Below are 144,179 nucleotides of genomic sequence, written 5' to 3'. Positions count from 1 at the left end.
GTAGGTGGAGATTGACAGATAATAAACAAAGGAATAAATGAGATAATTTCAGGTAGTGATAAGTACCATGAAAAATAAAACAGTATATTAAGGGGTTTCCATAGTTACTATTGCAGGCATGGAATGCTCTAGGGAAAGAGCATTTCAGGCAGAGGGAACAGCAGATGTTTAAGGTCCCAAGCCTCCTGTTTTTGGTTAGAGTATGGGGTCTTACTACTAAAGGGTTTATAAAAAAAACACATAAAGTAGGCCACCAAGGCATCTAGCTATTGGAATAGCTGAACCTTACAGTGATTGCTGCATACATTCCTTCTTTTGTTTGCTTTATAGATTGCAAAATGTTGTACAAACAGGTTTCCAAAACGTTTCACTTGATTATCACAATCACCCTTCAAGTTTGGTAAGTTGGGTATTATTACCCCCATTTTTTATGAGGAAACAGTGGTCAGATGACTTGACCACAATCTTACATCTAACTGTTTATTGGGTGTGTCTCATTTTCCCCCACACAATGGAAACAAGTCAGGGACCTTGAAGTGAGGATAATGGAAAGAACTCTGGGTACAGCCAGATGAGAGTTCCAATCTGACTCTACCTCTTACTTAGAGTCTTGGGCAAGTTTTTTTACCCCTTGTGCCTCAGTTTCCTTCTTTGTAAAATAGGGATAATAATACCTCATGAGTTGGTTGTGCAGAATGAAAAAGATAATGCATGGAAAGTCACTGGTAGAGCATTTGGCACATTAATAAATGGTCCCACATGTTGTTATCATTACAATGACTATAACAACACAATTATAATAAACATTGGTAAAATAATTATTTTTCCTAAGATCATACTTCTCAGGGAGCTATTTATCCACTTATGCTACAGATATGGCACTATTAGCTATTGGATGGTATTCTTCCTTGTACCTAAAACCACCTCCATACATTATTACACACCAGATCACTTGAGTTGCAGTGATTTTGTGAGAGTGATGCAAAAGAACCTGGAAATTTATCACAGGGCCTGGTATATAGTAGCCCTTTAATTAGTGGTTGCTGTTATTTATAAGCCATTATTTCTATATTCCTTGGTTGCCTAGCATTGTGCTGAGTACACAGGCGTTCAAATAATGTCGAGTGAGTGAATGAATAAATGAATTTAAAACACAAAGTGGTCTTGTTCAGTTACAGCTAAAACAGAGCCAAATGAGTTAATACTGGACTTTGTCTCTGACTATATCCCCCTGTCATTTGAACCAACCTGAGAGGAGAAACCATGCCTTCCCTTTCCTTTGTGTCCTACCCCCACCCCATTCCCATTGGTCACTGTGCTTAGTTCAATTCTTTGTACAACATGAGCAATCAATAAATATATGTTGAATAAATTACCAGTTCACATTGTCTAGAGGCTCATTTCTAATAGATCAAATTCCATGATACCTCAATGACTCACAGCTGCATTACTGTCATTGTTCGAAGGGGAAACTGAGTCTGAGGGCTCTGGAAATTTAATGATGGAACTTCATGATGCTGGTTTAAATTTGATACCGGGCATATAGCAGGAACTCAATACAGAGTTGTTGAAAAAAATGAATGAATATTGAATTAATGCATCATTCACTCTTGCCACTAGATGCTTCTCTTTGTTACCATATGTCTTAGCAGGGAAGTCCACAATATTCATTTCTTTGTTTTTCAAGTGCTTAGAGCCAAAGGCATTGCTTAGAGGCTCCCTTGGGCAATGGCATCCTAGTTGAATGCCATTAAGCAAGTCCCTCAACAAAAGCTATTTGGCCTGTGGGTCATCTGATGTTTCATTTTCCCACTACTGTTCTGCCCAAGGCAGCAAGAAAGAATCTGCTCAGCCTTGGCTGAGTGGGCTTTTGTGCCTGTGGGTGCAGCCTCCTAGAGATCCAGCAGGGTAGGGCTCCACTTCTACCTCCAGAGACAGTAGGCCCTGAAAGTGTGCTGTGATTGAAATTGAGATCTTCCTTGAACTAACAGTGGAACCTGGTTAACCCCTTTAGGTCTGTGGCTTGAAAACTATAAATAGAATTTGGGTCCCTCCATCTAAAAAAAAAAAAGCCTTTTGTTTTCAGGATAACTATGTGTTAGTGGCCTGGGTGAGGAGGAGGCAATTCTGTTTAAGGATGTTAGGCATGATTTAAAGGGTTTTCTATTGCTTATAATAGGTTTTCATTTTTTGCTGATTGAATTTATTTACATCTGTGGCTGGTGTGCAAGCTCCCGGTTGGGAGGGGGTATGTGTGTATGACCTTTTTAACTTTGTAGCACTTTAATGCAAATGAAATTTAAGGGGTGGAGGAGCAAGCAAAACCAACTTAACAACAATGAAATCATTTTCTAAATATGTTTACAATCAAATATCTCTCTCAATAATTTGATTTGTAGGAAATGGCAGAGGGCAGCGTTTTATACAGAAGCTTTTCAATAATTCATCCTCATCTCACTGATGTGCAAGCCTTTGGCTAGGTTGGTGAGTACAATAGGTGCTCTGGCATGAGGGAGAAATTCATTTGAGCCCTGAAATCTCTGTATCCCCTGTCTGACCCACCCATCTAATGCTGCTTGTCCCGGTGACTAGAGCCTTTCAACCTTACTAGGCTCCTAGTAAGTTTCCCTCTTACTGGGAGCATTTGGAGATTTTGCTCCCTCCTCATTTAATTTTTTTGGGGATTTATATTTGTACAGTCCCTATTAAGCTACTCAAATGATTATACTCCTCTGTAGAAACTTCTGGAAAATTGACACTCCCCAAAGTTAGCTTTCAGGGTCATGGAGAAGTGGAAAAGAGCGGGAAGTGGCAATTCGGGGAGAGTCTTCTGTTAGTTGAAAAGATAAGCCTCTCACAGTTATTCAAGGTCAAGTCAACTTGAATACACAGAGAGTAAGTTGACCAGGAGGCATTTTAAATCCTCCAAGCTAGAGCTAGAGGTAGCTTCAAAAGTAGTCTTTTTCCTGGGAACTTACACTCTTGTGGTGGCTCCTCACAGAGAGTCTGTTAAGATGGACTCTCTCTGGTTCTTGTGTGGGGATGGGGGAATCCTTTTCAAGCTAGTTCCTGTTTTTTTTTCATGGACAATGGAGCAAGAGGAGGCAAGATAGCTGGAGGAAGTGGGTAAGAAGAAAATGGCATGGTGTGCCCAGTCATCTCTATTAGAGTCCCAGAGTCTTCAGGCAGCAGTGCGCTGAGGCTTTGGCACTGAGAGAAGACAGTGATTACCTCCTCCGTAATAAGAGACAGGAGACATGAAGTTTGCTATTGTGCTGCTGCTGCTTGAAACTTTGTGAAGCCATTGATCTGACTTCAATGAACCATAATACTATTGATTTGGTGTCAGATCACTGGTAGGCACGTGAGTGACAGCCTGAGTGGATGTGATGTTACATTTAAAGTGTCCTTTTGTTTGCTTTCTAGTTGTCAAAACCTTTTGATAGAACGTGTGCTGCCAAGTGCCTGTACTGTCCTTATTAGAGATCAAGTGTCAAGAGATGTGCTGCGTCATTAAACAAAATGGGCGGCTCTTGGCCAAATTCTATGGGTCAAAAATGTATATTTGGTTAGCCTGATTTTCTCTGCCTAGCTCTGAGGGGCACAGTGTTGTGCCTTCTTAAGCTGGAGAGGGTAGAAGCAAATCAGCCTTCACACAGCCTCACCCCAATCTTATTGGTGGCTGGGATTCCTGCGATCTCAGCTGCATTTCTGGCTATGCCGGGACTGAGAAAAGGTTTTACTAGGCATGAAAACCCAGCAGGTTGAAAATTATCTTGGGCCATAATAAGGGAAGTGGGGAAAGAATCAGTGGAATTAATCTGACACATTCTCCCAAGTTATAGCTCCAAACCAAGCTTCATATGGGCACAATATGTGAAGTAGTGCCCCAGTGAGGATGTGAAGTGAGAAAAATTGAGATGTGTGAACTGGTGGAGAACATTCCTTAGCGGATTTCAATCAGTCATTACTTGTTATTCAGTAGTTATATATTGAATACCTGCTAGATGCCAGGCATGGTGCTTAGTACTAGAGATATATTAGTGAACCAGAATGACATGGTGCTAAAACACAGTTTGGTAGGGAGAGAAGGACCAAATGAGTTTAATGAAAAAACCTAGATGTAATGATAGAAAAATGGACACAGTGCAGTGCAGTGGGAAAGACATGGACTTTGGAGTCTGGTAGATCTGCAATTGACTTTAAATGAGCTGTTGTTTGTTCTTGAACAAATTATTGATGCTTTTCTTTGAGCCTTAGTTTTCTCCTCTGTAAAATGGTGACAATGATAATATATACCTAAAAGGCTTGTTGCCAGAATGAAATGGGAATATGCATATAGAGGTCTCACTCAGTTCCTGACACTGGTAGGTACTTGATGGCAGTGGGAAAGAGGAGTGGAATAGAGGTGGAGGAAAGCACAGTGACAAGTACATGGAAGATCGTGAACAAAGGTGAGCATTCATGGCCAGTTAGGAGACTGTTGCAGTAATACAAGTGAGAAATAATGAGGTCCAAGACTACAGTGGTGGCAATGGGGATGGAGAGGAAGGGACATGTGCTTACATTACAGAGGTAGAACAGATGGATGTGGGAGTGAGGGAGATGCTAACCTTCATGTTTCTGACTATGATAATTGGATGGATAATGGCTCTCTTTATGAATTAGGGAATAAGAGAAGGGGGGATTTAGAATAAATTAAATATGAAATGTCTGTGAGACACCCAAGTGTCTATGAGATGTCCAGTAAGTATGTGATTGGATACATAAGTGCAGAGCTCAGTGGAGAGGTCAGGCCCAGAGATCCAGATTTGGAAATTATCAGCACGTAGATTGAAATTTTAGCTATGACATATCTCATGAAGAGAGAATAGAGTGAGAAAGGAAGAGAGTCAAAGACAGATTCATGGGGCACAATTTGGCAGCCTCATCCTCCAATGTTCAATACTCTTTCTACTTTTCCAGAGAGGGATTTATGGGGTTCTTTATGCCTTTTGCAAAATTTTTCTTTTGTGTAACTGATTTGTGAGTTTTCCATGAAATGCACAGGTAGCTGGCATTTCTATTATGTCTGTTTTTTTTTTTAGCAGATGGAACACAAAAGTGTAGGGACCTATCATGAAATTGTCAACGTCACCCAGCCAGCACCAAACTCAGGGCTCCTTCTAGCCCACCTGCCCATGTCTATTCCTTCTTTATGGTCCTTTTTGAGATGGATCTGTCTAGTCCTTTGAGTCTGGGTATGGCATTGTGAATCACTCATACCTTGATCTCTTCATCTATGATGACATAGGTTGTTATTTAGGGTTGTTCATGTTGGGAGGGGAATGCAAAAGTAGGGAATAGGAGACCTCTATTTTTGAGCATGAATTGTCACTGTAGACAGAGGAAACAAAAAGAAATCTGTGGGAGTTGACGACACCATACAGTTAGGAAGAAAAGAAAGAGGAGTTGAAGAGAGTAAAGCTGAAATAAGTGAACATGTTGTTGGAATAAAAAGACACTAAAGAAAAAACTGTTCAAAGAACCCAGGGTGAAGTGAGAATCCCAGGAGCCAAAAGACGAAAGTGGAGGAGGCTGTGAGTACATGTGTGCATGGCAATAGGCTTGCTTATTTCCCCTTCAGTTTATTCAGTTTGTTAATGAAGGCCTAGCAGCAGGAGATGTGCAGTCCATTTACGAATGACAAGGACCGCTAATCTAGGGTTTACCTATGCTTGCTGGAGGTGAAAGCCCCTGCTACTAAATTATTTCAAGTGAATACAGAGCTCAAGCAGAGATCTAGTTGTCTGTCTGGGCCAAGTGTTTGAGTTAATGCTTCAGCCCATGACAGTGGAAGTAAAATCCTGAACTGGATTTCCATACTTGTCTAATATAGACTCAGGCAAGAGCTCAGGATGAAGACTGAAGCCTCTGTTTGTTTAAGGAGGCATGCAGAATTTCAAGGAGCTTCATTTCCATGACTGAGCAGCTGAAATGTGACCCCTAATCACACTGTGAGGCTGAGTGAGTTTTGTACTGGCTAGTTTCAGAGGGGAAACTTTAACCTTTTTGGCACTAACATACATAGAACTCATGCCTTACTGCTCCAGTACTTTTTTCCATCATTCCCAGTGAATCAAGAAATCTCAGCTCCCAGCAACAAGAGGTTAAATACTGGTTGATGCGACTGTTTGCTTGCTTGGTTTCTCTCCTAATCTCAATGCTGGGAGCGGTGCCTGCTTGGCAGCTCTGGATCCCTGGACCATCTCAGAACAACTACAGCCGTGAGTCTCCAACCCACAGCCTCTCCACAGGGTCTTTCTGCTTGGCAGACCTGCTATGGCCTGGTAAACAGGGCTTACCAGCTAGCATCTGCTCTCTGGAAACTGGTCATAAAGTCTCCCCTCAGGACCCCAACTAACCTGATGTAGACAGACAGGAGGCTTCTGGTAGGACCAATGGGTAAAGGCCTTTGTAGAAAGAATCATTCAACTCCAGACACCCAAATTTTGGAGGTCATATCCTCTTCCTCAAATATCTTTTAAAAATGTTCCCATTGTCAACATGGTAAACAATTTCTTACCTATGTGCTTCAGTCCTGGCCAGATTAACGCTTAGTGGCTCCAAGTGCTAAAAAGCTTATGATTCTCCCCATATGTAATTCAAAAGTGAAAATATGCTAAACTGTAAAATAAATGTAAAAAGTCCAAAATTCTTTTGATTTTGACATAATGATCATCCTGCTTTCTAAATAGCAAATATAATATTACTTAAAATTTTTGTGGTAAATTTAGATAATCTGCCGTTGGCCCCAGGCTGACCCTAACAGACTTAGGGGAGACAGGCTACTTCTGCAGAGACTACTTGAACTCTATATGCAGAGATTCCATTTTTCAAAGCTCACAACCTCCTTTTCCATCTCATTTTAGAGACTGTTCCAAACAAATATCTCCTTGCAAGGTGCTCCAGACTGATCCTAGTGAGCCTACATCCTTACTCAAATTGGCCGTGTTTCTCTTCTGAAAAGTACCAAAGAAATTCCAACTGCACAGACTGGTTTGAGTCATCTGAGCTAACTGGTTCTCTCTTAATGCTTGATTAGAAAAATCAATCTGGTTAATCAAAGAAGAGGATCATTCTGGCACCCTTAAATCTTCAAATTCACATCTTTCCTTGAAGGTGTGGCTTGGCACCCAGCTGTTGTTTGGGAGAACTTCTACCAGAATTTTTACTTGGGTGCCTAATTTTCATATAAAACAATTCTCTCTTTCCTTTGAGTAAAACTATTACTGAAGTGTAAGTGGTTTGGGCTGAAAGAAAGGATGGATTTTCTCAGTCTTGTAGTGTGGCAGAACAATCCATCATTAAGTACAAAGATGGCCCAAAGGAAACTACTAAAGGATTAGCCCAAAAGAGTATTCCTTGATTTGTTCTCTGTGTTGCTTTTTTTTTTTCATTTTAGTGGAGGTAAAAGTATTGCTAATGGGAGGTACACCTTTTCCCACAGGAGCACATGGAACACCAACAACCAACTTCACTGAACCACGTAGAGAGATAAAAAAGCCTCCAGCAGAAGGAAGCTATAACCAAGAACACTCTGTTTATTTAACTTAACCTTAAAGCTTATTGCTGATTAGCTGTAAATAATGATAAACTTATTGGTATACTTCCATATATGTAGGGTTCAGAGAAATTGAGCAGGGCTCACTGTACCATGTATTCACTTGCTAAATGGTTTTGAATACACAGGGAGCTACTTGAAGTAGCCAGAGACTGATCTCATTACCCTGGCCTTGGGTTTATGTTTACTCAGTGGGGACCTAGGGGGAGTGTTTGGATGAATTCTTATTCTGGAAAAACACTACAAACTCTCTGTTTCACTGATTATGGCTCAGTAGGGTTATTTCTATTTAAAGGACAGAACATTTTATTTTTCAAAAGTGATTACCTCTGAAACATCTATTATTTATATTAAATAATGTAATGTATATGTTGGAATGGTTTATAGAAACCCAGACTGTAGTTTTGTAGCATGCAATCTTTTGCTTTCTTATAACTATCCCTCCTACAGCAAGCAGCCAACAATAAATATTAGTGAGTTTGACTCGTATTTTGGAAAGGGCAACAAACTACCTTGCCATCTTCCAAACTGGTTCTGGAATCACAAATGTGGATGCATACTTCCACAAGTACACACTGTTTCCCTAAAAGGAATATCTTATAACTGTGTGATAGACATGGTGGGAAAAATGATCACTAATTTACTGATAAGGAAACTGAGGCATGGGAATATTAAGTGACATTCCCAGGGTAGTGCCCCCCTCTCCAATTAATTTTCACCTGGAACTTGTGACTGTGACCTTATTTGGAAATAGGGTCTTTTCAGACATAATCAAGTTAAGATGAAGTCATACTGGATTAAGATGGTCCCTAAATCCAATAGCTGATGTCCTTATAAGGAGAGGGCCGTTTGGAGACACAGAGACATAGAGGCTAAAGGGAAGAAGAACAAGTGATGGCAGAGGCAGAGATTGGAGTGATACAGCTACAAGACAAAGAACTCAAAGGATTGCCAACAACCACCAGAAGGTAGAAGAGAAGCGTTAGGTAGATTCTTCTCTAGAGCCTTCAGAGAGAGCATGGCTCTGCCGACACCTTGATTTCAGACTTCTAGCTTCCTGAACTGTGAGAGAATAAATTTCTGTTGTTTTAAGCCCCAGCCAGTGGTAATTTGTTACAACATCCCTACGAAACTTAATAAGCCAGGGTTGCATAGGTAGTGAATAGTAGGTCCATGGATGTGGTTAGGCTTTTCTGAACTCTAGTGCAGTTTTTCCAAGACGCCTCAATGCCTCCCTGTGAGTGCCTCTTCTCCATCCACTCTCAATATCCTCAGTAAAAATAAGTTAGGGAAACCATTATCTTTGTGATTTACGGCATTTTGTGTTTCAGGGTGTTGTAATTATGGGGAGGTAGGTAACAGATTTGAATTTTAAGAGGACTGCAGTATAAAAATCCCATAGATGCTGCCCAGAGGCAAAACTTGCTATATTGGGCAATCCACGTCGTGTAGAGAACGTGTTCCTCCTTTCTGGTTTTCCCCACTGAGACTATCTCAAAACAGAGCTGTAATGAGCACTGTCTATCTCTGCTGGTAACCTATGATACAACTATGATAATGATAATGATAAACACTTATTAAGCGCCCACAGTACAAGGTGTTACTTGCTCAAAACTCACAAAGGCCCTGGTCCCCACTGTCATAGTGTTTATCATAGTATTGGCACAGTGTGGGAGTTGGCATTTTGTGGTCAGTTAATGCTTTATGCTGATCTGCTTGGACAACAGATCACAATCCTTCACACTTCCAAGTTTTTGTTGTGAGTTCTTCTGCTGTCTCAGGCCCTCATAAGCCAACTGTGCTTGGAGACCATAAAAATTATAGATTCTGGAAAATTTGGCCTTGCCGTAATCATCAAATTATTTGAGCCCACTTTTCTCACCAATTTACTGACCACCAATTTACTGATGAGGAAACTGAGGACTGGGCAGATTAAGTGACATTCCCAGGAGTAGTGGGCTGAATGGTGCTCCTTCCCTCAAATTCACGTCTACCTGGAACATGTGAATGTCATCTTATTTGGAAATAGGGTGTTTACAGATGTAATCAAGTTAAGATGAGGTCATACCAGATTAGGTATGTTGCTTTGGTTGTTCTGAATTATTAGAGTTTTATAGGTTTCATTGATTCTAGATTTCCTTGTTATGGCTCATTTAAGCTAGCAGCAGTCCTGTTATGAGGAGCAGCTGGTGATGGTCTCAGAACCACATATCTTAGCGTTGGAAGGGACCTCAAGATACCACCGTGAACCACCTGCTTTAGGGTGACTAATCTATCATTGTTTTCATTTTACAGAAGAAATAATTGAAGAGAATTTCAGTGACCTGATAAAGATAACACATTTGGTTAGTAGCAGATAATATCCAACATTTTTGAGTACTTTATATGTGTCAGGCATTGTGCTAAGGATTTTATGTGCACAATCTCGTTTAATTTCCACAATAATCTTATGAGGTATCTCATTTTAAAGAAGAGAAAACCGAGACACAGAAAGATTAAGTAACTTGACCAGGGCAGTACTGCTAATAAGTATCAGAATCAGGTATCTGAATATACATGGTGTGGGTACCACTGTGACCCCAGAAAGTCTGATTCCAGAGCCTATGCATTTAATCACCATGTTATATTGTTTAATGATCAGAGAGAACCAGGTCCTCTTGCCTTGGTGGTTTAGTGAAGTGGTTCCCAACCATTGTGCAGGGTCTATGAATCTGTATATACTTCAAACATTATCTGTAGACTAAAAAAATGTGACCATTGAATGTTTTAAAATTAATATTGATCTTGTTTGGATATACTGTACATTCATTTAAAAGCATTATTGAATTAAGAATGGCTTTGGCAGCTGCCAGGTGTCTGCTCCTCTGGTGAGACAGGGCAAGGAGACACTCTTCTCAGCTCCTTGCCTGGGTGGGCAAGTCAGGCTCTAGGGCCGGCAAAAATCCTCGTTTGAGGGTCCCACCGAGTTCCCCGGTCAGAGTGCTGCAGCTGAGTGGAATGGCTGCTTGGGACTAGTGCTCAGGTGCTGCAGAAATACTTCTTGGAATCTGACATGTTATCACTTTGGGACCTTTGGCCAGCTGCTCCTGACTTGGCCAAATGAAGGCTCAGACTGTCCCAGTCTCTGAACTGAAGAGAACCAACACTATTAGCATATTTCTCACCACCATGAACGCAAGGTATTTCAATGAAGAGTATCAGAAGGACATCTACAAATCCGAGACCGGCATGTGCAAGTTCTGAGGAATGGTGGAATAACCCAATGTACCTGGGTGACCTTTGGAGACAGCTGAGACAGAGCTACAACAGGGCAGTGGCTGACATCTAACTCATAGCCCATCTTCTCCAGCCGTGTGGCTGACAGGATCTTGGTGCTCCAGCTAGTTGTCAGACCTGAACCTCTGAGGTGGGAGAGCTGAATTTAGGACATTGGTCCATGAGAGACCTCCCGGCCACATGTACTATCAATCGGTGAGAACTCTTCCAGAGATCTCCGCCTCAATGCTAAGACCCAGCTCCACTCATCGACCACCAAGCTCCAGTGATGGACACCCCATACCAAACAACTAGCAAGACAGGAACACAACCCCACCCATTAGCAGAGAGGCTGCCTAAAATCATAATAAGTTCACAGACACCCCAAAACACACCACTGGAGCGGTCCTGCCCACCAATAAGACAAGATCCAATCTCATCCACCAGGACACAGGCACCAGTCCCCTCCACCAGGAAGCCTACACAACCCACTGAACCAACATTACCACTGGGGACAGACACCAAAAACAACGGGAACTACAAACCTGCAGCCTGGGAAAAGGAGATGCCAAACACAGTAAGTTAAGCAAAATGGGAAGACAGAGAAATACACAGCAGATGAAGGAGCAAGGTAAAAACTCACCAGACCAAACAAATGAAGAGGAAATAGGTAGTCTACTTGAAAAAGAATTCAGAGTAATGATAGTAAAGATGATCCAAAATCTTGGAAATAGAATGGAGAAAATACAAGAAAGATTTAACAAGGACCTAGAAGAACTAAAGAGCAAACAAAAAATGATGAAATTAAACACTAAATAAACAAGCAATAAATGAAATTAAAAATTCTCTAGAAGGAATCAATAGCAGAATAACTGAGGCAGAAGAACAGATACGTGACCTGGAAGATAAAATAGTGGAAATAACTACCACAGAGCAGGATAAAGAAAAAAGAATGAAAAGAATTGAGGACAGCCTCAGAGACCTCTGGGACAACATTAAATGCACCAACATTTGAATTATAGGGGTCTCAGAAGAAGAAGAGAAAAAGAAAGGGACTGAGAAAATATTTGAAGAGATTCTAGTTGAAAACTTCCCTAATATGGGAAAGGAAATAGTCAATCAAGTCCAGGAAGCACAGAGAGTCCCATACAGGATAAATCCAAGGAGAAACACACCAAGACACATATTAATCAAACTATCAAAAATTAAATACAAAGAAAATATATTAAAAGCAGCAAGGGAAAAACAACAAATAATATACAAGGGAATCCCCATAAGGTTAACAGCTGATCTTTCAGCAGAAACTCTGCAAGCCAGAAGGGAGTGGCAGGACATATTTAAAGTGATGAAAGGGAAAAACCTACAACCAACATTACTCTATCCAGCAAGGATCTCATTCAGATTCAATGGAGAAATTAAAAACTTGACAGACAAGCAAAAGCTAAGAGAATTCAGTACGACCAAACCAGCTTTACAACAAATGCTAAAGGAACTTCTCTAGGCAGGAAACACAAGAGGAGGAAAAGACCTACAAAAACAAACCCCAAACAATTAAGAAAATGGTAATAGGAATGTACATATCGATAACTACCTTAAATGTAAATGGATTAAATGCTCCAACCAAAAGACACAGATTGGCTGAATGGATACAAAAACAAGACCCGTATGTATGCTGTCTACAAGAGACCCACTTCAGACCTAGGGACACATACAGACTGAAAGTGTGGGGATGCAAAAAGATATTCCATGCAAATGGAAATCAACAGAAAGCTGGAGTAGCAATTCTCATATCAGACAAAATAGACTTTAACATAAAGATTATTACAAGAGACAAAGAAGGACACTACATAATGATCAAGGGATCAATCCAAGAAGAAGATATAACAATTGTAAATATTTATGCACCCAACAGAGGAGCACCTCATACATAAGGCAGATGCTAACAGCCATAAAAGGGGAAATCGACAGTAACACAATCATAGTAGGGGACTTTAACACCCCACTTTCACCAACGGACAGATCATCCAAAATGAAAATAAATAAGGAAACACAAGCTTTAAATGATACATTAAACAAGATGGACTTACTTGATATTTATAGGCCATTCCATCCAAAGACAACAGAATACACTTTCTTCTCAAGTGCTCATGGAACATTCTCCAGGAGAGATCATATCTTGGGTCACAAATCAAGCCTTGGTAAATTTAAGAAAACTGAAATCATATCAAGTATCTTTTCCGACCACAATGCTATAAGACTAGATATCAATTACAGGAAAAAAACTGTAAAAAATATAAACACAGGGAGGCTAAACAATACACTACCAAATAACCAAGAGATCACTGAAGAAATCAAAGAGGAAGTCAAAAAATACCTAGAAACAAATGACAAAGAAAACACAATGACACAAAACCTATGGGATGCAGCAAAAGCAGTTCTAAGAGGGAAGCTTATAGCAATAAGATCCTACCTCAAGAAACAAGAAACATCTCAAATAAACAACCTAACCTTACACCTAAAGCAATTAGAGAAAGAAGAACAAAAAACCCCCAAAGTTAGCAGAAGGAAAGAAATCATAAAGATCAGGTCAGAAATAAATGAAAAAGAGATGAAGGAAACAATAGCAAAGATCAATAAAGCTAAAAGCTGGTTCTTTGAGAAGATAAACAAAATTGATAAGCCATTAGCCAGACTTATCAAGAAAAAAATGGAGAAGACTCAAATCAATAGAATTGAAATGAAAAAGGAGAAGTAACAATTGACACTGCAGAAATACAAAGGATCATGAGAGATTACTACAAGCCAATAAAATGGACAAGCTGGAAGAAATGGACAAATTCTTAGAAAAGCACAGCCTTCCGAGACTGAACCAGGAAGAAATAGAAAATATAAACAGGCCAATCACAAGCACTGAAATTGCAACTGTAATTTAAAATTTTCCAAAAAACAAAAGCCCAGGACCAGATGGCTTCACAAGCAAATTCTATCAAACATTTAGAGAAGACCTAACACCTATACTTCTCAAACTCTTCCAAAATACAGCAGAAGGAGGAACACTGCCAAGCTCATTCTATGAGGCCACCATCACCCTGATACCAAAACCAGACAAAGATGTCACAAAAAAAGAAAACTACAGGCCAATATCACTGATGAACATAGATGCAAAAATCCTCAACAAAATACTAGCAAACAGAATCCAACAGCACATTAAAAGAATCATGCAGCATGATCAAGTGGGGTTTATCCCAGAATGCAAGGATTCTTCAATATACGCAAATCAATCAATGTGATAAACCATATTAACAAATTGAAGGAGAAAAACCATATGATCATCTCAATAGATGCAGAGAAAGCTTTCGACAAAATTCAACACCCATTTATGATAAAAACCTTCCAGAAAGTAGGCATAGAGGGAACTTACGTCAGCATAATAAAGGCCATATATGACAAACCCACAGCCAACATTGTTCTCAATGGTGAAAAACTGAAACCACTTCCACTAAGATTAGGAAGAAGGCAAGGTTGCCCACTCTCACCACTATTATTCAACATAGTTTTGGAAGTTTTAGCCACAGCAATCAGAGAAAAAAAAGAAAGAAATGGAATCCAAATTGGAAAAGAAGAAGTAAAACTGTCACTGTTTGCAGATGACAAAATACTATACATAGAGAATCCTAAAGAGGCTTCCAGAAAACTACTAGAACTAATCAATGAATTTGGTAAAGTAGCAGGATACAAAATTCATGCACAGAAATCTCTTGCATTCTTATACACTAACGATGAAAAATCTGAAAGAGAAATTAAGGAAACACACCCATTTACCACTGCACCACCAACAACAAAATAGCTGGGAATAAACCTACCTAAGGAGACAAAAGACCTGTATGCAGAAAGCTATAAGACACTGATGAAAGAAATTAAAGATGATACAAACAGATGGAGAGATATACATGTTCTTGGATTGGAAGAATCAACATTGAGAAAATGACTATACTACCCAAAGCAATTTACAGATTCAATGCAATCCCTATCAAACTACCAATGTCATTTTTCACAGAATTAGAACAAAAAATTTCACAATTTGTATGGAAACACAAAAGACCCCGAATAGCCAAAGCAATCTTGAGAATAAAAAACAGAGCTGGAAGAATCAGACTCCCTGAGTTCAGACTATACTACAAAGTTACAGTAATCAAGACAGTATGGTACTGGCACAAAAACAGAAATATAGATCAATGGAACAGGATAGAAAGCTCAGAGACAAACCCACGCACATATGGTCACCTTATCTTTGACAAAGGAGGCAAGAATATACAATGGAGGAAAGACAGCCTCTTCAATAAGTGGTGCTGGGAAAACTGGACAGGTACATGTAAAAGAATGAAATTAGAACACTCCCTAACACCATACACAAAAATAAACTCAAAATGGATTAAAGACCTAACTAAATGTAATGCTAGACACTATAAAACTCTTAGAGGAAAGCATAGGCAGAACACTCTTTGACATAAATCACAGCAAGATCCTTTTTGACCCACCTCCTAGAGAAAGGGAAATGAAAACAAAAATAAACAAATGGGACCTAATGAAACTTAAAAGCTTTTGCACAGCAAAGGAAACCATGAACAAGACGAAAAGGCAACCCTCAGAATGGGAGAAAATACTTGCAAACAAAGCAACTGACAAAGGATTAATCTCCAAAATATATAAGCAGCTCATGCAGCTCAATATCAAAAAAACAAACAACCCAATCCAAAAATGGGCAGAAGACCTAAATAGACATTTCTCCAAAGAAGATATACAGATTGCCAACAAACACATGAAAGAATGCTCAACATCATTAATCATTAGAGAAATGCAAATCAAAACTACAATGAGGTATCACCTCACACAAGTCAGAATGGCCATCATCAAAAAATCTACAAACAATAAATGCTGGAGAGGGTGTGGAGAAAAGGGAACCCTCTTGCACTGTTGGTGGGAATGTAAATTGATACAGCCACTATGGAGAGCACTATGGTGGTTCCTTAAAAAACTAAAAATAGAACTACCATACGACCCAGCAATCCCACTACTGGGCATATACCCTGAGAAAACCATAATTCAAAAAGAGTCATGTACCACAATGTTCATTGCAGCACTGCTTACAATAGCCAGGACATGGAAGCAATCTAAGTGTCGATCGGGAGATGAATGGATAAAGAAGATGTGGCACATATATACAATGGAATATTACTCAGCCATGTAAAGAAATGAAGTTGAGTTATTTGTAGTGAGGTGGATGGACCTAGAGTTTGTCATACAGAGTGAAGTAAGTCACAAAGAGAAAAACAAATACCATATGCTAACACATATACATGGAATCTAAAAAAAAAGGTCATGAAGAACATAGGGGCAAGACGGGAATAAAGATGAAGACCTACTAAAGAATGGACTTGAGGACACGGGGAGGGGGAAGGGTAAGCTGGGACAAAGTGAGAGAGTGGCATGGACATATATACACTACCAAATGTAGAATGGATGGCTGGTGGGAAGCAGCTGCATAGCACAGGGAGATCAGCTCGGTGCTTTGTGACCACCTAGAGGGGTGGAATAGTGAGGGTGGGAGGGAGACACAAGAGGGAGGGGATAGGGGGATAGGTGTATAAGTATGGCTGATTTACTTTATTATACAGCAGAAGCTAACACACCATTGTAGAGCAATTATACTCCAATAAAGATGTTGAAAAAAAAAAAGCATGGCTTCTTGTCATGATTCATTTTATTAAATCAGTGACTACTAAAAGAACAATGCTCTTTTGGCGGAGTCTGAAATATTTTGATCTGGGAAGGAGTCCTTATATTCATGAAGAAGATTATGAACCATGGTTTAGTAGAAAGAGAGCTCAACTTCGAGTCAGGTGGACCTAGGTGTGAGTCTTGCTTCTGTTTTCTTCCTGGCTGAGTGACCTTGGGCAAGTCCCTTAACTATCTTAGCTTCATTTTCCTCACCTGTACAGTGGTATTCTATAAGTTATCTCACAATATTTTTGGGATCTCAGCTTTAATAGTGTACGTGCAAGTCTTTTATAAAAAATAGAGTTCTCTAGGTATATAATGAGATCATTATTATTCCTCTGTTATACTCAAGGGATCAAGTTTGGCCCTGGACACTTCCTTATGTTCACTTTTCCTGTGGTCTTTCTGTATACCTTTTATCACTATTGTAATGCTAAGCTGGGGAACAGGTCAAATTCCAAGAAAATAATATCCATCCCTGGCATGAGCTAACTCCACTTTCTAGTCATGCCTGAAATAGCAACTTTTGTGAGATGAAAATTTTATGTGGCAGAGAGGAAAAGAAGATGGCATTCCAGCTCTTCTATGGGTTTGACTTCACCCTTCTTCTTTGAGTAGGTCAAAGTTATTCTGGGATACCCTACATCATTTTTTCTAGGCTGAGAACTAGGGTTGGAAGAGTGGAGCCCAGCCAAAGAGAGGAGGAACGACTCTGTCTCTTTCTCCTATGTCTCTCCTTTCCTAGCTTTCTAATCTCTTTTGGGTGCACTATTTATTGAAGCATAATTCCAAAAGAACAGGCTAGATCCATATCTGGCCTTTGTGAGTGACATGAAAATATTTTCAGGTCTACTGAGTACACATACCACTGTGAAGTGGCCAGCCAAGGGCCACTGGTGAATCCAAGGGCCCTGGTGAAGTTGTGTCTAGATGAGAGCAGGGACAAGCTTGAAGGAACCTCAGTTACAGCCATGAATCTATTTTAGTATGACTTGGTCACTGCTGTGACTTTCCATTTCCCCTTTGAGCCTAGTCATTTGTAACTGCTGAGATGCTCTGAGACTTAGCATGAAAAGGTTTGCTTCAGTTTCTGGAGCTAGAGCTGTGCTGCCACCACCTGGAGTTGGGGGGGATTTCAACAGCAGCTCTTACCTCACTCCCAGCAGCCAGTCATCTACAGGCAGAATGTTCAATCTTCTCTCTTGTCTAAGAAAAAATTCTTTTCCCTGGAAGCTTCTTGATTCTTTAGGAGGTGCTCGATTATGGAATGTGGTTTGGTTTCTAAACTATTGAATGAAATTTACAAGTTTGGAAGTAATGAATCTTTAAACAGGCTTCTTATACTCTTCACCAGCCACAGCTATCCATTATGATTAATGAAACAGTGCATTAGTAACCTAGGTCTGACCAGTGCTAAGGCATGACTAATCTTGTGGTCCAACTGCTCTTCAACTCTTTTTGTTAACCTCTTGCCTGAGGACGTATAGGTATCAAGAGAGACTGAGTGTCTCCTTGTCAATTACACTAGGAGCCCACAGTCAGTGCTTTATAAGCCCTGGGAAGTATGGAAAAGCTGGTTGGCTGCTCTATCTTCTTATCATCAACCTATACTGAGAGCCTTGCCACTTATCTCCTTGGTTCCATCTACACTGCTATTTGGGTGTCACCATAGTCCATCCTCATGTGAGCCTTGGCAGAAAATAAAGATGAACTTAAGTGCTTGATCTGCTATGTTCTTTGTTGTCAAGGAGAGAAGAGGGGTTACCTTTTTATTGATAAGTGAAACCTAGTGCAAAATGGGGACGTCTTATAGAAAGGAGTTGTCTTCTGAACTTTGGAGTTGGTCCACACGTCAGGCCTAAAGCAATTGCGTGGGTAGCACCAAGAGAGCTATCATTTGCTGGATCCACTCTCAAAGTCAGACTTGCTTTATGTTCCCATGGAAGAGGTTGGTTCTTAGTATTGGTCATCTGGGTGCTCTTAGACACATTTAATTTTCATTATGCCAAGGCAAGGCTTAAAGAAAGATGTCATAGGCTTGGAACACACCATACTTCTGGTGTACTCATGAGCTCTGACAGAGGTCGAAATTGTGGGAGTACACAGGAGAGTTCCAGGACCTTCTGTCCCCAAGAGTATGCAAAACATAGCAATACATGGTTTTACAGATATACTGTCAGGGTTCCCAGAATTAATAATTTTCACTTCTACCACTAGGTCTTATACTAACCTCTGCCTCCTGGTCTTTTCCTTATACTGTGTGATCTTTTGACAAAGTTCTTACTGCTTTTACTGAAACTTTCCTGGTCTAATCGCTAACAAACATCTTGAAGAAAATCAGGTTTGCTCAACAGGCCATCTCTTGGCATTTTGTGAATTCTTATCAATGTAGACTGCCTTAGTTGGTTTTTAGGTCTCATATTAAATGTTACTTTTGCAGAGAGGCCTTTCCTGACCCTCTGTTTTAAAGTTAGTTTCTCCAACCTCTTCTTTGGTATAGTAAGAAAACATGCTCTAGAGCCAGATAGATCCATTCCTTGGCTCTGCCCACCACTAACCGTGTTACCCAAGGCAAGTTACTTGGCCTCTCTGCGTCCCAGTTTCCTAGTAAAATAGGCATAATAATAGTACATACTTCATAGGGTTGTTGTGAGGATTAGTTATGGTACATAAAGCATTTAGAACAGTGCCTGGCTGTCATCATCATCATTCTCATTATCATTTCAGTCCATGTTTGTATCTTTCATATCACTTATTATAACTTTAAATTGTTGTAGGTGTCAGTTTGTCTTTTTTATTTTTCAGTCTCTCTCTCCCACTATTCTGAAAGTTGTATGAGGGTAGAAACCATGTTTGTGTTTGCTTGTTCATTCTCCTTTCCTCAGTGCCCAGCACATAGTAGGAGCTCAATAAATATTTGCCAAGTAAATTAATGATAATTTAAGGAGTATTTTTAAACTGCTCAAATATCTCTTTCCTCCAAGCTCTTATTATCATAAAATCTCTTTATAACAAGAAGACTCCCAGATCTCAATCAATAGAACATTTTATTTCAAGGAACATTTGCTACAAACAAAATGCCAGGGCAACATGTTCCAGTCTTCTATGTCAGCCTCTTCCTTTTTATTATTGCCTTTGCCTTCTCCACTTATTTACAACTAGATCTACTAATGAGACCCACCTCTAGGTCCAGACCCAGAGCCCACTTAAATCGTTCGAACCATAACTAAGGCAAAGTGATTGAGGATTTAGTCTAGGGTATGGAAATTTTGAAGGTACACACAATTAAATAATTTAAATGTGCCGTGCAAACTGTAAAGACACCTTTACCCTAACATGAAGTGTATTAGAGATGTACTCTAGATGTCTGTGTAGCCTCCAAGTCATAGATCCTACTCACTGTACCCTCTGTCACAGCCAGATCTCCTGGAACCAACTAAAGACTCTACCTGTGCATTTTACCTGGAATCATCTGCTGATGGATGGATGTATCCTGTCCTCTTCTTCCCTGAAATATTTTGGGACTTCATGAATTCCTTGGACACAATGCCTTAGACATCCATCTGCCATTGCTGGTACCAGCCTCCTCTGAATTGCAATACCTCTGGTCTCAGTGTTGCCACCCATTCTCAGCCTGGATCCTGAGCTCGCTCTAGTTATACTGCCTTGGTATATGTTGTACTGGAATTTGACTTGTGTAAGAATTAGTGAGTTAACCTAAAATGCGGGTAAACTAGAGGAAGGAAGAGGAAGCCAACCTGATTTATTTCCAAGTGAACCACATATCATATAAATGATATTTAGTTACTACCTCATTCAAAACCTTTGATGACTCCACTGGCCTCTAGTATAAGGTTCTAATTCTTCATTCTAGCAATCAAGGTCTTGCACAATAGCCTCTACTTACTTTTCTAACCTCAACTCCCATTACTCTTACAAAGCTTCTGTGAGATCCTAGAGGGCAGAAGCTTTCTCTTTTTTACTAGTAGCCTGGCACTTTAAATTGTATCTGTTAGTACATATAACAGCTAAAAATTACTGAGTTCTTTACTCTGTGCTAGGCATGTAAAACATGAAGTACTTTACAGATATCACCTCACTTTACAGGCATCATCTCATGTAATCCCCCCAACTTTATGAAATAGGTACTACACTAATTTGCCCAAGGTCACCCAGCTAGGGAAATGTTAGAACCAAGAGTTGAACCCAGATCTGTTTAGCCCCAGAGCTTGTGCCATTAATAACTACATCATATTACTTCGATGGTGTCTGTAGAAAAAATACTTGAGCCAAACTATACTCTTAATTGTTTGCCTAACACAGTGAACTTACTGCAGCTTATGTGCCTCTACAAACACCCTTTCCCTCGCCTGAAAGACTTTCCCACAGCTTCTAGGTCTTTAGCCACTCCTTTGGACTTAAGTTATTTCAATGCTGAGTACTGCTGTTTGGATACATGATAAATACTTCCTTGTATCTGTAGTTCTACTTTTATGATATCCATAGCTAGACCCTAAGCCCTTGGAGGGGAGGATTCACGTCTTACACTGTTACGTATTGTCAGTCTTAAGCATTAAGTATAGGAACTTAGATCAATTAAGTAATATTTTCTGTTGGTGATGGCTTAAATGGGGATGAAAAAAATAAATTGAAGTAAGGCTCATGATTAATTACAGTTGGCAAGAGACCTACATTACATAAGAATGTATCAAAACATGAAAGTCCTTTCATGTGCAAATATTAGTTACTAGGATGAGAAAGTGAAGAAACAGGGAAGAAATAGTTAAATAGTCATCATCATAACCATCATCCTTACAAGTAAATCTGCTTCGGAGGTTGAATTATCCTACCACCTATCTTAGACCAATCTATGGGAACTTCCAGAAATCAGAAGTTAGTTGCTTAGGCTGGGCATAATTATTTTGCATTTATGGAGTAATTTACATTTATAAAACTGCTTTATAATAATTACAGTGTTCACAGGAGATCAAACAAGACTGAACAGGAAACCTGGGAGGAACTTCAAAGGCTTCCTGATGACCAGGGACTGCCTATGGTAGGAAATCTTTGGTTAAACTCTATGTAGATCTCTTTTTCTCAAGAGAGGATCAGATTTCATTGATCTCCATGTTCCAAAGCTGTTCATGAACCCTGCTGTTCTGGATGTGTGACAGCTATTTATTTCTCAGGGAAAAGGGAACTAAATTAAGCATCTTTATTTTACTCTCCTTGGCTAGAAAAATGTAATGCTATATTGGAACAGGTTAATGGTCCACTAAGTAATATTCAGAGCCCTGAGTTATAAAGGAAGAGAGGCCCATGCGTGAATCTTCTCTAACGTATAAGAAAATATGTGAAATTCAGAGTTGTAAATTTTCTTCTGACTCTTGTAGGTGATTACATCTGCTGGGGTTTTAATCTGGTGATTTCACAGACTATGGGGTCAAGTATGGTACTCCATTAAAAAAATACATATATATATATGTATATAACGACATAACTTTCTATTCTCTTTACATTAGGAAGAAGAGTCTGTGGAAGACGTCTTCATATACATTGACACTGAAGAGAGAAACTCTATCTAAATTTTTTCCCCCCAGATAGCCCTGATCTCTGCTATGGAGCATGCAATTTGATTAGCTTGCTAGTGCTCACTTATATTGCATGACTAACAAAATTATTAATAGCTATAAAATTATTCAGGTCCTTAAAGATGCAGTCACTATGCTTCTCTCAGTGGTCTCTCACAGCAGCAAATTCTAAGCTGATAAGAAGTTACACACTGATTTTAATTTTAAATGCATTTTCCATTAATTTAATTGAGCCCACTCTTGCTCTTCTGCAATGGCACCAAGAATCAGAAGGGCTTTCCTGTCTCTCCCACCACACCTCCACGGATGGAAGAAATCAGACACGGATTTTCTCCCTTCTCATCTTCAGGCTGAGCCTGTCTTTTTCACTTTATGGTTTCTTTCTGAATGACCCTGTTCTTGACCCTGGGCATGCAATCTGAGAGCTGCATGGGGGTGGAGTGTGGGGAGGATGTTCTGGAGCTCAGCAGATGGATCCCAAGAGCACAATGGCTTACCAGCCCTTCCGTGATTGTTGCCAAAACGCCTTCCTGTTTTCAAAAGTGTCTTGCCCCCTGCTCCTTTGTTTTGCTCTGTTAGGAGACTGCAGTTCCGATTTTGCTAGGGACCAAAATCTGCTGTTTCGAGGAAATGCAGCTGCTTGCTTTGGTGGGTGACTTGAGAGAGGGAATTTTTCTACCCTCCCTCCCCAACCTCCTTGCTACCCCACCCCCACATGAACTCCACTGGCTGGCTCATCATTTCATAAAACATTGATTTTAGAAGCTGACTATTTGCTTTTGATTGTTTGGCTGGGGCTGCAACGAAGTCATTGATGGATCTCATTTTGAGCTATCGTCTCCTGTCCACTCTTTTCGGTCAGCCTTCCAGAACTGATTGCCTCTTCCCCCAAATGAAACTGCACAGCCAGATGGCAAGGCTTTTTCAAGTTCTACTGTTTCCCAGGGCAGAGAACACGCAGAGCTGCCTGGGCCTCAAGCTGGGCCAGCTCTCCTCTAAGACTGTTGGTTCTCTTACCAGCCTATCATTAGGCACAAGACTTAATTTGATCACTGCTGCCTAGCCTGGTATCCCTGAGTAGATATTGCCTGGTACTGATGTCATTGCATTTTGTGATCTTTGCTGAAAGGGACCAGACACGCTCAGCCCAGCTGGTTTCTCCTGTGATTCAGGACACCCTCTTTCTCTACTCCTCCCAAGTCCCAGCTTTTGGAAGAAAGGTCTTTGGTTCTCTCTGGCCATTCTGGCCTCAGCTGCAGGCAACAGACACAAATTAATATGCGTTCCCTCCCCACGTCCAGTACACCAATATGCAAACTCTTGGACCCCAAATCGGGATGTTTTCCCAGCTGGCAAGCCATTGTTTTCTTCTCATTCAAAAAAGGTGCATAATTTCTCTGCTGCTAAGGTGATTTTTCTGTCACTTCTGCTCTATCTGTCCCCTTTATGGTGCTCTCTCTGTCTACTTCTGGGATCTCCCTCTTTCAGTTTATTCTCCACTGCCCCAGGCCTTGTCAACCTGAACAGATATGGTGCATTGTGCTGTTAGTGGCATACGTGACATGCCTTTGGTACTTACATTGCTAGCCCAGGTACTGTAACTGTAGCTGTCAAACTGGTAGTTCTTCATGTTTATTAGTTTTCTTTCTTTCCTTCTTAAGTTGACATTAAACCAACTAGTAAGTTTCCTAGTTCAGTGATAAATCAGTCAGTGGAGCAGCTGGAACTCCCAGGGAGCTACACAAGGCCTCTCCTGAGTTTTGGGAGAAGCTTTGGAGTAACCAAGAGCAAACCTAGGCCCAGCCTGGTCACCTAGGACGAAAGAGTATACAACAGGTCAGGGGTCCTCACTGAAATCATCTTTTGCCCAAGATATCTAGAGAAGCCCAGGAAGCTGGCTCATCAGATTGACTTTTGTGTTCCTCTTTTCACCAGCTCTTTGGCTATTATTGTCTATTTGAACTTAAGACAAAGGGCTGCTCTAGCGTGGAGTTCACACACTTACCCCAGCTCCATCACCGTATATCTCAAAGCCTTGAAAGATCTGATTTGTTTTTTCCAGTCCTGTGGACATCTCCAAAAAGAATCCAGCCTCCTATAAAACCAGGCAACCAGATAGATATTTTTTTTAGTTTAGAAAGCTGATCTTCAAGGTCCATCCTGTAAGGCTGATATTTTGGTAAGGGGTCTTTCAGCACCATCAACCATTCCTTTCAATGATATTTCTGCGTCTTTTCCTGCTCCACTTGAACCACTCCAGAAATAGCAGAAGAGACTTTGAGAGAAGTCTAGGCTGGGAGTCAAAAGCCAATCGTGTCTGGAGCTCTAATCTAGGCAGTTACACATGGTATAGGGGTCCCTAGAATCCACTTACTAGGTTGCAGTACTAAAATGTGGGGATAGCAGTGCAAAAAAATGACTTGGCCTAAAAGAGAGCATCCCTAGTCTGTACATTTTCAATTGTCTCTTCTTTTTAGCATTCAGTTTATATTTCAGTTGGTTTTTGAGGTCTTATTTGGTGATGATTTTTTTCCAAGTTGTCAAGAAAGTATTTCTTCTGGTGGTAGTGGGGGTGTGGAATGTCACTCTTACCCTCCTCCTTGGGATGAGAGAAGCAGCGGTGGGAAGGATGGGCATGATCTGATCAGAGTGCCTTTGAAGGGAGAGCTTTCTGTTTTCAGAAGTGCTGGTGGTGGGGAACAATAACAGTTGGTATGAGTTTGCACCTAGGAAAATAGCGTTTGGGATCCACTTGGAGAGAATTCACATGAAAAGGTTCAGGCAATAATGCCGTGAGCTCAAATGGTGCTGTCAAAACATCACAGGTAGTCACTGCAGGGTAGTACAGAAGGTGTTAGAGAGCAGTGTCATTTATTGAAATGTATCTGCTGATTTAGCTTTTGCTAATTAAATAGTCCCCATGATGTGTGTTTATGTAAGGACCAGTTATGAGTTTTGTAGCAGCAGGGGTTTGGCCCTTTGGGAAGTGCCATTCCTAATGAGAGGAGTTAAGCATGGAAAGGACTTGGGCATAATCTGTTCAGGAGTGCTGGTCTCGTCAAAATGGGAAGACTTGGACTGATTAATAGCTTTCCGTCTCTTTTTCACCTCTGTTCCCTACCTCTCTGTGTTTCTTGGAAAAGGCAAGCATCAGGGTCATGATGAACAATTTTAGCATGTAAGGAACACTTTCTCTACCCTTTGTTTTTCCTGCTACAGCTCTCTGGCTGTCATTATTATCCTTTGTCACAGGGTGGGATTGGGGGTGGGGCTTGGGAGGAAGAGAGGAAAAAGTACAAGGGACTCAAAGACTTTCCTTGTCCCCCTTCCCTTGTCTTCCTGGTATTTCAAAAGTGTCATAAACAGCATCCAGGATGGTGGAAAAGCACCCCACCCCTGCCCAGCAGGCCTACATCCCTGGCTGCTTCTCTTAAGGCCTTTCCTTGTGATGCCTGGGAGTGTGTGTGTGTCTGTATATGTGTGTGTGTGTGTGTGCGCGTGTGTGTGCTGGGGGTTGTTAACTAGAAATTGGGCAATCACTTTGGGCAGAAGGGACAGAATTTCAGGAAGCTGTCAACATGATATACCTCATCCTAGTTCTTCCATTGCCATTCAGCATTATTTCAGTGGCATGGCTGAAATTTTAAAGATAAAAATATCTTACCAATTTGATTCTGGCCTCAGAACCAAGAGCTGTCTTGGTCCAGAGAGCTGGCCCGGGCTGCACAGCACTGTAGTTGATAACTAGGGGGGCCTAGTGTTTCTCAGCAAAGTTGGATCAAAAATACTGAGGATGGTCACTAGATGTCCCTCTTGTGTCTCTAAAGAGGCTGAGGAGGGGGGGCTCCCTTCAGGATTGAAGTAAAGGGAAGCTAAGACTGAGGGAACTTTCTTTTTGTTTTTATTATCTACACCCAGAACGGTTTTATTCAATTAATTAATAAATTCCTGATCATGAAAGTGTTTTCGGCTACTCACTTAGTCAATAACATTGTTGCAGTACAATGATCAAGTGCGTCTATGAGCAAACATTGGTGGAGTATAATGATAAAGTGCGTCTATTCGCAAAAAATACATTCTGAGAGCAAACGGCGGCGGCCTTAGGGTTATCTGTAGAAGCTGATTGTGGGGGATGGAAGAACTATTTTTTTGGAAGGGAGGTGTCGCTATCACTTTGAGCTTGGGGGTGATGGGAAGGTAGGGAAGCAGAGGCACCCGCCTCTGCCTCTCTCCATACCTGGCTTCCATAAAAGCGGTTTAGTATAGCTGGGAGTACTGGGGGTGCTCTACTTGGAAAGGAGGGGCGCATTGAGTGTGAACGGGGAACAGGACCCAGGGAACCACGTGTGATCTCTTTAGCTAAGAGTGCATTTGTCTTTGCAAATGCAGAACAGGTCTTTACAATGTGATTGCACTTACAAAGGTAATGACATTGTACATGAATTGAATTCTCCTATTTATCTTTAAAAGACAGCAGAATATAGACATTCTATTAGCACTCCCCAAGGTAAGAGGTCCTCAGCCCTCTTATCTTGTTGTGTGCATCTTTTCAGATGCCACGGCAATGTTAATCATTTTACCTGAGTAATTCTTCCATTTCTCGTTACCTGGGGGATTGTTAATGGCCGAGACTACTTCTCAGACTCTTTGCCCCCGCTCAATCAAGCCGTGGAGGCGCCAGTTTACTTTTATTGATCAGCGGGTTCCTGACAGCCTTTGCCACAAGGAAGCAGCATCATCCTTTTTTAACTTAAAGGGGAACAGATCGCCTTAAAGTTTACAGCTAAAAGCTTCTAAGCATAGCATGCAAACATTTTAGTATGCAGCTAATTGTTCTGTTTAAATAGTCCAAGCAATATTTTAGAAAGCTGCCAAACGCCGAACTCATATCCCGTGATCAGATAGCAAACCCATTTCAAATGCCTTTTTAGGCCTTTTTAATTAGACCAAGATGCACTTCATTCCCACTCGCTGACATCAAAGGTAAATAACTGTGATAAATCAAATGGAGCCCTTCTCTTTACGGAGCGCGTGAGGTGTGCCCGCGTTGCCTGCCATGTTGTCAGTCTCCTCCAGCAGGGTCTGCAGAAAACCGGGCGGGCCGCGGGGCTCCCTCGAGCCACAACTCTGCTGTTCACCCGCACCTCTAAACGACCAAATTAAATGATACTCATTGCAGATGCTTCGATTTTCTCCTACATTTTCTGGGCTGAATCGCATCCTAATGTGAGAGAGTGAAACGACCCCCACGCGGAAAGCGGATCAAGCTCTCCGCGCCCTCCGCTTGGTCTCAGATGCACGTTTAGGGGGTCTCAACCTCACTCCCGAAATAATTCCTTTCTGTAGGAGGAAGCTGTCTTCTTCTTCCCCTGCCAAGGTAAAGGCTGCTAAACTAGCTCCTTTTGGAAAGAGAAATATTTTTTTAAAGCAGCTGGGTTGCTCTCTGCAAGAAGATGGCAGTTTTGAGAAAACCTATTATGTGTTCAAATGCCTTTTCTTGTTTAATGTTTTTTAAAGGGCAAAAGTGAGTCTCATTTTAAGCACACAGACTCGGGCCAACGTCGCTGGGCTAATTATGACTTTGCTCACCCAAGATTCCCAAGTATCCGAGACGACTCACTCAGAAGGGAGCTTTACTCTTCCAAGAATTGTGAATTCAGAAGCCGGTCCCCTCCACCCCCAATCTGTGATGGAAAAAAACACCCCAACTTGTTCGGCGGAGTGCTTTTTATTCTTCCCGCCAGTGACCTTAATTAAGAGACTCAGAACGGGGCGGGGAGGAGTCCCCTCTGTCCCCAGGGCGCCTTCAGTCCAGAAGGCAAGCCGAGTTTGGTAGCCCCAGCCACGCTGGCCTCCCGCTTCTCAGCACTGGCACACGCCAGCCACTGTCGCCACCACCGCCCGAGCGAAGCTGGCATCCCCCTAGGACCGAGGCCCCGCAGGAAGGCTGGGGCGCCCAGCACACCGGCGCCGGCTCCAGCTGCCAGCGACCTATGTGGACTGCGCGCCAGCTCCGCAGCTCCCGCTGGACTCGGGGCTCTCCCGGCTTGGCGCGGCTTGGCGCGGCTTGGCGCGGCGGCGCGTTCCACCAGCTCTTCTCAAACGTACAGTTTATTTATAGGGAGCTAAATTCTCCAACGGGGTGGGGTGAGGGGCAACGAATTGTGTCCAGCCCTCTCGGCGGCTCACTCCCTGCGCCACAGATCTCATTTGATTAACAAGCAACAGACAAGAGCGAACCGAACCGGGTCAGGGGCCCTGCTTGGGCCGGGGATGGAGGGGGAGCGCGGTGCTGTGTCTGCCGGGGAAGGAGGGATAGGGGTGACGGTCCGGGAGGATGGCTGCCGTGGTTCTTAGCTGAAGTGAAGAGTCACCGGCCAAGAGCCGGATGAATGACCACCTCTGGGGCGCTTTCTCCTTTCCGTTCTTCCTTCCACTACCCGAGAAGGAGAAGAGAGAAAGACAGAGAAACTGACTGACAAACCCAGGGCGAAGAGACAAAGAGGGAGGGGGGAGGAGGCGAAAAAGAATATGAATATGAATATTATATTCAAGATATGAAGATATGTGAGGGAGATAAACACGCCGAGAGAATCAAATCCTGCAATCTCTACAAACACGAGAGGCGCGCAGTTCCTGGGGAGGCTCAGTTGCAGCGCCAGCACGCTCCTCTCCTTGCTCCACCCTGCCTTCTTGCCCCTGCTGGGCCTGCCCGCCTGGCCTCCCCTGACTCCTGCTGCGGCTCCGCGGGCTGGGGTACCACTTGGTCCCGCCAGTGTGTAAGTTTCCGGCTGGCCCCGCCCCGCCCCCTCCCGCGCATTGGCCCCGCCCCAAGCCCGGAGCCCGCTGGGCTGCGCGCTGATTGGCTAACGCCTGGCGTAGCCGGGCTCGGCAGCTCGGGCTTTCTCCGGCTCTCTCCAGACTCCACGGCCAGTAGTTTGCGGCATCGGCAGGAGCAGCAGCAGCAGTAGCGGCGGCGGCGGGCGCATTGGGTAGACGGACGAGCGGGCACAGACGGTAGCACGGCTCCCGCGCGCCATGCCCCGGTTGCCCGGGGGACACTGGCACCCGCGTCCCTAGCCTGGCGCGGGCCCTTGGCGCGTTACGCTCCGCGGCATTCCGGCTGAGCGGATTTATCGGCGATCCGAAACCTCCCACCCCTGCTCGCTCACACTCCCCACTCACACTCCCCACACCACACACTCACTCTTCCTTTCTCTCACACATTCACACACAGCCCGAGACAGAAAGAGACAGCGAGATAGACCTCCCGAGTGCTCGAGCGCCCGGGAGGGAGTGAGCCCAACGCAGCGCGGCCAGCGCCTCTCCAGGAGGATGGAATCAAGACGCTCCCGCAAGTAAACTTTGGCGGCGACATAACCGTCGACCGTGGCAGCTGCTGAGGCGGACCCCGGCGACATGCAACTGAGCTAGGAGGGCTTCCTACCGCGGCGGCGGCGGCGGCGGCGGCGGCGGCGGCGGCGGCCCTCGGAGCGACACCCCAGCCCAGACTGAGGGAGGAGGAGAAGCCCCTGGTACCTGCGGCGTCGGCCCCGCCTCTCCTGGCCGGTACTGTTGTCGCTTTTCCTCCCCTCCTCACCATTCCCCGCCCTCCGGGCCATTGGAAAGACCCGGACTTCTATTTTCTTGGACAAATTGCCATCGGCCTGCTTTCACAAACTTGACGTGGAGGCTCGGGCTGCGTTGGTAACTGTGATTTTCGAGACGAAAACGCCCGCAGTCCAACTGCTCTGTGGGGGTGGCTCCGTGCTCACCTCCGATCCTGGACACACGCGCCCCTCAAGCCTTCTGAAGCCAACCACAGTGCAAGGGAGTGCGCTCTCGTCTCGGCAGCCTCTCTCCCCTCCCCCTTCTTCTGCCGGCCCGGGGAGAGCCATCCCGCTCAGCCGGATACTCTGGAGGCTGCGGCGCTTGACAGCAACTCAAACTCCCTCCTGCGACCCCCCTTTCTCCCCAACAGGCCTCGAAAAGGCCAGCGTGACCCCCCCGGACCCCGGAGGGCGCGTTCCAGGCGGGTCCTGTCTCCGCAGTGATCCAGGAGCACTGGGGGGAGGTCCTTGCGCATGCCAGGTGCACAGACTACGCGATAGCCAGCCCCAGTGCAGGTGCGCCGCGGCGGGCCGGGCAGTGCCTGAGAGGCTGTACCCTCACTGCACTCCCCGCTTTCGCCTCAAGTGCGGTCAGGACTCAGCAGCGCGTCGACCCGGCCGCTCAGACGCCGTCCGACCCGCAGCCCTGCGCCGCTGCGGCCAGTCGAGCCCGGCTAACTTTGAAGGGGGAAAACTGAGTAGCCGGGCTGGAGGGAGGGGGCTCGGGGCCGCGCGGCGCTCCCTCGGCCCCCAGGAGCCCCCGGGCCCCCCGCGAGCCCTCGCCCGGTCCGCCGCAACCTCAGCATTGGAGCCGGCGCGGGTGTCCCCCCCGCGCCGCCGGACCGCCCTGGGCGGGACTCCTCCCGCGGCCTCCGGGGCCCCGGGGCGCGCGCAACAGGCGGCCCGAGTCGGCGGGAAGCTGGAGCGCCGGCGGCGTCGGCCTCGGAGGGGTGTGGAGAGGCGAGGCCAGGCAGAGCCCCGCGCAGCCATGGAGTCGCTCCTGCTGCCGGTGCTGCTGCTGTTGGCTGTACTGTGGACACAGGCGGCCGCCCTCATTAACCTCAAGTACTCGGTAGAAGAGGAGCAGCGCGCCGGGACGGTGATCGCCAACGTGGCCAAGGACGCGCGCGAGGCGGGCTTCGCACTGGACCCACGGCAGGCCTCTGCCTTTCGTGTGGTGTCCAACTCCGCTCCGCACCTGGTGGACATCAACCCCAGCTCGGGCCTGCTGGTCACCAAGCAGAAGATCGACCGTGACCTGTTGTGCCGCCAGAGCCCCAAGTGCATCATCTCGCTCGAGGTCATGTCCAGCTCAATGGAGATCTGCGTGATTAAGGTGGAGATCAAGGACCTGAATGACAACGCGCCGAGCTTCCCGGCGACACAGATTGAGCTGGAGATCTCAGAGGCGGCCAGCCCCGGGACACGCATCCCGCTGGACAGCGCCTATGACCCGGACTCGGGCAGCTTCGGCGTGCAGACGTACGAGCTCACGCCTAACGAGCTATTTGGCCTGGAGATCAAGACGCGCGGCGACGGCTCACGCTTTGCAGAACTCGTGGTGGAGAAGAGTCTGGACCGGGAGACGCAGTCGCACTACAGCTTTCGCATCACTGCGCTCGACGGCGGCGACCCGCCGCACCTGGGCACTGTTGGCCTCAGCATCAAGGTGACCGACTCCAATGACAACAACCCTGTGTTTGGCGAGTCCACCTATTCAGTGACCGTGCCAGAGAACTCACCTCCCAACACGCCTGTCATCCGTCTCAACGCCAGTGACCCAGACGAAGGCACCAATGGCCAGGTGGTCTACTCCTTCTATGGCTACGTCAACGACCGCACTCGAGAGCTCTTCCAGATCGACCCGCACAGCGGCCTGGTCACGGTCACTGGTGCCCTAGACTATGAAGAGGGCCATGTGTACGAACTGGATGTGCAGGCCAAGGACCTGGGGCCCAACTCCATCCCGGCACACTGCAAGGTCACCGTCAGCGTTCTGGACACCAATGACAACCCGCCGGTCATCAACCTGCTGTCGGTCAACAGCGAGCTGGTGGAGGTGAGCGAGAGCGCCCCCCCGGGCTACGTGATTGCACTGGTGCGGGTGTCTGATCGAGACTCCGGCCTCAATGGGCGCGTGCAGTGCCGTTTGTTGGGCAACGTGCCCTTTCGGCTGCAGGAGTACGAAAGCTTCTCCACTATCCTGGTGGACGGACGGCTGGACCGCGAGCAGCACGACCAGTACAATCTCACGATCCAGGCGCGCGACGGCGGCGTGCCCATGCTGCAGAGTTCCAAGTCCTTTACCGTGCGCATCACCGACGAGAACGACAACCACCCGCACTTCTCCAAGCCCTACTACCAGGTCATTGTGCAGGAGAACAACACTCCCGGTGCCTATCTGCTCTCTGTGTCGGCCCGAGACCCCGACCTGGGTCTCAATGGCAGTGTTTCCTACCAGATTGTGCCGTCGCAGGTGCGGGACATGCCTGTCTTCACCTATGTCTCCATCAACCCTAACTCGGGTGACATCTATGCGCTGCGATCCTTCAACCACGAGCAGACCAAGGCATTTGAATTCAAGGTGCTGGCCAAGGACGGCGGCCTGCCCTCGCTGCAGAGCAACGCCACTGTTCGGGTCATCATCCTCGACGTCAATGACAATACCCCAGTCATCACCGCCCCACCCCTGATCAATGGCACCGCTGAAGTCTACATACCCCGCAACTCGGGCATAGGCTACCTGGTGACCGTTGTCAAAGCAGACGACTACGATGAGGGCGAGAATGGCCGGGTCACCTATGACATGACAGAGGGCGACCGCGGCTTCTTTGAAATAGACCAGGTCAATGGCGAGGTCAGAACCACTCGCACCTTCAGCGAGAGCTCCAAAGCTTCCTACGAGCTTATTGTGGTGGCCCACGACCACGGCAAGACGTCTCTCTCCGCCTCTGCGCTCGTCCTAATCTACCTATCCCCTGCTCTCGACGCCCAAGAGTCGATGGGCTCGGTGAACTTGTCCTTGATTTTCATTATCGCCCTGGGCTCCATTGCTGGCATCCTCTTTGTCACTATGATCTTTGTGGCGATCAAGTGCAAGAGAGACAACAAAGAAATCCGGACCTACAACTGCAGGTAGAGCCAACTTTTCTTTCTTTCCTTCTTTGTCTTGGGTGAATAATGTGTATCTGTGTCTCTGTGTGAAAATCCCAGTGCTTTTGTTTCCTATTTAAATGCATGCACCCTACTTACAGCGCTTCTTTTTGGAGGGAGGGGGGAGTTTATGTCAGCCCAACTTGATCAATTCTTTTGAACTGACAGTTTTCTGGAAGACAATCATTTACTGTTCGAATGGATTCTGTCACATAATGATGATGAGCAGAAAAGCAATTATCATTTTAAAATTTGCACAGCTGTCTCCATGAAGTTATGGCAGAAGAAAATTAATATGAGAGAGAGAGAATGATTGATTGATTTTTAGCAGAACCTTGAAGTACCACAACTTGATTTGGGGGCTGTAGTGTTTTGGGGACAGGTACTGAAAGGAAAGGGAGTACTGGCAGCTGCCCTGTCCTGTTGTAGAGAGAAACTCTGAAGAAAGCCTGTGAGTGGGAGTCTAAGGTAGGAAACAGAGTTGGGGGAAGAGAGAACAGGAGTGTGTGGGGAAGCAGGTGATTAGAGTTTTTTAGTGTGTTCTTGGCTTATTTTGTATCCAGTCCCCAAACATCTGGCTACGTGAAGTGAAATTCTACCAGTCATCTATATGTTTTCAAATATCTGGTTATTGGGTAGAGACCAAACATCCCAATGAGGAACAGGACTTTTGCATCCAGATGTTTCACTAAAAGTAGCAATCTTCTGGAGTTGATGGTTCTTTCCTCTAATGTGGAACTTTGCTGTGGCCCTAAGAGCTGGTCCCTACCAGTGGATGTCACTATGGGCTATGGTGTTACAGTTTCCCTTGAAATGTGTGCAGGATATGTGTGTGGTATGCCTGAGAGAGAGGGAGGTGGGGGAAGGAGGGAGGGAGGGAGGGAGATAGAGAGAGAGAGAGAGAGGGAGGGAGGGGGAATAGAAATGTGGAAACTGGAATGACACATAGTAATTTTTTTTAAAAAAAGATTTCCTGATAAGCACTTTGGAGGGTCTTGCTGAAGCCCTTCCATACAATATCCAATTTAGGATAATACATGTAATTTTTTTTTCAGCAGTGTCTCATTGAAACGGTTGAAAAAAAAAGTTGTTTCTTTAGTTTGCTGAAAATGAATGATGCTGCTATTTCCAACCAAGGTGCATGTGTGCTTTCAATACACCTACACATCCAGTGTGTCTTTTGTGCCATCTGTGCTTGCATATTAATCAGTCAAAATATGTTCCTGTAGGTCCGATTTGTATTTGACATCAACAGAAATGCACACTTCTGTGAATCAGAGCCCCCTGAATATGTAACAGCCATGCAATTATTGTTTCCCTTTTACTATTCTCTGCGTTACACAAGTTAGTAGACAAATGCTAACCACACATGAATATCAATCAGGTGCCATAAAAGAGCAGCTGCAATGCCTCATAAATGCTTTAATCCTGTTGCTAGTGAAATGGCCATGACTTTTCTTTCCTTCAGCTCCGAGTCATTTCAGATGGGAGAAATGGAAATTAATATTACTCTTACCTTTGAAACCTGTGACTGCCAGTGGCAATTTTTATAAGAGGAAAATGAGGGGTCTATAAAATTTTATTTATATGGAGATAATGATAGAGGGGACTCTTTTAAGCCATTTCCTCAGCATAAAGTAAATGCATAAGACCCTTTCCTTGATGAAAAGAAATCAGGTTTAAATAGAGATATTGAAGGCTTTGCCACCTCTTGGTGATGTATGACTCAAAGTGAGAGCTCTTTCTGAGAGCTTGCCAGGGAGATCATTAAACAGGGAGGAGAGCATTTGAAATGAAAAGAAAAAAAACAAAAAAAGTGAATCTCAGTGCTCTCCAACTTCACTCATATGTGTATTTTGTAAAGAGCTCTGTTTCCTGCGCTGGTTTGGGATTAATGAAGTACAGTTTAATTAAATAATTGCTTGATACAGAAAGGGCTGTGCAATGAATGCCTCAGCTGAATAATTGGACGGGGCATTGCCAAACTTACCCATCGTGGGTAAACAAAATGATTAGAACTTCCCATTGATTCTAAACGATTAGAAAAGAAAATCAACCCCATTCCTGGGGTCTTTGGGATTTTATCTGCTCCCAAGCCCCAGTAGCATCAGCTTGGCCTCACTGCAAGTCTGCCTGAGCACAGAGCGAAAGGGTGAGGGGAACGCAACTGCCCAGCTCTAGGAAGATCCCTGGGACAGAGCAAGAATGTGCCTCTGGAGATATGCAATCTCCTGGTCTGCTCACTTTTTAGAAACCTAAAGTTTAAGAGCTTGTCTTTCCGTGTATTAAGCAGAGGTTTCTTGTTCTCAGCCTCTGCAGAGCCGCTTCCTGAAATGCATTCATTTATGATACTTGCGAGATGATCTGCACTTGCTGCTTGAATTGGGCTCCCTTTTTATATGCAGACAATTAGCTTTGTCGAGGGAGAATACAGGCACAGTCTTTCCCTTGTAAAGATCAACCTGTATTATTTATTAACCCTATTGTTTTGCTGATTATTGCTCAGAAATGGAATTTCCAGACAATAAGCTGAATCATTATGTGCAAAGTAATAAACGACTTTGAGAATCTGGCTACATTTAAATGTATTTCTTTCGACAAGTCTCTTAATGCTTGGTGTCTTCGGTGCATGTTGCTGGGTCTGTGTCAGTGTTAATTAAATTGAGCTCTTTATGTTCCAGTGGCAGCACAGCTGCTTGTAGGTACACCTGAATGGAGAAGGATGCTGAATGCACTAACCTTTAAATTCCTTTGCAGTAATTGTTTAACCATCACTTGTCTCCTCAGCTGTTTTAAAAAAGGACAAAACAGCAAGTGTCTGCATTGCATCTTGGTTTCTCCCATTAGCGAGAAGCAAGACAAAAAGGCTGAGGAGAAAGTGAGCCTGAGGGGAAAGAGGTAAAAAGTCTTTTCCCCTCGTTCAAATGGGTTTGGCTATCAGATTTCTTGAGGAGAGGTGGGGGGTGGGGTGGGGAGCAGAAGGGAGCAGGGCTAGGGCAGGGGGAAGGAGCGTGTGGAGGAGAGGAGCTGAGGATTTGTCATAGGACAGGGTATGATTTGCTCCAGTTCAAAACCGATCAGTTCAGTCATCAAGGAACCTGATTGGGGGTGATCGTCACATGGCAATTGCTTGGAGGAGCTGGAAAGGGGATTCGTTTTGATTTCTTTCTATCTCCTCTTCTGTTAAATTAGGACTAGCTTCTTATTTCACCCAGGAGTTCCTTTGGGTTCCAAAAAAGCTCCAGGTTTGAGCATTTTCATGCTTTCTCTCCCATAGGCTCGACTTTCCTCGTCCCCACACCCCTGTTAAATGGCCACTCACAATGAGAAATTCCGAATCTAAAGTATAGAAACGTTGCGGGGGGGGGTAGTGGGAGGTTACTATGTTTAATATAAAAACTTTACAGCCCTCAGCTTGTTTTCACATGTAGAAAGCACAGGGAGAAACCTGATGATGTAATGCACCAGAATAAGAAGCTGGAGCGGAGATGGGGTGCAGCCCTCTGGGGTGCTTAATGTTTATTAATCGATGCATGGTTTGGGAGGGCGTTAGCGATACATGCTGCCTTTTCTGTCACATAGAATCGCTGAGTACTCCTATGGGCATCAAAAGAAATCAAGCAAGAAGAAAAAAATCAATAAGAATGACATCCGCCTGGTACCCCGGGACGTGGAGGAGACAGACAAGATGAACGTTGTCAGTTGCTCCTCCCTGACCTCGTCCCTCAACTATTTCGACTACCACCAGCAGACCCTTCCTCTGGGCTGCCGCCGCTCTGAGAGCACTTTCTTGAATGTGGAGAACCAGAATACCCGCAATACCAGCGCCAACCACATCTACCATCACTCTTTCAACAGCCAGGGCCCCCAGCAACCAGACCTGATCATCAACGGTGTGCCTCTGCCCGAGGTGAGTGCAGCTAAGCGGCTCTGTGCGATCCTCCCAGACCTCTTTCCCATGCTGCTCGCTGGACCCCATCAGCCTCTATGGTGGCACATTCCCTGGCAGGGGTGGGAGAACTTCTCTGCCTAAGCCCATTTCCAAAGTCAGGGTTTGCTACCAGTGCTTCTTGGGGCAGAGGGTAACCCAACATATTGAGCCTTTGTAGGGGCGGATGTTGGGAGTGGGAGCTCAAGGTCTGAGCCTTTGAAATATCTGTATGGTATTTTGGCGTAATACGAATTGTACCACCTGTTGCAAATACAGTACGCTTGCCAGCCTGTTGTACCAGTACTACAGTTAAAGTGGCTAAGAATCAACCAGTAGTCTTAAAGATGGATGAGCCCTAGAATGCTCGGGGGCCAGTTTCCTAGTGTGAGAGTGATTCAGCCTCCTGAAGCCCCCTTTTGCTTTTTCTTTGGTCAAATACGTGCTTTGCTGAGAATATGGATGGGCCGGTTAAAGGGAGGCAAAAAAAAATATAAAAAAGCCACATTGCTATTTCTTAATAGTTCTTATGGTGACATTTGACAAATGAGGAGGTTGAAACTGTCACTAATAATGAAAATTTCAGGAATTAACTATGTATTTGAGTTAGCTCTGTTTCTCTTTACCAGGAATGAATGTTTTCAAATGGAAGCTTTTTTTTTTTTTTGACACTACATGGTCCGGTGTTTGCTGGCTATTGAAATATTTCAGGGTAGTAGGGTAGTAATGTGGATGATGGTAGGTTGGTGGCTGGGTGGAAGGCTATAAATAACAGCTCTTAAGTTAATTTCATTTTTCCTTGAATTGCTTAAGTCCCTCTTTGGTTGGAAATTTAATGCACTGGGAGGCATATGCCCTCTTCCAGGCCACTAATGAAAGGAATACTACATACTTGGAGACCACTTCACAACCATTGTCTTATTTGATCCTTACAGTCAGGTATCTTAATAGGTTGTCCTTCAGGAGATGATGAATGGAGGTCCAGAGATGCTAAGGGACTTGTTCAGACTCACAGGGCAGGGATATCAAGAGAGAGAGAGAGGAAGGACTAGATTGCAGGGCTCTATAACTCTGGCGAGTGCTGTTTCAGTGACACTTCCCTGCCTCAGAAATAATTCAGCCTGACATACCTGGGCTGGGATGCATATAAAATGGCCTCATAGTATTTATATCAATTTCATAGGGCAAAGGGTTTTAGGACCACTTTTATCGACTGCTCCTCTTAGTTCCTGAAAAATATTTCTCATCAGAATTAATGGGGCCAAAAAGCAGTGCTTTTCATGAGAAACTGATGATTTTCTTCTAGCAACAGAGACACCAATATTGTCCATCTATAAATCTATAAATAAGGATTTATTGAAAATCCAGTATTATGCTAGGTAGGCTCAGTTATAATTATGAATGTCAGTGGATACTACTAGGGACTAGACCATAGACTTTCTGGAGGACTACTCATGGACCACCAAGAGTTCAACAATGGAGAGGGAGAGGTAGTGCTATGTAGTGGAATCAGATACACCATGATTTTGAATCTGGGGGACATGTCTTGCTATGGTATCCCTCTTAATCTCTGTTTCCTCATCTACAAAATGGGTACATCTGTCATGTAAGGTTGGTCCAAGGAATAATATGACATTATGTAATGTAAGGGGTCTGACACATAGGTACCCCCTGAATCGTAGATCTCTTCACCAGACAGTAAATGGAGAGTGACTATTGTAATGGCCTGCATACCTGAGTGTAACTCCCCAGGCACTTATAACCAAAGAGAAATTTAGGCTGGTTCTGTATAGAGAAGATCTACAAAGTGGTGCGGTTAGAGTATTCATACTGGACTTTTAAACAATGGAGGTAAAAAATGCCAAGGTTTTGGGTTAGGTGCTGACTGCTGCTGCCTGTGGAGATGGACAAAAGAATTGAATCCTGAGGGCTTGGTGACTATGCAATCAATCAAAGTAGTAGAGAAACATAAGCCCTGGTGTCTATGGGATGTTTTGAGGGGGCAAGAGATATATGACTATGTCTGCATGGTTTACTTGAGATCTTGGTGTTCTTTCTGAGATTCTCCTGTGGACAAAATGAAACAAAGTATTGCTTCAGTTATTTAGAAAAGCCACTGAAAGTCTGAATTCTGATCCTATCTCTGGCTCACAAAGCAAGATACTGTCTTATTTAACAAAGTCATGCAGACCTAGCGTCTAGGGCTAGTCAGGGCCAAGACAGCATATATTAGGCACGGTGAGGTTGTGTATTTCTAATATGCAGTCCTGGAGAGTTCAACTGACAAACCCATTCAGAAAGGAGAGAGACCCACTCACAGCAGAGCATGAATCAGGCCATTTAAACCTGCATCTGTCACAAAGTCCTGCATGGGGAAAATGACACTTCTCCTTTTCTTCCCATACCAGAGGCCCTTGAACATGGACTAGGTACAATACTTAGGTACAGTGAAATCTGTAGAGGAGTAGGGATGATTGATTCATACATTCAACTAATATTTGTTGTGTGTCTATTCTTTGTAAGGTTCTGCTGTAGGCTCTGGTGTTAGAGAAATGAAAAAGATGTCCTCTGATCTCAAAGAATGCACATTCTAATGGGGGAGATAAGCAAATAGGTGATTTGCGGTATGGAGTGATAAATGCTACTATCAGGTACAATGGGATAGTCTCCATTACTAGGATAATAATATCAAAATGTATTTCCTACCTTTTCTTTATATTTTTCCTAATTAATTAATTAATCCATCTAAGAAACCAACAATTATTAAGCAATTATAGCACAGAGTGTTAAGTGCTACCATGTGATACATATAAGATTCTGTGGAAATTTCTGTATTAAATCTTATTATGTCACGTACATTTTTCTCTATATTATTTCATTAAACCATTTTTTTAATTTGTTCATTAACCCAACCCAGGAGCATTTATTGCACACTTAGAATATGCCAGACACTGTATAACTTGCCGAGGATACAAAAATAAAACACTTGATCCTTGACCCCAGGGAGCTTACAGGGAGACAGACAAGTAAACAGGTCATTTCAGTTCAGGAGAACATCTCTTTACTGAGCACATGTTACATTCTTACTCACCAGTCTGGGACCAAAGGTCACTACGCGTTAGGTTCCTTTGCTGGGCTACCTTGTGGACAAACTCACTCCCTTCATTAGCTGCAGCGTCGGTTACAGGGCTTACTGGCAATGGCATTACAGAGGAGTGAGAACTGCTCCCCTCACAGTGCTGCATCACACTTTGAAGTTTATCACCATGGCATTAAATCAAATCACTGAGCATTGTTTGAGTGTCCACTGTGTGCTCAGCTGTGTGGCAGGTACCATGGGGATCCCAAATAAATATAAGATGTAGCATCTGCCTTCAGAGTTCATAGTCTGGTTGGGGAGCTAAGATCACCCACGTGATTTCCCTGTAAGCAACACAAAAGGGTTTCTAACCTCGAGTCACTTTGCAGCCTGCTTAGTACTCTCCTGCTCCTCCTTCCCTGGCAGTGCAGCCATCATTTATATGTAGATTTACTGTTGAGCTCTCAAGTTTGGTGCTGACGTGAGGGTAACTTTTGCATCAGTGTGCAGACCTAGCCACATTTGAACATTGTTGGCTCTAGAAACTGAAGGGAACGTGACTTTAAAGGCAGTTAGGTAGGAAAAGGCAAAGGGAATGGAGCACCGAAACATTCAATATTAAAAAACTCAAATTAAAAAATGCCTCACCGAAGAGACTGGATGTTTGACCATTTCACCCCTCCTGAAGGCAGGAAGAGGTCCCACCCAAGTCTCTATTACCAGCAGAAGAAGTGAGTTGCATTGGAACTCAGCCTTTAGAATTATGGAGACCATCTTGCCTGGAATTCTTTATCTTCATTTACCTGTCCTCTGATGTTGGTCAGGAGATCAGCTGTGTGGATTTTGTGGTTTTGTACACAAATTTGAGGAGGGAACGTGGAGAATGCTTTTGCTGTTTACAGAAGACTTCTGTAGAATTAGTGATGTCAAGTATCTCTTAAATATTTTAAATTGAAGGTGAGATTTGCATTCTTTGGCATCCTGGTTTATTTAGCCCATAGACTTAGTGTGTATGTAAGTGAATGTGTGTGTGTGTGTGTGTGTGTGCGCGCGCACATGCATATGGGTGTATGGGGTGGGGGGAGAGTGAAGAGAGGGGAAAGGAGGTTGAAAAAATAGATAATGGAGAAGAAAGTAAGTAGTTTTGTCAGTTTGCTAAGATTTTTCTAAACTTAGTCCAGTTTTTTTAGAGACTCCTCAGTACGGCAAATAATTTTTCTTCCAATCTTATGGAATGGTGGCACGCCTCCTGGGTGTCTCTGTATGCTACAAAGTATTACTCCTTTGTACATCAGCATTCCTGCATTACCCTTTTTGTCACCCAGGCCATGGTCATTGTTGAAGGAAGAAAATGAAACTCATTTCTTCTGCTGGTAATGGAGACTTGGGTGGGACCTCTTCCTGCCTTCAGGAGGGGTGAAATGGCCAAACATCCAGTCTCTTTGGTGAGATATTTTTTAATTTGAGTTTTAAAATATTGAATGTTTCAGAGCTGACAATTCTAAGAGAGTGATAGTGGGCAAGAGCTTCCAGAATTCTAGTCATAGAGTGCATAGGGATTTAATTTTGGTTTCAAACTCCATCTTGAGCTCTCTCTTTTTATTTTTCCTTCTTTCACTAGCAAACTGTAACATCTTTGATATAAGACATCCTCAGGGTGTGTGCGTGGTCTGCTATGGTCACTCACGGAGCAGTTTCATAAGTAGCAGCGCGGTAGCAGTGGATGAGTTTGCAGGACAAGGATGTATGTGGCAGACCAAATTGAATGCTTCCAATTATCCTACCGAAAGTCTCAGTGCATGTTATCTTAGTGCAAATAATGAAACTAAAACATCAGTTAGGCTTTGAAGAAAAATAAGAAAGAAATAGCATGCTTTGGTCCCTAAAAAAAGTTTTAAAAGTTAGGGATTTGCAGTGATTTGAGTGAAACTCTGAGCTAAGGAGCTAGAAAAGCAGCCACAAACCTATCAGGTGTCAGATTCAGAAGTCACTAGAAAATTAATAGGTACAATGAGGCTGGTTAGGATAGCAAGGTAATGACACAAATCACCCCCTCCAATTAAAACAAACCAACAAACGCCTCAGCAAGCAATTTTATTATTCCTTGTTTTGACAGGGTCTTGGAACCATCTGAGTCTTATCCCTAAGGGTCAAAAGTACCCCTCAGGCTGCAGAAGGAAGCAATGGAAAACAGTGCAGCCCACATCTTTTCAAGCTCACTCCAGTTTTCTTAAAAATCAAAGGCTCCACTTTTACTGAGAGACAGTCTAGGGCCACCCATTGCCTACATTGCATCTTATTGGCCCGTTTCACATCTAGTCTAAGCAGTGTGCGTTTCCCATGGGGATCCGCTTGCAAGATGTGTTCCAGAATAAACTGTTCCTCTGTCATCTCCATGCAACTGCTGCAGAACTGAGTTAGTTTACATTAGTATTTGCTAATTTATTATTATCATTCCTTATTGGCAATTAACTGGTTACCTTAGAGATCACCTCTCTCCCCATACACCTTCACTAAAGTTGAGCTCAGCCAGAGAGCTTGCTAATGATCCTGAGATTTCTCTCGCTAGGGGACTGGAGGCAGGACATTTTCCATAGAGGGTTCTGAGGCTTTGGAATTCCTCTTATCAGAGGACCACTTGTTTTGGGTCCCAGTAACCCTACCTGGTTTTTCTCTGTCAGTCAGATTTATAAGGTGGGAGGAGCTGCAGACCTCTCCTCCCCTAACCTTGCCCTAGTCTTTGCTGTGGCTTTGGTATACCATGCCCTGTGGCTGAAGCAGTGGGGTTGGGGGATTGCTTGTTCGGAACTGGAAGACTGAAAGAGGATGAAGTCACCTCCTGGCAAAGCTGGAGTCTTTCAGTTATGGTGCTGCAGTGGATCTGAGGCGTCTGCTTGGAGTTTGAGATGTTGACCCCTCTGCATGTGTATCTCAGCTTCTAGGGCTTAGGGGAGGCCAAGCTTGGCTGGAGCAAGTGTCTCAGATGTGGGTAAATGAAGCCATTTGTACAAGAGGCCTGTGTATAAGAGGCGGGAGGCTGGCTCTGGAGCAGCCAGTTTCCCCCACTGAGAGGAGGCTTGATTTCTTGATGTGTGACTGGTTGGCCTTTAATGTGAGCCTCATTTACTTCGAACAATTGATAGGCTTGAAGTGAAAGTCCCAGAGGATCAGTTGTTTGTAGAGGGAAATGCTCTTTAGGTTACATTTCCTCTTTGGCTGTTGTGTAGTTAGGAGTGGTTTTTGTGGGGGCTGCATGGTGAGGGTCACTCTGCTTCCACTGGGTGTACCCAGGCTGCTAGTACCTTCCTATGTCCCCCCAGGGAACCAGGAGCAAAGTACTGCAGCCTGAAACTGGAGAACAGCTCTGCCAGCTCTAGGAACTTGGGCTCCCATGAGGAAATCTCATTTGCCATCATTCAGCAGCATTCAGGATTTTGCTTCAGGATACTGGTTAGGACCACACAGCGCCACAGCACTCCTGGAAGAGGTGTCAGAAGGGACCAGTATTTCTACTCTATAATCATGAAAATGGAGTTGCAGAGAAGGCAGATGAGTCGCCCAGGCACACATCATTTGGGGCCAAACTGGGTCCCTTTGGATTGATAGCAGTTCCTCTGTTGCAGTTTCCAAGTGCTTTCCGTCACGTAACAGAAAACTTGATTGGATTCCACAAGAAGACCTGTGGCTATACCTTTGGCCGGTAGTTGTGTTCCTGAAAAGTCGTGCAGCAGGAAAGTGTTTGTTTTGTAAATTAGACCCCATGTTAACCACAGTGGTGGCATTCCATATAGAAACACTGTGGTGGATTCTTTCATAAAGGAAAGAGCCCTTGTGTAATGTGAATAATCAACTCCTTACCAATTTCCTTTGTAAGTCTGGATTTTTCACATATCTTGTTTGCTTAAAGTGCAATTCCTCACATTGGCAAGATTTACAAAGCCTTTGAAAGATGGGCTAATTCATTATTCCCTTGACTTCTCACTGTTTAGCCTTCCTGGTTGAATCTCACTTAATTAAAAAATGTAATTATGTAATATCTAAAATACATGGTGTCCAGAGAAGACAGATAATATCTCCCAGATTTAACAAATGTTAACATTTCATATTTGCTCCAGATTTAAAAAAATTAAAGGTTACAGCTATCCTCTTCCCATCCTATTCCTCTCCCTCTATCCATTCTTTGTACGTCTGTAGCTGGAAGAACAGAAACCCATCAGGAATGTTTTTGGTGCATTCTGTCTTAGCCTCTTGAGCTCGCTTCTGAAAGAGATGGCTCTCATTTTGCAGCCCCAGGTCCTAAAAGCTCCCCAAGTCAATATGGGTTTCCTGGATTGAGTAGAGCCTGGGAATTACTTTGGAAAATGAGAAGGCTCTCTTAAACTTGCTTTAAATTCAGCCTTTGGTAGTATATAAAGATGTTAAAAAAAATTCAGCCTTTGGGGATGGAGAAAATTACTTTTTGGAAAGAAAATAAGTGAGAGTGAGAGTTAGACAGATTGACAGACAGACAGGTGTCAGGGGCAGCTATCTTGAGTTTTGAGCAGACCATTTGGGATTGAAGCAGGCAAGAAGCTTGGTGTGAAGCCTGCATTCTCCTTGAGCTCAGTGTTCATGGGCTAGCACTGGGGCTTCTTCATGTCAGATGCTTAAGCACCGCCTTGATGTGCATAGTCTTCGGATGCTCCATTAAGTCTCTGAATGCCAGGGTGGCCAGTTTTCAGCTTCTCCCACCGGGCCCCATCTGGCCACTGTTCTGTGGCAAGCTGCTCTCCCTCACTGCCACCAGCACTGGTCTTGGCAGTCTCTGCTTTCTGGATTATTTTTGCTCGTAAATTTGATTTCCAGAGCATGAAGGACACTTCATCTCAGATTGCGTAGTTTGCTCTTCTGAACAAAATGGATTCCCTGTGTAAGCTGGTGGGAAGATAAGTTCAATCCAAAGGCCAGACTCTCCCTTTAGGGGAATGTGTGTGTGTGTGTGCGCGCGCGCGCGCGCGTGAGAGAGAGAGAGAGAGAGAGAGAGAGGACATATCTACTTGTCTCACCCACTTATTCTGCCTCTGAGGTGATGGAGCCTTTCTGAGCTGGCCTGATTGTATACATATCTATGAGCTTAGCTTCTCAGAGACCCCCTCCCCACTGTGACACTCTGCTGGTTATCTCCCTGAGGAAATGCTTATAAGCTTCATCACAGCAGGGTGTGATCCCCCAAATGTGAGGCCAGGGCACCCCAATTTGATCTAGCCCAGGGACAGATATCCTGGGGACTATTTTTAATTGAGAGCTCTGAGTAGGAAGCAGCCAAATAAACATTGCTGTGCGTACAACCTAGCTTAAGAAAACCTTACAGGGAATCTCAGTTCCTTGGAAATGATTTTCTGAGTCTCAGTTTCTCTTTTTGTCATTTTTGGGCATAATTCTGTTTAAAGTCTTCCTCTTTAATTCACTTGGCTCAAGGAAATCTGGTTTGGGCTGCCTATGTGTACAGGTACTTTGCTATAAAACCGTATCTTTTCTGAGTGAGATGTATGAGTAGGGAGACTAGATCAGACTGCATTCATAGGGATTGACTTAACCTTTAAGCAACTTTTTTTTATAACTAAAGATGCCTGTAATCTAGCATTCATATTTGAAACTTGACATGCTTGAGGGATACAGGGCTCTGGAAATGCAGGGACAAGCAGAGGCATCTGGCTATAGGTAATGTTGAATGACTTGTTGGAAGATTGATTCCCTTCTCTGTGCTGCCAGGCACAGAGGCCACGGTGAGGACACAGGCACGCTGCCCTCAGAAGACTGTCACTGACTCTGATCTTGCCATCCTGGTCATTTCTTTATTTAGTGCATTTCCATTTTCTCAAGTATAGACTTTCGAGTGATGGAGTATGCTAATGGCAACATTTGTTCCTAAGACCTTAGGGGAGAGAACATGATGGCATTAGTATTAAATAATGTCTTTTTCATAGCGAGATTTTGCCTGATTTTTTAATTGCAAAACAATTTATGATAGTTATGGCTCTTTAGAAACAAATCTCAAATGCTATATATGAAACACCAATTTTCTGTGTGGCTTGTGAGCCTGCTAATGGGATGTGTGTCCTTACATCTCTAGGTTACTCTTTCTAATTTTGCCTCTACTGGTAATTCTTTAGAAACAGAAAAAGGTGTGTGCTTTGTTGCAGCAAGAAATACAATAAGGAAATGCCTGAAATGGAAAGAAAGTTAAACTGCTTTTGCACGAACTCTATGTAGGGGCCTGATAGAGCAAAATCTTATAAAACTGGTAAAGCTTGGTGTTTGCACATCTGATCATCTAGCGCCCTCAAGAAGTGATCATGGAAGGTGGAGAAAAACTGAACTGTAAGGGTTCATCCTGAACTGCAAAGGTTTGTGGCTGTGCATGGTGTCATATTTGGAGTCAAATATGTGTGTGACACTTGCAATACCTTGCTTTCCTCACCCTTTGAGCCTAGCAAGCTCCATTGGGACAGTTATCCCTAATGTGTGTGTCACCCCTAATCACTGTATTCCCAAAGATAATCTAGAAATCTGTAATTCTGGGATAGGGGAGGAGGGGGTCACTAGCAAAACAGGTGAAACAGAATTAAAAACCTCACAAAAGAGAAGCTTTAGTTTATTGAAATCTATTATTACTTAGGAAACCAGACTCCAAGACATTGAGAATTCTGAAAAATCCAAACAGATGCCAAACGGCACCAATCCTGGAACAAACATATAAGGAGACTGGGTCAGGGGATCTCCAAGTTCTTTTGCAGCTCTGAGTGTAATTTGAATTTTGCAGTATTGGTTTGAAGGGTTTCATATAACTGCATTAAGGTTTGAGTCTATGATGACAATGGCTGCTACAATGGCTACCACAATGGTGGTATTGAGACTAAGGGACTTAGCTATGACAGGTGACACAATAGATACGGCCCTTTAGCTTTTACATGAGGGCAAGATATTCTGTGTCTAATGTGAGTTGTATGTACAGCAAAAGTCAGTAGCCTCCCTATTCAAATGGGTCTCCTTGTCCAACGTGAGTTCTGTCATAAAGGCAGCAATGAGTACATTAACCTTGCTTCAGTTGGTCTGTACTTGTTCTAGGGGTGAGTAGGAGATACACTTCTCTTGCCTGGCCAGCTAGACCTTTCAGAAGAACACAAATTCACTTAAGTATAAATTATGTTGATTATCACGCTACCGAAAAATTCACAGAGCTGTAAGTCACCAAGACCTCCTTTTTAAGTTAGGTATTCTTGAGAACTGTTTTGTATATCATGATAAATTATCTAACCTTTCATACTTTTGAAGGCCAATATTATGGAAATAAGCAGCTTTTTATTCCATTCTAAGGTCAGTCTAACTAAATTATGCAACTTCTAATGCAATTGCTTGAAGCTTCAACTTTGAAAGTTTTCTCATTTTAATACCTTGCAACAGAGATAAATATTTTTTAGCTACTATTCATGCTTAACAATATATTTCCGTGATTGTCATTTTTTTGGTGACATTTGTTGGCATGAGAGGCAGTTCACCATGGCTTTGCTTATTTTGCTGTTTGCTATAGATAATCAGCAAAGAGCCAGAATTCAATAAAAACATGTATTTTTGTTGTTGTTGTTATTTTTAAATTTCAGGACATAGGAGGCTAACTGAGCCCTACAGAATCAATATATAGGGGGCACTTGGGGTTTTTCTTGAGAATCAAAAAAGAGGTAGATTTTCTTTTAAAGCAGATTTGATTCCAGAATTATTAAACTCAATGCATGTTGGAGGCTGGCGGATTGCATTTAGCAGGATTTGGGGCACTATCTGTAACAAAGCAATCTACTTCTTTCAGAGAGTAAACTGCTATTTCAGGGGAAGGATAGGTCACTAGGGGAGCTTTTGGGAAGCTCTGTTTTACTTTTAAGCCCCCTAAAGAATATTTTTCAGGGGCTCCTTGAAGGCAGGGCCAATTCTGTGCAATTCCTTCTGTACAGTGTCAGGTGTTATTGTGTTTTGTTACTCGTGAGTTATATAGTTTCTGTGGTGGTTATTGTGCCATGATCTTAAAGGGTATTCATTTATTCTAGGTAAAGCCTGGCCCTCTATGTGGATTACTTCCAGACTTTAGTGAATTGACTTACAGTTTAGTTAGTTAGACTTTTTTTCAAAAAGATATTTTGGCTTGAAAATATTCACCCATTCCTCCATCCACCAAATATTTGTAGATCATCCTTTATTGACCAGCCAGTACTCAGCTCTGAGGGGTATAGAGCAAGTATAAGCAGTGCCTACCCTCATAGCTTATATTGTCATTGAGGAGACAAAATGAGAAGTTAAACACATTTTAAAAAGTCAATGGGGAAACTAAGGATTATTCACGAAGTGGTGACATGTAATTGATTAACAATTAAAAAAAGTTTTAATTTCCCACTATGTGTCAGAATAAATTCCACATGGCTTAAAGAGTTAAAACTTTAAGATGAAAATTCAAATAATACAATTATTAAAAGAAAACAAATAAATATCCATCTAACCTTGAGACTGAATAGGACTTCAGAAGCGTAAAAGCAGTGTAAATGAACGCAAAGAAAAATACCAGCAGCTCTGGCTAAGTAAAATTTAGAAATGTCTACATGTCCCAAAATATCAAAAGCTAAATAAAAAAATAAACTATAAGCCAGGAAATATTTTCAATTTATATAGCAAAGAACCTATATTTATTATTTCTACAAATATTTATAGAGTGCTTACTGTGTGCTTGTCACTATTCAAAGTGCTGGGGATACAACAGTGAACAAAACAAAGTCCCTGTCCCCATTGAGTTTATATTTTTATGGGTACAAATAATAAACACATAAATATATAATATGTTAGGTAGTGATATGTAGAAAAATAAGGAATGGTAAAGGGCACATGCTCTGCTAGGAATGAAGGTTCTCTAGGGAGGTCAGGGAAGACATCTTGGATAAGGGGACATTGAGGCAATGCCCTTCAAATATAAAGAGCTCTTAGAAATCAATAAGACAAATACTACAATATAAAAATTATGGGACTTCCCTGGTGGTGCAGTGGTTAAGATTCTGCCTGCCAATGCAGGGGACATGGGTTCGAGCCCCGGTCCAGGAAGATCCCACATGCCGCGGAGCAACTAAGCCCGTGCGCCACAACTACTGAGCCTGAGCTCTAGAGCCTGCAAGCCACAGCTACTGAGCCTGCGTGCCGCAACTACTGAAGCCCGTGTGCCTAGAGCCCGTGCTCCGCAACAAGAGATGTCACCGCAATGAGAAGCCCGCGCACTGCAACGAAGAGTAGCCCCCACTTGTCGCAACTAGAGAAAGCCCATGCACAGCAACGAAGACCCAATGCAGCCAACAATAAATAAATAAATAAATTAAAAAATTATGCAAAGGACACAAATAGGTAATTCATAAAGAAGCTGTACAAATGACCAGTATATGAAAATACTTCAATCTTAATAACCAAATAATAGCAATGGAATGCCATTATTAACTTTTAATTATGGACACTATATATACTTATTAAAAAGTCAAGCAGTGCAGGAGTGTACAAAATAGAACTGAAGTCTTCACAACTCTCTTCTCACCCATCCATTACCTCAGGGGAACCACAGACAATAATTTGATGTGCAAGATGTCATTTTTTACTTATCAAATTAGGAAAGATTAAAAAAAAATTATACTGAGCATTGGCAAGAGTGTGGTTATCATACATGGAGTATAATTGATGGAATTGAAATTAATATAATCTTTCTTGGGGTGCAATTTTCGATATTTATATGTCCTTGAATATGTAGTGTTTCTTCTTCTGGAAGTTATCCTAAGGAAATAACTTTAGATTTGCTTAGAAATTTACATTCAAGGATGTCAATCTCAGCATAGTTTATAGAAATAAAATATAGGAAATATCCTAAATATCATCAATATGTGAATGACTAAATATATCATGGTACATATATTGCTAGAATACTATGAAGCCATTAAAATAATATTTTGAGGAATATTTAGTGACACAGGAAAATGCTCATGTTATACATTAATTGAAAAAAATAAGTAAACAAAACAGCATATATAGATTGATTCCAGTTGTTTAAAAATACATATGCAGAGAAAATACACTGGAAGGTAAATTACCAAAGTGTTAATAGTTATCTCAAGTTCAGGAAATCAGGTGATTTTTACTTTTTTTACTTTTTAAATATACTTTTCTAATTTCCCTATTTTTCTACATTGAACATGTATTATCTTTGACATTGGAAAGCAATTACTTAAAAAAGTTAACTACTATATTACACAGTAACTATTAAGGAACAAAGAGGTGGCATAAACAGGATTGTAAGTTATTATGAGGAGGGACAGATCAATTATGCTTTTCAATTTCATTTTTCAGTCAGATTATACCTTCTGAATTTTTCTTCTTATTTTTCCTTTTTTGGAGGTCTCTCTCAGATGATAACAGGTATGAAGGTTTATATTTAAAAATAACCGTTTTCTTTGCAGTTTACATTTTAAGTGTGAGAAATAATGTTATGAAAAATATTTTTTCCTCCTTCATTCTTCTTGCCCATATGTATACTCTTGCAAAAGTAGACTTATTTCAGCAGTGTTAGACATCTGGTTCACAAATTTTATTTTTAGAATGAGGGATTTTGAAATAGTAACATTTAACTTTAATCCGTACAGATTTTTAATACTGTAAAAATGATGTAGACTTTTTCTAAGGGCCAGTTTTCACAAAATATATTTTTCAGTGCCCTTTTCAGGAGCAAATAGCCAATTCGAAGGAGAACTTTTTTATACTCCTCAGTATTTGATTTCATGTTTGGGCTTGTTGGCTCTGAGACATAGGATAGCCCTGACAATTTGAAACAATAAAAAGGAGGGAGTTGATGAGTTGGTGGTCACTGAGATACTCAAAATTTCAAATTTCAGCCTTGACTAAATGCACTGTTTTTTTTCCCAAAAAATGGAATGAGTTCAATCCTTTTAAAAAAATGCTCATTTATTTGATTGCCTCCCCATCTAGTAGCCTAACTTTAAACAGCATAAATACTACAAAACGCAGTATCCATTGGGACACCTTTTAAATGATGGCTGTGTAAACTTCTCACATACTCAGTACTGCACTTAGTATGTAAAATGACTATTCAGTGGCCCTGTGTAGATATCAGAACTATTTAGATATTGTAAAGAAAATTCTCATTACAAACAAACAAACAAACAAACAGATGCTCCCCCCACCACCCGCCACCATAGCTAATAGATGAGAATGTCATCTGTACAATGTCACCCTGATTGTAGATGAAGTGTTTGCCAGCTACGGGAAAACATCTGTGGCCTAATTCTGTAGTCTGTCCCTTGGATGAATGGAGACTATGGACTTCAGTAGAACTGTATTTCTTATATGTGCAGTCATTTAACTAGATGAGTTTCTATTCAAATTGTGTTTTTCATGTTATAACATGGAGTATTTGATAGAAATAAATAGCTGTTTCTTTTTTGTGAGTGTGGTCACAGGAAGAAGGCACTAAAAATTAAGGGCAATTAAAGGAAACACTATTACCTTCCTCCCAGCCCTCCTCTTTTCTATCTTAGATTTTTAATGAAAAAGTCCTCATTTAAAGAAATATTGAGAATGCTTGAAACGATTATGAGGCAACTTAAAAAAGATTCACATTTTTCCTTCATATGGCTTGAAGATGGGGTTGTTTGGATTAGAAAAGAATTCCCAGGAAATTAAAATATTTAATTGATTTTAAGCCAGGATTTGAAAGAAGTTAATGTGATAAAGCAGAGTGTTCTAGCTGAAAAAATAAAATGTAATACTATGTAAATTTGTATCACCACTAAAGTGAGTATAAATCTCCAGAAGGTGATAAGAAGATTGAAAGCAAGGAATTTTGTTTACTGAATTCTGATCCTATTGACAGTTGCCTATCAGTGGAGGTTTGGTACTGGCTCTGAAGAAGGCCCTACTAAACACATGCTGCTGCCTAGTATGTGTGTGAAGTTCTGATTCTGAACTTGCCTATGGGCCGTGGATAGGTCTAAAGACCTTGAAGTTCTCCCTACCCTCCACTTTCCACGGCTGTTGTTGCCTAGGGCCCAAGAACAGAATTGATTAGACTTTGTGGCTGAGAAGTTCTTGTTTACCAGTGCCATTATGAGGGAGATTGAGCCACCTAGGGAGATATAGACACACAAAAGCCCCCGCCACAAATGGTAATCTCAAGGGTTAGTATCTTTAAAGACACACCTGTTAATGTCCTGAGTGAATGTAGTATACTAGCTGACTTTCACTTGACAATTATTAAGAAACCTGTTGCTCTCTGGGGGAAAAGTAGTCTGGGGCCACAAGGCTTGTGGGACCTTTGTTCCCCGACGAAGGATCAAACCCACACCCCCTTCAGTGGAGGCGCAGAGTCCCAACCACTGGACCGCCAGGGAATTCCCCCAGTGTCTTTTTTATTATTGTTCTTATTGGTTACTCATTACAAAATCAATTCATTTTCATTGCGAAAACAATGGAAAATAACAGAAATATTTGAGGAAGTTGGAAAATCATCCATAATTCCACCACTCAGGGGCAACCACCATTAACTTTCTGTTCAGTGCCTGACACAAAATAAATGCTCAATAAAAGTTAGTGAATTAATGAAAAAACTTCCACGGTTTTACTGTTTTAAAATTGGAATCACTTTAGTTGAGATCATTCTGTTTCTTTTCCCATCTTTACATTATATCATAAGAGTTTTTTTCTATATCAGTAGAAAATATTTATAAGCAAGATTTTTTTTAGTGGTTGAATTGTATTCTGTTCTATAGATAGGATTTATTTTACTCAAACAACTTTTAATGTGGATCTTTTAAGTTATTTAAATTTTTGTCATATTATAAATAGCACTGTAATAGATATCTTTATGTATAAATCTCATTGTTATCTCTGATTGTTTCCTTAGAATAAATTCCCTAGAGGCGAAATTGTTTTATCTGAAGGCTTATATATTTTTAAGACTTTTGATATATATATTTCTCCCAGAAAAGTACCAATGTACAGTCCCACCAACAGTGTATAAGAAAGAACCCATTTCACTGTACTCACAAAGCATTATTATAAAATATCATCACCAATCTGATGAAACCATAGGGAAACAGGCAGTCTCATACATTGTTGTTGGGTGTATAAATTGGTACCAGTCCCATGGAGGACAATTTGACAGCATTCTTCAAACTTGCAAATGATATATTTTGACCCAGCAATTATGTTTTTAGGGTATTCATCCCATAGATATGCTTGACCATGTGCAAAATTATGTAAATACAAGATTATTCGTTGATGTATTATTCGATATAGCAAAAATTAAAACAATATGTATGTCAAGCAATACAACCCTTTCAAAAATGAATGTTTTATGTATTGATAACGAAAGATCTCTAAATATATTGTTAACAAAAGGAAGATTCAGGAAAATATGTAAGCACACTATCATTTGTGTGAAAAAGGAGAGAAAAAATGTACATTTTATTGTTTTATATATGCATGAAATTGTATGAAACGATAAACAGGAAATTATTTAGAATGGATACCTGTTGGGAAAATGGCAAATGAGAGTATAGGGCACAGGAATGGGAGGGAAAATTATTAGTTCCATAGATGAAAATAGGTATCTAATTTTAGTTTAAATTTGTATTTCTTTGATTTTTCAAAAAAAAAAGCTCCCTTATATCATTTGTTGCAAAGACTTTTTTCAGTGCGTTGTATGACTTTTAATTCTGTTTATGCTTATTTTTTATTTACAGTGTTTTGGAATCATTATATAGAAAAATATATCACCCTTTTAGTCTATGATATCTTTTGTTCCTTTTAAGCTATGAAACTGTCTTCCAACCCCGAGATTATATATATACAGTCGTCCCTCAGTATCTGTGGGAGATTGTTTCCGTGGATGCTCAAGTCTCTTTATATATCATAGTATTTGCATATAACCTACACATCCTCCCGTATACTTTAAATCATCTCTAGGTTATTTATAATACCTAATACAAGTAAATGCTATGTAAATAGTTGCCAACGTGTGGCAAATTCAAGCTTTGCTTTTTGGAAATTTCTGGATTTTTTTCAAATATTTTTCATCTGTGGTTGGTCAAATCTGCATATATATATATCACATTTTCCAACATTCTTATGAATTCATTTTTTCATTACATTTTAAATTCATTAGGAATTTATTGTGGCATGTGGTTGGAGGTGACTGTAAAAAAATATTTTTCTAGATGGTTAGTTGGTTGACTTTGTATCATTTATTGTTTATTTCTCCTCCTTCCTCACTGCTTTCTGTTGCTTCTTAAAAACATCATATATTAAGTTTTTATATATACTAGGAACTTACCTGAGTTGTTCATTTTTTCCCACTGACCTGTTTTGTCTACTTTTGTACTAATACCACACTGATTTAATCACTGATACTTTATAATAGATTTTAATAAATAGTAGGATTTGTTTCTCCTTATTTATCTTTTCAAAAAAAACTTTTAGTTTTTCTGTATTTTTTCAGATAAACTTTGGAATCACGTTAAATTTAAAAATGATTATGTTGGGATTTTGATTGGAAATACATTTAGGAAGAACTGATGTACATATAATGTTTAATACCTTTTTATAGGAACATGATATCTTTTCATTTAGTCATGTTTCATTCCATTGTCATCATTAAATTTATATAGTTCTCCTTACATTTCTTGTTAACCTTATTTCCAGCTACTTTATAGTTTTGCTGTTATTTTGAGGGGGCTCTTTTCCCCATTACATTTTCTAATTGGAAAGCTGGTAGAGTATGTAGGAGAGCTCTTGACATTTGTAGCTATTTTGCAGCTATATTTTGTATCTAGCTTTTTTTTTTTAGACATGGTTTTCACTTGGGTGAAAAGTTCCTTTTGGGGAGACAAAAAGGCAGGGCTTGGACTTATACATCTAGGCACAGAATAGGCAGGATAGTGGAAAGAGCTTGGATTCTGGATGCAGACTATTAGAATTCTAACTACGCTAGTCTTTAGCCAGTGACTTTAAGGGAAGTTACTCTCTGAGCCTCAGCTTCCTCATTTGAAAATGAGAATAATACAACCTACTTCATAGATTTTTGTGAGCATTCAGTGTGAGTATTCAAGTACCTGGCACATAGTAAGCCTTTCATAAATATTAAGTAGCTATTATTATTATCATCATCTCTTTATGCCTAAGAAGGCATCTAATTTGTACCTCTCTATTTGGAAGGAAGCAATCAGATTCTCATGTCCCTAACCATGTACTGTAGAGGGCAACACAATCCAATTTTGAAATTAAGGAAAACTTCCATTTGCCTCTATTTAATTATTACAAATAAATTCCACCCCAGCATACGTTTTTTGCTATTAGTTACATGAAGTCCCTTTTGCATGACAATATTTAGTTTTTTCATTAGCGGCTCCTTCAAGGTTTCTCATTGCTCTTTACTATGATACTCATCTCTAGTTCAACTGTGAAGTTGGAGGAGGTCCTACATGTATCAGAGTTAGCTAGATGTGCTGGCAGGAGAGCAAAAAGCCCTTCTCTGATGTTATCTCCTTGTATTTTCTTTCCAGAGTCAGTGGATATCAATTTAGGCCTTAATCTGGCATTTTTCAACCTTTCTCCTGCGTGACTCTGTGCTGGGCATCTCCATTAGCTAGGAAGCTCTGGAGATGGCAATTTCATGGACCACTGGCTTGGGGTTGTGACTTGCACTTCAATAAATACTGCCCCAAGCCTTTCTTCTCCTGTGACCTGCTGCTTCCGCAGACCTGGGCTCTGTTTCAGGGCCACTGCTTTTTCTTCTCTCTGTCATGCAAGTGACTTACAAATGAATTTTAAATAGCCAGTTCATGGTGAGGAAATTTTGAGCTCACGTTCCCAGGACTGTGCTCTGTGCCAGACATGCCTTCCTTCCACCCAGGAAACCAGTTCCTGGTGTCTCTTTTTGAGGGATATTTTATACTCTTTTCTCAATTTTTGGGAAGGAAGATAAGGGCCTAGGACAGGCGCTCCAATTCCACTTTGGCCACTTGGGGACCATGTTATACTTTTGGGAGTTTCAGGGAAATGCCAGGAAGTTAGTGGGGGTGGAGGTAGGAAGGGAGAACAAAGCTTGATTCTCTATTATAATATTTAATGTGAATGAAAAGTGTGAACCTGGCAAACATGGCTTTACTCTGAGTGAATATATTTAACCTGAATGGAAAGTGTGAACCATGGCAAGCATGGTCTCACTCATTCATTGCTGCCAACAAAACAATAGGTAGCTGGGTGCCACTATTTCCTAATCAGGTTGTACGTAGCCCTGATACACTAGTTTGCTTTTTTAAATGACTAGATATTGTTCCCTATAGAGTCAGCCGTTGAGTATCAATCACTTTCTGTTTATTTAAGTACAGGCTGATCTTTTTTTCTTTTTTTTTTCCTTTCTATCTTATAGAGTTGTAATCCATGTGCGTACAATTAAAATGATATCTACATACAGCTCAGGGTTTCCTGCGAATTTGTAGTGGCTTTTGTGCCTAAGGAAGGTTGTTGCTTTGCTGTAAACCACAGACCCAGAGTAAACCTCAGCTGTGCTGTAGCTATTTTGGACGACAAGTTTCTAGTTGCTTGTGTGTAATTGCCCATATTACATCATCCTAACCATTGTGAAATGTGCAAAATACAAAGCTTATCTGATGATTCATTTCAGGTGGATAGTTCCTTTTAATGTAATTTTAGAAGTGGTTCCCTGCACAAAGCAGATTCCCCCCTTTGCTCTTGCTTTCTTGTTCAGGCACAATGTAATTTAATGATTGATAACAATGTAGCAGAGAGAAGTGTATCATATACATTGTGCTCCATAACCTTGACAGTCTACCTAAAACATTCTATGGGATGTAGTTTCTTTTGGTGCAAGAACCAAGGGGGAGAAAAATTTCCTCTACATCAAATCAAGTAAGCATTAACCCCAAATGAAATTTAATTTCCCTATGGCTGAGTGGCAGAGGAAAAAAAAAAATCTGCTTTCAATGACCAAAAGGAGCTTGGATACAAATCACTCACTGGTTTTACCCGGGTTTCAGTTTGTCAGATTATGCTGTCTTTTGTGATGGTAAATGTATGCCATACAGAAGACTTTAAAATATCTCTGTTGGTGGATTGCATTAACCCATCTTTAAGTCAGGTAGGTGAAATTCCACTATGCTAAGACCTTCTGGCATTTTCTTACCAATGTTAAACATTTGCAGACTAGGTAATAGGTCATGTTTACTCATCTATTAGTAGGAAGGGTTTTTTTAAAATAACATTTATCTTTGGCCATGGACTTTATATACTGCATACAGAATATAATTTGGTGAAAGGCCTTATAGATAATATTTCAAAGTGGAAAAAGAAGATTTCTTAGAACCTAAAAGTCAGAAATAGATCAAATGATTCTAGGCCTTTTTATTGCTGAATAATGGACTATGTAAATACCGTATGTGACTATTAGATCAAATGAGAATACACAGAGTTCAATATTAATTGGTTAAGCATCAGCTGATGGCCTGTTTGCAGGATACAATGAAATTATGTTATCAATATGTTTTATTGATTCCTTGGTTTGCAAAATTAAATAAACATAGTATAAGTACTTGGAGTGGTAAGTTGTAGCAGGGAACAGGATTTTGATTTGGAATTTGAAAACAGAATTAAAGGTAATTGAAGCAGAAAGCAGGCTGTGGCATAAGATTTCTGCCAGCATTTCTTGATGTAACTAAGTATATCTGGGTGTTTGGGAGGAATAGGAACCAAAGAACAGAGATTTTGGGGGAAGTGTTCCAAAACACTTTTTAAGGCTTATGTCAATATTAGAAAATCCTTTTCTTGAATAGTTTAGCTTGCTTTGCTATGGATATATTCATTTATTTTATTCTATACTTTTTTCCCAGTGTTTTCTTAGTGTTCTAGATACTGGTTAAAGAGCGGTGACCAAAACTGACATAATCCCTGCCTTTGTGGAGTTGGGAGACAAAAACCCCACTATAAAATCATAGTGCTATGAAAGAAGGATCATGTTATTATGAAAGAAAATGGGAGAACCTGACCCAGTCTGGGGGATTAGGGAAGTCATATTTGAGTTGACACTTGAAAGATGAACAAGAGTTGGTGATGCAAAAAGGTGTGGAGATGGGGTGATGGTTGAAAGCTGAGAAAAGGAGTAGCTTGTATGAAGACCCTTAGGTGGGAAAGAGCTTGGTGGAGCTGGAGTGAGAGGGCCAGGGGAATCAGAGCAGGTGGGTGAGTGGGAAAACATCACATGCTGTGGCTGGTGAGGTGTGGATCTGGAATGAAACCCTCGGCTGAATTTCAGGGAGTTGTTCTTTCCCCCCCAGGTGGTTTGAATCTGACTGCTGACGTCTGGAATCCCACACATAGCCGTTGGTTGAAAAAGTGAAAAGGGGTTGAGGCAGGAGGGTGGTGCACAGAGTCTACTGTGAATTCTGCAGAAAACAAATTCATTTCTGAAAAGTAGCCATGGAAAGGATCGATTTTAAAGTAAAGAAAGAAGCAGCCTGCAGCCAGAATCAGATGGACGGTTTGTAGTTCAAGCCCATTCTGCTCGATGGCCTTTTGTGTTCATGCTGCATCCACACACATTAGTGAGTGGTGTACTGATGAGCTCTGTGACATAGTGTTTGTGGCACACTCCAGGCTTATCAAGTTACATTTACGACATGAATCAGTAGTGTCGAGGCATTATTTATGATTTTATCTTCTTTCTCGGCTGCTCTTGATAGAGAAGAAGGCAAGGAATTCCTCCTTTTCATCTTCCCTCTGGATAAATAGACAGCAGGTCCCAGAGAAGAAAGAACTCTTTCTTTCCCTATGTCTCGGCTTCTTTTTCTCTCTGCCCTTTCTGTTCCTTCTTTTTTTTCTGTGAAGTTCTGCCCAATAGCCAGTAGAGGGCGCACAAATGCACTAAAATGCAGCCTTTATTCCTCTGGCCACAGTAATTTCATTGTCTTTTATCTCTTCATCTTTACATTCCTCAGAGATAGGGATGCATCTTGGCCTTTTCTCTTTTAATATTTTCATCAAGGGTAACCATTTCCCCACCTATTTTGTAAAGGTGGGAAAAAGCTACTGTTTAGATTTTTTTAAAAAAAGAGAGAACTGGACTGTATTCCTGAGATCTGGGAGCAAATTGTGTGTGTGTGTGTGTGTGTGTGTGTGTGTGTGTGTGTGTGACTGTGACAGATCTCAGAGTTGCTGGTACCCTCTGTGACTCATTTGGGAAGGACTCATTTTGCCAATAACAAGGCAGAAAGTCTGGGCTCCTCTTCTTTGCTTTCCCTGGGTTGTTGTCCTCATAGCAGCTGCCCTGCTTCCTGACATGTCTTAATAATGAGGATGATGTGGCCAGGGGGAGATTCACCTTCTTCCCCAAATATGACCTCTTCGTTGAATTTGCTCCTTGCTGAAGTCCAAAGAGGATTGTCTCCTTTTAACCGTGTGCTCTGTTCACTCTGCCCAAGGTCAGAGAATCCAGCTGGAGCCTGTCTGCCTCCAACATCACTGGCCGTAGAAAGCAAACCACATATGCCTGTGACAGTTCTGTGCGTGATGTGTGAGAGGCAGAGGAGAGCTAGTTTAAGCTCCTCTGAAGATGTCTTAGCATGGCAGTGCTGACGAAGGTGGAGACTTGTTTGTGTCAATGACTTAATCGGAGAAGACATCCAGAGCCCAGCTGCAGGGAGTGAGGAGGTGTGCAGCTTAGTACTGACTTCTGACAAAAGCCCACGCACTTCACATTCATCTGCCCCTAGTGCCAATCTCCTTCTGATGTCTTAACCTGACTTTTGTTCTGCTTTGCTCAAATGATTCTGGTGTCACAAAGAATTGCTTGGCCGGGGGTAGTTATACTGGCTAGCACATTGATACAAGTGCAGGGAGCTTTATAACTAACTAGTTTTGTAATAACTCCACACGAGGAATGAACAAGGTTTAGTTTAGCATATTCTGCCTATTGCGAAGCATCAGGCACAGTTATAGCTTTCTCATAAATAATAGTGATAGCTCCGAAAGGCCATTTTCCATGTAAATTTCCTGACTGTTAGCGAGTTTGGAAAAGAGCTGTGTTGAAGAACAGGTTATTTAAAAAGCAGAATGATTTCCCAATAAAATGCTTTTCAGCTTTTCCCCTTGGGGCTCTGGGCTGCCCCCCTTGTCTCCAAGATCCACGTGGGCAGATTGCATGTTAGCTTATGAGCCCAGTAGAAGTATTCCTCTTTTCTATACCAGCAAAACACTAATACTTTAAACACAAAGGGCATTTAACACAGTAACTGTTTCTGATGGAGTGAGTGGCGCTGCCAGCTTGCTCTCTCTTGGATGGCTTCCGTACAATGGGAGCAAGATTGGGAGTCAGGCCCAGGCTACTACTCCTTGGTTTGTGTGCTATAAATGAACAACTTAAAAAAAGTGTTTGTATAGTCAGGGTCATTCCTGCCCTTTCTCAATAGACTTGCAATCCTGGTTTGAATACTTATCCGGCTTGGTTTTGTGTCTTTGGAACAAGGGAAACTTCCAGTGACCAGTTTGGTTAATCACTGTGCTTATTCCCTCTTCCCTACTATTCCGTATTGGGTTTCCTTCTACTCCAGTACATTGGATTTCCAATCACATCAAACCCTATTAGGCTGCCATCCATTCATAGTAGATTAGATTCCCTTACACCTCACTGCCTAGCAGGATTTTCCTCTCCACAATGTGGAGAGTATTAGGTTCCCTTACATGGGTCGCTGCTTGTTAAGTTGTGTTTGGTACTGCGTAGTATTGAATTCTCTTTCCCATCAGCAGTCACTGGGTTGTTAATTACACACTTGCAGATTCACTTCTCTTGAACCTTCTCTAATCTACAGCTCTCCATGAGCTCTGACCGCACACTTCAGTGCCTCAGGCAGCCCTATCTGCTCACGGGTTCGGTTCAATTCAGCTGTGTGGTATTGAACACCTGTGCATCAGAGTCTGTGCTAGAGGCTGCAGAGTTTACAAAAGTGAGTGGGGAATAATCCTTGCCTTCAAGGAGTTTACAGTCTACTGGGCGGGGCTAGGACAGGGCAGTACATAAGATGAAAAACTATGTGCATGAAGAGTAAGTGTTGGTTTTACCACTTCCCTAGTAACAGTTTATATTTGGCCTAATTAAGGCACCTTAGAAGGCAATTTGTTACTTATAATGCCATTATTGCCACCACTCTGTTCCATAATGAAAAAAAATTATGAAGCACAATTGAGTGAAAAATGGACATTTTACCAGGTTCCACTGCAGGTATTGGCAGAATTGCGATAAAACTCTGGGGTCTCTTAACACACTCAATCCTGCTTCCATATGTACCTAGTATGATATTAGAACTCATGCGATTCTAAGAGATTCCCATCAGGCATACAGTAATAAAAATTCATATGTAGATTACTCTCTAACAGGCCTTGACATTACATACAGACTAGGGTCTATGTCTTTTTCTTTTGACACCAAAATATGTACAATTTAATTCATCCCTGGAAGGGAGGGAACCAAGAGGAATGGAAAATGGAGTCAGTCATGGTTTCCCACAAGCAACAGCAAGGGGACAGGTGTTACCAATTGTGATCTTAATGCTCAAGAGTCTCAACCTGGTGGCAAAATCACAATCTGTGTCCCACATTAGTGTAAATATTACCTAATTCCTTCTTCGTATAGCTCCTCATTCCTTGAACACTCACCACATGCCAGGCACGGTTCCAAGTGCTTCATTGTAGCATCTTAGTAATTGCTCACCATAAATGAACCTTCTCTGCATTTGCTATCGATAAAAAAATCCAAGTTTACTGACAACAAAGGGATGTGTTTTGTATATCTGCCAACTCAACCAGAGCGCTTCATTAACGCCAAATTTCTAATTTGATGTGAACAGTACTTAGAGCACAGTCTGAAGCCTGAAATGACAAATAGTGATCTCAGAAGGAATGCAGTTTAGAAAAAGACCTAGCTAATAAATACAATTATTTGATATAGGAATGAAACAAAAAACAAAACTTTGGTCTAATTTTTTTTTTCTTTGACACCAAAATATTGTGCCATTTAAAAAAATCCCTGGAAGAGAGGGAACCAAAAGTAAAGCAAAGTAGAAAGAGGAAGGAAGGACCAATGTTTTTGCAATTGACTCAATCTTTTCTAACTAGTCAAATTTATAGTGCCTCTAAAACCCAGAGTATGATATCTGTATTTCCTATTCTAATTGTGGAGTGTAAAGACGTTTTACTAGTATGGAAAAGTGACAGCGACAGAACTCATTTTTCAAAGATGTGTTACTTTTCAAACATGTGGACCATAACAGTGTTTCATTAGAATAATAAAACATTGATCTTTCAACTGAAATGCCTTACCTCCTTACTTGACCAAGGTCATCACCAGTTGTCAAGGGGACTTTTCTGAGGTTTGTCCTTACTGCATAGGGCTTAACATGCACATCTGGACGCAGACTTTATTATCCCTGAACGCTGTTCCTGAGCCTTTACTGAGCTCCTACTATGTGTAACGCAGCATACCTACCCTCTCAAACACTCTTACCAGGGTATGTACTTCCATAACTCAACTATTTCATATTTCATCCCCTTTTGAATCCAAGACTGTGACCATCACTTATGGATTATGGCTTCAGAGGAAGAGTTGGTTACAGTGTACCCTGCTATTCTTTGGACAGGTCTTAGTTCATAGTACAGTTACCACTTTCCCCCTGTTGCTCCTTTTTAGCGATAAAGACCATAGAGTCAGTCACTGCCTCAAATTTGGCCACCTCCTTCCACATTAATAGCGCAATGGTGAACATTCTGTACATTACCTGTGACTCACATAAACACCATGCAAAATGCATCATTCATAAATTGTTTAGTGTGACCTTTTGCACGGTAGCACTAATTATTATTATCACAGAAGCCCAGTAAACTAGACTGGTAATTATCAGGGATTTATTTGAATGGACAGCTAAGCTATTCTTGGCAAGTTAGTCAAAGCAGTTGTCATGACAGCCATACAAATATGTCTCATGAATTGGGTTAATTAGGGTAATTAATAACTGTTATTTGGCCCCCTTTTCCCAAGGTGTTGCCTATGCATTATCAAAAGGGGAGAGGTAAAATTTTTAAAAAAGTTTGCTTTCTGGAAGGCAAAATCGATTTCCCCCTGTTTCTTCCATAAAGCTTTCTTCTAAGAAAGCTACTTTTTAAATCAATGAAAACCACCCAGCCTCCAAAGGTGGCTCCCCTAGAGAAACCCTTATTTTAGGGAATCTTCTCCTACTTTTGGAGGTTTCAGAGCCAGCAAGCACAAGCCACACTGGAAAAAAATGTAGTTAAAAAGAGGAGCTAAATCGTCACTTCCTTGAGGCTGCTGCTTTCCTTTTAGTCACCTGTGAGAGCCCCCAAAGGACCATCCCTCTGGCTTCCACTCTTGGCAGAGCCCTGCTTTGTTTTTTTTCTCATCTAGAACTTTCTTGCCTTGCTCTCTAGCCTGTTCATTGTATTGGTTTTCTTATTTTTCCCTCACAAGGAAGTTGCCCCTCTGAGGTTTTCCAAGTTTTAATTTTGTTGGAGGCCTTTTTTTAATTTAATGCCTTGGGGACTATCTAACATTGCCTGGTGGTGGTTTTGCTCTTTTTTCAAAGAAAGGAAAAGGGGCTAGCTCTGAAGAGCTTTCTCCTGGAAGAGTAAGGGGAAAAAGTCCAAGTTTCTTCTCTGTGCATCTCAGCATATTAAGTTGTTTTCCTTATTATAGTGCAAAGAAAAGACAAAGGGAGATGTTAAAAATGAAACCAGTTTTCCCCAATGAGATCATCCTTTCAGAGGGTACCATTGTTCGCAACAAGAATTCAAGATTTTTTATAGTGCTTTTGAATAGCAAATCGATTTCCCCCTGTTTTTCCCATAAAACAAGGAGAAGGGATCCAAGGAGGGAAGGGAACTGAGGACATTAATTGGACACTGAATCTACATCAGTTCTTGGGCTTGATCCTTTCTTATATTAACTAACGATAGTCACAACAGCCCTTTGAGACTGGAAACAGTATTATCCTATTTCTACAGATGAAGAAACTGAAGTATTTAAAGGTTAAGTGATTTTCCTGAGGTCACATATAAATCAGGACTTGAACCCAAGTCTCTCTGATCCAGAGTCCCTTCTTCCGCAGAAAGCTAGCAGAGTTTTCCAGAAAAGCGAGAGGCTTCTAGTAGTTCTAGTACAAATTCCAGATGCCTCTTTGGCATCTGGAATTTGCTTCTCTGCCTCTTTGGCAATTGAGACTTCTAGGTCAGGGGACAGCATCTGGCTGACCCATAAAATTTGAGTTGGGGGACAATTCTAGGAAAAACTTTTAGTAGAGGGCATTAGGCTAATACTTTAGAAATGACCACGGCACTTTCTTCCCGTGTCGCAACGGAATCTCATTGCCAGGAAAAGGCAGTTTCCTTCTCTATTTTACCTACAGCTGCCCTGTTAGGAAAGAAAGGCATTGTGCTGTCTGAAGTGGCTTGGTGATGCTTGGAGGACATAGGACACATGGGAAATGGAGGTGGGTGGGGTCCTCTAGTAAAACAGGACCATGTTCTGACATCTTAGGAAGCCGAAAACTGACAAAGGGGGCTAGTGTAGGCCCATTTCTCTGGTGTGCCCTTACAAAATTTAGAATGAGTATCACACATTTACTATTAAAAATTTTTTTTGTATGTGTAGCCATTTGCCTAGTCCATAAAGAACATTAATTCATTCAACAAGTAGCTATTGAATACCTACTTCACGCAAGGCAGTGTTTTCAGGGTTCCAGGAAGAGCGGTGAACAAAACAGACAAAAATTCCTAACATCATGGAATTTACATTCTAGTAGGGGGAAAGAGGTAATAAACAAAATAAATAAGTTAAATATATATTTTAGAAGATGGGTGTTATGGAGAAAGACAGAAAAGAGGGATTGTGAGTATTGGAGAAATTTTGCAAATTTAAATAGGGTGGTTAGGTAAGGCTTCAGTGAAACCTATTTTTATTCCTTTTCACTTCACACACAGACTCTTCTCCAGCCAGGCCCATAGTTCATTCATTCATTAGTACCTACCCTACCTACTACCTTTGTATCCTACATGGGATATGCATTTAAGAACAAAACAGATATTTCTCCTACCCTTATGGAGCCCAGAGTATAGTACAGGAGACAGTAAAAAATGGTTACGCAGATAATTACTTGCAATCATGATAAGTGTGATGGAAAGCAGTACAGGGTACTAACATGTACCACACATGGAGGCCAGGACACAGCTACCAACTCTGTGAGGCTAAAGGCCACAGACAAACCACTGAACATTTGGTCTCACTGGATTATAGTAGGAAGGACCATGATGACATGATTACAAAGCAGCAAGTCTCATTTGGTTATGGTTGTATCTAGGGATCCATGAATTTGTGATTTCAAATGTCTGATTGCCATAATTGCATATAGATACCTTCAGCCTCCATCCTAGCTAATTACTGGCATTTGATTTTAAACACACACACATATATACGACTGTATTTTTCTGGAAAACAAATTAATGACTGTTTGATGTGGTGAATTTGTGGGGCTACTAGAAAAACTAACTTAAAAGGAGGGAAAGCTTTAATGAAGTAATGGCTGACTTTCAGAGCAGAGTGCCTATTTGTTTTTTCTTCTCCTTTCATTGTGCCTGCAAAGATTCAAAACCCCCTAAAATGAAAGACTGTAGGATAAAATGCATCCTTTTTATTTTTAAACCATGGAGAGCAAAGTATTTTCATGAAATATTTTATTCTCCTACGAACCAAGGGCTAATATCCTGGAACTGGTACTTTGGCTCCCTAAAAAGACCAACAAGACAAGCCAATTACGGACTCTGAAACATTTTTATTTTTAGTTCCTTGTAATAGCGATTCATTCTCTGCTATGGTACATTAACTGGGAAACAAGTTGAAATGAGAGTTTGGGCACCTTTAGAATAATTGACTATATTTACCAAATTCTTAATAGTGTAGAAAGGCTAGTGGGTGGAGAATAGAAGAGCAAAAGGAGAGGTGAGGGGAATGTGTGTCCAGGAGAGCATGACTTATAATAAAGTTATGACTTTTAAATTGACATCTGTGGAATATAGTTTAGCTAACTTTTTTTCTTTCCATTTATTCTTCAAGTAGACAACAGTTTGGTTATTTATGCTGATTTCTGCCTTTATGTGCTATGTGGTGTTACTTTTTTTTTTAATGTTCCCTGCATTGTTGGTACAATTATTTTTTTTAATATTTATTTATTTATTTGGCTGCACTGGGTCTTACTTACGGCATGTAGGATCTTCATTGCTGCGTGCGGGATCTTCGTTTGCGACATGTGGGATCTTTAGTTGTGGCATGTGGGATCTAGTTTCCTGACCAGGGATTGAACCCAGGTCCCCTGCATTGGGAGCGCAGAGTCTTACCCACTGGACCACCAGGGAAGTCCCCAATTCATTTTTTAAAAATTGAAGCATAGTTGATTTACAATGTTGTGTTAGTTTCAGGTGTACAGCAAAGTGATTCAGTTATACATATATACATATAAAATATATATATGTATTCTTTTTCAGATTCTTTTCCCTCATAGGTTATTACAAAATATTGAGTACAGTTCCCTGTACTATACAGTAGGTCCTTGTTGGCTATCTAATATTTTATATATAGTAGTGTGTATATGTTAATCCCAGACTCCTAATTTATCCCTTCCCCCTTCCCCTTTGGTAACCATAAGTTTGTTTTCTATGTCTGTGAGTCTGTTTCTGTTTTGTAAATAAGTTGATTTGTATCACATTTTAGATTCCACATATAAGCGATATATGATATCTGTCTTTCTCTCTCTGGCTTACTTCACTTAGTATGATAATCTCTATGTCCATGTGGTGTTACTTTGGTGAGCAGGAGTAATTAGCTGTTTACAAGTGAAGAGTGCAACAGGCAAGGCTATGACACTCTTCTCCATATTGTCAACTCTGGCAGTCTCCAATTGTCCTCTCTATCTAGGTAACCTATTAGCTGGTAACCCTATTAGCTGGCCTGTTCGCTTTCCTTTTCAGGAGAATTTCTTTTGTTTGGGAGTTCTGTTACTTTCCCTTTTGGTCTACTCTTCAGTGGCTCTGCTTGCCTATCTGGTGGTTTTTTAAAAATTTCCAACCCAATGTCAATCTGGAGTGGGATTGGTAATGCCAAAATGGAAGGAGTCTTCAGGAAGGATAGAAATGTTATGAGGAGAGCAAGTTGAGGTTAAGTGGATTGCTAAAACAGATAGGATCTTAGGCCTCATTAATGAAGTATAGCTTGCCGATTACGGAAAGGATTAGCTCCTCTGAACTCTTTGCTGCTCAGATTACATCTGGAGTATTATGTTCAATCCTGCGTCGCCTTATTTTAAGTAGGACACTGACAGACTAGAGTAAGCTTCAAAGAAGGTTAAGAAACTGATCAAGGAGACCACGTCATTTGTGGAACAACATTTCTATTGCTTCATTATGATGGAGGCAAAAAGTCAGTTGCATGAAGCCAACATTATCATTGGTCTGCACTGGGAAAATGTGTTGAAATGAAGATACTGAAACCAAAATGTCACAAAAGTATAGAACATTCTTCTTCCTAATGTTTGAACTTTGAATTAGTTACTTTGAGTAAAAATATATAGTGTTTGAACCCAGTACTAGCTAATTGTTCGACCAGCACAACAGCCTTTACATACTCAGCCTGGAAGATCAGTTCTCAGGTATAAGGCTAAAACCTTATGGATCCTTGGGTGATCATGGGGATTTCCCTTCCTCTTCTGGAGTGCTATATTTAATCTTCTCATCATTAAAAAAACGCCACTGCCAGAGGCAAGGTCCTAGAAAGGATGGACTGATTGCTAGTATGCTGTCTTCCATCTTCTCGACATCCTTTGCAGCTTTGTAGTGGTGTGCTTTTAGTGGAGTTAGGAAGGAGTTAATATCTTGGAATAACCTTGAATGTTGTTTGTTTTCCTCTTAGGAATATTGAGAAGGTGAGCATGTAGTGGGAAATTTTGAGATTTTCTGGTTTATAGGCTCTTTTTCTAAAAAGCACTTCTAATCATCATCATCATCATCCCAAATGACAGAAGAAATATTAACTTATGAAAATAAATGTTCAAAAGGCAAATTTTATGAAATGGTTGACCTCCATAGGATCCTCATTATTTTTAGAACATGTAGGGAGAGGTCACTCATACCTTTATTTATTAATTGTCTATCTTCTCATGCCTTATTCATTTATTTTTTAAAGCACAGGGGAGAAAACTTGTGAGGGAAGAGATAAAAGTAATCTTTTGTTTGCACAGAAACACAACGTGTACATTGTTGGCTTAAGGCCTGTAGTAGACAGAAAGAGTCTGGCTTGAGAGTCATCCAGAGCAGAGACAGTGTTTGTGAACAAGCCAAGATTTCCCTTGTTTCCTCTTGTGACCTTCCCTCACTTTGAGGTACTGGATGGGATCAGGGCTCCAGGGATGGCACTCAGTTACCTGGTGATAGGGAGGAACTAGGGATCCAGCAGTACCTGGAAGGCAAGAGGGTGACCCAAGAACTTTCAGCTTTTTCTGGAAGAAACGCACAATGTCAGGCAATCAGAAGAGGAAGGGAAAAAGCATAAAATCCACATTCTTAGACTCCATAAAAGGAGAAAAGAAAGTGCTCGCTCTGCTCCCCACCAAATGTGCAAGTTTTATGGTAATCTCTTGTAGGGTTGAGAGCAAGTGGGTCAGCCGTGCAAGGAAAGTGAAAGTCTCCACCTGCAGGCTGCTGTAGGAAAGAGCTCCATCTTCTTTCCTACCTCTGACAAGTGGACTAGGGCACCTTTTAAGAGACTATCCAAGCTAGGGTCGACTTGTCTCGGGACTCATCTTTTTGCAAAGGCTGCAAAAAAGAATTTGAAGGTCATGAACATCTGACCACTGGAGAAAACCTTTCCTGGCTCAAAAATAAGTCTCTGTGGTTTAATTAGCTACCCCTTCGGACATTGATTTTTTGAGCACTTGTACTGAATGTAACTTGTCTTTCAAACTTTACAGAAGAGCCAACCCAAATCCAGTTGGATTTGTGGCTGTAGGGAAGTTGCTTGCTTTTATTAAGCATGGCTTATGCTCTCTTTCTCTCACACATGACACTCACATGTAGCTTGCAAAATCAAGAATTAGAGCTAGAGAGAAGAAAACTCTTCCCCCCAAACAAATGATTTCACTAGTTCCATCCCCCACCTTAGATTGCATGTGTCTGAAAGCAGTTCTGATGTCAAGTGCCACCTAGAGGAAACTTCTTCTCTTGCTCTCTCCTCTGTGCTCCCACACATATATACCCTTGTCATAGCACTTACAACATGGCATTATAATTCTGTCTTTACTTACATGTCCCCAACACTAGAAATGTGGACTCCTTGAGGGCAGGAGTGGAATCTGATACATCTCCATACCGTTAACATCTACTATGGGGCCTGGCACATAGTTTTAATAGTATTTGTTGAATTGAATTAAATTATTTCGGGCCTGACCTGTGTATTGCTTCCATTTGTTCTAAACAGCAGTCAAGGGCAGCCAGGGAGCATGAGGAAGGCTCTGAATGATCTTTTTGCTTTTCCCTCTATCCCCCCTCCCCCATTACTCCCATCTACCATTTTTCACTGCTGGGTGCTTATAGTTTGAGCAAAGAAAGGTCTTAAACATAGCGCTGGATTTTCTGTGACTTTTATGTCTTTCGACCTGGGGCTGATGGCTTTGTCATTTTACTCAGCCTTTATTTAGTACAGTCAAATCTGATTAATTGAGACTAACTTGAGGGAAGGCCAGTCGGAATTATAGATAGAAAAGAAATGCAATTTTATTACTTTCAAGTTCATAGAGCAATAAGAAGTAGACTAACAAAGCCCTTGCCAGGAAGTTTTGCCAAGTAGGAGTCCTTGGATCTGCTTTAATGAATAAATAAGAATGATGTGCAATTAACATATTTATTGTTTGTAAATTGCTTCTAAAGTGCTTAAAAACAATTTATTCTCTTGAGTAGTTTAAACACTTCCCTTGTAATCTTGTTTACACCATAATTTGCCCAGCAAACGTTTTTAAAAATAGATACAGCAGCCTAGCTCTGTCAGAATGATCACCAAATGTGAATTAGTGACATCTGAACTACAAAGGTATGTCTCCAACACGGTGAAGCAAGTAAGCCTGAGAATATGATGCTTTGAGGAAGTGGGCAGAGCAGATTCCTCCTTTCCTGCTTAGTTGTTAGTCACAGAGGCAGGACCTCAGTCCTATTCAGAGAAGAGAAAAGCTCCCTCACCAGGAAGCAACACTTGCTATCAGTCTAGCCCCCCTCAGTGGTCTAATGCCAGTTTCCACTGAGGCAGTAAAAATGAGCAAATTTACCTTTTCAATAATTTCAGTATGAACAAACAATCCCCAGTGGGCAAAACTAATAGAAGATACTGTATTTTGATTGCAGTTTATCTCTAGCAATTATAGATGAGCAATTTAAGTGCCAACAAAGCAAGTCATTTGCTAGAATGAGGCTGTATTTCACCGAGCTTTATCATTAGACATTTTTCGGATCACTCAGCTAAAGACAGTCTGTTTCCTTGGGTGGATCATACATCCTCTTTCTGCAGTATCCTGAGGAACAATTACTTTTCTTAATGATAGGATATTGACAAAAAATGATTTACAAACATCATTTGCACTAAATTTTACTTTTCCCTCCCTTTAGAAATTTTGTTGACGGAATTTACAGCATTAGGTTTTACTCTTTGGGGACTTCTTAGAAGATATAACAGGAAGGAGTTGGGCAGGTGGAAAGGGATGAGCCCTGGCCTGGGTGCCTGAAGAGATGAGTTCTAAACTTATGTCTGGGTTTCTAATAACCAGCTGTGATGCTTTGAGGGTGGTGGTGAGGTTCCCTGGGCCCATTTCCTTGTCTTAAAAATATTGACTGTGGGTGCGTGTGTGTGTGCATGTGTGTGTGTGAGAGAGAGACAGAGAGAGACAAAGAGACAGAGAAACAGAGAGACAGCGAGGGAAGAGAGACAGAGAGAGATTAGATACTCTCTAAGATCTTTTTGAGCTTTAATGCTCTCTGAGTATCTGATTCTGTGATGGTCATGAGGCCAAAAGGGAATTTTTCAAAGCCTAGGGAATAGCATGTTTAGACTGCAATAATGATTTCAAGAATCTTTGCAAATGACCACATTTGGCAGAAAAGCAACTGAGGGCTCTATCATGATCTGAAGAAATAATTAATATTGCATAAAAGGATGTATTTCTTTGTAATTTATGAAAGACAGAACTCAGAAGAGACTATAGATTGAAAGCAAAAGCAGTGTTGGCCAACTGGGTTTCCATTTCCTACTGTCTATAAAGTTAGACTGGGTGGAAGGTCCCCTGGTCTGGGAAGCAAGAGTCTCAGGTTCTTGGTCTGACTCTGCCAAAAATTGGCTATTGATTTTGGATTCAAAAACTCTCTGAGCCTCATATTTTCCATCTGTTAAAAAAGGAAAATAATACCTTGCCTATGTACTTCTTAAGACTGTTGTGGTTATTGGAAAAGAGCATAGGGCAAGGCTGTGTGAAAAAGAGTCACCATACTGAAACAAGGTGCTATTTAAGAAAATAATTTTTTAAATTGGGCCATTGAGAGACACAGCCCTACAGGTGTTTCTCACTGTATTAGATTGTAAAAACTTTCTTTAAATGTGTAGATTGTATCATGTTCATCATGATGTGTATTATACACTGGCATCTTAGTGTTAATAAACACACCATTCTAATTTTTTAGGTTCACAAGTGATTCTTTGGATGAATGAAAGAGATGGGTTTACAGGGGTGGGAGACAGAAGGGTAGTTTTAACTTAAGCCAGTCCTCCCTACAATCTAAATTCTTGAGAAATGTTGAAACAAATACAAGTCTAGGAAGCACAGTAGCCTTTCTTAAAAGAGTTTTGCAAATCCTTACATTTCATCTATGGAAGAGACAAATGAGCTCTTCCTATCTGATGGACAGGTCTAACATCAGCTGTTAGCTGACTAGCAAGTAGTGGGTGAGTACCTGCTCTGTGCCAGGAATGGTGACAGGCACTGAAGATACAGACACTAAAGACGTGGTCCTTGCCTTCAAGGAGTTTCCAGTCTCATGGGGCTGACATATAGGTAATAAAATGTGTTACATGATGTGATAGAGGTAAGTCTACTCCTTATATTTCCTTAGGTCACCAAGGGCATCACATTTCAGAACTGGAGAGTCCTGAGTCACAGGCCAACAGTCTCTCTAAGGCAGCACTGTTCAATAAAACTTTATGGGATGATGGAAATATTCTATATCTGTGCTGTTTAATACACTAGCCACTAGCCACATTTGCCTACTGAGCACTTGAAAGATGGCTACTGTGATTGAGGAACTAAACATTTAACTTGATTTTTGCTAATTTAAATTAAATTGCTACATATATCTGTGCTATTGGACATAGTATCTATGCCATTGGACAGCACAGCTCTAAGGAATGGTAGAATGAGCCCACAGTAGCCTCCAGGGTGGTCCAGAGTTGAACTCTCTCATTTCTTTGGAACTTAGAAGGCCCTGGTCAAGCTGCTCCAGCCCTTTAACCATGTTTTTCTATCCACACACTACACTAGGCTTTGAATGGCTCCTTTCCAGCTGACTGCTCTGAATTATGCATGCTAATGTGCTTTACTTAACCCTGGGATGAGGTTTTCTTTCTTTTTTCCTTCCTTTCTTTCTTTTTCCTTCCTTCCTTCCTCCCTCCCTCCCCCCCCTCTTTCTTTCTTTCTCTTTCTTTCTTTCTTTCTTTCTTTCTTTCTTTCTTTCTTTCTTTCTTTCTCTTTCTTTCTTTCTTTCTTTCTTTCTTTCTTTCTTTCTTTCTTTCTTTCTTTCTTTCTTCCTTTCTTTCATCTTCCCTTTCCCTCCCTCCCCCCTTTCTTTCTTTCTTTCTTCCTTTCTTCCATCTTCCCTTTCCCTCCTTCCCTCCCTCCCTTTCTTTCTTTCTTTCTTTCTTCCTTCCTTCCTTTCTTCCTTCCTTCCTTCTTTTTAAAAAGAGATTCCATGACAGTTCAATCATAACAGAGGAAGCAAATGGGGCGAAGGAAAACTAGTTTATAAAGGATTTTAAAGTGTCTCAAATCTTGTCTTTCACATAATTTCAGATGTTATGAGGTCATTTCAACTCTCTTTAGATGAGTTATCTTTCTCTCTCTCTCTCCACACACACACACACACACACACACACACACACACACACACACACTCCAGCTAAGGTGTTGAATCAGCAATTAGAGAAGTTGGGTCCATGTATATATATTTTTATCTCTCATGCCAGAAAACAAGACTGTTCACTGCATTATTTCTTTTTCTGATAGTACAGATAGGGGGAGAATGAGATAAAATATCTTAGTAGGAAACCTCAGAAAAAAACTATTCATGATGTTGAATGGAAATTTAGTTGCAAATAGAAATGAGTATTCAAGAGAAATCGAGTTTATAACCTGATAATCAGATGACCTGTCATTTGTCTGTCAGTTCACTTTTAGAAAGCACCTGCACATTTATTATTTTATTTGATCCTAATAACAACTCTGTAAGATAGTTAGGACAGGTGCTATTTCCATTTTATAGATTAGGAAATTGCAGGTCAGAGAGGTTCAGTGATTTCTGCAAGGTCACACAGCTATTTTTACCTTGAAGGCTCTGTATTTGGAGGGTTTCTAGGACTTTTCTTTGAATAGTCTGTGTTCTTTTCTAAGCTTAAAACAACCTGCAGAAACAATCACCAGGGTGACTTATGGCCCTAACTGAAGCTGTGTCGACCAGGAACAAGCATTTTTAAATTTGGAGACACAAAAACACAACCCTCTTTCCCTCACAAAAATTATATGTAATCTGCGTGTACCCGTGTGTGTGTTATGAATGAAGATATGACTGCCCACACCTGTTTGTACTGGTTGAACCCCAAACAAACTCTTTCTTTGTTATCAAGTAGACACAAGTATTGGGCAGACCAGGATGAGGAGTGAGTGTGCTAGAAATGGAGAAAGAGCTGAGAAAACCATAATTCAAAAAGAGTCATGTACCACAATGTTCATTGCAGCTCTATTTACAATAGCCAGGACTTGGAAGCAACCTAAGTGTCCACTGACAGATGAATGGATAAAGAAGATGTGGCACATATATACAATGGAATATTACTCAGTCATAAAAAGAAACGAAATTGAGTTATTTGTAGTGAGGTGGATGGACCTAGAGTCTGTCATACAGAGTGAAGTAAGTCAGAAAGAGAAAAACAAATACCATATGGTAACACATATATATGGAATCTAAAAAAAAAAATGGTCATGAAGAACCTAGGGGCAAGACAGGAATAAAGACACAGACGTAGAGAATGGACTTGAGGTCACAGGGAGGGGGAAGGGTAAGCTGTGACAAAGTGAGAGAGTGGCATGGACATATATACACTACCAAATGTAAAACAGATCGCTAGTGAGAAGCAGCCACATAGCACAGGGAGATCAGCTCAGTGCTTTGTGACCACCTAGAAGGGTGGGACAGGGAGGGTGGGAGGGAGGGAGATGCAAGAGGGTAGAGATACGGGGATATATGTATATGTATAGCTGATTCACTTTGTTATAAAGCAGAAACTAACACACCATTGTAAAGCAGTTATACTCCAATAAAAATGTTAAAAAAAAGAAACCAATGCAGCCAAAACAAATAAATAAATAAATAAATTTATTTAAAAAAAAAAGAGAGTATTTGAAAGACGGGCCAGGAAAAAGCTGGGGAGGGAGGACACTAAGAACTGTATGGAGAAAGCAACATAGAAGTTACTTGTACAGGTTGAGTGGTAGGACTCCCAGGCACAGTACAGTGTTATGTTTCTGACAGCATTGTTTTTTTTTTTTTTTTTGACAGTTAAGTTTGGAATTGTTCCTGGTTTTTGCTGCTGGGAGTCTGATGGGAGAGGGAGGGTGAGGTGTTCCCCCTCATTATTTCTTAATCTTCCTGCAGGAGGAAATTGCTCTAGTTGTGTTCACTGCCCTTGAACCTGTCATGTTCAAGCAGGCTAGGGTATTTATTTTTCTCCCAGATAGTACATCCAGCCAGCCAGTCTTAATTACTTCTGTTTCATTGCATTTCCCAGAATCCTAATGAGGTGTGGCCTAGTGGTGTGAGAGCAGGACCTGCAGTGAGAAATCTTGAATTCTAGCTGCAGATGTGACACTGCTCCTCTCTAGCAGAGGGCAAGTCTCTTAACCTGTTTTGTCCTGCTGTTAATGGGGTTACTAATATTTATTTAGCTTATAGTAGCAGGAGAATTAACTAGTTAATGTTGGTTGAAAGGGAAAAAAAGAAAAAAAAAGAAAAAAGGGCAAGTTTTTGTGTATCGTGTTCATTTCCAAATGCTAATTCTTTCAGGATGATATTGACAGGAGGCACCTGCTCTGTAGCACTTATCAAGCACCTCCTGGAAGTCTTGCTGGATGGATGAGAAGCAAAATTCTGTGCCATGAGCTCTATAGAAAATGTAGCTACCTTCAAGGCCAGTTTCTAACTTGGGTGTCTGTTTTCTGCCCACCTAAGAATATTCCTCTATCTTATGGTTTCTCAAAGGTTAAGTACATTTTTTTCTCTCTCCTGAAACCCTTTTTAAACTTTTTGAAATTCTTTGTGATAAAAGGTTCCATGTACATGCAAGGTGCTTTAGTAATTGTTGTTCTGTTGGTGCATTGCATAACTACATTACAGATTTCTGATACTGTGACAATTTCAAACTGCTCATAGTATTAGCCACTTTTCGAGGTGTAATTATGGATTTACTGTGCATGGTTGCCAGCACTCTTACGTCAGATAGTAGCCCTTTGATTAATCTGTTTACAAAATCAGGTCAATTTCCAGCCTACCCTCACCACCCCCACCCTGGCATAAAACGAGAAGTTCTGTTAGGATTTGGGAGGATGGGTAGGGGTTTTGAAAGAATGAGTAAACATTTCCATTACTTCCTTGAATCAGTCCTCTTCCTATTACTTCTCATTGATGCTTCATGAGGTGATGCCAAAGTGTAAGCTCTGTCTTGTCTCCAGCACTGATTTGCTGCAATGCTTGTTTGAGTCACTAGAAATTGGAGGTTACTGTGGATTTCCTTCAGTGCCTAATAATTTTGACAAAACCCAATGCCCTTTATTTAAACTCCAGTCATAATTAGAGGGTTGCCAATGTTAAGCAACCGATGGAGTCTGATTTTGAGAAATGTTTATTGTGCCTCATTAAATTTGAAATTAGTACTTAAGATCAGAAATAAATAATCTGTTTATATTTTGGTAGTGGATGCTGTGTGTGCATACCCTTTCCTCTATGCATCCCAGTGAACTGAGACACCCCTGTGTTTGCCATGGTGGTAATCAAAATAGCTACACCAAAAGAGAACTATGGAGGATTTCACTGATGACAAACAAGAAAATGATCTATTGAGTTGCATCTGATTAGAAAACATTAATATTAGAAGCTAACACATTCACTATTTCTAAGATGGTATATAACTCGGTTGTTTTTTTGTCAGCATGATCACACATTACTGGCTTGAGCAACAAGCCGGTACAAGGGAAATGAATTTAGAATGATATGCCAAAGGCTGTTACTCCTTCACTCTTAAATAAGCTTGTGGAGACAACTGGGTTGTAAGTGATGTATAATATAAATAATGAGATTGGGGCTGGAACTGGATTTGGGGGTGTTGTTTTGGCCCACAGGCACAGGGCCACCCACTGCTTTCCCTCCAAATATTCTGAAAGTTTTTCAGCTGACAAGCCTTGCTCAATAGAAATTGTACTCTGCAGGCAGTCACGGCTCTGTAGCTGCTAAGTAGTAGAGAATTGAGACCAATGAAATAGAATTTAGCAGAAATGGACCAGCTCAGAGTGCTGGACCTTCTCTAAGCCAGGAGGGCTCAAAGATAGGCTGGATTCAGGAGAGCTCATACTGTGGATCCGTGGGCCATTGCTTGTGGGACATCTTATATTGGTTTCTTACTGTCAGTTAGACCAGCTTTACCAAATCATAGCTTCTGAAGTTGAAGCTACCCCGTAAGTCATCGCTAGTCATCTTAGGTCACCTTGTAAAGATGGTTGTAAATGCCTCTAAAGGACAATTGAAATGGTCACCAAGGTTGCAGGGAAGAAAGTGGCTCATTCCTGGATCCTTCGGGCTATGTGACTGGGTCCTCCATCTAGGTCTGGAGAACTATCTCCAGTTAGTGTGTGCCAAATTTTTCTTTTGTCTATCTGCTACACTATACTCCCCTGACCCACTCACTGAAAGTAGCCAAGAAAGTCATTCAGAGAAAAATAGGTATAAAGCAGGCTAATCACTTCCCTGCTGTTTCCATCTTGTGTTTGCTTTCCATCTCAGTAGTAGGTAATGCCAAGAACAGTGTTCCTGGGGATTTTTCTTGTTTTTGTGACTTGTTCTAGCTGAGTCAGTATTTAACGTGGCTGTAGCACTTAACCTGTGTGTTTGTTTTCTTGGCTGTTTAAGGCGGGGAGTAACAATTGGCACCTGCTTGTAAAGTACTTTAATATTTGGGGATGAAAGGCACTCTGAGCCTGCAAAATAGCTTTAATGTGTTGTAGTTACACATTTGGGGATGGTGATTGGACTTCAGGGTTTGTTCCATTGGTGAATGTGGTTGATAGCTATTTACTTCTCAGGTTGAATTTTGTTTATATGGGATGAGGTAGTATGACTCATGTGATTGGGTTAGTCATTTTATTTAAACTACTTGTATCCACACCGAAGTCTTGTTGATTTTGCATTCCTGTGTAGAATAGGCGTTAACTGGTTCCTCAGAGCTTTTTATAAGCAGATATTATTTTAAAGTGCACTGTGCCCCACAGAGGACTTAGAAAAGGGTCCCAGAGCCTTATTCAGAAGCCTGTTCTTATCTATATAATGGGATGGTGCTTAGCCTGGTCATTCAGTAGGCTCTTTGCCTCTGAATTGCATGGATTCCCGAAGAAAGCTGCTAGGTTTCTCAAGGAGGCCTTTGTAGTAAAATTTGCACTGGGTTGCTCTTCTAAAGTCACAACTTTGACCCAATAAAAGATGAGGGTGGAGAAAAGTGATTTCCCTATGCTGCCTTTGTCACCTCTAGGTAGTCTGACCACATCAATGGTGCCAGTGGAGTTTTAGCAGTGATGACAAAAGGCCACCAAGAGGGGAACTCTTTCAACTTGACTTGGATGTTAACTAAATGGGCTGTGTTTCCCACTGATAGCCCTGTCCTGAAAGCCATTGGAATCCTAGAGTTCCCTTCCACATGCAGAAAAGTAGCTGCCATGCTGTCAATCTGTGGCTCAGAAGTCTACAGATAAGGCAAAGCCTTATCTTATCACAGAAATTTTATCTACCCCTGGTTTGGAAACAGTATCATGTGTCACTACTGCCATTCCCAGAGATATGGCAGGACTGATGGATGATGGGCAGGAAGCACCTAACTGTGGCATCTTATCCTTGGCAGTTATATCCAGACTACTGTGTATTTATAAGGTCATAGTTGAGAGTGAGGACAGAGAACAAACTGTAACTACAGAAGACAGTGGGCAGAATGGATACTTTCTGAAGAAACAAGACCACCTTGGCCTGATAGAATTGGTCACCTGCTTTAACTGCAACGAGAAGCTTCATTCTAAGCCTCTTCCATTTCTTCTCTGGTCTTTCATTGATGGATTCATTACATGAGTACTTGCTAAGTGTCCAGCATTGTGGCAGTGACACTTCAAATGAAAGCTTCCAATCCAGTTGGAGGATGAACTGACATGCTACACACTGAAGTAATCATAGAACCTGAGGAAATGCATAACTACATCACAAAGTCTGTACACTAAGTGCTGAGAACACGCTAAGCTATGTGGGATGATCAGGGATGTAGACATATTAGAAATGAAGGAAATGAGATATGAGGGAAGTAGAGGACTTGTGTTGGATGACTGCTTAGCTAAAGATTTAATTTAGATTTAGTGCTAAATGTAACAGGGAACCACTGAAAGGGTTCTTTGAGGCCTTGAAAAGAGAAATGCTGTGATGAAAATAGTGGGTGAGGAAGATTATCCACATAACGTTTTGCAAAATGGGCTAGAGGAAAAGGCAAATGGAATTGAAGAAGTAGTGGCACAAGGTGATGAAAGCTGTTGAAGTAGAGCCAAAAGGACATATACACATGCTATTTCTAAGAAATTCTTAAGTTTTATAACTCATTTGATAGGAGAGGGATGTGGTTTGTATTTGTGATATGGGTTTGTACATGTAACAAATATAAAGGCCAAATCCTCCTATGTGCATCACCTACTACCATCAAGCCATTAGGATGCTACTTAGTTCTGTAGAGTTGCAGTGTAATTCTCAAAGTTGCACTCCATAGCCTGTGTACAAGTATATGCCTGTGTCTGCAGGTGTATGTGCCTCTGTGTGTGTGTGTTTCATGTTTTCCTGAATGGCTGACATTTTAACCATCCCCAGCAAGAGGTCTATCAATTTGTGACCTCCTTACCGGTACAGCCTATATCTTTTTTTTCATCCTCAGGGTTTGGTGCATGTGTTTTGAATGGATGAATGAATAAATGAATCAGTGCATGAACAAGACCCATTTTGTTTTAGAATCCTACAATTTGAGGGGGCTCGAAGGGAACATTGGCATCATTTGGGTTATTCTCTTCATTTCCTAGATAGATAAATTAAGGCTTCAAGAGGGATCAAGTGATTTATTCAAGGCCATCAATGAGTCAGTGACAAACATGAGGAGGGAATTCAGGTCACCCCACTACACCACCTTGCTTACTATAGTCAAACTGCGTGTGTGTGTGTGTGCGCACGTGTGCGCACATGTGTGTGCATGAGAATTAGTGCTGGTGTGTACATAGGCATGGCTAGTGGAAGTTTATTTAGCTTGTTTTCCAGTTCAGGGTAAATATGAGCTTTCTAGTGATGGCAGCTCTGGGGATGGTGCCTTTTATTCCATCTTTACTAATTCCTCCTCCAGCTTTTGTTGTCTGGATGGATGTCTTTGAATATACATTCTAACTGGAGGCATGTTGGCTTTATTTTTATATAGAATTTACATTTTAACTTTTATGTGTTGAGGATAGTAAGGAGGAAAAAGCCATTTGTCAATTCATTTTCTAAAAACGCCTTTGTAGGAGATGCTATTTGAACATCTAAAGCAGCAATCGCTTTTAGAAAAAGGTTATGCGTCTTATCATTATTGATCAAGAACCAGCATTTAAAAATCATTTTGCTGTGCATCTGATTTAGGATTCCAGTTTTCCTATTTGTATTGATAAGATGACTGAGTGAAAAATTAAAAAAAAATTAGTTAGCAGATCGCAGTTATAATGCTTTTCAGTTTGATGGGACTTTTAAAGTGTAATTTAAAATGGCTGTTCATTTTCAGATGAAAACCTTAAGGTTTGATGAATCTCTGTTTTCATCTCAGCATCTGTAACCTTTTTTAACTTTGTAGCATGACCTGGGGATTTGTGCCGCTGGGCAAATATTCTAGTCCTGGATATCTGCATTTATTGGGCTTGTTTCTCCTTAGGGCTGAAGTCTCTCCTGGTGATAAATGTGGTGCTGAGAGAGTTGCAGTCACTCTTCCAGAGACTAGGGCACAACTCAGTGAACTGTGAAAGTAATGCAAAATGACAATTAAAGTAGGGCATTCTGGTACCTTGGGGGCCTGACAAAGTGGAAGTATTTGACTTCAGATGTGCCAGACTCATTAACATAATAACATACTACCCACCCCAAAGTCTCTCTAGAAACCTCCCATATCCAGAAAGGAGCTGCGAATAGAAAGTAGTTAGCAAAGAAGGCTCCTGAGCAGGTAAAAAAACAAACAACAACAAAACCCAAAACATTACACAGAAGTCCCTATAGTAAAGATCATGTCATTTCCCTCTTAGAAAAACATCTCAGCTCTCTACCCAGAACTTAACTCTCATTTTCTAGACTGCTCTAACAAATATAATTATATAGTTTCCAAGACAGCAGAGTGGAAATATCAAACTTGAAATGGAAGAGTGTTTTATAGCAAGTTGGTGGGAGACATATGTTAAAAATTAAAGGCAAGAACTCAGAAAACACAGTGCTTTGGGGTCAGTGAGTGTACAGGCAAAACCTGCATGGTACAGTGATTTATGTTTAGAAAGGTTCTTCTAAGGAACCAATAAGGAACTGTGTGATAACTTTCAAAAAGAAGGCAGAATGGGTAGGATTTTAAATCAAAGTTTTAGTCCTTAGAGGAGAAAGCACTAAGCTATCTAAAAAACTCTGCTATCCGGAAGTATTTATTCTTTAGGTTTTCAGAAAATTAAGATTTTATTAAACCTAAACAAAGTGAGAAGTCTGCCCTCAGTGAATCCTAGGATAAGGAATTCTAATTAGAGAAGGGATTTGGGAGAAATATATTAAATGATAGGAAAGTGACTCTTATTTACCACTGAGACAGAAAATAAAAGTTTGCTCTAGACCCATTTTTTTTTTCTAATGTCAAAATTTAGGTTTTTCAGAAACAAATATTCTTGTCTCTTTGTTGTGTTCCTGTGTTAACTTGGCTGTCTCATTAGAGATGGGGACATTTCCTAGTGAAATTAATGTGACATTTAGAGAAAATTTCCCCTCTCAAATGTTTCATGTTATTTGCCATTTAGAATACTTAGAGAGGGGATTGGAATAATGTCAAGCAAATTTTGATTAAATAAGGCTAACCAGGAGCCAATACATTAATGCAAAAAAGAAAAGCTCTTCTATTATTTCTTAAAAAGTGTTTTTCTGTTGTCATTCTTTATCTTCTATTGAGATCACCTTGGCAGATAATCTGACAAAAGAGATCCATCTTCTAAACAGCTGGGCTTGCCTTAGAAAACACAGCACATCAGGTCAAAGCCTGTGGCCCGTCTTTTGCTCAGGAGAGTTCTCCACTCTGGATGTCTGTTAGAATTACCTGGGAAGCTTTAAAAAAAAATACCAATGCCTGGGCCCCATTCCATGCCAATTACCTCAGAATCTCTTGGAGTGGGACCTTCACAACAGTATTTAAAAAAAAAATTCCCTAGTTGATTCTAATGTGCAGTTAGGGCTGAGAATCACCAGCTTAAGGCATGCAAACTATTCATTAAGAAAAGATTATTTCCTTCTTCAGGGTGGTCTGAGTCTCATTGTTTGCTCTACCTGAAGTGTGAAAAAAATTTACTCTTTCAATGCACAGGAGTTGGGTTTGAGCACACGCCTTGAATCAGTACGAGCAAGAACACTTGATGTTAGTATACCCTGACCCATAAAAGGCCATCTACGGCCAGTTAGCTCAGTTGTCTGGATTATAGTTCTAATGAGGCCAGAATAGTATATCCTACCCAATTAGAATAATTCTGTTGCATACATTGTTTCCATAACACTAACCAAGCTGCCTCACAAAGAAACCTGAGACTAATTAAAGAGGCAAAAGACAATGGATGACTCAGCATAGTTCCATCCATTATGGGAAAATCAGTTCTAGTAATCTGCCTCATGAACAGTACTTCTAATTGCATGAGGATGCAGCATGGGCCATCTGTCCATTATGGTTGGTGCTGGTTTGGGGAATGGAATATTTACATTTGAAGGCCAGGACCCACGAGAATGGGAGGGGGGTTTACTCTTTTAGACTAAGAGAAAAAGGAGAAAGATAGGAAGGTGATAAGCTTCAATGATACTCTCCTACCTACAGTGGCAGATCATGGCTGGCTTTTCTGCCCAGGTTAACCCATCTGTATACCACAACAAGGGAAAGAGAATTGTTAAGCTTTCCATAAGCAAGCCTTTTAGACTTGTGTCTTCTTTTAACTCAGTGCCTGTGAGTGGGAATCCTCAAGGTGAGATATATTATTCCATTAGGACCAAGAAGTAGTACAGTCACCAGGGATAGATTTGTATGGTTTTGCTTATTTGCTCAAACAGAGTTCTGGCACCATGCCTGGAGGTCACATCTCCACAGGGCTCCATATTTGATGCTCAGTGCACACAGATTGGACACCCTCATATGCAAGTCTATGTAAAATATTCTACTTGAAAACTGGCTTCTTTAACATGACAATATCTTGGGATGTTGCTCATGCTTTCCCTGCAAAGCCAGTATCCTCCTTTCTTTTACATCTGTTTCTCTATCTATTAACTTTCTTGAAAAAATTATTTAGGAAGTTTGGAGGCTGAGATGGACTGTATACACGTTACTCTTTTATTGCCCGAATGTGGTCAAATCCCTGATCCTACTCAGGGATCCAGGTTCTGTAGAAAGCAGAGGATAAGGGTTTCCATCATTCCCACCATGAGTCATGATAAATGCACTTGAAATTCCCCTTTGGATTTGTGTTCTATTATGCCTATTTCATAAAGGGGGAAAATGAGACTCGTAGAAATCAAGTAATTTGTCCCAGGTTGTACAAACTAATAATTCAACTCCTGAGTGCTTAATCAATTCCCTGTTTTATTTGGATAGAATGCTTTTTGGGGGACGGTTAGGAGATTTCCACTTACTAAATTATATATTGTACTGAATATCATAGAAGAGCACATTTACCTAACACCATTTTTGCATTTTATGTTGGTATAAAAATCAGTTCAAGAAGTGCTTGTTGGTTGACTGACTGATGGACAACCTCTTCCAGCATTGTATTCCCCATGCACCTTCAAGTTTGCTTCCTCCTTCTGTAATTATGTTTGCAACAATTTCAGCCTCCGTTTTCTTACGAACAAATTGGAAATGAACTGACCCTTTTGATTTTCACTCTCCCAATCCATTCCTTCCAACAGCACAAAAACTTACTTGTGGTTTTCATTAAAGGGGATTTTATCCTCTAGATAAAAGCAGTGTGGGTGGATATTATACAGCTTATCTTCAAATAAGGGGCATGTGGAGGGCATGGGCATGCCTGAGTAAGTACAGGGCAGTGATGGGATTTAGTTTTCTTCTCCATACGTTCTTCCTTCTTTCTCTCACCTACTCGCCACCCCCATCCCCACTTACTCTAGATACTTAGGGTCCCTATCCTGACTATTGGCTGTTTGGTGCTCATGTGGTAGTTAGATCTGCTATCACCTGTCCTGTTTTCCCCTCTACCAAATTCTGAGCTCCTTGAAACGTAAAGCTGCATCTAAGAGCCTAGAGCAGCTAATGTGCGACACGTAGTCATCGGAAAGGAATGCACTATTTTGTTAGCTCGACAGCTATTGTGTTTCCTTTCCCAGGCACTTTCGGTTGAAGTGATTTCAGAAGGCCCTAAGGAATGGTAAGAATGGTGAGAATTTCTGGTAGACTGGCAGGAGAGCGGAGGAGATGTGTTTGGGCATTTTTCAGTTTATACAATGGTTCAAGGAGAGTAGTACTTTAGTGTTGGAGGTAAGATCCACTTTACTGGACTTTCAGTTACTTCAGTGTTGACTTTTCCCTGTGTTCCCCCTTCTAAGGCTGCCCCCCCTTCAATCCACCCCCAACCTCTGGATGCTCATCAGCTGTTATCCCATCTCTTTCATCTGGCAGGTATTCTGCATTGGCTTTTGTAAAACCATTGCTCAGGCAGTCTGCTGTAACCAGATTAGACAGTGGTGTTTTAATGATAGGAACTTGCTATGATAGGTTTGCTTGCAAACTTCATGTTTCACATGAAAGGCTTTGGCACCCCCTGTGGACTGCCCTTCATCCCGTTTTAGGCATAATACTTGTTTTCCTTTATGTCTGTGATAAAACGAAGGCCTTCCTGTATAACCAGTGCTGAGCAAAATGTCTTAAAACAAAGGGAAGTGCAGTTTAAATCCACAGTGATTACCTTGCTTGCATTTCCATATCTATGGAATACATATTTTAACATGTTAATTATCTACTACTAATAAAAATACCTTTGAACGTCCAGTCAATTTGACGGGCACAGAATTGTGTCCACTGGGGAATGGGAAGCAATTAGTTTCTGTAAAGATTTTGGGTCATGCTGTATCCTCCCTAAGTGGTTGCATGGTCGGTAGCCAGGCATATTCTAGGGGATGTTTGTGTCAAGTTCATCTTCGTCTGCCTGGGAGAGCTGCCTCCACAGAGCCCCCAGGGCCCCAAGGAGGTGGCAGGCATTCGTCAGGCTGTTGCACCACTATGGCCTTGGTTTCTGATTCATTCATTACCTCTTGCCCAGTAGAAAAATTCCTCCTAAGTAGGAGAGTTTAGCTCTTTTCATGAATCATCTCTGTAACCTTTTTAATTGTTTTTTTCCCCCACTGCAGACTGAAAACTATTCTTTTGACTCCAACTACGTGAACAGCCGAGCCCATTTAATCAAAAGGTATGTTGGTTTGCTTGCCTATTTCTACAACTAAGCTTGATTTAATATAAAAAGCAAAAAGATTAAATATTTTTAATGGTGCCGTTTTCAGATTTTGAAATGAAAATGCCTATCTGTTTATTGTAGAAAATTAGGAAAATTCAGAAAAGCATTAAAAAAACTAAGTAAAAATCACTGGTAATTCCGCCACCCAGAATCACTGTTGGCATTTTATCATGTTTCTTTACATAACTGTATACAGAAATAATTGACAAAATAAAATTGGGGTCATATTAAAATACAGTTTTATGTGATAATTAAGAAATCTAATATTAAAATTTTCTCCTGTGGAACTTCTAGTGAATTTCAGCATGGCTGTTATTTTGACAACTTTGAAATCATTTTAAGGCTATTTTAGTGACAGATAAACTAATTCCTTATCTTTAAAAAACTTTATAGATGAGAGAGGGAAAGAAAAGATATTTGCCTAATTCAATAAATCTTGAAATAGAAGTATTTCAAATGAAGCATTCAAAGTTGAGATTTGTGTGAATGGTTGGTCATAACTCAGTTATCCATGGAGCCACAATGTATGTGAATACAGAGCTGAATACTGCCAAGGAAGATTTCTATCTGGTGTGGTGGGCACCAAGGTGCCCAAGGCAGGCAAGACAAGGGGTTCAGGGAGTCCTCTAAGGAGAGAACTTGTGCAGAAAATTTGGTACTGACCATTCAGATGATGCCTTTATTACTGTTTGATGCAAATATCCTCTTGAATGGTCCAGTGGTTATTCTGCAGCTAAAATTGAACTCTGTGTGTGATTGTTAAAATAATAGAAATGAAATAGAGAAGCCAGCAGGGTATGTTAGAGCTGCAGTAGAGAAGATCTGAAAACTCTATTATTTGCTGGCTCTAATTCCATAAATTTACATCACCAGAAGTGTAGGATTCAAGGAATAAACTAGTTTGTTGTACAAACAACTTTAATTCAGATCTAATTTAATTCACGATGCTGCAGTAACCCCTGAAAACATGCTAGGTTTATCTGTATCGGTCTGGAATCGCTTGTGACCTTAAGTGTCGATCGTTAATTATCTGAAAATGGATAGCCCAGTATTAACAGTCATAGCATTGTTTGGAAGTTTTTGAGGGGTTGGGAGGAATCCATTTTGAATATTTTCTTGGCCCACAGAATAAAAACAAAAGGGGAGGAATTCAAAATTATCTGACTGATTTATTAGGAGGGAAAAAGCCCTCTTTTTTGTGCACTTATTAGAGTAACCACAGCAGAAATTTGCTTTCTTTCTGCTTCAGAACTGTTATTTCATAGCTCCTTTTTTAAACTTCTGGTAAAAACAGTGACTTACCTTATCCTCATTGATCCCTTGGGCTAGCTCTGGGTACCTGAGAATTCTACGACCAGGTTAAACTCATAGCATAAGCCGGATTTTCATAGCATGGCAGAAAGCTAAGACTCCTGGGGACCCTCACCGTCTTAGGTCAGACCTGAATATCCAATGCACAAGGCAAACTGATGAGATGAAAACTTATGTTCGAACATTTAGCTTTCGGGACACATGTATTTCCACAGCAGCTTTGGGACTCACTCGAACTTCTGATTTTGATTAATTACTTTATATGTTTTTGTTTGCAAACATGGACACACAAAAGGCACAACCTGGACTCAATAAGATCTCAGTGGAAAAATCTCCTGATGTTGCCTGAAATCAAAGATAGTGGCTTTTTACCAGGGACAACCTTGATTAAGAGGAAACATCTGAAAGCTCAGGGACACATGCATTTTTGCCAGGTTCTGTTTTTGGAACCCTGAGGGCTTTAGAAAACCACAAAGGCCTTGGAATTTATAGGATCAATTGAATTTAGACAAAGCACAATACCTGGAAAGACACAGGGAATCTTGTGTGCTATGCTTTTTGGGGGGGACTAACGATTTTAAATGTAAAATGTGTGGAAAATGTTAAGAGAGTAGTGACTAGGTGATAAAACCACACAAACCATGTTCAAATAGCTCACAGTGATGTTTGAAAGGCGTTTCGCTGTATGTGGTTTCTTGAGGATCCATTTACATGCATGGAAAAAGCTCCTGGCCAGGACATTCTGAATCTGATTATCAGTTTTAATTTTATTATCAAGTCCTTGTTTCTTTAAATGCCAATCCAATTTCAGGCCAACTTTGAGAACTTCTTTTCCTATCCATCTTTTCTTCCTCTACTCACTTTCTACCCATCCAAGGATGCTTCTTGGACCCTTCTTTTTGGCATTCTCCAGCAGCTGTTAACTGTCTTACACTCAGACTTCTTTTTCTCTCTCTCATCTGTCTACCTAAGGTAAACCAAAGGAAAGCCAGAGGGCAAGGGGTTTCTCCTAGCACAAATCAAGGTTGAGAAGGGTGAAGAGTAGATCTGGAAGGGTAACGGAAGATATATGGCACATTCGCCCATAATCTTCTGCACTGAGTAATCTAGCGATATATTTCTGTAGTTTTTTTTTTTCTTTTTTTCAGAACGTCACCTGTAACCTGCAGGTATACCCAAGATTTATGTCAGAGTCCAGATTAACAAGCCAAGACAGTTAGGATTTTTTCTGGATGGATTTCCTTCCTGCTATGTTTGTTTCCTTGCTGTCGTCTCAGAGCAAGGAAAGCCAGCAGTGCTACTTTGCCCCTGCTGCAACACTTTCCTCGTGCCAGTTTTCTGTGCTGCTGTCTGATACCCGCTTCTGCAGTGCTTTTTGAGCAATATCAAGCAGTGCATGTGGCTATAGCTCAAAGAAAATAAAACAGAAAATGAACATGGTACTGAAGCAGTGTGGGGAAAAAAATGAGCATTGGCTCCTAAACCATGCATAGTGCTTTCCTTTTCCACCCAAATTGTCCTGGGGTTTTGCAGCACCTGGTATGGTGCCTTGTCTATAACAAATGCTGGTACATGTTTATTGAAGGAATGGAGGAAAAAAGTTGAAAAAAACGCCTCAGCATTTTTCCATTGAAAACTAGCATTAAATGTTCCTTTAAACCTGCAATTTCTGGCCTTTTATGTGCATTAGAATCTCCTGGGAGGCTTGTTAAATGCAGAGTCTCTAGCTCCATCCCTGGAGAATCTCCAGTTTTCATGGGTTCCCAAGGTGATTGTGATACAGGTGGTCCAGGAACCACTCTGGGATCTTCCTTATGTTTCTTAAATATAGTTTCCCTTCTCTTTTGACTTTCACTCTTTTCTCATTCTCAGAAGGTATTTCCTGGGTATGTGGTGTGACCTACTAGGAAGATAAGACCTGTTTCCTTTCAGATTTTTCTGTCTTTTGGAAAGATTTCTAATATTTTAAAGGGTAAATACGGGTCAGAATGTTATTAACGTTCATTCACCAAGAATTTTCTGAGTAATTATTGTGTGCAGAATCTTGTTCTAAGTTTTCTCAGACAAACTTGTCCCTCTCTTGGCCACCAGAGCAAGTAATAGAAACATTTGTATTTACAATACCATTGCAAAAAGAACCCTAATTTATTGTCCCACAAAAGTTGGTTTACAAGTCGTGCATCTCCCAAGAAGTACACAGGTAATAAAGCAAGTGGAATCAGCATTTTTTATGCCTGGCATAAATTGTTATTTGTTTTGGGTGAGTGGCCATTTACCAGGCTGTTTTACAATTTGCAGCATCTTGCTTACTGTCTTAAACTGCCTTACAGAAATCCATTCATTAAGCCACTAAATGTCCTTACAGGATGAGAGAGAGAAAGTGGTACTTAGGGAGTAAGTGGTACTTAGTTTGTCAGATGGGCAAACTGAGCTTTAAACAAGTTAACTATTCTAAGGTTTGGGGGAGGGGGTTAATACTCCTTGCTTTTTCTTTAGAGAATATATGACTTATTCTCACCTTACCAGTCCCTTAAGTCCTAGTAGCCAATTCTTCACTATTTTATTATTTCTCTTCTTTCTACCTAAAAAACCAAAAGCTCTGAGGTGGTTTATAATATTTAGATGCATATAAAAATGATGATCAAAAATTTAAAAGACAGATCCAAAACCAATTACAAGAAGCTAAATAGAGATCCCTGGCATGTAACTTACTGCAATTAAACATTATATTTTCCTTGAAGCTTTTGAGAAGTCAAGACAGAAAGGTAAGTATACCAGAGCGTGTCATTCTCATTTTTCAATAAAGGAAGGATACACATTTGACAGGAGAATTTTTTTCCTGTCCCTGAATTTTAGAAGAAATTAACATAGTGGACAATGTCTGACTATAGTTTATAGAAGATATAGAAACATTCTTTATATATACATTTCCTATGTCAATCCTATAAAAAAACTATGGACATAATATTTAATTGTAACTCAATGAAAGCATTACCATATATGGGAGTAATGATCATATTAAACAATAACCATTTACTGAGCATTTGTGTATACCTGGTACTTCATGTGAACTATCTCATTGAGTCCTCAAAATGGCCTCTTGAAAGAGGTTTTAGCAAATGAATTTTATTATTTTATTTTTTTAGGTTTTTTCTTTTTTTCTTTTTCTTTCTTTCTTTTTTGTTTTTTTTAAATAGGCGTATAGTTGATTAACAATGATGTACTTAGTTCCCCGACAAGGGATTGAACCTGGGCCCTTGGCAGTGAAAGTGTGGAGTCCTAACCACTGGACCGCCAGGGAATTCCCAGCAAATGCATTTTACAGACAAGGAAGTCTAGGCACAAAGACATTAGCTATCAGGCCCAGGTTCCCATAGATGAAGTGGCAGATTATGGGTTATCACTTGTTCTAATGACTCCAAGTTCAGTGCTCTTTCCACTACAATCAGGAAATCTAATATGCTACAGGAATAGAGTTTAAAGAACCTAGAGCAGTGGTTCTCACCCGGGAGTGATTTGGCAATGTCTGGAGACATTTTTGGTTGTAACTTCTGGGAGGGGCACTACTGGCATCTAGTGGGTAGAGGCCAGGGATGCTGCTAAATATCCTACAATGCACAGGACAGCCCCCCCCAACCCACAACAAAGAATTATGCAGCCCAAAATATCAATGGTGCCGAGGTTGAGAACCTTGCTCTAAGGAATGGTTAATTGCATTGTCCTTATTCTACACCCCTCACCATCGTATATCTCAAGCAAGTTTTAGCAACTGCTGAAATGCAGTCAATTCAGGGTTGAATTCTGTGGTTTAAGGTAACAATTTTGCATTGTGGATTAAAGAAATTTTCACATGCTTCAGATAGCAGAAATGCAGGTCAAAAAATTATTTGTTATAAAAATGTAGGAACCAGTAATACCATCCAGGCAGGTTTCCTTTCTCCTGAGGTGCAGGGGTGCATGTGGGCAGGACCAGATTTTTTTCTAAAAAACAAACTTTGAATCTGTTCATGCTGTGCGATTAGTATTTACAGGAAGCCTCCAAATCTGTGTCATAAAACTAGAGGTGGTGACACACTTTAAAGCATGTGTTTCCATTTGGTCTTAATGATCATAAAAGACTCATAAGATGATTGATTTTTGAATAGAACTGCATCCTGGTGGGTCCACAGGGCTGAGTAGCTGCATGACATAATTTGGAGGAGCTGAGTGAGTTGGCCTATTGAGTGATTTTAGTTTTAATACAGTTGATGCTCAGTTATTCTTTCTGAAAATAATTAGCAAACAGGTCAATGCTTCACCCCCTTCTGCCCTTCATTTTCTGACAATTATGGCTTTCCAGTTACTGCCCTTTTGATCTTTTCCTTTTCATATTCAGGGCAGCAAGCATTCTACATCTAGGTTGGTCATATGTTAAAAATCTGCTGTGATTTCCTTTTGACCAAGTGTGGAGAATGACAATGTAGCCATTGTGTCCATGGCATAGCTCTTCATCGTATGTACTGAATGTTCTTATCAAAGCTTCAGAGAGCCAGGCCTGTGGATGTTCAAGGTTGAGCAGATCAAGCGAGTTTGCAGTGTCATCTCCACAGGGCTCCCTTTTCAGAGGTAGAGTAGGTCTGTTGGGACTTGTCCTAATTCACAAGCGTGCCACTCTCCCTTGTTGAGACAACAACACATTTTCTTGAGTATGCCTTTGCAGCTTCCTCACTGACTAGGGAAGGGATTCCCCATTCACTAGGTATTTCAGATGCATAATTTATGGTCCATGGTGGAGCACAGCTGCAGATTCTGTCAGGACATACAAAGTATTAGAAATAGCAGATGGGGCCTCTATGGATGTACCTAATGTACTGTTCTCTATTTCGTGAGAAATGGTGTGGGGTTTTTGGGTAGTATGCTTAGTGCATTGAATGGTGGATTGATTTAATAGGTGCAAGAAAAATTTACACACAAAGTCTTGAGCTGCAAGTTGCCATGTTCTTAGCATAGCTACACTCACAGTTTCCTTAGCGTTCACTCTCTGGTTCTCACTTTTGTCTTACTTTCCATGCACGAAAGCTCTCTTCTTCTCAGCTCCTACCTCTCCTCTTTTTCTTTGACTCTGTCCCTCAACCTTTCTCAGTTAAAACTGACCTGAATTCTCTGATCCTGATAACCCTTTCTATTTGAATTGCATTACCTCAATTTCTGCCACTTTCATTTTCACAGTTGGTTAGTAGATATCTTTGGAGAGGTAGTATACATAGTGTTTAAGGGTCCAGGCTCTGCAGCTAGACTGCCTGGGTTTGGTCTTAGATCTGCTAACATTTTAACCAGCTGTGTGACCTTGGACAAGTTATTTAACTTCCGTGTGCCTCTCTTTTTTTCACCTGTAAATGTGAATATTAATAGCACCTGTCTCTTATAGAGTTGTGATTATTAAAATAGTTAACTCATGTCAAGCACTTAGAACAGTGCCTCATGCACAGTAATCCCTCAGTAAACATTAGCTGTTATTATTTTAATTTGATTGTATAAGAAGAGAAAAAAACCTTCTGAAATGATGATATTTTTTGCAGGTGGTTGTTTCAGAGTTGTAGCTTCTTCCGCCTCACCCGTAGCGATGCACTGAAGATAAGTGAATGAAAGTATTAGCTACATCAGCATCCAGTAGTGGGAACCTCTCTACAATGTTAAGTTCCGTGATCTTTAAACAGAAATTTCTCTTCCTCCTGCCCTGTTGGACAATCCAGTTGCTGTTGGCCTCACCACATAGCTGACATCATCCTGGCTCTGAAAGATTTTTAAAAATCAGATCTATCACAGTTATAAATTATCATTCTTTCTTTAACCCAGCAGCTCCACCTTCAAGGACTTAGAGGGCAACAGCCTGAAGGATAGCGGCCATGAGGAGAGCGACCAGACTGACAGTGAGCATGATGTCCAGCGAAGCCTGTATTGTGACACTGCTGTCAATGATGTGCTGAACACCAGTGTGACCTCCATGGGATCTCAGATGCCTGATCATGGTAAGGGCTGATCGGCTGTAAGTTGCAACCATAGATTCCAAAGAACCCAGGATGTTTGGAGGCTCACTGCATTACTTTACTGTAATGAGTGTATTTTCCTACAGGGTTTTGAGATGTCCTGACACCTGTCCAGACTCTTCTTCACCCTCCCTGAGTGGATCCCCTATGATCATATAACGTTCAGGCATTTAAAAAGCCAACTACCTATACATATTGCATACATACTCATCAATCGTAACTGCACTGCACGCATAGGAAATTAGCAGATGCCTTCTCACTAGGAATAAATGCCTCTTTTTGCTTTAGTACATGAATTGGACTCATCAGTTGAGTTGCAGAGAACACAGCACTTATGACACCAAAGGGGTGAGTTTTATTTCCATATCAAGTTGGTTAACTTTACCCAGAAAGAGACCCTGTTCTCTGACCACAGATTGCATACTCTTTACTGAGGAGAGAGTACAAAACTTCCCATTTTGTCTATGGGGCTGTGATGCCAAATCCCTCTAGCTACCATGCAAATGCATGCCATTGGTCATAGGAGAGACCAGGGTAAGAAAACATGGCTGACTTAATGTAACATTCTGTGCATGTCAAAAATGCCTCAAAGCACATGTCAGGAACGGCATCCTCATGTATGAAGAAGAGTCTATTTTTGGGAACTCAGCCACACATGCTTTAGCAAGAGGAGCCAAGCATAAACCAGGGTATAAAAACATTAGCAGAGTTCAGCTAAGGCAGAATGTTCAGACGGACTTGGGCACAAATGTCATTTTCAATGTTTTACTGATGCAAACATGCTAGGCAAACAGCCTGTCTTTTTCAATTAAGAACTATGAATTCAGCTTGGTGTTTAGGCTCAGTGAAGGTTCAGAATGCTTGGCTATGTCTTGAGAGAAGCTAGACGCAAGCTCAGCTGGAAGCCCCACTGCTAAAAGACTTAAAGATGAGAAAACAAAATATGGTGATTATGTGCTGGTCTTCAGCTGTTTCATTTCACTGTAAACATCATTAAATGCTTTTGTTTTGGTCTTGTAAATGAATCCAAAGGAAAAAAAATGTACAATCCACAAAATAAAATGTTTTCTATGGAGAAAAAGTTAGTCACTGTAGATTCTATTAAATTGTTTAATCCATCCCCTCCCCAGCAGATCCAAGTGTCAAAGTCTATAATATATATGTCACTACCGATTGTGCACTGCTGCCTTCTCTCATTGGTGAGTGGTGCCATCCGCAGAGATAATATACTTTCTGGGTGACCTTACTAAGACTAAAGATGAAAAAATTAAACATTTATATAACTGAAACAGAGGCTATTTGATTCTCAGAGGATTAGCAGCGTGTCACAGGATACAGACTGATATGTATCATTTACTAGTCTTGTGTCTCAAAGAAATGCTTTTTCATTTGTATCAGAAAGGGTTTTAGTTAGATGCTCTCTAAAATGAAATGACTCCAGGAAAAGAAGTAGTCATAATTGATTCTCACTTTGTGCCTGGCTAGAACAACATCTGTTTTAGTTTTTTGTCACATGTCTCTAGGAAAATAGTACCAGTGGACTGCAGCTAATTTTTCTGAGGGAGTGTTTCTTACAAAAGGGATGTACTGTGTATAGATACTGTAGACTTGTAATAATGAGATTCTAAAGCAAATGTGTGGCATTATCCCAAGACTCTCCTATGTTTAAGATGGGGACTACACACACACACACACACACACACACACACACACACAATTTTTTGCTCTTCTGTTTTGGCAACACTTTTACATTTTGTTTCTCAATATTCGATTCTTATCTATGTATCTTCATTTTTTCCATTATTCTAGCAGTGGCTAAACCTTGAACCAACCCTTGGGTTTGTTCTTTTCAATTTGGTTGAGTCATAAAAGTTTAGTTACAAAGGGAATTCAGGCCTTCTCTGGCTCTACCTTATGATATCCCAGTACTACTGAGCTTTCCATAATGGTACTTAATTGTATCCCCAATCAACTCTAGGCTAGCCACATAGGTGGTGTCACCAGTTTACTTGGGTTGAATATTGCTACCTCAAACAATAGCAATGATTCAAAAATTAACGTTTTCTAGCATTTTCTCAAACTTGGATTCTTATAATAAATGTTTTTCATTTTATCCTAAGGCACAGTGGTTGAAAGACAATCACTGACTGATTGCATTTTGATTGCCCCAACCAAACACATCTGTGAGCTGGGTCAGGGTGGAGATATGATGGAATGGCAGGAATCTTTTCTTTCTGGATTATTATCAATCCTGGTATCACTCTCGACAAGCCTAAAACCAGGTCAGTGGGTTGATGAACTGGCTGAGCTGAATTTCCTGGTTGCCAGGTGACTGAATTACATTTATCATCTGCAGTGCCTTTGAATTAATATGTCTCAGCTTGTCCCCCATACTGTAGCTCTTCTCATGGCTTCCCAGAAAAGAAGGTGATGGAACATTCTTTATCCTGTACTTCTACTGGCATATGGCACTTTTTTGCAATGCTATCTCTCTATAGCTCTCAGAGTGCCTTGAGAGCAAGTAAGTGTTATCACTCAGCAGATTTTACCACCTGATCTGGTTCCTGATGTGATTTGGTGCTGAGCTGGGGAGTCGCACTCAAATGTTTTAACCATTGTTTTCCCTCCCTGAATTTGAGTTATTTGGTAAAATTACCACCTTCTGGCAGGGACAAAAATTTCTCCCTATGCAACTTCTGCAGACAATCTCTAAGAAGAATAGCCAAAAAGTAGGGTGGTCAGAGATGCCAGAGGCTCATGGGTTTGTTGCACAATTGGGGGTTTCACTGGGCTTGAATCTCTTCCTATCAGGGTTATTTTTGGATTGAATAGTGCTGGGTTAAGAGGCTTTTGTCTCCTTGCTTCTTTGCATGCCCATTTGTGATGACTTGGATATCCCATTATGCATACTCAAATGTGTAGTCCTGACATGAAATTAGAGTTTATAGGTTCATGTCTTAGAACCGTACATACTAGTCCCAAGCCCAACTAATTTGTTTCAAATCACACTCAATCTCTTACCTTATGATTTTAATTATTGATTATAAATTCATCAGCTGAAAAGATGACTCTAATTGCTCTAATATGCACCTGATTTGGAGTTCACTACAACACTGAATTGGTTTCCCTCCCATGCTAATTGATACCAAATGGAAGCAACATACAGAAATTTGTGCTAACATCTAGCTGATTTTGACATCTAAAATCACCAAAATGCAATATAATGATTGCTTTATTTCTGGGAGTGTAGGTTCTTCTGCATTTTCCTAAACTTGTTTATTTGCTAGTTTCATCACCTGAATATCATTTAACATGTTTGTTGTGTAAAACATAGATTTGAAGAACTTGATCTGTGCCTAATGTAACCACTGTTGCAAATTAGCCATGAATATATTCTGTAGACTGCATACTATGCATATTCTAGTTTCAACCACAGGTGTATTAAGACGTTTACACTTTCAACACTCTACCAACAATGTGTAATTTAATTTCCTCTAGGCTTTTAATGAAATTATGATTCAGTGACTGAACATCCTTTCCTTATCCTCTTACCTATCCCCCGACTCACCTCTCACCTCACTAAATTTCCAAACACTCATTTCAATTAATCTCTTAGCAAAATAGGGAGTTCTCAATGGAGACTATTTTGTGACATTGCAAAGCAGTGTGCTGCTGGGCTCCAGAAATGGTAGCATGAACCAGATGTTCATAGAGTAATTGAAAATTCCATTTTATCAGAATAGCATTTGCTGTCAAAAAGTTTTATCTTTACTTCAACAAAGAGGTTGATTAGCTCCCCCTGGACCCGAATTAGCATCTTTCAGGCTAGATATACTGTTTTGCAATTCATGTGGTTATTTCTCCCCTGGTTTTGCTCATATAGAATCTTTAAAAGATGTCTTTAGCCTCTTGAAAATATACCAGGTAAAATGTTTAATTACTTGAACACAGTAAAGTATATGTATACAGTGTTTCTATATATATGACTTGCAGGTTTTTTTCATCTTGCTTCAGGTATACAGCATTCTAACCAGACAGGAACAATCCATGCGTAGATATATATTATTCATTCATTCAGCAATATTTTTGAGTGCCCACTATATGTCTGGCTCTGGGAATGTGTCAACTACTTCTGTTATTGACTGTGAAAGTTATCTTTTTAGCTTTGCTTATCCGGGTTTTACTGGGGTGACCAAGGTCAGCTCAATGATGAAATGAATAATTCTTTCTGATTTTAGAAATGATAAGAATAGAGCCTGGGACTAATAAAAACCTTATTAATATTGTGCCAATAAAGCAAAAGAAACAATAAAAGAAGACTTACAGTCAAGATCTTATTTTTAGTAAGAGTATCACGGAAGATTCTTCCTTGATGTTCTAATTTGAAGAGTGTCACAATGTTAAACATTTTCTTTTTAAATCCATCTACTCTGAGATTGAACTTCCTGCTTACTTTTAGTTACTGTCATTGTAAGATGGTTGGTTTAATCTCTGACATGCCCAGTTACCTTGCTGGTTAAGAGGTACTCAGAGATACTCAATACCCAGTCTCCCTTTCATTCTGACATCCAGGACCTTTATCCATTCTCAGTCTCAGCAATGGCTGGGTAGGTGGGAAGAGAAGTGACAGGTGGATGCTTTTGTTTATTTCAACTACATTGCTGCACCAGATAATTGGACTCCTTCCAAAGCATTATTTACATTTTATTGGCAAGGTGGCTGCTAGAATAAAACGTTGTCCTTAACTAATGGAAACATCCATGCTCTTAGCAGTTGTTTACTAGCATTATTTTGGCCTGGGCCTTTTGGTCAGAGAATTCTTTTAGGACAGCTCTGTTCATCTGCTTTGAAATAAAAGCACTATTCCTTTTCTTAATATAATAATGTTTTCCTGATCCACTTGGAACTTTTAGTTGTCTCATAGTCATTGTCTATTTTAAAATGTATTATTATTAATAATTACCTGTAGTATGGGATTCATTACTCATCACGAGAATAAATGCCAAGGGCTTTCTTTACTGGTTGACACTAAGAATTTCTATATTTCTGAGCACTCGGAAAGCATTGGAGGATGGAGGCTATATAAAGGGAGCACACTGAACAATTAGGGGTTTCATTCTCTAGGAGTTTATGACCCAATAGCACAAATGGTCCAGTATGGAATAGACTGCAGAGGATCAGTGAAGAAATTAATTAAGATTATTTGAGCTGGAAAGCAAAGTGCATTTCAAAAGACAGTTTGGTGTAATGGGATCCCTTTGGAGGAATAGTGGAAGCCAGGCCCCGACGTAGTATGCAAGATAAAATTATGCTCTATGTGGGTGATTTGCTAGGTGAATTTTTTTCCAATTGCTTCATGATGAAGCAAGTTCTATAGGCCATGATAAGTAGGGACACTGCCAATAGGACAACAGATGAGAAGCAAATCAAGTTGTTGTATAGGGCTAGATCATATGGTTGATTCACATACTCAAAAAGTCCATTGAAATATCAAGATCATTATTTTCTTTGGGTCTCTCAATCTATTTAACATTATTTCTGTCCTATCATAAGATGGTTAAGGACCATAAATAAACTCCATCAGGATGGGAAAACATGAATCTGAACTTTCTGTTTAAATATTTATGAAGTATTTTTTCTGTCATCTTCCCTTTAACCCTTTTATTATGAAATAAAAATGAAGAATTGAGTCATAATTTAAAAAGCAATTTCAAGAATACCAAAATCATGTATTATTCCTTTATTGCACTATAGGCAAAATACTTGTGAGATGGCTTTCCTTTCTTACTGTAGATGCTTTTTGTCATCCAGGATCAGGTCTTTGCCCCAGGTATTTTTGGTCTCTGTCTTCACCAGATGGCTCATTGCCTGTTTGTTCATTTTGGGCCAAGGAAAGCTAATTTGACACATCCACTTTTGAAATGTGGCTTGACAAGAAAGTCTTTTCAATTTCTATTCCTACCCCAAGGCTTACCCCCAATAAAACTTCAGCCATGGAAAAATCACCAGGCACCAAATTGAAAAAGGTTTGAACTGGCCTTTAGAGCCATCAGAAAAGTTACTTTTTAGAGACTTACACACAGCTTAAAGTGGGTAGACAAAACAGATGCTTTTGCAATTGGGCAGAATGGAACCCCCTCCCCGCCAACTAGTTATTCTGCCATGCAGAGAAAATACAAAGCAGTTCCCCACGGCTTCTCGTAAAGAGATTATCAGTGAGATACCAGTCTCTAGAGTTGTTCTGGAGCAAATCCTTTGGGACTAGACATTTGTGTGCAAGTGACAAAGTCAGAAGGGTGTTGTGGGATTTTAGGTTTTATGCTGAACACTGGACTTCACCCCAAAACGTGCACCCCGAAGATCTACTCTGGTAGTTAGAGGAATAGGTGAGATGGTAGGTAGCAGAGGTGATTTGAAAGGCACTGAATTCAGAAGGGGCCAAAGGAGTTTGTCATAAAATGAACTCTGGGTGAATTCATTCAAAGTTTTGTCTCATTGAGGTGGCCTCATGAGAGACACTTTGTCTTTTGTGGGTTCCTTGTTATCAGAAATAATAATTCTACTCCATTATTCTTCACAACGGTGTAGACAACAAACTTGTAAACTGTTAAATCTGAAATAATAGGCAACACCATCTTATTGTTAGTTCTTTTAAATCTTAATAATATCCATTTTCATGGCAAATGAGACACTTTATGTTCCTGTCTTAGTTGAACGGGGAGATTTTCAGTTTGGAAGAAGTTAAAACCTTAAAAACACATTCACCTCCCCCTACCCCAGTTAGCTAAGCCTTAGATTCTTTCTAATTTGTGGTTTAGTAACTAGACTCTAAGTCATGCAGGAGTGCAACTGTAATCTACTTTAAAATAAAAGCATAACCTAATATATTGCTTCCCTTTTGATAGATATCTGTACACAAACACTGCTATAATCACCTGGAGAAACTTGGTGACCTTAGTTGATTACAGCAAGGCAGCTTCCCAGCCATGAGTTTGCAAATTCAAATCCAGTGTCAGAGATACATTTTTCCAATGTGTGGCCGCTTTCGCCACTTCTAAGCTCATATAGTCACTCCTTTCTGTCCTTAGGTTGGATAATAATAGATGTTTGACCACTTGCTTTCTTCCCTCCTCTTTCACCCTGTGGAGTTTCCAACCTGTGTGAACAATAGAATCTTTCCTTTTTAATATGTGTAAAAGGGGGAAAAGAGGAGTGGTAGAGGTTCCAAGATACTCAAACTGGTCAAACTGTTCTAAGACGTCACCACCTGCTGTTTTTAATCATTAATGAGGCTGTCAGTTGCTCTAATCTGGGAGGTGAACCAAAAGAACAGTTTTGATTTTAATTTAATTTAAAAATCAGCTTATTGGAAAAAAAATGCCTCCAGCTTGTAAGAGTCAGGTTGCCCACTGTTGATAAACTAAAGTAAGTCAGATGCAGAAGCTGAACCATGATTCATATGCAAATGTGAACTATTTTAAATTTGGGGAACTATTATTATTATCATCACTAGCTAGAAAATTTAGTCCTTTTAATTCAAGGACCCATTTTATTTCAGAGACATGCTTCATATAAATATCTGTTCCATTTTTTTTTTTCTGGAAGAAAAACTGATGCACCAAGAATTTGAAAACTTTATTCACGTCAGAACACAAATCAATGGCAAAGTCCAGAGTGAAACCCAAAGTGCAAATTCTTTTGCTTGACTCACTGCCCATCAAACTGTACATTTTAGAAGCTGAGTGATTATCTGTGAGTACTCTATTAAGTTTGGGTTTTCTTACACTGGATGATTTTGCTTAGCGGCAAAATGAGAATTCAGAAATATGGTGTCTATGCACAAATTGGATCTTAAAGACCTGGAGCCAGACCTTTGTTTGTGCCAACTGTCAACTTAGAAGGTTTCATTATGCCTCTCAGAGCTTCACCAAACACTTTCAGATTTATAATTGATGTCAACTGAAGTTGAAGGCAAAGAAAACCTGCCTTATTTGACTGCAGAAAATGTTACCTTACTGTTGGGCCCTAGTTAGCTGTAGGGTAGGTGTATCGAATCACACTAGCCTTCTGCTAACACAGCAAGTGAGCACTTCCTGAATTCAGCTGATAATCAATCTAGGCAGCTAATGAGTTTGCAAACAGACTGAGCTGCTGGAGCTGGCACCAGGAAACCACCATTCCAAACTAACCATCTCTTATTAACCTTTTGGTGTTTCCTTTGTGACGCTAATTAGAGACTCATAAAACTATCTGCTTTGGATCTTTCTTTGGTTTAAAATCCAGTTTTCAAAGAAACACAGTCTACTTTAAGGCTTCCATTAGTATGGTGCCCCTCATGGAGGAAAATGACTGACTTGCCATTTAAGTAAGGTTTGCTTAATTAATCTCTAATGTTCCAGCAATTAAAATGCCAGAAAAAGTTGCTTCTGTAGTTGGTATAATTTATAATGCTCTCCAGATTCCGGTGGTATTGAAGTGGGTGGCAGATGTTTCTACCAACATTATAGGTTGATGGTCTGAAGGTACCCATTCCCAGGCTGTAACCCTGTCTGCCAGACTCCGTCTGCCTTCTGCGTTGAGCTAAATTCCTCTTGATTGCCTAAGGGCGTTAGAGGTGTGTTTTGCTTCTTTTCTGCAGGATGATGAGCCAAGAAATGAGCATTGTACTGTTGGGAGGGGGGAAGTCTTCTATATTTAAAGAGCTGTTTAAGTCAAAATGATAGGTTATCAACTGGGCCTACCCAACATTCAAACGATTACATTTGCATGATGAAGATGAAGGAGCAGCATTCCTTTCTGCTATTGTCCCCCATCCCACTCCCTCGTTGATAGTTTCCACACCCAGAAATGTGTCACTGAGGAAAGAGCATTGTGAGATAAGTGTTCAAAACCTGTTGGACTCATGTCTTCATCCTGTGCTTTTGTTTATCCATCTACAGCACCTTTAACTGCCTCATTTCTCTCTCATTGTCGAAAAGAAAAATTATCTAAAATGAACAACTTACATGATCCTAGGGGACAGAACCTTTAGATGAGGAATTGGCTGTCTATTAAATAAGTGAGATTTGCAAAGTTAGACATTGTTTTATTTAATTTAGAAAAGTGGTACTTTTTCCAGAAGCCTAATGTTAATTATGTAGGATCCTTTAGAGATTAAAATACCTATACCAGAAATGCAGACACAGAACCTAATATTCTACCTGCAGCATTACTTAGAGCCCCTTTGGTATCTTAATTTTCCACTTAACATAGAATGTTTGAAGTCCTGAAAAGTCCCCAAAATCATCGTGAAAGGGAGTTCATGTTATATCATTTATCTATTACAGCAACCCTGAGAGGGAGACAAGTGTAGAATTTAAAAAAGTTAACAGAGGAGTGACAGCCATTTAAAATGAGGCTCAAAATCAGAATCTTAGCTGATTAAGAAAGGTAGACAAGGTTAGAATGAGGAGTTGAGAGAAATGAAATAAGATACAAATATCTGTGGTTGAAAGTAAGGTTGGCAGGGACAGGAGAAGCATAATCCAGACAGACTATCTAGCTAATCCTCATAGGTAAACCGGAGAATTCTAATTGTCATTAGAGTTTTCCAGACAGACAGTGTCCCATCAATTCAGGCTCCAACTAATGTAAGCAAGTCCAGCTTCTACCGTGTTCCATTTTCCTCAAGATCGACACCACTAGTCTGCCTGTAAATCTGAAGGCAAGCATAGCATCATAGTGACCACAGATTTTGGAATAAGACAGATCTAAGTTCCGTGCTTATCTTTGCTTCTTAATAGCTATTAACCTTACTCAAATTACTTATTTTTTGGAACCCTCAATATTCTCATCTATGAAATAGGAGTAAACATAGAAATTACTTATCAGGGTGGTTGTGAGATGATCCAGGTAAAGCATTTAGTGTTACTTCCTGGCACATAGTAAGTGCTCAAAAATAAAAAGTGCCATTATTACTACAGAGATTCAGTCAGTGAAATATCTACTTTCCATGATTTCAGGGACACCACTGTCCAGAGCCTCTCATCTGCTTGCTGCTATCTATGATACCTTTAACAGAGGGTCAGGCATTTCATTTTACAATTATAGCTCAAATTTCAAGCAGCCCATGGGAAGAGGGAATGCATTTATTCGAATTCACACTAAGTTGTAAATGACTGCTATTAGATTGTTTCTAAGTTTGGAATTTGGTGTGTGTGTGTGTGTGTGTGGTTTCTAGAATATTGAAGACTGAGTCTCAGCAGGTGGGGGGAAGCACAGAAAAGGAGTGCCAAAGATGACAACCTCATGAGTTCACCCAGAGCTATCAATGTCCAAATGAATGCTGGATAATTATTTGATTTACTCTCTGTGAAATATCTGAATGCTGAAAAGCTGCCTTCACTATCACATCATGTTTCTGAATTAGCCCAGACTTTGGTTTGAGAAATTAAAGGATGTCCACTAAAGGTTCTTATTGATGCTGAAAACTTGGCCTCTGTGCACAGGTGCCAAATAGAATCTTCGAGACAGAGTTTTGGGTGAAGTAGAAAAGAATAGCTTTGTTGCTTTGCCAGGCAAAGGGGGACATAGCAGGCTCGTGCCTCAAAAACTGTGTGTCCCAACCCGGGAGGATTTGGTGAGGAGTTTTATAGCAATGGTTCAACAGTGGGGTTGCTGATGAGGATCAGGGTGCGTGCAGGGCCTGCACTCCTTTAATCTGGTTTCAGGTGGTCCCCTGATGAGTTTCTCTAGATTATTCAAACTGTGATCTTCTCTGGAATGAAGAATGCTAAAATCTTCCATTTGTTGGGGGTTTTAGTTCTTTACAGAGCTCAAAGATATTGTTCTGTGTATCCTTGAGGCGGAACCAGGACCCTGCCCCAAGACTGCACTACTGTTTCTTGGCTGCTCCTCCCTTGTCTCTGCATCCCCTCCCTTCCCTGATTAGCAACTGTTCGAATCTGCCCTTTGAAACTCAGGGAAGGTCATGGAGGCTGGAGTCTATTCCCTACAAACAAGAAATGGGGGACATGGAAAGGCTTCTGTGCCCAGGAGCCCCACAGTGTCCTGCTTGGTTTCATTGTGGAATTTGAAAGAGAGGTCCATGTTAATCTACATTACAAAATGCACATATTCTTGCACACCTGTGGTGAGGCAAGCAAAGTTCTAGTTCTTTTCTGTTGGCATTGACTCTGCTTTGCTTTCCCTCTGCAAAAATATGCATGTTCCAACCCCCAGGGGCTCTATCCTTCCCTGCTCTCCTTCTCTTGCCTCACTGCTCTTAAATGGCTAATGGGACATCATTTTGATTCTTTTGTTTGTTTGTTTGTTTGTTTCTACCTCATGCCCAGACTTTCATTAAAAAATAAATGAGGAGATACATTTTTCATTTCTAGTTCTCCTCTAGAAGTCACCCTGCAAAGGATCATTTCTATTCTTTTTTTCTGCCAATGGACTGAAAAATGCCCAGCTCCTACCTGAAAGGTCATATCTCCTTGTCATATGAATGAGCTCACAGCAAGTCCATGGGGACAATGTCATCTGAGCAATGATGGGAATTTATGTGCCTTTGGATTTCTGCCTCTTTTTTGTAATGAAAAAAATGAATTTGTTAATGATAGAAAAAAACTCAGCCAAAGCCCCTTATAAAATCCTCTCTATATAAATGCCAGGAGAGAGCCACTCAAATACACAGTTGATAAATGAATTTTCTTTTTCTTTTTCTTTTTTTTGTACTCATGCCTTGCTTAGAGCTGTTTGTCTTATATTAAGGTAAGTCAGGTAGCTCATCTTCACTGGTTATAGTGTGTTGAATTTAGCTGGCAGGCTGTGGTTTTGTGGCATACAATGCTTTGGCTTGTAAGGGACCTTATGACATGTTTGTGTTTGCCAATAAATGGAGATGAGAGAGAGAAAGACAGAGAGAATGAGAGAGGGAGAGAGTGAGAACACATACAGAGACTAGCATGGAATTAGGGATATGCAAAAAAGACTTATAACACAGGAACACGCACTGTGTTTAAAAAAGGCAGATTCTGAAAAACAAAACCAAACTTCCCTAGCTTGAACATAACATTCTATGATCAGTGTAACTGGAAGGACATAATTTTTGCCTTTCTAAAAATCCAAATCCACATGATATATGCAAAATGCTAAAAAGATCATTATAGCCCTAAAATGATTTAATACCATGTTGCCCAGGGGAAAGAGAATTGTAGTTTTCACTCCATTATTTATTCATCACAGAGCCCTGGGTAAGTCACTAACCTCTCAAAATCTTAATTCATATATTTATAGAGAGGCTGATGAGCAATGTTGCAATAACGTTGCTAGGATCAATAACCAAAGTGCTATTTATATGTGTATAATACTTTTTCTTGGTACAATATAATTGTGAGTCAGCTATTTTTTTTTCTCTGCCCTTCTCCTGCTTGACCTTTTGACCTGAGCACTTTACTATCAGCACAATCTAGTTAAGCAGATAAACACTGACCTGAGAGTCAGGGGATTTTGGTTCTCATTATATTCCACAAATTCATAGCTGTGCAACTGTATGCAAGTTACTTGTCCTGTCCAGTCTTTGGGTTTCTCATCTGTAGAACAGAGGCTATTGGTAGTACCTACCTTATAGGGTGATTGTAAGGATTAAATGAGATAATGCACGTAAAAAACTTAGATAAGTACCTCTTTTATAGTAGACACACAAAGAATCATGGTGGTAAGATGAAGCTAATGAAATCATTCTCCTTCTTGGCTTACTTCCCCTCTTCACTTATCCATATCTCTTTCTTACTTTAAAATCCTCTTGGGCAAAATTTAAGTCCTATAAGAAGCCATTCTTGACTGATCTCTCCTTTACTTGGCACCTCTTCAACAACTATATACACAGTTTATATCACATTAATTTGCATTTTACCTATTTTTTTAAAATGTAAAATGAGGGGGTTGGTAATTGTTAGGACCTTTCAACTTCCAAGCTCTTTTTATTCTGCATTTTGGGTTCTGGGCACAATGTTTTTAGATTCCTGAGCACACAGCCATTTGCCAATGGATCTGTAACGAGTGCCATACTCAAGTTAACAGACGGTATGGTGTGCTTGCTTTGAGGGGTAATTGCTCTTTCATCTTAATTTCCTCCCTTTGGCGTTCCTTTCTTGAAAACTACTCAATGGCAATGTCATGAAGCATGGGGTGAAAATCAAACTGAAGTAGCAGGTCACTTGTCTATTTCAGGAAAAATTACATTTAAAAACTAAGGACCAGTGAAGTTCTACCAAGGGAGGGGCTTTTCACCCTAGTATTAGAGGCCAAATAAGTCTAAGGACACAATGAACTTACAATGTCTGTTCATTCCTCTTTTCCTAAGCAAGTTGGCTATACCTAGTTGATAACTGTCTTCATTTTCCTTAAACAATGTTTAAGACTCCTCCTCCTTGGCTACCATGTCACACCTCTCACAGTCAATCTGTTCTTCTTAAAATCTAATACTCTAAGCCAAATCTGGTGTCCTTTCTTCTATGGGGTCAGTTGTAAGCTGCTCACTTTACTATAGCCTTTCCCTCCCCCTCCTCCTCTTCCCTCCCCCACCTTTTCTCCTTGATGTTTCTTATTTAGTTCTTTCTCCAACCCTCCCCCTTTTAAGCTCAGCCTAATTCCATCCTCTTTTCTTCTAGGGACAGCTTCTCTTTCACCATTATATTTTTATGAAAAACAGAGATATTTTCAATGACATCGAGTAAGAATTTTTTTGGTTGTAGTGGTTCAGTGTTCCTTTATGGGAGATTTTTATGGCTTCTTTTCATTCAGTAGAGTTGCCTTCTTTATTACTTTTCCCCTCCTCCCACACAGCTCATAGCACACTCCTATGACTAGAGAAGACCCTTAGTGAACAAATGTTGATTAGTTCATTGCTCTGAACACTACCAAACAACAGATGCCAGCCACCAGTGTTTGATCCCCAGGGCAGTTCTCATCCACCCCATTCTACAGATGCCGGAGGTGAAATGATTTACTCTAAGACAGGGCAAGGATCAGAAGAGAGTTTGTGTTTCCTGGATTTGTTATGTGACTCCAGGGCATTGTTTTGTTTTTCCATTTGAAATCTCAAAGGCTATTGGGCTGGCAGGAAGTTTTCATTCCTGTTATGAAAGGGCTACCTCCTCCAGTTTAGAAGAGATGTTGCTTAGGGAAATTGCAGCAGAATATGGCAGTGAAGCCAGAAAGATCAGGGAGTCAGAAGCATGACTATGAGATGGGAGGAAAGAAATGTCATGCCTAACTAGCCCAGGGGGCATGTTTGATAGTACCTGGGTGTGTCTACAGTATATCTATATAGATATTGGCCTTTCACTTTGTTTCTTACATTTTACTCTTTGAGTTGGTCTGCTGTGTAATCTGTGTCACTGGCAATTCCATTGACCACAACACTTCAATTGAATCACAGCTTGAGTCTTCTTGAAGTTTCCTTCCCTCTAACCTTGATGATTTCTTGCTCATGTTGGGGCTTGAAAAAATGTCTGATGAAATTCAGATCTTTAGCTTCTGTTCCCCTCATCATTTCCTCTGATCTGGGCTATTTTGGGTCAAATGTTTTCATTAAGATAAATGTCCTAAGTTTTATCATATGGTTTCATTCTTTTTCACTTATTGGACTGCAAGCTTGCTGAGACCCAATCATTCTAGATTGGCTTGTTCTTTGTGGTACTGTATGGGCATTTTGGTGATAGTCATTTCTCAAAGATGACCTAAAAAAAAATATTTTCCACATTGTTAAAACACCCTGTGATCATTCTTCACTAGGGTCTGTCATACAGAGTGAAGTAAGTCAGAAAGAGAAAAACAAATACCATATGCTAACACATATATATGGAATCTAAAAAAAAAAAAAAAAAAGGTTTTGATGCACCTAGGGGCAGGACAGGAATAAAGATGCAGACGTAGAGAATGTACTTGAGGACTTCCCAGTATTTATTAAGGTGTTTTCTATTTTTTTTCTTTTTATTGTGGTTTTTGTTGTTTGGGGAAAAGCCCTGATTCAGGCATCTGGATTCAAGTCCTGGATCTGTTACTAACTCCATTTGTGATCTTAAGCGACTTACTTCCTCATTTTGGGCCCCAGTTTCCTCATCTGTAAGTGAAGAGTTTGGACTGGAATGATTTGTAGGGCTCATTATTGCTGATACTTTATGACTCTTCAATTTTCATTTAGTATGAAAGGATTATTGGGGAAGTAGAAGGCATGTTGGCTGGATTTTCCTTTGTATTTCTAAAGACCAAGCCAGGATGGGAAATATGACTCAGTCATGGGACTTTGGGTTGTAAAAATCCTTCCATTGTGGCAAGTGAAATTAGGGTGAAACATTGGTGAAGATAGCTTGTATTAAACATTCTGAGTTTCTTCCTCCTCTTTGACTTTTGTTTGCATGTGTTTAGCTTAACACTGCTTTCAAGTGCATGCATTTTTGTGAAAATGGTCCTCCTTTCCTTTTACACCCGATTCATGTTCTCATCTTCCTTCTCCCTTACTGAATCATCAATTTCTGAATAGTTTGCAATTTTCAACTTAATTAGGTCTTTCCCCTAAGTGAAGAACACAGCTGTTCCCTCTCTGATGTTTTGGCAGCTGCCTCTGCCTTTCCCAAAATGGAATGATTAGCTCTTTCTTTCAATTTCTTAGCTGTTCATTAATTCAGGACTACTAGCCCATCTCCTGGTGATGGAACTCCCAAATCTGATGACCAGAGTTGTTCCCTTTGGTGCCTTTCAATCTTTGGGGGTCTTAATTCACATGAAATGGGGAATTTAGCAATCTTTCAGAGCTCCATTTGCCTCGTTATCTCCAGTGATTCTGTTGTTCAGCCTTTTGAGACGCTGATTCATCTATGAGGAGAACCTAGGCCAATGTCCCTAATGTGGTTTTGATGGAGAAACAGAGGATAAGAAAGATCCTAAATATACTTTGTCCCTGAATTAAATGGCTGTCATTTGTCCATTTCACAGACTCTCCACTTCAATTCCTAAGAAACCTTCTTGCCCATTGTTTTTTTTTTGTTTTACTTTTATGTACACTTGTATTTTAGAAAGTGGTTGCTGTTTTTCCCTAGGTGCTTTGATGTTATCTGCCCCTCTGGCCTTTAATTTTATGATGACTCACTTCCACTGTTAACTGTTGGGAATTGCACTTATCATAGCTTGCCCTTACATCTAAGATATCAAGTCAGCTTCTCCACTCCACTCCATCTTCCCTCTCACATTATGTTCCCTGTTAATCAACTGAAAGCGTTTTGTATTGTCGGTCTAGTACTATCGTTCCAAATGTGTGTGGTGCAGCCTGTTTTTGCTTTCCCGCCCCAAGTGCCTCATTCAATTTAATTCCTCATACTTAGCATATTAGGCATCTTGTCAATATTTCCTTTCTGAGGTCTATTTTTTAAATTTGAATGCATTCTGCGTGTGTGATTTTTTTTTTTCCCCTTAAGTGATGAGCTCTACTGCAGCAGAGAGTCAGAATTAGCTCTGTGCCTAGGAGGAAAAAAAGCACAGAGGGAAAGAGCATTGCTCACATTCTCAGAAGGAGTATGCGAGGGCGAGCCCTTGGCAAAATTGTGTCTATCGTGCCACTATATCTGTCTGCTCCTTCCCCTCCATTTGGGAACACTGGCATCTAATACTCCCCTTGGGTTTTCTTAGTTTCTGTCACCACTCAGGGCCCTGCATTCTCAGGCTTTGTTTCCTACTTCCCACTTATAAACTTATCTGTTTCACGTTCCATTTTCCCAAGGTCCTAATTATTCCAAGGGATCTGCTAAACTCATTGGTCTCTCTTTCCAAATAGCATTTGATATCTTAATGTGATGATAATACAAGGGAATAGTTAATGGTGGCACTTGGGCCACCAAGGCAGCCTGATGAGGGTGATCTCTTTAACTTGGGATCTTTCCCAGCATCCCTTCCTTTATATCCCACCAGTAGTTGGCTACATGGTCTAAGGATAAGGCCAGCTTGGACTCCATCTATCCCAAAGAGTTAGAGCTTCTTGACCTAAACATGTATGGAGTTCTTTCTTTGTGCCAGGTACTCTTTAGCTTGGTTTACATGCATTTTTACTTTTAACCATCCCAACAACCCCAGGAGGTTAGTGGGGTTATTCCTATTTTACAGATAGAAGAAAAAAAACTGAGGCACAGAGAATAATTTTAAGTAATTTCCCGATAGGGCTATTAAGTGGTAGAGCTGGGACTTGAACCAGGCAGTCTTGCTCCAGAGCCTCCAGTCTACACTCTATGCTACACTGCCTCTGGGAGAGAGGGATGGTGCCTTTTTCAAATGCACACTTCACTGAGAGAAGCTGGCTTCAGGTGTGCTGCAGGGTGGTAAACTTCCCTTTGGCAAGGAGCAGATTAAGTCTTGAGTTGCTCCAGTAGATCTGACTTACATACACCTCATTCTATCTGGAGAGAAGCTTGCCTTTGGACACAGTGCTGCATCAGAATGGTTTGCCTTTGCTTTTCTGTACCCCCAAAATTAGCAATGCTAAAAATTTTCTTCACCAGTCCCTATGACTTTAGGTCCTCAGCAAGAATGGTTGTCAAATGCCTAGGACCAAACTTACACTCTATCTGTTCTCTACTTTTGGAGCTGATGGAGCTGTGTGGAGGGTTTTCCTTGGTGTTGGCCAGCAGGAACATGACAAACTCAGGGTGGGGGCTCTGTGAAGGGGAGAGCAGACTCACCCATATACTCTCAAGGGCCGGAATGGCTAGAAACTCTGCCTCACTAAAGTAGTGCCAGTCTCTCCACTAGAAGTAGTTTTTCAGTGTAGTCACACAGTGAATTGTTTTCTGACGTGAATGGTTGTGTTTCCTGTTATTACTGCTTTTCCTTCTGGACTGAACTTGTATTGGCTGCTGCTTACTTACTAGCAGACATAAAGCCTCACACCTGTGGGATGCTGCAGGAAAGGGAGTTTTCTTTCCTGATAGCCGTTACCCCAGTGCTGGGAATTTAATACATGCATTTATTCTTCTTTAGATAAACAGGATTAAATGTAGAATGAAGCAGGGAGCAGTCTTAAGCGGTCTGCATTTTGCATGATTTTCAGGGTCTGCACAGTTCCAGCTGTGTAAACATGATTGAAGAACTTAGGTATTATCTAATAGAGGAGGATTGCAATTTGGGAGAGGCCCACCATGGCTGGGCTGGAGCCAGACATTCTTCTCCCCCCTCCAGTCCACACCCTGTGAGGTTGGCTTGCTCAGCTCCTAGAGTCAGAAGTGAAGGTGGGGCAGCTGGTGTTAATTATATTGTCTTATAGCTTCTTATCAGTAGGGGATGAAAACTAGGCAAAGGTTAGGAAAATCTAAAGACACATGCTCAAATATGTTCCGGTTATGGTGCTAGGAAACAAAGAAATGGAAGATGTTGGACAAAATAAGGAACCCTCAAAGATTAAATATGACAGTGAAAAGAAAATGTCTAGTGAAATTGTAGCTGCATTTATATTCAGTTTGATTCTCTCCATGTTCACTGGAAGCAAAGGCAGAAGAATATTGCCTTTGGAAAGGACTGATTTGTTCTGATATCTGGACTCAGTTTTATTCCTGAGATTTGTTTAAATAATGACTAGCTCAATAATGCTAAAGACTTTTAATATACGATCACTATTATTGTGAAAGGAACTGTGGTTTCCCCATAGCAAATACAAATATTATGGATTATCCAATTTTTCCATCCCCACCCTCCACCCACGATTATGTACAAAGTTGGCTCTGCTCAGTTCAATAGAGTCTGGGATCTAGTAATTGTTCTATCCCTCTAAAGAGGCACATGGACATGCATATTCCTGAGCCCCGAGGTATGGGCTTTCTGAAGAGATGCCAGGTTTCCATGCCTTGGATTTTCCAGGTTATTCTTGTAGGAGGGTCAGTGATAGTTAACACAAGGCAGTTGGCTTTCCTCTGGATATGAATGTCAGGATATGGTCCTGATCAAGGAAGAAAATAAAGCACTACCCTTTAAATGCACTGGGATGCTGTTGCATTTAGGGATAACTCAGATTCACTCCTGATACAACTAGCTATTGAAAAACTGTTTTCCTGAGCAGCTCACTTTGAAGTAGTGTCTCTGAGATGGAATATTCTTTTATAGGATGGGAAGCCTCTGGTTTGAGAAGAAAAGATAATTTGATAGAGCACTGAGTTTGAATCATATGGGAAGTGTTCAAGAATAGAAAGGGAAGGAAAATTCAATAAATTAACATTTGATGCAATATTAGGATGTTAGGGAAATAAGAGACCCACTAGAGAGTTCTAGGCTATAACGTATACACATGCATTCCTTTGTTCACTAGCTGTGGGAGTCTGAAGAGGCAGAAACAGGCCTCCAGACTAGCAGCAGGGCATATGAGAACCCCTACATCTTCCATCATATTTAAGCAGGGATGGGAGGGGTAATCCTGTAAATACTGTGCATGTGGTGCCCTTGGAACTCGAGACTGGGATGCCTATTAGTGTTATGCTGAATGCTGTAATTGTGGCATGGGCAGAGCATCCCATAAAACTTAGCTCCTGGATACTTGTCTGAACCATTAGGTACGAGAATTATGGGTGCCATAATAGCACTGGAATTCCTGAAACTAAACAGGAAACACATTTGGCTTGTACTTCATCTACAATCACTTACACTTAAGCTATTGATAGTTGATTGGGATCTGTAGACTGCTGGGCTTGTGCCTTGGGACTTCTAAGCATATTTGATGGGTGGAACAGACAGGGAGGCTGTAGATTTTGGCAAGCTGTAGTTCCCCTTAGTCAGGCTGACTGTATCTGACACTAGAGATTCCAATTCACCAAGATGAAGCTTACCACTTCTCTAGGCCTTGGCCGATGGCCCAATGATACTAATGTGAAGGACAGGAGAGGGCCAGTGATAAATTAGACTGCGTTTCCAGTGAGCAAATAGTTGAGTGGTTTACTGAATACCCTTTTGATTTTTTTTGGCAGACATAAAATTCACGGCAACATTTTTAGAATTTGAGGGAATTGTAAGTCTTAAAATTTTATTTTACAATAAATGTTAACCATTCAGTCTCCTAATAGGGAAATGTGGGCTCTTTTATAGGGTGTGCAGACTATGTAGTTGTACAGATAATATTCCTCTCCTCAAGTTTTTCTTGTAAGGGGTTCTGGTAACATATCCGGCTAAGGAATTTCCAGACACAGCTGTTTCTAATATTCGGAGGGGCCCCCACAGAACCATCAGGCTTACTCTGAAGGTTCCTTGTTGGGAAGTGGGAAATGTCCCAGGGAACAGGCCTTTTTCATATTGGTGGATTTTCTGTCAGAGATTTGGCCACTGCTGTTATTTCTGATTGCCTCCCTGTAGCTTCCCTGGAGGTGTGAGTTTCTAGGCAGAAAGATTTGATGTGATGAGGAAAGGCTACAAAGCTAAAGGAAGAGAAACAAAGTCTGAGCAGGATGGTAAGGCAAGAGGATATTTTGGGCAGGACAGAGATGTGTTGAATACTGTGGAATGGAGACAAGGGAAATGAGATGAGAAAAGAGGAATGAGAATTAATTCATGAGAGCACTTATTATTTATAGGTGGGAATAAAAGGTCCATTGAACTCCAGGGGAACCTTCCTTTATGCAATGCCTGTGAATATGTTAGAAATTTTGTGAAGACAATTCCATCTTAAATGCAATGGGGGAACCGACAACCTACCTTGGAATATTCTATCTGGTGCATAGTCAATCTACTCTTTCCGTGCCTTGGACAGTCTTTGGGGTGTGGTCAGAAGAAAGTAAATAGAACAGATGAAAGATTTCCTCTCAGGACAGTTCAAGAGCTTCCTTAAACAAAGGCGAGATGTCAACGTCCCCTTTTACTCTCCAAACAACCTTTCTGAGAACCATCTTGGCAATTCTCTGGCTTCTGCACAGTTCTAAGTAATTTCTGAAACACTTAGGTACCCTGATTAGTTTTACTTTTGAAAATAAAACTTGGTTTGTGTTTAAAAAAAAATCATCTGTACAGTCTGTGTCTAGTTGGGTGGTGCAGAAGAAAGGCGAGCTCTTGTATCAATCTTTATTCCCTCTGTAAACACAGATGACCAGAAGGGAAGGCTGTTATTAATGGTAATGCAGACCAGAAAAACGGCTATTATTTTCAGTCTGTTGAACAGTACAAAAATGCTTCTCAAGCACTGTGTTCACATGTTTCTTTTTATTAGCCATCACACAAGGAATTAGACTCATTTCAAACCGTTCGTTTTCCCACTCTTGTCTCCGTAAAATCATTACTCATGAGTGGTTTCTTTGTTGAAATACCGCTGACCTCCCATATTGGAATGGATAACAGGGTGTTAAACATATAAACCTTTCAGTTTGCATAAACTCTGGAAGAAGGGGGACAAAGATTCCCCAGGAGAATAAAACCATGCGTCAATGTCTTTGTTACTGTCCTATAAGTATCTCATCCAGGAAGCTATGTCAGCATTACAATTCTGTGTTATGTGTGTATGTGCGTGTGATTAGTAACAGCAGAGAGCTCATTGATTGCCAGCAGGAGGTTTTAAAATATAATTCTGCATCTGCCCCGTTCTTTTCTCCTTTCCAACCCTTTTCTAAACCCCGCCCCCAATCCAGGACCATTAGGATAGTTAAAAGAATTGTGTCACGTCTTCATATGTGAGCAGATGACGATCCTTAGCTCTTCAGCTAGTCGCTGTTTGCATTTTGCCAAAGCTGATTATTTTATCTGCAGTTTTAATAACAAGCTAGATTATTTGCTGTTCACTAACTGAGGGAAGCAAAGAAAAAAGATTGCAAAGTGGAATTAAGGGGATAAGAAAGCTCTAGGGCCAAAGAGGTCTTTTTCTTTAAGTATTTCAATTTACTCTTAGAATATTTTTATGCTAGAGTCCAACATCTTAGATTAAACAAGTCTACACCCTCCTTCTCTATAACTGCCAAATTGGAATCTCAGAGAATAGAAATCATGCAGGCTTGAATGAAGCATCAAATTCTCTACTCCCAGTGCTGTCTTGTTTTCTGAACATAGAACTAGACTCCTCAGGGCTTCTTAAGCCACAACATGGCATTCCTTCATTAGCCCCATGTTTCACAGACCCAGTCATGAAAGATTGGCATTTTAACCAACAAGGGGCAAATGCAATAAAATTGGAGTTCAGAAGAGGCAATGTTTTGGAAAAACAGATTATTCCAAGGGTGGAAAGATACGTGATCTGTACTAAATGGACAGAGCATTTAAATTTACCAGACTGGTTTTTAGTCATCTTTTGATTTGTTCCATTTGATTTTTTCCAGCTTTATTGAGATATGATTGATATATAATGCTCCATTGTTTTAACTTGTGAATGGAGATGAGTATTCAGGATGATGAGAACTGGTAGGGGTGCTGGTGAGTGTGTGTGTGTCCGTGATAGTTTTTTTATGGCCATAATTTAGGATTACTATGCATCAGCTCTTACATAGATTTTTCTAGAGCCATGTCAGAATGTCTGAACTCAGGTCATCTCAACCGAAAATCTTCTGCTACTTCTGTATTCAGAGTTCAAGCCAACTCAGAAAAAGCCCTCACAGCTGTGGCCCAAAGAGTTTCTAAAACTTCCTCAATGCTTCAGATGGAGCAGCCATTCTCTCTTTCCAAGTAGAGTTGGATAAGCTGAAGGTCAGGGGGTCATACTAGAACCACCATGTGCTGAAGGTATAATTGACCTTGCTTCTGAATTTGTCTAATTGCTTTTGAGGCAACACCCTGAAAAATACAGCTTGTTTTCTCCTACTAGTATGATTAAGTGGACAACTGGAAAAAGAATAATTCTAAGTAATTCTAAGGAAAAGAGCAAAAGAATAAAATTGAGCATTGTCCGTGAAAGATGGATAATGACAAGTAAACATAGAAGGTGGCGTTTGATCCCTTCAATTTTGGTATTCATTATTCATAGTTATGATTCATAAATTCCAGCACAAATGTTAGGCCTGCACCTCAGTGACATATTTGCATTTTATTTTAAGTTGATTTCTACCTGGTTTTGCAAACAAGGATTTAATGATTTTGGTTATTTCTCACTCTCCCTCTGCTGCTATTTTGTCTTTTTCATATACTGGCTTCTATCCCTTTCACACTATCTGCATCATCCATCTCACTCCCCCATCCAAGATTCATTCTCTCTCTCTGCCTCTCTCTCTCTCTCTCTCTCTCTAATGTTTTCGGAAAAAAGATTTCTAACATGGAAAAGTGATATTTGAATAGATTCCCCTAAGGCAATCAATTTACTTTTAATTTGTCTGGAACGAAGCTTTTCTTTGTTGCTATGTGGAAGGATTGAAACTGCTGTAAAATTTATTAGCTTCCAGGAAGATATTTGAAATGAATATTTTTTAATGATTGTACTGTTTGCTGTACCCAGAAGCAGTGTCATTGCAATTACAGTATTCCAGATGGTTGCTGAAGTTATGCTGAAATATCAAGATAATGCTAGACTTTTCTATGAGGCTTTTGTTGGTAATGAATAGTCCAACCTAGGGTAGTTAATAGATATTAATCCCTCTGATACTCTTATTTGCTTCCAGTGACTATTTCTAGTGATTCTTACCTATCTGATGACATGACACACACTATCTTTTTGAATCATTGCAAGAAACAGTGATTGGTTTACTGAACACTTTATTTTTCAAATGGGAAGGAAGTGATTGGAGAATTACTAATGTTGTTTCTTAGCTTCCCCACCCAGTAACAAGAACATTTTGGCAGTCGAGAATCTTTAAAGAATTTAGAAGTTACAGCTGCAACATTTTTCATGGACTCATGTATAGCATTGCCTGTTCCACAAAAACTGAATGTCCTGGGACTTGACTGAAGGAAGTGTCAGTTCCTGTTAAGAAGAACACCAGCTGCTGGGCGCCTTTTTTTCCCCACCAACATTAAATTTTCACTCAAAAAGGGAAGGTTTTTTCTTGGCTAACATGCCCTGCCCCTCCTGCTTTCCGTACCAGCCTTATTTGTGACATCCTCACTATGTATTTTATGTCCAATACCCAGAAACTTATGACCAGCATAAAAGTGGCTTTTTTTCTCATGCTAGTTATGTGTCAGCAATTTCCTTATTTTCAAGGAAAGAGTGAAACTAAGTTGGCGATAACATTAAGTTCAGTGCTACTTATAAGCATCATCTAAAGGCTCTGTCTTCACAGCGGCATAACTACCTGTAGAATGTGTCAAACGGTCTGTCTGTTTTTCATCGACACAAAATTAAACAGCTGGTTCGTACTCTTCACAGAAGTGATGAGGTATTGTAGGTGTCCAGTGGATGTAGGCTAAAAGACTTAATTCTGTGGACATTGTAGAATGAAACTCTCTTTGCTCAGAGTTGCAGTATCTCAATGTTCCTCCTTTGGGGGAATAGTTCAGTGGCCTTCTGTGACACCTCATAGTTTACTTGTAAAGCTTTTTCAAATGGTTTCGAAGCACCTCGATGAAGTCCAGAACTTTGTCAGATAATTTGCTCCACCATAGAAGCCAAAATACAAAGATTCTAGTCTAGCCAATCTTTGCTTATCTCAGTCACTGTCAGCGCCTCTTATTTCTCAGTCTCAATTTTCCAGGCAGCCCCAGCTTCATTTCTTTACTCCCCATGCATCAGCACAAATGATTTATACTTATACACATCTTGAAATCTCTTCTTTATGGATTGAATTGAATTGAGCCCCAGTACCAAAATGAAAACTCCAGGAACTATTGTGATTGCCCAAATTGCAACTTAGATTGTATGACTGTACATGCTATACTCTCATCTATCATAAATATTAAATTCTCAACCACTTATACTTTAATATGTTTTAACTTTGTCTCTTCGACCAGCTCAGCACTGAAGATTCCATTGAAGATAATTCAATTGCTTTGCATTCTGGAAGGGGCATCTTTTTAATCTATTTTCATGTTGCACCAGGAGTAAGTGAATTTCAGGTGCATAGACCGTGAATGAGGGGAGAGACCTTTGTGCCATTTGGCATCACAGAGGCCAAATATCGGGTGGCACTTGCTAACTGATGCTGATCTGTCAAATGGTCTAGGACAAGGTTGGGGTTCATCAGTCTTTTCAGCCATCCTCTTTATTGCAAGCTAAAACTAAACTTCACAGAATTCTTGCTGTTTAAGTAGTTAGCCATCCTGAAAATGCCAACCTATGCTGATCAGGGCTGACTTTTCTCTCTGTCTGTCTCCTCTCTTTTGGCAACATACCTTTGCCAGTCTCAGGATCTCTGTTCCTATATCCTATGCCCCACCTTGCCTTTCCTGAGGTATCTCTGCCTCCAGACATTTCTAGTCTTTCTTACCCCCATCAAACTCTCCTCTCCTGGTACCCTTTACCCAGGGCTTTGCTCTATGACCAAAGGAAATCTGATGATATCAGTTTGATAGTGGATCCTCTTATTTTAACAGGGACTTTCAATACCTGTATCCAGATGAATGAAAAATGTGGGAATTTCTCTCCATGTTACAAGGGCTGGTTTTTGTATACTTCTTCTTTGGCATCTGTCAAATAATACCACGTAAGCGTTTTGAATGCCAATCACAATTCTGGCATCCTACCCCTTCTGCATGTTGTCTGCCTGGCCATAGTGCTGTAGGTAGGGCTGCTAGCTAGCAGGAGGCTAGGGAACAGGAGAACAGAAAGAAGGCATTAGGGAGAAACCAAAATGGCAGAAGATGCTGAAAGAAAGAGAAGAAGAGAGTGAGAGACAAGGAGCTGTTTGTAGTGTACATAATTTGTGATTTACTTCTTGTCACACTGGAATGGCTGCAGGATAGCTTGGTGTCATTGGTTCACGAGTCTCTAGAAATGTCCCAGCCTTCACTGGTGCACCCTTGAATATTTTACAAATGGAGCTCCATCTTTACTTGCTGAAACTTTGGGTCCTTTAGGAAGTGAGTGTAAACTCCTCCCAGAATTACAGCTGGAAGAGGGGAAGGCTTTGGGAAGTTGTGATTTTGCAAAGTCCTGAGCCCTTATTGAATTTTTGCTAGATGCTCAAATGGTATCTAAATACCCCAAAGAAGCTTAGTCCTTAATATGTCAATCAGATCAAAACTAAGATGGAATATCTGAAGCCTAGATAGTGCTTCCTGCTCTCTTTCCTTTCTTCCCTCTTCCTTCCCTCCCTCCCTTTTCCCCTGAGCCCATTGCTACTCATTTGCATTGTTAAGTTACAGATAACGGATGGATGTTCTTTCTCCTGACTCTTTGCAGGCCTTAAAATGCTTTTAAGAATTATTTCCAGGATAATTCTTTCCTTTGGTAATTCCCAGGCATATTTGACTTGAGCAGTAGTCTCTCGATGGGTATTTAAATTAGTTTTGCCAGGAAGAGTCAACATCTGTGGTGGGTATTTGGACAACAGGTTAATTTCATAAAATAGACGCTTCTGCTTATTGTGTTGTTAACTTATGAGTACAGGCCCCATTAACTATTGTTAGAATTAAAAACTCCAAGGTACATGGCAAATGTATTTTCAACTGGACATCAGAGCATAATAGATCTCTTTAAGATCTGTATATAGTGTGCAGGAAACCACTCAGAGGCCAAGATGACGTTTGACTTCAATGTTTCTCAAGTGTTCATTTACTTTATTGCCTTCAGCAAAGCTACATAGTTTTCTTTTCAGGTTTCCTTAGTGTTTCTACTAAATAGAATATACTAGTTATTTCCACTTTTAGGAGTTGTATTAGTGGCACAGTACCTGGTGTGTTGACCAAGATTCTTTGTTCTGTTGCCATCACCTTTTTGGGTACCTTTTTCATTCAGTTAAATTAAACTGTTATTGAGTACCTGCTTTCTGCTGGGCCCTTTGCTAGGTTCTGTGGGCATGGGAGGGAACAAAACAGATATAATCTTTGCTCATTTAGAGTTTACAAGCTGGCATTGAATATAGATATTAAACAAGTAACTACAAGTATGATGAGTGCTATATAGGAGGTGGTATGCGACCTACCTTAATCTAAGGAATCAGGCAAGGATTCCCTGAGGAAGTTACATTTAAGTGGAGACTTTAGGGATAATGTATCAGATATGAATAGTGTTCAACTGCTGGTAATAAACATCCCCTTCCCTCACTAAGGGAAAGAAATCAGTGAATGAAATAAGAGAGAGGCTTAGTTTTCCTCTTATTTAAAAAAAGTTCATGTCTAGTGAGGTAGGTTTACAATATCTTCAATATCCCAAAGTCCTTATATCTTTTTACTCTGCTATTCATAGGCACATGGCTTCCATCCTCAGAGTTGCCTCATGGTAGTAAGATGGATGCTGTGGCTCCATCTATTATGTCTCCATTCCAGACAGGACAAAACAGGGAGAAATAAGGACAAAGGTCCCCCAGTTAAGTCAACTCACCTCTTTTAAGGAGATTTCTTGACATCCTGCCTCCATAACATTGGCCCACTCTTAGTTACATGGCCACTCCTATCTATAAAGAAGACTAGAAAATGTAGTGTTTTAGCTGGCACATTGCCAGTCCTAACAGAAGTGGGGTTCTGTTTCTAAATGATTCACTTTGTTATAAAGCAGAAACTAATATACCACTGTAAAGCAATTATACTCCAATAAAGATGTTAAAAATATAGATATGGATGTTTGGTAGGCAGTTTGTTATGTCTGCTTCAGATGAGTAGGAGTTAGCTAAGTCAAGAGGGGACACTTCTCAACAGTTATGTTTTATTGATTAGGTGCATGTGATCAATTTTAACAGCACTTAACCTCTTCATAATCTTTGCCACAATCCCTTCTATTGTATCTTACAAAAAATGGCCCCACTTTGGTCTTAGATTATTTTGTTTATGGGGTGACACAGGGTAAGCTAAGTGGATATATATGAGTACAATCCAGGAAGCTTTTCTGATTTACACATCACTTGCTTCTAAGTTATGTTACTGCTGCTACTTAGAAGTAGCTAACTACTTGAGCTCTCAGGAACTGGAACTCACTTTAACTTTCCCTTTCTGCCTCATTGATTGCAGATCACTTCTGAGGAGGTAACACATTGCTCTTGTAATTCTTACCTTGAATTATTTTAGTGTTGGAGTTTTGTCTCTGATCATTGGGATCTTTGAGTTAATACACGAAACTCTGAATCACGGTAAAGAACTGCCAGCATTATTGAACACATCCATTGCGGCTGAACATCTATATAAACCCAACAGAGCCTCTCAACCCTTCTATTCCACCAAGACTTTGAAAGTTTTCGCAAAGCCTGAGATGGTGTTTCCATCATTTTCTTTTTTTTACTTTGGTTGGGACCTTGGGTAGGCTCTTTCTAGTGTGTGGAAGCATATTGTTTGCCCACATCTGAAGAGACAGCCGTTTCACATCCTGAGGAGGGTAGTAATTGCTGCAAAAATTTTGCTATTATCTGCACAAAGTAACATATTCTGTTCTTTTACTATTTGAATTACTTCCTTGTCCATCATGACTTAGGCGTTGCAGCCTCTTATGCCTCCCATGTTCTCATAAGACTGATGCTTTAAGATTTATTTATTTTTTCTTTTGGCCAGAGGTTTTGGGAGTCTCTTACCAAAGTCCCTAATGACAGATTGTGACCAAAAATATATTTATTACTACCTAGATTGAAGAAACTTTATTTTTTCTCTATATTTTGTTTATTTATTTTTTTGTCTAAAATAATCTGATCTGTTTTGAACTAAGGAGTTCCATGGCCTCAAGATTTGTGTCCTCTTCCAAACTTATGCACTCTCTTCATTCATTTATTTATTTATTTGCAAATCCTAGGAACAAGTTCAGAAGCAGGGAAAACCAATTTGCAAATTCATCATTCACCCCTAATCATGTGTGTATTTGAATTAAAGACACCTGCTTTTATTCATCTGTACATGTTAGTGTGTTTAAATTTCCACAACTCTGTGTGGATTTTAGTCTTAACATTTTGCTTTGCCTAGGCTCAGGGTAATACATTCAGAGAAAGATGTAGCAAGGTATAGAGTCACAAATAGGCTCATAAGAGGAACCTTAGCTGGGAATTAGTGAATTGTTAGCTTACCTCTATTTCAACTGGAGCCAGCATCTTGACAGTTAATTTGTGATGATACAAAATGGTTCCTGCCTAGTCACATACCTCCATCCCCAGCCACAGTACTACATGATGGCAGGCACATAATCTCTAACAGTTCTAGGCAATTCCAGAAGTCGTCTCTTTGCTTTTTTACATCTGGTTTGTCATCATTGCTATTCTTAAGGGACTTTGTGTTGTGACTTTCTAACTTTTGTTTTTTTGACATCTTTATTGGAGTATAATTGCTTTACAGTGTTGTGTTAGTTTCTGCTGTATAACAAAGTGAATCAGCTTTATGAACACATATATCCCCATATACCCTCCCCCTTGAACCTCCCTCCCACCCTCCCTATCCCACCTCTCTAGGTGGTCACAGAGCACCGAGCTGATCTCCCTGTGCTATGCAGCTGCTTCCCACTAGCTATCTATTTTACATTTGGTAGTGTATATATGTCCATGCCACTCTCTCACTTTGTCCCAGCTTACCGTTCCCCCTCCCCGTGTCCTCAAGTCCATTCTCTACATCTGCATCTTTATTTCCGTCCTGGCCCTAGGTTCTTCAGAACTTTTTTTTTTTTAGATTCATAAATATGTGTTAGCATATGGTATTTGTTTTCTCTTTCTGACTTACTTCACTCTGTATGACAATCTCTAGGTCCATCCACCTCACTACAAATAACTCAATCTTGTTTCTTTTTATGGCTGACTAATATTCCATTGTACATATGTGCCACATCTACTTTATCCATTCACCTGTCTATGGACACTTAGGTTGTTTCCATGTCCTGGTTATTGTAAATAGAGCTGCAATGAACATTGGGGTACATAACTCTTTTTGAATTATGGTATTCTCAGGGTATATGCCCAGTAGTGGGATTGCTGCGTCGTACGCTAGTTCTATTTTTAGTTTTTTAAGGGACATCCACACTGTTCTCCATAGTGGCTATATCAGTTTATATTCCCACCAACAGTGCAAGAGGGTTCCCTTTTCTCCACACCCTCTCCAGCATTTATTGTTTGTAGATTTTTTGATGATGGCCATTCTGACTTGTGTGAGGTGATACCTCATTGTAGTTTTGATTTGCATTTCTCTAATGATTAGTGATGTTGAGCATCCTTTCATGTGTTTGTTGGCAATCTGTATATCTTCTTTGGAGAAATGTCGATTTAGGTCTTCTGCCCATTTTGGGATTGGGTTGTTTGTTTTTCTGATATTGAGCTGCATGAGCTACTTGTATATTTTGGAGATTAATCCTTTGTCAGTTGCTTCGTTTGCAAATATTTTCTCCCATTCTGAGGGTTGTCTTTTTGTCTTGTTTATGGTTTCCTTTGCTGTACAAAAGCTTTAAGTTTCATTAGGTCCCATTTGTTTATATTTGTTTTTATTTCCCTTTCTCTAGGAGGTGGGTCAAGAAGTATCTTGCTGTGATTTATGTCATAGGGTGTTCTGCCTATGTTTTCCTCTAAGAGATTTATAGTGTCTGGCTTTACATTTAGGACTTTAATCCATTTTGAGTTTATTTTTGTGTATGGTGTTAGGGAGTGTTCTAATTTCATTCTTTAACATGTAGCTGTCCAGTTTTCCCAGCACCACTTATTGAAGAGGCTGTCTTTTCTCCATTGTATATTCTTGCCTCCTTTATCAAAAATAAGGTGACCATATGTGTGTGGGTTTATCTCTGGGCTTTCTATCCTGTTCCATTGATCTATATTTCTGTTTTTTGTGCCAGTACCATACTGCCTTGATTAATGTAGCTTTGCAGTATAGTCTGAACTCAGGGAGCCTGATTCCTCCTACTCCGTTTTTTATTCTCAAGATTGCTTTGGCTGTTCAGGGTCTTTTGTGTTTCCATACAATTGTGAAATTTTTTGTTCTAGTTCTGTGAAAAATACCATTGGTAGTTTGGTAGCTATTGCATTTAATCTGTAGATTGCTTTGGGTAGTATAGTCATTTTCACAATGTTGATTCTTCCAATCCAAGAACATGGTATATCTCTCCATCTGTTTGCATCATCTTTAATTTCTTTCATCAGTGTCTTTTTTTTTTAGCATCTTTATTAGAGTATAATTGCTTTACAATGATATGTTAGTTTCTGCTTTATAACAAAGTGAATCAATTATATATATACATATGTCCCCATATCTCTTCCCTCTTGTGTCTCCCTCCCTCCCACCCTCCCTATCCCACCCCTCTAGGTGGTCACAAAGCACGGAGCTGACCTCCCTGTGCTATGCGGCTGCTTCCCACTAGCTATCTATTTTACATTTGGTAGTGTATATATGTCCATGCCACTCTCTCACTTTGTCCCAGCTTACCCTTCACCCTCCCCGTATCCTCAAGTCCATTCTCTAGTAGGTCTGCATCGTTATTCCCGTCTTGCACCTAGGTTCTTCATGACCTTTTTTTTTTTTTTTTTTTTAGATTCCATATATATGTGTTAGCATACGATATTTGTTTTTCTCTTTCTGAATTACTTCACTCTGTATGACAGACTCTATGTCCATCCACCTCACTACAAATAACTCAATTAGGTTTCTTTCTATGGCTGAGTAATATTCCATTGTGTATATGTGCCCCTTCTTCTTTATCTATTCATCTGTTGATGGACACTTAGGTTGCTTCCATGTCCTGGCTATTGTAACTAGAGCTGCAATGAACATTGTGGTACAAGACTCTTTTTGAATTATGGTTTTCTCAGAGTATATGCCCAGTAGTGGGATTGCTGGGTCGTATGGTAGTTCTACTTTTAGTTTTTTAAAGAACCTCCATAGTGTTCTCTATAGTGGCTATATCAATTTACATTCCTACCAACAGTGCAAGAGGGTTCCCTTTTCTCCACACCCTCTCTGCATTTATTGTTTGTAGAATTTTTGATGATGGCCATTCTGACCGGTGTGAGATGGTATCTCATTGTAGTTTTGATTTGCATTGCTCTAATGATTAAAGATGTTGAGCACTCTTTCATGTGTTTGTTGGCAATCTATCTATCTTCTTTGGAGAAATGTGTATTTAGGTCTTCTGCCCATGTTTGGATTGGGTTTTTTGTTTTTTTGATATTGAGCTGCATGAGCTGCTTGTAAATTTTGGAGATTAATCCTTTGTCAGTTGCTTCATTTGCAAATATTTTCTCCCATTCTGAGGGTTGTCTTTTTGTCTTGTTTATGGTTTCCTTTGCTGTGCAAAAGCTTTTAGGTTTCATTAGGTCCCATTTGTTTATTTTTGTTTTTATTTCCATTTCTCTAGGAGCTGGGTCAAAAAGGATCTTGCTGTGATTTATGTCATAGAGTGTTCTGCCTATGTTTTCCTCTAAGAGTTTGATAGTGTCTGGCCTTACATTTAGGTCTTTAATCCATTTTGAGTTTATTTTTGTGTATGGTGTTAGGGAGTGTTCTAATTTCATTCTTTTACATGTAGCTGTCCAGTTATCCCAGCACCACTTATTGAAGATGCTGTCTTTTCTCCACTGTATATTCTCGCCTCCTTTATCAAAGATAAGGTGACCATATGTGTGTGGGTTTATCTCTGGGCTTTCTATCCTGTTCCGTTGATCTATATTTCTGTTTTTGTGCCAGTACCATACTGTCTTGATTACTGTAGCTTTGCAGTATAGTCTGAAGTCAGGGAGCCTGATTCCTCCAGCTCCGTTTTTCTTTCTCAAGATTGCTTTGGCTATTCGGGGTCTTTTGTGTTTCCATACAAACTGTGAGAGTTTTTGCTCTAGTTCTGGGAAAAGTGCCAGTGGTAGTTTGATAGGGATTGCATTGAATCTGTAAATTGCTTTGGGTAGTAGAGTCATTTTCACAATGTTGATTCTTCCAATCCAAGAACATGGTATATCTCTCCATCTGTTTGTATCATCTTTAATTTCTTTCATCAGTGTCTCATAGTTTTCTGCATACAGGTCTTTTGTCTCCTTAGGTAGGTTTTTTCCTAGATATTTTATTCTTTTTCTTGCAGTGGTAAATGGGAGTGTTTTCTTAATTTCACTTTCAGATTTCTCATCATTAGTGTATAGGAATGCAAGAGATTTCCTTGCATTAATTTTGTATCCTGTTACTTTACCAAATTCATTGATTAGCTCTAGTAGTTTTCTGGCAGCATCTTTAGGATTCTATGTATAGTATCATGTCATCTGCAAGCAGTGACAGCTTTACTTCTTCTTTTCTGATTTGGATTCCTTTTCTTTCTTTTTCTTCACTGATTCCTGTGGCTAAAACTTCCAAAACAGTGTTGAATAATAGTGGTGAGAGTGGGCAACCTTGTCTTGTTCCTGATCTTAGTGGAAATGGTTTCCGTTTTTCACCATTGAGGACGATGTTGTCTGTGGGTTTGTCATATATGGCCTTTATTATGTTGAGGAAAGTTCCCTCTATGCCTACTTTCTGGAGGGTTTTTATCATAAGTGGGTGTTGAACTTTGTCGAAAGCTTTCTGTGCATTTTTGAGATGATCATATGGTTTTTCTCCTTCAATTTGTTAATATGGTGTATCACGTTGATTGATTTTCATATATTGAAGAAGCCTTGCATTCCTGGGATACACCCCAGTTGATCATGGTGTCTGATCCTTTTAATGTGCTGTTGGATTCTGTTTTCTAGTATTTTGTTGAGGATTTTTGCATCTATGTTCATCAGTGATATTGGCCTGTACCTTTCTTTCTTTGTGATATCCTTTTCTGGTTTTAGTATCAGGGTGATGTTGGCCTCATAGAATGAGTTTGGGAGTGTTCCTCCCTCTGCTATATTTTGGAAGAGTTTGAGAAGGATAGGTGCTAGGTCTTCTCTAAATGTTTGATAGAATTTTCCCGTGAAGCCATCTGGTTCTGGGCTTTTGTTTTTTGGAAGGTTTTTAGTCACAGTTTCAAATTTAGTGCTTGTGATTGGTCTGTTTATATTTTCTATTTCTTCCTGGTTCAGTCTCATAAGGTTGTGGTTTTCTAAGAATGTGTCCATTTCTTCCAGGTTGTCCATTTTATTGGCATATAGTTGCTTGTAGTAATCTCTCATGATCCTTTGTATTTCTGCAGTGTCAGTTGTTACTTCTCCTTTTTCATTTCTAATTCTACTGATTTGAGTCTTCTCCCTCTTTTTCTTGATGAGTCTGGCTAATGGTTTATCAATTTTGTTTATCTTCTCAAAGAATCAGCTTTTATCTTTATTGATCTTTGCTATCATTTCCTTCATTTCTTTTTCATTTAGTTCTGATCTGATCTTTATGATTTCTTTCCTTCTGCTAACTTTGGGTTTTTTTTTTTTGTTCTTCTTTCTCTAATTGCTTTAGGTGTAAGGTTAGGTTGTTTATTTGAGTTGTTTCTTGTTTCTTGAGATAGGATTGTATTGCTATAAACTTCCCTCTTAGAACTGCTTTTGCTGCATCCCATAGGTTTTGGATTGTCGTGTTTTCATTGTCATTTGTTTGTACGCATTTTTTGATTTCTTCAGTGATCTCTTGGTTATTTAATAGTGTATTGTTTAGCCTCCATGTGTTTGTATTTTTTACAGATTTTTTCCTGTAATTGATATCTAGTCTCATAGCGTTGTGGTCAGAAAAGATACTTGATATGATTTCAATTTTCTTAAATTTACCAAGGCTTGGTTTGTGACCCAAGATATGAACTATCCTGGAGAGTGTTCCATTAACACTTGAGAATAAAGTGTATTCTGTTGTTTTTGGGTGGAATGTCCTATAAATATCAATTAAGTCCATCTTGTTTAATGTGTTATTTAAAGCTTGTGTTTCCTTATTTATTTTCATTTTGGATGATCTGTCCACTGGTGAAAGTGGGGTGTTAAAGTCCCGTACTATGATTGTGTTACTGTCTATTTCCCATTTTATGGCTGTTAGCATTTGCCTTATGTATTGAGGTGCTCCTATGTTGGGTGCATAAATATTTACAATTGTTATATCTTCTTCTTGGATTTATCCCTTGATCATTACATAGTGTCCTTCTTTGTCTCTTGTAATAGTCTTTATTTTAAAGTCTATTTTGTCTGATATGAGAATTGCTACTCCCACTTGCTTTTGATTTCCATTTGCATGGAATATCTTTTTCCATCCCCTCACTTTCAGTCTGTATGTGTCTCTAGGTCTGAAGTGGTTCTCTTGTAGACAGCATATATACGGGTCTTGTTTTTGTATCAAATGTTGGTGTGTTTAATGTTGTCCCAGAGGTCTCTGAAACTGTCCTCAATTCTTTTCATTCTTTTTTCTTTATTCTGCTCTGTGGTAGTTATTTCCACTATTTTATCTTCCAGGTCACTTATCTGTACTTCTGCCTCAGTTATTCTGCTATTGATTCCTTCTAGAGAATTTTTAATTTCATTTATCGTGTTGTTCATCATTGTTTGTTTGCTCTTTCATTCTTCTATGTCCTTGTTAAATGTTTCTTTTATTTTATCCATTGTATTTCCAAGATTTTGGATCATCTGTACTATCATTACTCTGAATTGTTTTTCAGGTAGACTGCTTGTTTCCTCTTCATTTCTTTGGTCTGGTGGGTTTTTAGCTTGCTCCATCATCTGCTGTGATTTTCTCTGTCTTCTCTTTTTGCTTAACTTACTGTGCTTGGGGTCTCCTTTTCACAGGCTACAGGTTTGTAGTTCCCGTTGTTTTTGCTGTCTGCCCCCAGTGGGTAAGGTTGGTTCAGTGGGTTGTGTAGGCTTCCTGACAGAGGGGACTGGTGCCTGTGTTCTGGTGGATGAGGCTGGATCTTGTCTTTCTGGTGTGCAGGACCACGTCCGGTGGTGTGTTTTGGCATGTCTGTGACCTTATTATGATTTTAGGCAGCCTCTATGCTTATGGGTGGGGTTGTGTTCCTGTCTTGCTAGTTGTTTGGCCAGCACTGTAGCTTGCCTGTCATTGATTGGAGCTGGGTGTTAGCGTTGAAATGGATGTCTCTGGGAGAGCTTTCACCATTTGATATTACGTGGGGCTGGGAGGTCTCTGGTGGAGCAATGTCCTGAACTCGGCTCTCCCACCTCAGAGGCTCAGGCCTGACAGCCAGCTGGAGCACCAAGACGTTGTCAGCCACATGGCTCAGAAGAAAAGGGAGAAAAAGGAAGAAAAGAAAGAAAGAAAGAAAGAAAGAAAGAAAGAAAGAAAGAAAGAAAGAAAGAAAGAAAGGGAGAGAGAGAAAGGAAGAAAGAAAGAGGAGAGAGAGAGAGAGAGAGAGAGAAAGAAAGAAAGAAAAGAAAATAAAGTTATTAAAATAAAAAATAAAATCAAATTAAAAATTTAAAAAAGTAATTAAAAAAAGAAAGAACGAAAGAAGAGAGCAACCAAGCCAGTAAACAATTCCACCAATGATAACAAGTGCTAAAAACTATACTAAAAAAAAATTCAAAATAAAACAAACCCAACCAAAAAAAACTGGACAGAGATAACCCTAGGGCAAATGGTAAAAGCAAAGGTATACAGACAAATTCACACCAGGAAGCATACACATACACAACCACAAAAAGAGAAAAAGGAAAAAAATATATATATAAATTAAAAAAAGGAAGAGAGCAACCAAATCAATAAACAAATCTACCAATGATAATAAGCTCTAAATACTAAACTAAGATAAACATAAAACCAGATAGATACCAGATTAGATGCAGAACGCAAACCCCAAGTTTACAGTTGTTCCCAAAGTCCACCGTGTCAATTTTGGGATGATTCTTTGTCTCTTCAGGTATTCCACAGATGCAGGGTACCTCAAGTTGATTGTGGAGATTTAATCCACTGCTCCTGAGGCTGCTGGGAGAAATTTCCCTTTCTCTTCTTTGTTCGCACAGTTTCTGTGGTTCAGCTGTGGATTTGGACCCACCTCTGCGTGTAGGTCGCCTGAGGGTGTCTGTTCCCCACCCAGACAGGACAGGGTTAAAGTAGCAGCTGATTAGGGGGCTCTGGCTCACTCAGGCCAAGGGGAGGCAGGGGTACGGAATGCGGGGCAAGCCTGTGGCGGCAGAGGCCGGCATGACATTGCAACAGCCTGAGGTGCACTGTGTGTTCTCCTGAGGAAGTTGTCCCTGGATCATGGGACCCTGGCGGTGGCAGGCTGCACAGGCTCCTGGGAGGGGAGGTGTGGATAGTGGCCTCTGCTTGTACACAGGTTTCTTGGTGGCTGCAGCAGCAGCCTTAGCATCTCATGCCCGTCTCTGGGGTCCACGCTGATAGCTGTGTCTCGCACCTGTCTCTGAAGCTCATTTAGGCGGTGCTCTTAATCCCTTCTCCTCGCGCACCCTGAAACAATGGTCTCTTGCTTCTTAGGCAGGTCCAGACTTTTTCCCAGACTCCCTCCCAGCTAGCTGTGGCACTCTAGCCTCCTTCAGGCTGTGTTCACACAGCCAACCCCAGTCCTCTCCCTGGGATCTGACCTCCGAAGCCCGAGCCTTGGCTCCCAGCCCTCACCTTCCCCAGCGGGTGAAAAGACAAGCTTCTCAGGCTGGTGAGTGCTGGTGGGCACTGATCCTCTGTGCGGGAATCTCTCCACTTTGCCTTCTGCACCCCTATTGCTGTGCTCTCCTCCGTGGCTCTGAAGCTTCCCCCCGCCCACCCCCCTGCCCATCCCCCCGTCTCTGCCAGTGAAGGGCCTTCCTAGTGTGTGGAAACATTTCCTCCTTCACAGCTCCCTCCCAGAGGTGCAGGTCCCGTCCCTATTCTTTTGTCTCTATTTTTCCTTTTTTCTTTTGCCCTACCCAGGTACATGGGGAGTTTCTTGCATTTTGGGAAGTCTGAGGTCTTCTGCCAGCATTTAGTAGGTGTTCTGTAGGAGTTGTTCCACATGTAGATATATTTTTGATGTATTTGTGTGGAGGAAGGTGATCTCCACGTCTTACTCCTCCGCTGTCTTGAAGTTCCCCCCTTTCACTTTTAAAGGACACTTAATTTCCTTACTAAACTGAAGTTCTGATTTTTAAAGGTAATTCATCTGCATTGCATTTATGAATGTAGGTTACCTTGGGCTGGGAAGATATTCTTTCTGTTCATCTATATTCTCCATATTTTCTTTCATATTTCATATGTCTATAAACACTAAAGCTAGGTTAGATTTTGTTTCAATAGTATGCACACAAATGTCACTGAGTGTTGTTTGATACTAAAATGATAAGCAGCAAGTCACTGCCCTTGGTAAGGATTTAAGGAAATAAAGAGATCAGATCTAAACCAGGAGTGAGACATTGTGAGTAAATGAGTCTTTCAGATTCAAGTCTTCACTTGCATGGGGTAAGAACAGTGTACCTAGTATGTACACATAATTAACCGAAGAAAATTGCATATTATTCTAGCTCCCAAAGGGCTGAGGTGGGCTTAGTGAGATGGGTGTGTAGGCTTAGACCGATTGCGTGTCTGGGGGTGCTGAGTGAGTTTACCTTTTTCTCTTCCCAGAGAGTGATCTATTCACTTAGGCAGTGGGCAAGCTGAAAGCAAGCACTGTCTTTGCAGAGAAGCTTCTGAGATGACTGAGTTCCCTGCTCTGGTCTTTCTCAATGCATAAGATCTTAGAGGTATCTACTTCTGGGGTCTCTGCCCTCTGTGTATGCTGGGGATCCAGGTCTCCTTATGTTGTTCATTTGAAGCAGCCTACCATAGGGAAGGAGCACTGTATGTGGATTTGGGGTGACACATGAATGGCGTTCTCTTAATGAATTGTGTTGAGAAAAGAACTACCTCTTCAAATTTTAAGATAGCTACTTGAAACTAAAAAGTTAAAAGAAACTTAAGAGAGCTTTATGTTGAGCCTATTGAGAAGATTCTACTAGATTGTCATTCATCACTGTTCTGCTCTGGGAGTATGAGCAAGTGGCCTGTAATATCAGTCTGAAGGTCAGCTGGGATTTCCTCTTCATAGCTGGTCATATGGCTGTGGTTCCATGGCTCAAAGGTTAAGGCCTCTATGCCTCTGTGCCCTAACTTGTGGACAAAAAGGACAGGGAGGGCTTCCCTGGTGGCGCAGTGGTTGAGAATCTGCCTGCCAATGCAGCGGACACGGGTTCGTGCCCTCGTCCGGGAAGATCCCACATGCCGCGGAGCAAATGGGCCCGTGAGCCACAATTACTGAGCCTGCGCGTCTGGAGCCTGTGCTCCCAACAAGAGAGGCCGCGATAGTGAGAGACCCGCGCACCGCGATGAAGAGTGGCCCCCACTTGCCGCTACTAGAGAAAGCCCTCGCACAGAAACGAAGATCCAACACAGCCATAAATAAATAAATAAATAAAATTTAAAAAGGACAGGGATCCCACAGCCTTCCAGACATTTTTTTCTTTTCTTTTTTTTTCTGATTTCCAGGGAGCTCACTCAGAGTTATAGAAATGGAAGTTAGTTATTGAACTGTTCCCCCACTTGCACCTCCTTACTCCCCACCTCCAAACAAACACTCAAACTAATTCTTTAGAGCTATTACTTGGAGAGTTATGAGATAAGCCTCAGAGGAAATGTTGAGGAAGAAGCATCTTTTGGGGAAACTCTGAAGGTGTGAATTCTTTCCTACTGGAGGGATCCTGGGGTCTCTTGGGGAAAACACTAGATTTGGATGAAATTGAATGTGGGTGGATCAGCTATAGACTCTTCCACTCATAATGTTTGGGTCTACACAAAGTGTTTCCCAAGTATATCCCAACATGTTTCCCATACTTTCATACTTTCTGCCTCCCAGGAACATATGGGTATGTTTTTTTTAAAAATATTTGTTGGAGTATAGTTGCTTTACAATGTTGTGTTAGTTTCTACTGTACAGCAAAGTGAATCAGCTATACGTATACATATATTCCCTCTTTTTTGGATTTCCTTCCCATTTAGGTCACCACAGAGCATTGAGTAGAGTTCCCTGTGCTATACAGTAGGTTCCCATTAGTTATCTATTTTATACATAGTATCAATAATGTTTACATGTCAGTCCCAATCTCTCAATTTGTCCCACCCTCCCTTTCCCCCTTGGTATCCATATGTTCGTTCTCTACGTCTGTGTCTCCATTTCTGCTTTGTAAATAAGATCGTCTATACCAATTTTTTCAGATTCCACATGTATGCGTTAATATACAATACTTGTTTTTCTCTTTCTGACTTACTTCACTCTCTAAGAACATATGTGTTTTGAATAATGATAAGTTATCAGATGGCAGCACTGAGAGTTTTCAGGGAAGAGGCAGAGAAAGGGCTTTTGACAAACCCTCATTTTGCAGAGGTGGCCAGGCAACCCTGACATGGAACTGTGCTGGAGATTGCAGAAGCATTGTCCTGTGTATGGGGAAGGCACTTATCTTCTTGGTGATAATGCTCATTTGCTATTTGGTTGCACCTCTGCAAAATTCTGAAAGTTTCATTCTTCAGTACTGAAAGGGGGCTTAAAATGGCCATCCTAAAGATAAGTCGGCAAATTGTGTCCAGGTACATTGAAGGAGGTCTTACCTTTGGTTGACCTTTCCATACTTTAGACTAGGTTAAAGGCCATTTCCAGAGTTGTGTTGAAATCTGGACTCAGCCTGGATTAGGCCTTGACGTTTAGCTGCTTCTAACACTTTTTCTCCAAATGATGAAGTATACACCCAATTCAACCATTATTTCTTGAGCCCCCTCCCAAGCGCCCCTTTACCAAAATAACTTTCGATGATTGAGGCACAGCAGTGCCTCTTTGCTCCGTCATTTACTCTTTAAAAAAATCAAGAAACAGACTAAAACACAGAAATACAATTGTATAAGGAAGGTGTGTTATATATAGACTAATATCAGGCAAGACCCTGAATTGCAGACTTCTTCCTGCAAAAAAAAAAAGCAGCCACAGAGCATATTTATAACTTTTTTTTGACATGTACTTTTTTGTCTTTGCGATCTCTTCTGGTCTCCCCACCTCCTCCGATCCTGCCCCAAGGATTTCTATAAATGTTAAGCTGCTAATATTTTGATGCATTGTGCAATGTGATGAAAATTTTCATTAGGTCATCCTCATGCAAGAATGTAACAAATATAAATTGATCTGGAAAACTAGAGCTGTAAACCAGACATTAACAGTTTTCCAGTGGGCAGGTAGACGTTAACCCTGGGTCCATGCTTTAGTGAAGCCCCTGTAGAAAGCCTTTCTGAGAGCCAAATTAAAACTTTAACTCTAAATGAACCGATATGAAAAGAGCAAAGCATGTCTTGCCAATAATTATGAATGCTATTTGCTGAGATCTTCTATGATAGGGTTAAAGTAATCCATGAAAGAATTATTTTAAGAAATATGACCCTAATGAAACTGCAGATAAGAAAGATAAGGAGGGATGGCTAGTTGGGTATAATTAAATGATGTTCAATCTATGAGTGATGTGTGCATAAGGCCAATTGAACCTTCTGGGTCACATGTAAGGAAGAGATCTCAATATATTCCTTCTGATGGGAAATGAAATTATGTAAATGGTTTAGTGAGGAGATTGGCTGGTGGGACTGGTGGTCAAAAAGAAGTGACGTGATTGGGTTTTCAAAGAAAGCATGTTACTAATGTAAAATTAAGCATTGCATATCATTAACAGGTAGGGTGGGAATGTGGTTGACAGTGCTATTGCTCAAAAACATGGCCAAGACTTCTCAGATATATTGACTGTTGGATTCCCTGCTCTGCCTCCACTCCCTCTTCTGCTGGAACCAGTTTCAAACACAGTTGATTTTTAACAGGAGTTGTTGATAAAAATGCTGACTCTCAGCACCTTTACAGTCAGGATAAACTTCTTAAAAATATATTTTTTCATCACACTGTGTTTCCTTTTCGGTTTTTAGTTTTGTCAGCAGTGGGAGCAGCAACAAAAATAAAAATAAAAAAGGAGGGGAGGGTATTGAGGGGGAGATCTGCAGCTTTTTAAAAATCCAATTCTTCACACTTGTCCCAAAAGGCAATAAAGGACTATCTAAAAGTATCATTTCCCAAAAGGGCCTGTGGGTACCTAAGAAACCAGAACACTGGGGACTAACAATGATTCCTGGAAAAGCTGATGAAATTGACATTTTATTTTCTCCAAACAGATCAGAATGAAGGATTTCATTGCAGGGAAGAATGCCGGATTCTTGGCCACTCTGACAGGTGCTGGATGCCCCGGAACCCCATGCCCACCCGCTCCAAGTCCCCTGAGCATGTGAGGAACATCATTGCACTGTCCATTGAAGCTACTGCTGCCGATGTTGAAGCTTATGATGACTGCGGCCCCACCAAGCGGACTTTCGCAACCTTTGGAAAGGATGTCAGCGACCACCCAGCTGAGGAGAGGCCCACCCTGAAAGGCAGGAGGACTGTTGATGTGACCATCTGCAGCCCCAAAGTCAACGGCGCTATCCGGGAGGCAGGCAATGGCTGTGAGGCTATTAGCCCTGTCACCTCCCCTCTGCACCTCAAGAGCCCTCTGCCTACTAAGCCTTCTGTGTCTTACACCGTTGCCCTGGCGCCCCCGGCCCGCGATCTGGAGCAGTATGTCAACAATGGCCCTTCTCGTCCCTCTGAAGCTGAACCCCGTGGAGCTGATGGCGAGAAAGTCGTGCATGAGGTCAACCCTATTCTGAAGGAAGGTCGAGACAAAGAGTCTCCTGGCGTGAAGCGTCTGAAGGATATCGTTCTCTAAATCAGTCTTGGGGAAGAAGAGAGAGAAACCATGCTGGCTAGCAAAGAAGCAGGAGCTGATCGTTTTAATTGCTCACCAATGGTTGGTTCTTGAGTGGCTGTATTTCAGAGCTTTCCCTAAATGTATTGTTTATAAGTGACTATCATTCTTTGACAATCCCTCTCGTTTCAACAGGCAGCAGGGGTGTTCCGTTGGAGCAAATTAGCTTTGGCTTGAGTTGTTCATGGGGCCTTGATGTTGGGGAAACAGAGATAAATTCAGTTGTGAAAAGTATTATGTATTAAGTGTTTGGATTTATATATTTTTGTATGTCAAAATTATAATAAAAATTACCATTGTTTGTGGAGGATTACATTTAAAAAAAGCAAAAAAAAAAAAAAGCTCTGGACACCTTTAATAGGCTCGCCACTGTTTTGTAGTGTAGACAAGTTAATGGTCATTTATTGTGTACTATTCATTGATTCAGTGATGTGAAATCAAGCCCCCAAATGGTTGTTTCTGAAGCTCGAGTACTTTCCGATGCCGCTACTTTGCTGTGGACACCCCTGCTTTAAGAACCCTTTTGCTAGCTGTGCTATTGTCATATTTGATATTGCAAATTGCTATGTGTGTGGTGATGGCAAAAGGCTTTTAGAAGTTGGTGTTTTTTCCTTAAAAAACTAAAATAAAACTACAGGTAAAAACAAAGTGCAAACAACTGAGACAACAAGTGAATGAGTAACACCACACATATAGATTGAGTACTTGGAGGATACTCACTCACAGAGTCTACCCAGGGAGTGGTTGCTCACCACGTTGCAGGGTATTTTTCCTGACTTTCAGTCTTCTGCCCAGATCCATGATAGATCATTGCAGAAAGACATTTTTGGATATTCTGCTATCTAATTTGCAGCTGTCAGAAATACTGTGCTGAAAGTTTTATGAGATCAATTTTTCTAATTTTCAGGCCCTGAACAGAAAAGTTGCTCCTGAAGTTATCAGTTTTCAGGCTTAGAAATTCCTTATCTCCAATCATCTAAAACTCAAAAAGACTGAATCTATTTTGAGTTCTAAATAAGCATCTTTTCAGACACACACTTCCTGGTTCAGTGTTTCCCCGTCACGATTAGAATTAGACTGCAAAGCATGTCATGGACTGGAATTGAGAACTCCATGTTGCTCTGTATCGTAGGATTATAAATAGGGATAGAGTAAGCAGTACAAAGTGTACATTTAGGAAAAGACAGGTAACAGGTAACAGCATCATTAATTCAATTACTGTGCCTTCTAAATGGAGACACTTGGACACTTGAACTCGTCTTTTTATGACTAACACTTTTTTTAAATTAAAAATGTGAACAGGAAACTATTAAAAATGCTTTACATTTAGCTAACTCTTTGCTGTAGGCTAGGAATACACCTTTTTTTATTAACAAGTTTGTTACACACATTCTTTTTTTGTTTGTTTAACATTCCTCGAACTCCCCTGTTTATTAACTGTCTATTAATATTCACTAGCCAACATAGTATTCTTGCAGCCTAAGAGTTCATTATTTAAAAATAAACAAATATGTCACCTTTGCTCTGCCTTGGTCTTAAAAGAGTTGTTTCTAGAGAAACAAGTTTTGTGGTTATGTTCACATTTGTTTCATTTTTTGAAATTCAAGAGTATCCAGCAAAAAAAGGCTTAGAGGTTAGAGCACTAAGAATGCAAAAGAGGATTTATTTTCTTAAATTTAGGTAGATACGTCTGCTCTTTTAAATGTTTTAGTTATTTTTGCCTGAGTTCCTGGCTTTATACATTACTAGGAATATTTTCTTTCGCAGGAGGGAGGGTTTTGGGGGGGGGGGTGGGTAAGGCAGTGGGGATGGGGTTACGTAGGGGAGAATATTTCTGAAAAAGAAGTTATGAAGCTACAAATTCATCCTTATTTCTTATTCAGTGCTGAATACTACCTCATGCAAAATATTGGTGTGGCTGCAAATTTCCCTCTGAAACTGACACAATTAGAAATCAATTACCATAGCATCTTCATTTTGGCTCATTTTATTCTCTTGCTTTTTCCCCCTTTGATTCATTTCATTTTAGTAGTAGATTTTGAATTAGGCATTTATTTCTGTTTGCAAGTGAATAGACTATTTGATTAACACGTTAAAAATTAATTTTTTTCCATTTATGATGGCTGCCTGTAGAATTTAGACTGTTCCTCACCTGATCCATCCTGATATCATGTTGTTAGCACCACCTCAAGGTCGCTTTCAAGTCAGATTTGACAGTTTTTGTATAGGTGTATTTCTTATGCTCAGTCAGAATGAGGGAGCTGAAAAGATTGTGGCAAGTGGGAGCATTCAATGTTATGTGGCTATTGAGCCAGAGGGGCCACTGGCTGCCATGTCTCTACACTAACCATTTTAAAACAGCCAAGTTTAAAATGGTTAGTGTAGCAGTGACATTGATTCTGCTTTTCTCTTGTGTTTTTTTTCCTCCAATTTTTTTTTCCAGAATTCAGTTTTAAGCGATAGACCAATCCTTTTTCCTTCTCAAAAAACTTTGTTCACAATGGGCAGTCAGACATTTTTTTGGCTTCCAAACCCTTTATTGAGCATGTTCAGAGAATTCCCTTCATTAAGAAAATATCTTTTTTTCCCCTCTCTACAGTTGTTTGATGTATACATCCTCCCAGAAGCACAAGTGCATCCTAGGAGGGCTTTGTAAGCTGGTTTTATAGGCAGGCTGTGGCTGCAAATAGGAATTTTGTGCAAGGATCCTAAATTTCTCTTTTGGCTCATGTTTTTCTCCCCTTCTTTTGAGCATGTCTGATGAAAAGCCACAAAGGCCAGAGGGCCAAATATTCTCTTCTTTTCCTCTCTAAACATGTTACACATTTAAGTATGAGGCAGCAATTTCAGTTCCTAAATCGTAGGGAGTTCTATTCCATTTATTCTGATGTCCCTTTTGGGGAGGAGCTGGTGTTGAGACGTGACTTGCTTTACTAATAACTGTTTTGGGCACGTCCCTGAGCAGATGAATGTCTTCATGCAATATAAAGGTTTTAGTTTGCATTGATTGATTGCTTTTCCCCAAATATGGGAATACACTACATACAAGGAATAGGAAGAAGGGAGCCATGATGTGTGGAGTCTCTTTTTTCTTTTCTCTATACTGACTAATCTATGAACCTGTTCAGAAGGAAACTTACCATCCCCTTGATTCTCTTAAAGCTAGTAGAGTAAATTATGGCCCACCTTATTGCCCAAATAGGTAATGGGCCAAGGGACCCCGCAGTTCCTGATTTTCAAAGTGTAGTCCCTGGACCAGCAACACCAACATCACTTGGGAACTTGTTAGAAATGGTAACTCTCCATCCTCACGCAGACCAACTGAAGCAGAACCTCTGGAGGCGGGACCTAGCCATCCATATGGATCAGATGCCCACTAAAGGTTGAGGACTAGTTAAAGCACGGGTTGATGGGCCCCGCACTTAGAGTTTCTGGTTCAGTAGGTCTGGAATGGGGCCTGAGTCTTTGCTGATTTCAAAATTCCCAGGTGATGCTGATGCAGCTGGTCCAGGGACCACACTTTGAGTATGACTGCTCCAGTGTAAACCTGCCTAATAGAGCTAATTGTACCTAAGGTGCCCATTTAAACTGATTAGTTGGTGAACCGCTGACCACTAATCAAAAATATTAAAGGAATACAACTTAGAACTCTGAAAATTGGAACCACCCAGAGTGTCATCCCAATAGTGTTACTTCAGCATACAACTGATTGTCTGAAGGGAATTCAGTTGAACTTTTCATATAGCTCTATCGTATTAACAAGCAAAACAAAAGCAGTTCACTTGAAGCAGCAAGGATAAAGGGCAGTTCTGGGAGAGGCAAGGGTGTAGCGATAGCTTGACTGGGCATTCAGGGTGGGAAAAGGATTATTATTGTACATAATAGAAGTTCTGGCTGGGATTCCAATTCACTTTATGGGGATCATTTTGATGTTGAATGTTCCCCAAAGCATCCTGACAAGTCTGGTCCACTTGGCTCTTTACCCAGGGTAATAAGACCCTGCCTTTGAAAAACTGGCATAAATGAGCTTAAGAAGTCCATTGTATACAGTCCTAGTGTTTGCCTTCTTGGTAAAGTTACATTTAAGGATGTCATTTCATGAGTCAAATTGTATCTGCTGACACTTAAGTGTATTGAGATGTTGTTCTTTAGTTTAAGTATGTAACAAAGTAATATTCAAAGGGGATGTGTGGGGGTGGGGCTGGGACTGGGTGGCTTTATATTGATATGAAATATTCCAGAGCAAAACACATTGTCCTAATGAAGTTATTGCAGCTCTCTTTGTTTTCTTGTGAGGCTGGAATTGGCCTGTGGGTCACATGTTGTGCAAAGTGAATTAATTTCCAATAGAACTCATATTGCTTTTGTAAAACAAAGAAAATCAACCACCTTGTCTGAAATATATATCATGAGGCGCTCTTGGTAAGGAACAACCCACAAAAACTTGATCTTGATTGGAAAGCACTGTAGGTCATTAGGGAAAACTGATGATGCTGATTGTTGCTCCAGCTGTGTTGGCAATTAAAGATGACCTTGTTACTAACTGGAAGTTGCTGTCAACCTTAGCAAACAAACCAGCTAACACCATTACAGCACTGGTTAAGTAGATTTTTACTGGCACTGGCTGGCGTTCAGCTGAGGAAGGCTAGGATACAGACTTTAATGACCAAGAGCCAGACTAGCTCGAGCTAGAAATTCAGCAACAAATACCTCCTTGTGCTATTTGAATGCTAAGGTATTAGTTGCAAAAGGCTTACGCCTTCGCTCCTCTAGTGAGGGGAATGAGCCTGATGACACTATTACTGTTTACGTGTCAAACCAGGGTGGAAGTTTAGAGGGATGCAAGTACAGTATGTCTCATTAAGCAGTCTCTGTTGCTGACTATATGAAGATGAAACTGTTGTATATGCTGATCTGTATGTTATGTACATTTTCACAGTGATTGAATCATTGTAAAAAGAAAAAAGACAAAAAAGAATCACCACTCTGTCTATTTTATGAAGATGATAAAGCAGCTTTATTAAATTATTACAGTTATGTTTTAGACGGTGTTATCTGCCACATTGTTTCCTTTTATCTGGTGGTTCTCTGTTTTCCCCTTAATGTGTTTTCTCTGCTTCAAAAATTTAATGCATTTTAGTATTAAAGGCTATTATGGAAAAATGATAGTTTGGTGAAATGTGTCTCGGAGTGTGTTGGTTGGCTGGGGCGTGGGGGTGACTATAAGGTCCAGGAGGGAACCAGCCCTGGGTGGGCTCACTGATGTTCAGACCCAAAGGATTTCTTTTGCCTTTTTCATTTCACACAATCACCAACTCTCCAACTAAGAGGGGATTCTTCCTTCAGCCAGGCTCCAGTCATTTCCTCAGTACCTCTCACCTTCCCACCCCAGTCAATACCTTTTTCTGAGGAGGGAGACCCATTCATATCCGGAGTGGTAAACGACTTTCCTGGGTGGTACTTTACACAAGAGCACTAAAACCATTCTTTAAAATAAACCATTTCAGGCCAACTTCACAGTGGGTCTTCTCTGAAGAATTAATTTTAAAAAAGGTGAGAAATAGTAGAGGCTGACAGCAGGGGAAAAGAGAGTTTAAAACAAAGATGACCTGGCTGCCCCTTTGATGCCTTCAGGTTTGAAAGAAGCAACAGGAGAGGCTCTGACTTTGCACATAACAAGGCTGCAGTGAAAGCCCTGACAAGCTTTCTTTATCCAAACTATTATTCTCTGAGACTTAGCACTTGTGCTATAAGTATTCATTCTGGCTGCAACTGGCAGGAAAAAAAATCAGAGTAGAGGAAAAAAAGGGAGCATGGCAGACCATTTCCAAATACTGCCTTTAGTGTTTAAAGGCTAAGTTGCTTCAGCATGACCTACTCTCTCTGGACAATTAAAAAAAATGATCTCAAGGAAATCCACTGCTTCCCCGGATCTCCATCTTCCTGTTATCTCTACCGACATGTATGAGAGATTGCATCTTATTTCCCAGAATTAGCCCTAAAGCCGCAGCAATAGCCAGCTATTTGGTTCTGCAGTTTAACAGAAAGCAAACATGGACACGGGGGGACACGCAAGTCACATACACTGGTATAGGTGCAGATGTTCACACAGACTCACAGATGTTCATAAAGGTATATTGGAGGGAGGCTGGTCTGTCACTTGCTTGGAGGGCATTATGTCTTAGAAGGCCATTATGAGTGCTTCTGGGTTAGTCCACACTAAGAGGGCAAAGAAAAGTTTTTTGACTGTCTTCCATCTACCTTTTGTTTTTTGGTCCCCAAAGAAATGGCAACTCCTTCTTTAAAATTAGATCCTTCAAAGAATGAGCAATAACTAACTAAATAAATAAATTCTCATGTAATGAAGGGCATTCACATATGCAACATAGGTATATCCAAGGTCATGGACCACTACTGTGTACCTCTACCTAACATGGGAGAGTGACCAGATTAGAGGCATAACCTCAAAACTATTCAAATTTATAAAACACAATAAAACAAATCATTAAAATAATCCCCTCTTCATTTTGGTTAACAGAGTGCTTTTGACTTACCTCAAATGTGTCACTGGTTTGCTGTGTTGGGAGTCAAGAAACCATGTTGGGAATTGATGCCTAAGAGGGTGTTTTCTGATAGGAGGTGACAGCTGCTCCAGGAACAAAGATAGCACTAACCATTTTTACTATCTTGGTTTGGGGGTAGAGATATGCCAGAGAGAGGAGCATCTTGGATGCACTGCCACGGCTTGTAAGGGGATCAGACCCTTAACCCCCAAAACAAAATTCTCCAGGATGGAAGCAGAGAGGTGTCCTCTTAGAGTTTTGGGTCCTTAACCTTCCTTCATGTTGGCAAATGACCTAGTTGCACATGTCTGACACTGCATTCTTGTACTGCTTTTGAGGTGGAGAAGGAGCATAGGTGGGAAGTGATACAAGATTCTCTCCATTACATGCAATTCCTGGCTCACTGGCCGTAACCCCATCCCACTCTCTCAAGGATCAGTGCACTGCAGGGAGTCCATTGGGCCCTGTTAGGAACACCTGCTGTTTCTGCCCGGAAGTGAGGCAGGAGCTGGGCTAATGGTCCCAACACTTCCCTACTCTCCTTTTCTGTGTGTTTTTGCATCTTGACTTTCCTCAGGTGCCCAAAGCCTGAATTTCTTTTAGCTGTCTAGGTTTTCCAGTATACCCCATCTCCCCAACCAGAGGTCTCATCTCTCTTGTAAGGATCTCCCTACTTCCCTCTCCACTTTATCTCTAAAATTTAGCTGAATCCCATCTCTTCTATGGTTTTTCTCGGCTAGGGTTTAAGGGAGTCAAACGTTTATTGAGCACCTATTATGTACCAGATGTTTTGCAAACATCATCTCATTTTGTCCTCACAGTAACTTTATGTAGTAGATGATGCTATCTCCATTTTATACACAAGTAAATTGAGGCTTAGAGAGCTTAGGAGACTAGCCCAAGGTCACACGACTACTAAGTAGCAGAGCTACAATTGAAAACCATGTCTATCTACTTAGAAATTATTACTCTTCTCAACTACTGTTAAGGGACGAATAATCAACCTGGTAAGTTCTTCCTTACTAGAGTATTAACAATGGATGCTAATATCTTAAGGCATTTATCCATCTGAAAAAACATATCGACATTTTAACTGAGATTTTTGTGAACTCAGTGTCATGGTCCAAAGAAGTGATTGCAGCAGTGGGATTTTTAAGCCAGGGGTCTTTTGATCAGCCTCATAGGCAACTCCCTACTCCTTCTATAGCCAGTACCTGCCTTTCAAGTTGCATTAGTCATGCACGACACAACTATGGCTCCTTTTAGAGTCTGTGCACACTAGCTAGTCAACAGCCCTTGAAATGAAGGTCTGGTAACCCTATGTTCATCTGTCCCTCTGGGTTTCAAGCAATCTGTCAAGGATGTATTCATGTGTGTTACAGGTCAGCACAGCTGGAGTCGATCCCAATATATGTTCACAACAGGCCTTGGTGACTTTTTTAGGTCCAAAAAGTTGGTTGAAAGTGAGGTAGGATGAAGGCTAAAACAGGGTGGTAGTGAGGGTGGGGATGGGCGGCATACTTGAAAAGAAATTGAAACACAGGCTATTGCAAAGAAAGATATCAAGGAGTCAAAAAAATTAGCTGAGAAAAGTGGCTGCATCAGTTGTGAACACTTGGCCACCAGAGGCCTAGGAATTTGTTCCCATGCCTGCCTCATTGTTCAAGTGGGGTCGAAGAGGTGTTGATAGGCCCCCAAAGGCCCTTTATCTGGTCCTTCTTAGTCAGCAAGGGCCTTAACACGGAGCTAAACTAGGAAGTGAAGTCAGACAAAGAAAAATGGGAAGGGAGGAGAGGAATGATCCCAATTACATGCATGAAGTTTTTGGTAATGAATATACCAGTTTCCCCAAAAGGAGGCCTTGATATAAAGAGTTTAAAGACAAACCCATTTTAAAATTCCTGTTATTGAAATGATCTTGTCCAGTTTGCCTCAGTGGTCCAGAACTTAGTCTGGGATATAGTTCTTTAGGATTTTGGATGTCAGAATTGAGTTACAGGGAATGCTATGCATTCAGATGTTTTACCAACACTGTTCTAGCATTCATTTTTTTTCCTTCTAGCAGAAAAATATGG

General features: G+C 40.7%; 1 protein-coding gene across 3 annotated transcripts; it reads left to right on the top strand.

Annotated features, from left to right (window-relative positions):
* Positions 1-30,825: 30,825 nt before the first annotated feature.
* On the top strand, positions 30,826-135,502 carry PCDH19 (protocadherin 19). 3 transcript variants are annotated; one of them, XM_061178806.1, is made up of 6 exons: positions 30,826-32,972; positions 35,748-35,888; positions 36,573-36,900; positions 85,427-85,485; positions 92,677-92,849; positions 134,913-135,502. In XM_061178806.1, exons 1-6 carry the CDS (start codon positions 30,826-30,828, stop codon positions 135,500-135,502), a joined length of 3,438 nt encoding a protein of 1,145 aa, XP_061034789.1. The 3 variants fall into 3 exon arrangements, with proteins under 3 accessions (XP_061034789.1, XP_061034791.1, XP_061034790.1); XM_061178808.1 differs by lacking the exon at positions 35,748-35,888 and having other exon boundaries at positions 92,680-92,849; XM_061178807.1 differs by lacking the exon at positions 35,748-35,888.
* Positions 135,503-144,179: the final 8,677 nt, after the last annotated feature.

Source organism: Eubalaena glacialis, chromosome X (assembly GCF_028564815.1).
Source record: "Eubalaena glacialis isolate mEubGla1 chromosome X, mEubGla1.1.hap2.+ XY, whole genome shotgun sequence".
Taxonomy (NCBI): domain Eukaryota; kingdom Metazoa; phylum Chordata; class Mammalia; order Artiodactyla; family Balaenidae; genus Eubalaena; species Eubalaena glacialis.
The sequence above is the reverse complement of the archived record's forward strand: the minus strand, read 5'-3'. Positions and strand labels throughout refer to the sequence as shown.

What these genes read in the sequence shown, in the direction of transcription:
- PCDH19 (XM_061178806.1), top strand. Translation starts at nt 30,826, where the DNA reads ATGGAGTCGCTCCTGCTGCCGGTGCTGCTGCTGTTGGCTGTACTGTGG. An exon ending in GTGAGCCTGAGGGGAAAGAG is followed by an intron (nt 35,889 to 36,572) that starts GTAAAAAGTCTT and finishes TCTGTCACATAG; the next exon opens with AATCGCTGAGTACTCCTATG. An exon ending in CGAGCCCATTTAATCAAAAG is followed by an intron (nt 85,486 to 92,676) that starts GTATGTTGGTTT and finishes TCTTTAACCCAG; the next exon opens with CAGCTCCACCTTCAAGGACT.